The sequence below is a fragment of the Salmo salar genome, chromosome ssa17 (genome assembly GCF_905237065.1).
Source record: "Salmo salar chromosome ssa17, Ssal_v3.1, whole genome shotgun sequence".
Lineage (NCBI taxonomy): Eukaryota > Metazoa > Chordata > Actinopteri > Salmoniformes > Salmonidae > Salmo > Salmo salar.
In genome coordinates, this window is record NC_059458.1 from 19,284,156 (window position 1) to 19,428,334 (window position 144,179).

The 144,179-nt window shown below is 44.5% G+C and overlaps 3 protein-coding genes across 7 annotated transcripts; all 3 read right to left on the reverse strand.

Moving 5' to 3' along the window:
* Nucleotides 1–5,825: 5,825 nt before the first annotated feature.
* LOC106575395 (TLE family member 5) lies at nt 5,826–15,539 on the reverse strand. Of its 4 annotated transcripts, none has more exons than XM_045698943.1 (8): nt 14,837–15,539; nt 13,157–13,254; nt 12,930–12,993; nt 11,237–11,281; nt 10,651–10,713; nt 10,482–10,523; nt 10,204–10,377; nt 5,826–8,607 (listed from the first exon to the last, which is right to left on the reverse strand). In XM_045698943.1, exons 1-8 carry the CDS (start codon nt 14,861–14,863, stop codon nt 8,521–8,523), a joined length of 600 nt encoding a protein of 199 aa, XP_045554899.1. In that variant the 5' UTR covers nt 14,864–15,539; the 3' UTR covers nt 5,826–8,520. The 4 variants fall into 4 exon arrangements, with proteins under 4 accessions (XP_045554899.1, XP_014007380.1, XP_014007378.1 ...); XM_014151905.2 differs by having other exon boundaries at nt 10,204–10,374; nt 14,837–15,538; XM_014151903.2 differs by having other exon boundaries at nt 10,449–10,523; nt 14,837–15,537.
* Nucleotides 15,540–16,102: 563 nt separating this feature from the next.
* LOC106575390 (guanine nucleotide-binding protein subunit alpha-11) lies at nt 16,103–55,917 on the reverse strand. 2 transcript variants are annotated; one of them, XM_014151895.2, is made up of 7 exons: nt 54,802–55,917; nt 32,051–32,235; nt 31,728–31,882; nt 25,305–25,433; nt 21,740–21,869; nt 21,279–21,432; nt 16,103–21,081 (listed from the first exon to the last, which is right to left on the reverse strand). In XM_014151895.2, the coding sequence occupies exons 1-7, from the start codon at nt 54,935–54,937 to the stop codon at nt 20,891–20,893; spliced, it is 1,080 nt and encodes a 359-aa protein (XP_014007370.1). In that variant the 5' UTR covers nt 54,938–55,917; the 3' UTR covers nt 16,103–20,890. The 2 variants fall into 2 exon arrangements, with proteins under 2 accessions (XP_014007370.1, XP_014007371.1); XM_014151896.2 differs by lacking the exon at nt 25,305–25,433 and adding an exon at nt 25,988–26,116.
* A 23,189-nt stretch (nt 55,918–79,106) lies between these two features.
* Nucleotides 79,107–88,049, reverse strand: ino1a (Inositol-3-phosphate synthase A). The gene is given in 11 exon segments (NM_001140330.1): nt 79,107–80,054; nt 80,220–80,437; nt 80,518–80,631; nt 80,829–80,993; nt 81,241–81,456; nt 81,564–81,713; nt 81,838–82,031; nt 82,395–82,527; nt 83,188–83,349; nt 83,444–83,566; nt 87,884–88,049. Coding segments are annotated over 10 exon segments (1,656 nt in total). The 5' UTR covers nt 83,558–83,566; nt 87,884–88,049; the 3' UTR covers nt 79,107–79,864.
* Nucleotides 88,050–144,179: the final 56,130 nt, after the last annotated feature.

The window sequence follows — 144,179 nt, forward strand, 5'->3', positions numbered from 1 at the left end:
AGAGCGACTTACAATACAATGTACTAAAAGTATGGAGGATGAAACAGTTTTAGCAGAGAGCAAGACTTACTGTGTAGTTCCCTAGATTTCAATTATGCTAACAGGAAACACTGAAACAACAGTTTTACATTTTTTTTATGATTCATTTATATTTCCTTTGTGCAGCAGCATCAACCAGGTCTTCCTGGGGTTTGTAGTTTTTTTGAGTGTCCTCTAGTTCTTTTTTAACCCACCCTCTAGTCTTGTTTGTATTTGTAAATTAGTTCGTTTTTTTGTGTTTGTAATGCTTTGATCCCTTTGTTACCTACACTGGAGCTAACCCTCTCACACTTCATCCATCAAGACAGCCGTCTCCAAGCCTCGTGCTGGGGAGCAACTGGGCTGCAGGCTTTTGTTCCCGCCCACCACCAACCTACCTGATTTAACTAGTCGTTAAGACCATGATTAGCTGAATCGGGTGGGTTAGTGTGCTCATCCTGTAGTTCTCCAGGAGGGGGGAAGACCAATGATCTGTGGAGTTCAGTGTTAGGCCTACTGATACCTAACATGTCTGTAGAAGACATGCATGTACAGTATATGGAATGTAAAACAGTGTTGCATAGATAACTACTTTCTAACTGTTTATTTCTGTCGTATCTCCAAGAATGTAATACCACTACTAGCCCACTGTGATGTTTTTTTTTATGTTATTGACGCAACTTGTATAAGTTACTCCAGTTTATTATATATAAAGCTGTGTATAACCTGCTTACCTGCATGGCACACAGTAGGTCCTGTGAGATCATGATGCCATGAGCTGCCTTTGAAATGTGATTGACAATCGTCAGTGTGTCAATGATTGAGTCACTCACTGAGATGTTCTCTGAAAAACACATTACACAAAGGGTTAATACAGTTGAAGTCGGAAGTTTACATACACTTTGGTTGGAGTCATTAAAACTACTTTTTCAACCACTACACAAATTTCTTGTTAACAAACTATAGTTTTGGCAAGTCGGTTAGGACATCTACTTTGTGCATGACACAAGTAATTTTTCCAACAACTGTTTACAGACAGATTATTTCACTTATAATTCACTATCACAATTCCAGTGGGTCAGACGTTTACATACACTAAGTTGACTGTGCCTTTAAACAGCTTGGAAAATTCCAGAAAATGATGTCATGGCTTTAGAAGCTTCTGATAGGCTAATTTACATCATTTGAGTCAATTGAAGGTGTACCTTTGGATGTATTTCAAGGCCTACCTATCTCAAGACATCAGTCAGGAAGTTAAAGCTTGGTCGCAAATGGGTCTTCCAAATGGACTATGACGCCAAGCATACTTCCAAAGTTGTGGCAAAATGGCTTAAGGACAACAAAGTCAAGGTATTGGAGTGGCCATCACAAAGCCCTGACCTCAATCCTATAGAAAATTTGTGGGCAGAACTGGAAAAGTGTGTGCGAGCAAGGAGGCCTACAAACCTGACTCAGTTACACCAGCTCTGTCAGGAGGAATGGGCCAAAATTCACCCAACTTATTCTGGGAAGCTTGTGGAAGGCTACCCAAAACATTTGACCCAAGCTAAACAATTTAAAGGCAATGCTACCAAATCCTAGTTGAGTGTATGTAAACTTCTGACCCACTGGGAATGTGATGAAAGAAATATAAGCTGAAATAAATCATTCTCTCTACTATTATTCAGACATTCTTAAAATAAAGTGGTGATCCTAACTGACCTAGGACAGGGAATTTTTACTAGGATTAAATGTCAGGAATTGTGAAAAACTGAGTTTAAATGTATTTGGCTAAGGTGTATGTAAACTTCCGACTTCAACTGTATATACACTATATGGACAAAAGTATGTGGACACCTGCTCACCGAACATCTCATTCCGAAATCATGGGCATTAATATGGAGTTGGTCCCCCCCTTTGCTGCTATAACAGCCTCCAATCTTCTGGGAAGGCTTTCTACTAGATGTTGGAACATTGCTACGGGGACTTGCTTCCATTCAGCCACCAGCATTAGTGAGGTTGGGCACTGATGTTAGGCGATTATACCCGGTATACAGTCGGTGTTCCAATTAATCCCAAAGATGTCCGATGGGGTTTAGGTCAGGGCTCTGTGCAGGCCAGTTAATTTCTTCCACACCGATCTCGACAAATCATTTCTGTATGGGTCTCGCCTTGTGCATGGGGGCATTGTCATGCTGAAACAGGAAAGGGCCTTCCCCAAACTGTTGCCACAATGTTGGAAGCACAATCGTCTAGAATGTCATTGATTTCCCTTCACTGGAACTAAAAAAAACTGCCCCAGAACATTATTCGTCCTCCACCAAACTTTATAGTTGGCACTATGCATTGGGGCAGGTAGCGTTCTCCTGGCATCTGCCAAACCCAGATTCGTCCGTCGGACTGTCAGATGGTGAAGCCTGATTTATCACTCCAGAGAACGCATTTCCACTGATCCAGAGTCCAATTGCGAGCTTTACACTACTCCAGCTGACACTTGGCATTGCACATGGTGATCTTAGGCTTGTGTGCGGCTGCTCGGCCATGGAAACTCATTTCATGAATCTCCAGACAAACAGTTCTTGTGTTGACGTTGTTTCCAAAGGTAGTTTGGAACGCGTTAGTGTGTGTTGCAACCGAGGACAAGCAGTCCCGTTCTGTGAGCTTGTGTGGCCTACCACTTTGTAGCTGAGCCATTGTTGCTCCTAGACATTTCCACTCACAATAACAGCACTTTCAGTTGACTGGGGCAGCTCTGGCAGGGCAGAAATTTGACAAACTGACTTGTTGAAACGGTGGCATCCTATGACGGTGTCACGTTGAAAGTCACTGAGCTTTTCAGTACAGGGCATTGTTTGTCTATGGAGATTGCATGGCTGGGTGTTCAATTTATACACCTGTCAGCACGGGTGTGGCTGAAATAGCAGAATCCACTAATTTGAAAGGATGTCCACCTACTTTTGGCCATGTAGTGTATTTTATTGTGTTTGTATCCACACTGTATTCCTTAATAAGCTTCTCTATAACTGAAACTATAGCGGCAATCAAATGTGTGTATATCTTCTTGATGGAAAAGGGAACTTGAGTTTATGGAAGCGTTTTTCCCTTTATAATCTGACAACTCATGCTGAGACGAAAGTGCATGCAGAACCACAGAGTTACTGCTGTCGAGGGATGGATAAGCTGATGGAATGAATGGATAGGATGTCTTCAACTTCATGGATTCATCCATGTCATTCACTAGGACTTTCCCAATGTTTGTTGGAGTGATGGCACACCAGACCCAGTGATGAAGACATTGCACATGTTGTCATATCTTTGTCCATTTATTTTATTTCTCTGTGTTGCTTTTTTTGTAGTTTATGCATAAAGATGAACTAATATGCCCATTGTGCATCTGACTGGTTTTTGAAAAAGTTTATTAAAGCGTGTGTGTTAGTTGATTCTGTAGCCTAATGAGGGAATAGTCGCTGGAAAAGATGCAGTTATAAATTCCCTAAACCACGGTTGATATAAAGCCCTGGGCATAATTCCATTTTTTTAGTTTGGGGGGGTCCTTGCAGATAAAGGCCCTCTTTGCAAATCCTTTCGCTGTATACTCTGTGCTTCCTCGTAAGAACAGCCGGTGTTGTTTCTGATGGTTTGTACGTTTGTGGCTACCAGTGCAGCACCTTCTAGTTGTCACGTTGGGGATAACAGTTGTTGACAACTGTAGCATTTTAACCTTAACCTAATTCTCCTAACCTGCCTAGTTAATTATCCTAACCTGCATGTTAAAAAAACATCAGTATTGCCACAGCGACATGTACTTGGATGTACTCAGGTGAAACACTATCCTGTTGACAACAGTGGAAGTCCCATGATGCTGCAAGCCTGTCCAGACTTGTCTGAGTTGTGGGATAACTCTTGTCAGTTGGAAAACAAACTCCATAGAGATATACTACAAGCAGAATCAATGAGTTAGCCAGCTAATTTGCCTAAATATCCAGAGGTTGATTTTTAAGGTTTGAAATGGGAATGTTGCCTTCAGAAAATATTCATACACCTTGACTTATTCCACTCTGTTACAGCCTGCATTCAATATGGATTCAATTGTTTCTCACCCATCTACACACAATACTTTGTGACGAAGTAAAAACATGCTTTTAGAAAGGTTTGCAAATGTATTCAAAAATGAAGTACAGAAATATATCAATTACATAAGTATTCACACACCTGAGTCAATACTTTGTAGAAGCAAGCAACTTTGGTGGCGATTACGTCTCACTTTGTCGTTATGGGGTATTGTGGGTAGATGGGTGAGAAACAAAATCTATTTTGAATTCAGGCTGTAACAATGTTGAATAAGTCAAGGGGTATGAATAGTTTCTGAAGGCACTATAATTGACTCAACAACCAAAAACAGTGCCTTGCAAAACTATTCTGACCCCTTCGATTTTTTTCACATTGTGCTACAAAGTGGGATTAAAATGTCATTTTTTGTCAACAATCTATATGAAAGACTGTCAAAGTGGATAAGAAATGATTAACTGAAATATAGTGCTTGCATAAGCATTCAGCCCGTTTAAGGCAAGCCTAAATTAGTTCAGGAGTAAAATTTGGCTTAAATCACTTGTTACATGGACTCACTGTGTTAAATAATAGGGGTTGTCATGATTTTTGAATGAATAACCCTTCCTCTGTCCCCCATAAGGTCCCTCAGTCAAGTATTGAATTTCAAGCAAAGATTCAACTACAAAGACCAGGGGGCTTTGAAAGCCTCATGAAGAAGGGCAGTGGTTGATAGATGGGTAACAATAACAAATCAGACATTGAATATCTCTCTAAGCATGGTCAAGTTCATAATTATGCTGTGGATGATGTATTAAACCACCCAGACACAAAAATACAGTTGTCCTTCTGAATTGAGATGCAGGACAGGAAGGAAACTGCTCAGGGATGTTTCCATGAGGCCATTGTTGATTTGAAAACCGCATTAATGGCTGTGATGGTAGTGAAAAGAACACAAATATACAGAATGAAAATGCATGCAACAAGGCACTAATGTAATACTACAAAGAAACACAGCAAATGCCTAAATGTAAAGAGCAGCACAACACATCATGGAGTAACTGCCTCTTTATTTCAAGCATGGTATGGGTATGCTTGTCATTGGCAAATACTGGGGAGTTTTTCAGGATAAAAAGAAACAGGATGGAGCTAAGCACAGAAAAATCTTAGAGGAAAACCTGCTTCACACCAGAGAATGGGAGAGGAATTCAGCAGGACAATAACCTACCACAAAAAGGCCAAAACCCTCACCAAAAAGACAATGTTCCTGAGTGGCCAAGTTAGTTGACTTGCAAGACTTGATAATTGCTGTCATAGCCATGAGCATGAAGAATTTTTTAAATAATAATAGGCAAATGTTGCACAATGCAGGTGTGGAAAGCTCTTAGAGACTTACCCAAGAAGACACAGCTGTAATCAATGCCAAAGGTGTATTGACTCAGGGAGCTGAATACTTATGCAACGACTATTTGTCACATTATGAATCATTAAAAAAATAATCTTCCACTTTGACAAGTATTGTGTAGATTGTTGACAAAATGACAAATCAATTTTAATCCCCCTTTAACAATTACATGCAAATAAATCCATGGGGTCAATACTTCTGTAAATTAATTTAAGCTTTCTTAATAAACCAGAAAATCAGCAATTATTTCTGGTTGTTTATCAAAGTTACCTGGCTAACTCATTGATACTGCTTTGTAGTATACCCACAGGCATTCTTGTATGCAAACAGGCAAGCAAATACAGACACACAAATACAAAAACCACTAGAAACAGTCTCTCCGTTGAGTCATTTATTTGTAAGGCACCATAGACATTTCCTTACTGCTGAGCGCTTCTTTCAGTCATGTTGTGTCGTCAATGTTTGGGTTTGGTTGGTTTACATTGTGTGACTTTTCCCCGCCACGTCTTTTCTTTTAAATGAAGCAATAAGTATTGGTTTTTCATAACACAGATGACATACATTATCGCCAAGTACACACTTATGAAGTTTCACATACAATGACAAAATGAAGAGTTTTAAAAATTACATTTACAAAGCTCAACAAGGAGGCGACATTTCCTCAGCATTGTCAAGGGGGCAGGAGAGGGGGGGGTCATTGGATAGTACCTCTTTCCATAGCACATCACATAATACACACGCTGCACTGAGACGTCATCTTCCATCACACGCATACACACTAAAAGCAGCTTTGAAACATACAAAAATGCTTTAAAAAGTATATGTATATTGATATAGTTCTATAAATGGGCCCTTCACAACAGAAACACAAACCATTAATGTCCAAGTTTTGCTCTAAATTCACTCAAACCTGCCATAGCAAAGTTTACAGTGTCTTGGTTTACTGTCCAAAAATGCTCTTCTTATTCTGAAAATGTAGACATCTACCTGTGAGGGGAGTCTACCTGGCAGCAGTAGTAGGTTTAGGGTCCTGTGATTTTAATTAGCCCATTGGGGGGGATAGTCTGTAAATACTGTAATGGGGGTTTGATTGAATACAACCCTGGGTCTGGTTTGGCTTTGCTGCCACCTACTGTCCTGGAGAAGAACTAAACCTTATCGCCTCGAATTAGAAAGGCAGTTATGCATCGGAGGGTAGGTTATAGGTTAGTGCGCTACGGCTGTGTTCAACGGTTTGGCACCATGCTCGCTCACCACACATTCTAGCTCCAAGTGCTATGCTAACCAACAGAACGACATATGCAAATGTGTTCCTCTCCCTTTCCACCAATAGGATCTGATCTGAATGAGCACATGATTGATGTGAAGTTTAGGTCCCGTTAGATTTAGGCCCCGTCCAGGATCAACCCTTACCCCTTCGTCACCTCCTCTGTCTAGGGGAAGTGCCTAGGTGTTGATTTGGGACTGGAACATAGACTCAGTTAAGAGTGGACAGACAGGGGCGGGAGGGAGAATACGAAAAGGTGGTTCGCGCACACACACACACACCCTAGCTCCTATGACTTTTACACTTGACTGTCTTATTCAAGTGGCCCTTTCAGAACACTGTCTGTAAGATCAGTGAGCAGAGTTAGCAGTAACTCTGCAGCCAATCAGCAGAGACCTACAGGAGGAAGTTGTCCCTAGACACTGATCAAAGGTCAGTAATGCTTTGATCGTTTAAATCTGAGCTTAAGGGCAGCTTTTACTAGAAGAGGAACAGAGGTCAGGGGTTAAAGGGTTAGAGCTGAGATGGGACCAAGTCACAATTTTGCAAGTCTCAAGTTAAGCTTTGAGTCAAGTCCCACAGCTCAGGTCAAGTCACAAGTCCCTAATTCTGGGTTTCGGGTCCTCAAGTCAAAGGCTAAGTGTTTTATGCCAATTTCATTGCAATGATTTTGGACCAACGTGTTTTACAAACTGACTAACAGGGGTTTCCTCTACAGACACAACAATTGCAATTGGATAATGCAACTCACAGGGCTAGGCTTGCTTTATGCAGGTTTGCATCGTGTAGGCCTCTGCAACTTTAATTGAAAAGTAACTCACACAGTCCATGTAAATCAGTAGTGTTTGATTCATTTCAGTTAATAATTTTGGATTGAAAAGGTCAAGGTAGCCTAGCCAGTTCAAGTTTGAATTTAACTTAAACCAAATTTGATCACATTCACATTTTCTCCTAACACAAATAAATGGTCTATAAAATAGGCTACATAACATTACCACCTGGTTGTTGTCATTAGATTAGACTGAGAAGTCATCTCGTTTTCTTCCCATACAGTTTAGGTGTAGGCTGCTGTAACATTTCTGTTAAGAGCTCTTGCTTTTGTTTGTTGGGAGTGATGTGTTATCACGTTTGCTAAATAAATACGGCAGGATAGTGGAGAGTGGCGCGCTTTGCTAGATGACGTGCTTAGTGCCCGGCCTGCGAGAGCTGTGATTTCCGTGAATATGATTGGTGAAGACAGAACAAAACTCAAAAAACTCGCAGCACTCCGATATGAAGGACAGAGAGGCCTACCTTGTGAGCGAGATGACAAACCGAGTCTCGACTCATATAGCTGGTCCAAGTTAAGTCACCAGTCATAAATGCTCAAGTCAATGTCGATTGGCAAGTGTTTGTTTCTTTTTGCCAAGTCAAGTATCAAGTCATGAAATGTCCAAGTCACGTGACTCGAGTCCACATCTCTGGGTTAGAGGTCAGGGTAGTATCTGTTGGCAATGGGTTGTCAGCGGCAATAGTGAACAGAGGAGGAAAGGAAAAGAGGAAGGAGTCAAACAGAGGAGACCTGTGCAACAGGCTTGGTGACAAACTGATTTGATGATAATAGAAGATGAAAAAGGATAAGAAAGCAATGGAGTGGAGACCCAGAGAGTAACTCTAAAGAGCTGAACCACAGGGTGACACCTACTGTAGGAACACTCAACTCACACACCCCCCTTAGCCCTCCCACAGTAGATCCACTCCTGGTTGTCCATCAGTCCAACTTGTCTCACCCCTCTCTCCACTCCTTCCCATCCACACTCCACCATCAGTCGGACTTGTCTCCGTCCTCTTCCCTCTGTTCTCTCTCTGCTGCGTCTCTGGCCTTGTCTTCTTTAGCCAGCTGGGCCTGAGCCTGGTGGGGAGGAGACCAGAGAACAAAACACAAGGAGTGGAAGAGAGTCGTGAACTGTCATTTGCATTTGTGTGTGTTACCTGCTAGGGGTGTGTGTGTTACCTGCATTGGGGGGGGTTGAATGTCAGGGCTCTACGCTGGCATTTTATACAAGGAAAACATGTGCACCTAAATAGAAAAATGTAGGTGCGCACACAAATAAATGCAGGCGCACATTGAAAAGTAGTCGAGGTAGTGTTTTAATTGTCTCTAGGGCTGGCACAATGATCTGTTAACAGTGTCTGTTTCACAATTTTTAAACATCTCAGCACTACATCAACGAATGTGAAAACAGTGAATTTCTATGTTTTGTAGTCAAAAATACAGGAAGATAAGTGTTTCCAATGACATCAACCAATTTAGACAATTTAGTATGGAATGCCTACTCCTAATTGGTTAAAATTATAAGTAGGCATTCCATACTAAATTGTCTAAGAATTGGTTAATGATGTCATTGGAAACACTAATCTTCCTCTGTCTTTTTGACTATAAAACATAGAAAAGTGTTGAATATGAAGTAAACTTTTTTCTGACATTTCCCTTTAAGTGAGGATTCCACCACAAAGCTAGAATGCTGGCTTGCAAGTATTGGTTCGGCCTTACAATACTTTTTGCTTTCATTCACCTTCAAACTCTAACCACAAGAAAGCTTTTTCCTCACTGTTGGATGTTCTTGTATGCTTCCCGCTGGCAGTGGCAGTGGCTAGCAGAGCAACGTCGGCGCGAACATCACTATTATTGCTAGCGAAAGCTTCGTCTTCTTGTGTTGCTGGTGACTCGACGACCATGGGCTCAGCCACATCAGTATCACTGGCAGACACACCGGGCTCCTGTTGTTGATCTTGTCGCTTAAAGCTGCAATATGTAACTTTTTGGGTTATAGATCTGACATTCTTATTGAAAGCAAGTCTAAGAAGATGTAGATACGTTCCATGTCCACTATTTCTATGCTTCCCGTTCTTAAGTTTATTTTTTGCGTCTTTTACGTTCAGTTTTGTACACCAGCTTCAAAACAGTGAAAATACAATATGTTTGGTTATGGAAAATATATTTCACAGCGGTTTAGATTGTACTATGATTCTGTACACTACCTGCTTGTTTTGTCACAAACTGAAATGAGGCGAATGGTTAACATTTTTGCAACCAAGCGGAGCAATTTCTTCATAGTACACCTTTAAAATAAAATGTGATCCTCTTCATCCTTCTGACAGAAGCGAATGCAGATCTTCTCACGGTAGCTATTCAAAGGCTTGCGTTTCCAGCCTACTGAGGTAGTTCCAGCCTCTGACTACGATTGGCTCGTTGAGCTGCGTGTTGCATTATGGTATTTGTAGTTCTTCGTGCGATTACCAACCATAAAAAAAGCAGAAATACTACAACCACGGCAGTATTGGTTTTGGGGGTATAAGTCCCCACTTGGATATTTCACTTTTGCCATTAGCGCACATTTATTTTTAGTCACATATGCAGGTGAAATGCTCACACAGTAGAACTCTGGAGGTGTGTGTTGCCCGTGTGAGGTGTGTGCGTCGCCCGGGTCAGTTGTGTGTGTGTTACCTGTGCATGTGCTGCCTGTGAGTGAGAGTGCGAGGCCAGGATGGAGGACAGGGACATCAGTCCGGCGCTGGAGGTTGGAGGGAGGCTGGGAGCAGACAGGCCCATGGGGAGAGGGGCCATCGTGGGGAGGCCCAAGCCTTGGAGCTGAGACAACTGGTGCACCTGGAGCTGCTGCTAAACGCAGACAGATACACATGGTTATATACACACATATTCATACACGAGTCACACACACACCAGCCTACCCGTATGATAGAGTTCATCTCAGGAGGAGTGACCTGCTTGGCTCTCTCTATGGCCCCTAGGACCTGCTGCTGGTGCTGCAACACACACATCCAAACACATTTAGCTATTGTACAGAATTAAATAGATTGAGATTGTACAGCACGTTGATATGGGATTATGTTATCCTAAGGAAAAGTATGTGTAGAGAGGAGAGTGTAATACCTCTTGAGATAGGTAGGGGAGCACCTGAGCACAGATCCCGTTTAGTCTCTTCACAATCTCAGCCTGGGGAGAAGAGACAGACCGACAATCAGAATCATAGAGATAGAGGTTTCTAGTGCCCAAAGCCCGTTTTAGCATGGGCAGCACCATTGAGGACACTCACCATTTTGAAGTAGTTAACTGAGTGGTACTTCCTATGTTAAGGAAGGATCCCATAATTCCATCCAGATCATCAGGAGGGATCAGCCAATGATTTATACTTGTGAGGAAATATTCCATAACTGCAGATGGCAGTAAATCGCCAACCTTGGCTTTATACCAGTTAAAAACAACACACTCGAGGTGGCCGTGTGCACCCTTTCAGTTTGTTAACCAACTCAGAAATAGTAGAAGAAGAAAATGTACTACTTCAAAATGGAGATGGCCTCAATGGTGCCAATGCTCTCACAGATGCCATAATGGGAAAGATACAATGTTGCGTCCTCTAAAGATCTCTATGGTCAGAATACAACACCACCTTTACCATACAACACCGTACCAGAGAGAGAAGAGGGGGAAAGAGAGAGAGCGAGAGAAAACAAGTTACCTGTTTGTGCATTTCAATGTTCAGTCCATAAGACATCTCGTAGTACTGCAAAAAGAAGATTTGGGGGTTTGTGACATAACACTAACATACTGCAGAATTCCAAATCAATCCCTAGCCCTCAAAACACTTGTATACAGTACCAGTCAAAAGTTTGGACACACCTACTCATTCAAGGGGTTCTTTATTTTTACAATTCTCTACATTGTAGAATAGTGAAGGGAAACTATGAAAGAACCCACATGGAATCATGTAGTAACCCCCACCCCAAAAAGTGTTAAATCAAAATATATTTTAGATTCTTCAAAATAGCCACCCTTTGCATTGACAGATTTGCACACTAGGCATTTTCTCAACCAGCTTCATGAGGAATGCTTTTACAACAGTCTTGAAGGAGTTCCCACATATGCTGAGCACATGTTGGATGCTTTTCCTTCACTCTGCAGTCCAACTCATCCCAAACCATCTTAATTGGGTTGAGGTCAGGTGATTCTTGGTCAAATAGTTCTTACACAGCCTATTGGTGTGTTGGGCCATTGTCCTGTTGAAAAAAAAATGATAGTCCCACTAAGCACAAGGGATGGCGTATCGCTGCAGAATGCTGTGTTAGCCATGTTGGTTAAGTGTGCCTTGAGTTGTAAATAAATCACACAGTGTCACCAGCAAAGCACTACCCATACCATCACACCTCCTCCTCCATGCTTCACGGTGGGAACCACACATGTGGAGATCATCCGTTCACCTACTCTGCGTCTCACAAAAACACAGCGGTTGGAACCAAAAATCTCCAGTTTGATCTCATCAGACCAAAGGACAGATTTCCACCGGTCTAATGTCCATTGCTCGTGTTTCTTGGCCCAAGCAAGTCTCTTCTTACTGGTGTCCTTTAGTAGTGGTTTCTTTGCAGCAATTCGCCCATGAAGGCCTGATTCCCGCAGTCTCCTCTGAACAGTTGATGTTGAGATGTGTCTGTCACTTGAACTCGGTGAAGCGTTTGTTTGGGCTGTAATTTCTGGGGCTGGTAACTCTAATGAACTTATCCTCATCAGCAGAGGTAACTCTGGGTCTTCCTTTCCTGTGGCGGTCCTCATGAGAGCCAGTTTCATCATAACGCTTGATGGCTTTTGCGACTGCTCGAAGAAACTTTCAAAGTCCTTGACATTTTTCGTATTGACTGGCCTTCATGTCTTAAAGTAATGATGGACTGTCGTTTCTCTTTGCTTATTTGAGCTATCCTTGCCATAATATGGACTTGTTCTTTTACAAAATAGGGCTATCTTCTGTATACCACCCCTACCTTGTCACAACACAACTGATTGGCTCAAACGCATTAAGGAAAGAAATTCCATAAAAATGTACATTTAACAAGGCACACCTGTTAATTGAAATGCATTCCAGGTGACTACCAAGAGTGTGCAAAGCTGTCATCAAGGCAAAGAGTGGCTACTTTGAAGAATCTCAAATATAAAATATATTTTGATTTGTTTAACCCGTTTTTGGTTACTACATGATTCCATATGTGTTATTTCATGGTTTTGATGTCTTCCCTATTATTCTACAATGTAGAAAATAGTATAAATAAAAGAAAAACCCTGGAATGAGTAGGTGTCCAAACTTTTGACTGGTACTGTATATCAGAGAACTGCAGTAATGGCGAACGTGTATCCTAGGTAGGCTAAAAGTAAAAGTCACTCACCATGATGTAATGACGCTGCATCTCTGACTTCTCACTAGCTAGCTTGTCACACTCCATCTTCAAGCTGATTGGATATATGACAACATTTGGTTGGGGACATGTCTGTGTATATGAGACAGTGCATGTGGAATCTGAGTGCATGCAGTATGCATGACGTGAGTGTTTGTGGGTGTGTGTAGGTGGCTATTTTGAGTGTGTGACTGAGCATGTGTGTGTTTCAGTGTTACCTATGGTATTGTGCTTGTAGGAACTGAAACTCGTCCTTGATGCGGTCGCAGGAGTCGGAGGTGGTGAACTTGAGAGGCTGGGAGGACTGGGAGGAAGCCTGGGGACAACATAATAACAAACATACAACAGTCAGAATCCCCAAGACAACAACAACAGACAATCAACAAGATAACAACAATCAGTGAGAAGCTGCCTTTCCATCCCCTACCCTTCTCACTGACGTGTGCATTTCTTCACTCCCCCTGTATGTGGGACTGTATGGGTGTGTAATAGAAAGGGGACGGGCACGGTTTGTGACAGATGGGGGTGATATTTAATGTTCAGTAACAGAGGGATTGACCTCTGAGATTAACCTTATAGCAGGGGTTTTTCTGGTCTTTTACTGGGGGGGGGGGTATTCTGTGAGTATGGTCAGGGTTAGATGAGAGTTTCCAGAGATGGCCAACTGACAAGAATGACCCCAGGCTGAGTCAGAGCCCATAATCCAGTGTTAATCTTCTCACCAAGGCCTTACTACTTCAGACTGGTGGAAGGAGGCCACCACCCAAATTACACCAGGGCTCTACAACTACCATCCTGGAGACTTACTGGCTGTGAATACTTTTGCTCCAGCCCCTACACAAACACACTTGGTTTAAATAATCAAGGTCCCGATGAGGTGATTAGTAGGGCTAGAGCAAAAGCCTGCACACACAAACAGCTCTGCAGGAGGAGCTGGTCATCCTTGGAATTGAGAGAGGACAGGTTTATGCAGGGGACAAACCCTGATAGTGTGAACTAGGATCCCGGCCTAGGGGGTAGTAGGACGCTAAAGAGAAAGAAGCACAGAAATAGGCTCAACCATATCAAATCATGTACATTGTTATTTCCCAACCAGTATCATCATTAGCGCATCAGTATTACATTTTAAAACCTAGTTATATAGCTACAACATCCTGTATAGCTCAGTTGGTAGAGCATGGTGCTTGCATCGCCAGGGTTGTGGGATCGATTCCCTGGGCCACACATACATAAAATGCGGGCATGATTAAGTCGCTTTGAATAAAAGAATGGCATATTTTATTGTACATTACACCCACTTCTGTTGTGATCCCACATGGCATAGTGGCTGGCAGTCCTTGGGATCCAAATTAGACACCTTTGATTGAGGATTCAATTGATAGTTAACTTTTAATTATGATTGTATGAATTGACTAATTTCCACATGGCCTTACACGTCAGGTTTGACTAAAAGACTGACAAGAACAAAGTTCTCGAATTTGTCTTCGCAATCTAGTTAGCTACGTTTTATTAGCACATGTCACTTTTCCTAACTAGCTGAGATATCCCTGTTCAAATATGTCACATCACGTTACTAATGAGTGGCAAACGTTTAGTGTAATATTATAGACTAGCTAAAAAGGTAAACACCCATTTACAAAGCTTAATGAAAACGGCTGTAGTTAGTAATCTTGGTTAGCTAACGTTAGCTAGCTAAGTGGGAGCTAGCCTGGAATGTAAACAAATGCCGGGGGCGCGTGACAGACAAGCGATTGAATCCATCACCGACAACACAAATGAAAACATACCACAGCGCTATGGCCATCGTATATATCCCCCTTTATTCTTACATGGATAACGCTGAATTGCTTCTGTAGCTAGCTAGAATTTAGCTAGTTATGCTAACGTTAGCTACTTACCGAGTGTCTTGATTGTGGAAACATCATGTCAATGGATTTATCAGTGTTCCTCAGCAACCAGGATAAAAATATATAGACCCCGTTTTTTGGACAACTACAGCGTCTTTCCTTTCTTACTTTTTTTGACAGCTACGTTAACTGGCTAGCTATTTATCTTAACGTTATCTAGGACACCAGTTATCCGGTCTCGCGTAGTGATTGTTTTTTCTCCAACGTTGTTGGCTAGCTAGCGTTGGTTTTGATTTGGTTCCTTGTCAAAAAATTAACTAATGGCATCAAAAAAGGCTTAACACCAAGACGCGCAACGTTAGATAATATGGCACCGAATCTTATAATAAATCTGGGCTAGGTAGATGTTGACTAAGTAACAGCAATATCCTTTCTTGTTAGCTAACTAACGTTAGCTAGCAAATCTTAGCAGAGAAGCGAGCCAACGTAAGCTTAGGAAGCAGATTTGTATATTGTCCAATTCCTCGTATATATTATAGCTGTCAAGTGGGGCAATCGTGTCGAAAATCTGTTCTTGAAAAGCGTCTTCAATTCCAGTGTGTTAGCTAGCTACCGTTAGCTGGCTATCTGGCTGGCTGGCTAATGTCCACATACAAGCCTTCACTAGCTGAAACCACCCCTTGCGCTACAAAATGTACGAGTCATCGATGAGCGGGCGTTGCATGTGATGAGAGAAAGAGGTGGCGCTCCGAAGGCCCATTTTAGATGTCAAATGTATAAAATTACAGTTTGCGGAAGTGTTGCTGCTGCCGTGTGCCCCCGGTGGAAGGTGTGCAGAACTGTCCCCTGATGATGCATGCAAGTGTGAGATGTGGTGGTTCCCTAACACTCATAACAATAGCCTTCTCATTTAATGTATAATAACCCCAATCCCATAACTTCGTAATCATGATGCTCATAATGTAGACGAAATATGTCCATCACTGATTATTTCTATTCTGTGACATTCCCATCTATTTCACGAGCAGAAGTCACAGAATGACAACTGACAATTCTGAGAAATGACAGCATTTCAATAACACCAAGAGAGGATGGAAAACCTCTATATAGACCCAAGAGCCATATTGTATAGACCTTCTTAGATGGAACAATGGCCAGGTCCAGAAACAACCTCTATTGTTCCTAACCATAGGCACTTGAAGGCCTACTTATCAAATCCTGAGAACTACACAAGTGCAAAGTGGCTAGAAGAGAAGGGCTTGGGTCATTTCTAGACATGGCATGCCAGACTAGTCATTAACCACACACACAATCAGCAAGTATACGAACAAATTTATTTCAATTTAAAACAGATACCTTGTCATTATGTTCTCTCTTAGAAGGCGATGTTCATGTTTGAATGAGGATCAGGCAACAGTGGTTGAAACAAATGCATGAAAACACACATAACAAAAAAAAAAGAAATATGGCGAGAGTAATGCAAATCAATAATCCATAATAACCAACCGATCAATCAATAACCGATTCCACCCTTTCATCAAGGTCTCTGCATCAGCCAATACATTTTTCTGAGCCCTCACCTCCTCCCAACACTAAATACATGCAATTATATAATTACACAATAAAAAATAAAAAAGTGTACTTATAGTTTTTGTTAGGGGTGGCGTAGTCGAACATGCCACGTGTTTAGGTCTCTGGTGTTCTTAAAAATGGGACCATCCAAGATGGCTGTCCCCTGATGATGATGTCAGCGTTGGCACTTGAGAGAGCCTGGCTCTAGAGAGAGTTGGGTTGGCACACAGTATAATACATCATTTACATTTGGTTTACATACAAAATAAAGAAAAACAAAAACAGCATTGTATATTTTATACACCAACTAAAACATTTAACCCTCAGGTTTCCTTAGATTAAAAAATAAATCAAGTGGTCCTAAATACAATAGTGTTCCGGTAATGTTTTTTTTATCTTACAAAAAATATTTAAAGGAAAGAAGTCAAGCTAAGTTCTCAATATGCACCATGTCCATGTTAATCTGACCAGGTAAAACTCTGGGTCCTAGTTACAGCGTAGGAACAATCTGGGCCCTAATGTGCAAGACACTTCAGGAGTGCCAACCAATTAACCCACAGGAAGTGGAAAACAAGAGATTAGTAGTGTTTCCTATAAATATGACTGATTAATCACCAAGTCAGATGATTGTAGTTAGGACTGTTTTCACCCTGCAGTGTGGAGGCAGTACAGGAGCCCAAGTGCTTGTCTGTTTGGTATGCGAGTTGTATTCAACACATTGTTTGTGGGCAGGTCAACACCGAATGAAATACTGAATGTCATACTTGGATAACATCCTCTAATACTGGCTGCAGTGTGCAGGCTTTAGTTCCAGTACAACACTAACACACTTGGTTCAACTAGCTGCGGTCTAAATCCAAGACCATGATTAGTTCTCAATCAGTTGACTGGGGTGTTAGTGCTGGTATGGAACAAAAGCCTGCACAGGTGTGCTAGAGCTGTGTGTTGCGCAGCTATGCTTTAACTTGAACACCTGGTTTAACACCCTGCCTCTACTGTAGGAGTGTCTAATGACAATGTGCAAAATCTCCTCAACAAGCACAAAGCACACCCCCGGATGGTAAAACTAGCAGTAGGACAGTAGAAGGAAAGTTCCCCTTAACACTGATCTAAGGTCAGTTTTGCGTCACCCCTTAAATGGATAAAAGGCCCAATGCAGACGTTTTTACCTCAAAGTCAAGTAATTTCTGGGTAACAATTAAGTACCTTAATGCGATTGTATTCACTCAAAATTGTCAAAAAAAGAAACTAAAATAGCTTCTTAGCAAGAGTAATTTCTCAAGGATGAATTTTGCTAGGACTGTCTGGAAGTGGTGGTCTGAGTGGCGAGGGGAAAACTGAAAACTAACTGTTATTGGCAGAGAGGTTAGAAACGTTCTATTTATTGGTTTATTAACTAATTCACCGCATGGTGATATCAAACAGACAAACCAAAACTCAAACCCACCAAAACATGCAGAAATTTCAGGTAGTCTTTTCAAACAGCTCTTACACTAAAATAGCATTATCACTATTTTCACAGTATTATTCCAACCTCAGTGTGGAAATCTATACAAAACACAGGAAAATCACATTTGACTGCACTGGGCCTTTAAGGTTAGCATTGAGGGAGGGTAAGCTGATCCACGATCACACCCGATGACAACACATCAAACAGTGAAGTAGGGAACTTGGGGCTTGACAGATTCCCTCATTCGGAGCTGGAAGCTTGTGTGATCCACTGTTGATCCAGAGAAAGATAAAGTAAAAAAATGAATGGTAGTGTTGGTCATGTATCCTACCACAGCTGCATTCACACACGGTCTTTGTTGAACAAAATGATCCCCACAAACACTCTTGAGTGAATGGCTTAGTTGACTGTGAACCTAAAACCAGGGGTGCACAACCCAGTGCTTCGAAGTCTGCATTCCTGCTGGTTTTCATTTCTCCCCGGCATTTACTTGATCAATGAATGTTACCAAACGGCTGGAGACTGCAAACACCTGATCTCACAGGTAGAAATCCGTTTTTGGTTAGAAGGCAACAGAAAAAAAACAGCAAGACTGCAGCCCTTGAGGACAGAACGCAACCGTGTCGCCTTGTCCTCTACTGCCCATCGTTTTCTAGGATTTTTGAATTCACTCATTGAATTTCCAGTCACCTCATGAATTGAAAACTGAATTGAGCCCTGTCCTGTACTAGTTATCTCCCCCATCTGCCTGACTGTCTGATGCATGGCGATAGCCCTTAATGAGAATAATGAAGAAAAAGTTGCCTGTAGAAAGAGTTTCAAAAGTAGATCTGCAACGTCACTGGTTCTATCAAAGCAAGCCTCGGAACTTGAACTAAAACAACTCAAACCAACGACAACGCAAACTGTGTTTAAATTACAACGACAGAGCAAGCATAGACCATACTGGTCTCCAATCACAGGTTATAAAAATTCACCTACGTTCATATGGTACATTTCCTATGTATGCAGTTACAGAGCTGTGCCTATTAGAAACCCAAGAGGAGAAATACAAGTTTTCATCAATGAAACGAAACAAAGTGACTTAATGTGAGAAGAAAACCATAGAATTTAACATGGATATAGATAGAATGGCAAAGTACATCTGGAATTGTCTTAAGAGAAAAAAAGAAAGCAGAGATTTAGTACATACTATAGTAGACGTTTGTTTTGTTACAGCAGTTTAGACTCAAGTCTAGCCCCGACCCCATTTCAACATGATAGAAACAAAAGCAGTCAAATTATCAACACCTTCAAACCTGGTTCCATAAATTATTAGATAAATTAAAAAAAAAAATATTTATTTAGTTACTCTTTTAATATCATGTCGTTTGTCAACATATTGTGAATAACTAATCTGCTCTAGTGTTAGTAGGGAGAAGCTGCAGAGGAGAGCCGAGGATCTAGAATGTTCTGAAGGTTCTAGAATAGAAGGTTCCTGATGGTTTAGAACCTCTGTTCTGAGACTGTTACTTTCCTCTCACTGCAGCCCTCTGTGTGTGTAGTCCTCTTATAATCAACTGATTATCAATAATCAAAGAAATCCAGAATCACAGTATAAATACTAGTAAATTCATAGGAAAACAAAAACAGTACACTATCGAAAAAATGTTTGGATTTTCTTCTCTATTTTTTTTGTTGCCAAAGATGGTGTACTGTACCACAGAGTGTTTTTGTACAGGAGCGTTTCTGTGTACATGTATTTACAAACAGAAATATACACAAACAATAACTTTTTGACTTCAGAGTATGCTTGCCTGTCCATCTGGGAGACAGGAGCTTACGTCTCCTGCTCCCACCAATCAACAACCACCTCTCATCAACAAACAAAAGTGTCTATACAGTAAAAAAAAGGTAAACAACATAAAGCTTCCTGTGTGTCTGGGATAATGGATGCCACCGTGTCATTTGTGTGGATGGACTGCCCAGAATCCCCAGAGCACATCTAATTAGGTCGCTGGGCGACTTAACACGTGATGCCATTCTTTCACAGACTGATGTACCGTACGGTGATGACATCATATCCATACATGACTCCCTCCCCCTCAGCGACTGTCCAATCAGAACATAGTAGCGAGTATCGGATGTTCGGTAATCTTAATGTAGCGTGTATCAAACAGAACGTGGTACTGCGGATGTCAAACGGAAGGTTTCGGTCTATCAGTCAGTAAACCAGTGAAGGAGGGAAGCGATGTGATCAAACCTAAACATGAACAACCACAACCGTCTGTAAAGGATAAAATTATAGTCCGTTTCTGGTTACCATCTTGCTTTTGTGATATTTTGCCTATTTTGCTAATTTTTTAAATACAAGATTTTGTTGTGTTAACCGCTTCTATAACTTTTCAAACGACTTCTTAGTCGTCGGATAGAAGTTGACATAGCAACAAGTTACTATTATTAAAAACTATTTGTAAAAAAGCTCAGCGATACACAGATTTAATCGATTTGCTTTTTCCTCTCCCTCTGGTGCTTTCAGTCTTAGTGTATTTTGTCTACATACGTAATTACTTTATAACATATTTAATTATATTTTTTTGCGTTTGCGATGCTCACTCGGAGAATACATTCATCGATGCGAGGTAGAAACAGAATCCTTGGTCTGCCCCCTCACTTCTGTGTGACATCACTTCCTGCTCGCGTCCTGGTGGCTTCCTTTATTACCTCATCGTCTCCACCCCCCTCCCAGTCTTTAGCCCCTCCCTTATAGAGTGAAAAACGTCACCCCCTCAGGTGTTTTTTGCCTTGCGGTTGGGTCACTCCTTCCACCAATCAGAGGATGTGATCTCAGGTCAGTTGACTGAGGGTTCAAGGGTTAAAGACCCACAGTTGATGGCAAAAGGGTAGAAAGAGGGAAGGAATGAGAGAGTGAATAGGAGGAGAGATATTGGAAGATGGGGGTCTTAAATCGCTGGAGTGAAAAGCAGGAGGGGGAAAGATCAACTAGATGTGTAGGTGTGTGTAAGCTTCATAAGTGTGTGTGTGTGTGTGTGTGTGTAGGCTAAGCTGTGCAACTGGGAAGAGTGTGTGCGTGCAAGAGTCTCTCAGACCAGGTTGTATTCTTTGAGGTTGAGCTGCAGGATGGTGTCTTTGACGGCAGCGAAGACGAAGCGGATGTTCTCGGTGTCCGTGGCGCAGGTGAAGTGGGAGTAGATGATCTTGTCGCTATCCGGGTTCAGGTCCACAAACATCTTCAGGATAAACTCCCGGCCTGCCTGGGCATCTCGCTGGGGACCTGGGGCACACACACACACACACACAGTCAATCCCGCATCACGGTAGTCAGAAACAATCAGACACACAGTATATCACTAAGGTAACTGTAAACACACACACACACACACACACACACACACACACACACACACACACACACACACACACACACACACACACACACACACACACACACACACACACACACACACACACCATCGAACTCAGGGAAGTAGTCGACCAGGTGGGAGTATGAGATCTTCTCCTCCAGCAGATCCTTCTTGTTGAGGAACAGGATGACTGAGGAGTTCTGGAACCAGGGGTAGGTGATGATGGTCCTGAACAACGCCTTACTCTCCTCCATACGGTTCTGACAGAGGGACAGAGGACAGATAGTAAGGGTGTTTGATATGTGTGTGCCGTGATGTGTGTGGTATTTTTGACATGATAACCACAGATCTAGGAACTCCAAAAATGAACCATTGGGGATAAAGGCATATCAGATCCTGGATCACTGGATAGTCAAATTCTACCTAGTCCACCTATGTTCCACTATGGGAAACCGGGAGGGCAAAAAGGCGAACCATCTCTCCCACCTTTCCCTAGTGTGTGTGTGTGTGTGTGTGTGTGTGTGTGTGTGTGTGTGTGTGTGTGTGTGTGTGTGTGTGTATACACACCTCGTTGTCAGACTCCACCAGGACTTGGTCGTACTCGCTGAGGGCTACCAGGAACATGATGGAAGTGACGTTCTCAAAACAGTGGATCCACTTCCTCCTCTCTGACCTTTGACCCCCTACATCCACCATCCTGGAGCATGGACGGAGGGAGGAGAGGTGCCAGGACACGGAGGACGAGAGAGAAGAGATGTTAAACGGTGTTGTGTTTGTAGAACAACTAATAAGACTGTCTAAAAACTCTAAAATGGCTTCCTGAATCCATCCATGCAGAAGGGTTGGTGCCAATCAGTCCTCATTGATTTTCTATGTCTGTGATTTAATTCCACTTAGTGTATGGATGGATTCAACAGCTACATGAAGACCTAGCCCAAAACCACACACACATACAGAGGGTGGTGGAAAACTTGAGATGGTTCAAAGTGAACTTGAGATGTAGAATCCTAATGACCGCCATTTTGGCACCTAACGTTCCAAGACAATCCCATTCCACTGAGACTAAACGAGAACGTTTGGTGGCAACATGGAGGACAGTTTGTTCACTGAACTCTGTCTCATCTATGGCCCTGTGAGGTCACAGTTAGGAGAGCCTACGGTGGAAAACACACACAGATCATAAACTGACATACAGTACCAGTCAAAAGTTTGGACACACCTCCTCATTCCAGGGTTTTTCTTTATTTTTACTATTTTCTACATTGTGGAATAATAGAAGACATCAATACTTTGAAATAACACATGGAATCATGTAGTAACCAAAAAAGTTAAACAAATAAAAATATATTTTATATTTGAGATTCTTCAAAGTAGCCACCCTTTGCCTTGATGACAGCTTTGCACACTCTTGGCATTCTCTCCACCAGCTTCATGAGGTAGTCACCTGGAATGCATTTCATATAACAGGTGTGCCTTGTTAAAAGTTAATTTGTGGAATTTCTTTCCTTCTTAATGCGTTTGAGCCAATTAGTTGTGTTGTGACAGGTTAGGGACGGTATACAGAACATAGCCCTATTTGGTAAAAGACCAAGTCCATATTATGGCAAGAACAGCTCAAATAAGAAAACATAAATGACAGTACATCATTACTTTAAGACATGAAGGTCAGTCAATGCTGAAAATGTCAAGAACTTTGAAAGTTTCTTTAAGTGCAGTCGCAAAACCCATCAAGCGCTATGATGAAACTGGCTCTCATGAGGACCGCCACAGGAAAGCAAGATGGTGTGGGGTTGCTTTGCTGGTGACACTGTTTGTGATTTATTTAGAATTCAAGCCACATTTAACCAGCATGGCTACCACACTATTCTGCAGCGATACACCACCCCATCTTGTTTGTGCTTAGTGGGACTATCATTTGTTTTTCAACAGGAAATGACCCAAAACACACCTTCAGGCTGTCTAAGTCTATTTGACCAAGGAGAGGGATGAGTGCTGCATCAGATGACCTGGCCTCCACAATCACCCGGGGGATGAGTTGGACCACAGAGTGAAGGAAAAGCAGCCAACAAGTGCTCAGCATATGTGGGAACTCCAAGACGTTTGGAAAAGCATTCCTCATGGAGCTGGTTGAGAGAATGCCAAGAGTTTGCAAAGCTGTCATCAAGGCAAAAGGGTGGCTACTTTTAAGAATCTCAAATATATAATATATTTTGATATGGTTACTACATGATTGTGTCCAAACTTTTGACTGGTACTGTATGTAACATACAGTGTTGAAACAAATGTAGGTAACACTTTACTTCTTGTAGATCTGACTTTAAACTGCTTATTGTCATTACATAATTTTGTTTATGTAGGCCTATGTTATAACGTTATCTATGCATAAAGTGTTACCCAGTGATTGGATCATCAGTAAAGAGTGAGCGGTGCCCATCACCATTCACAAGCTGCCCCTAACCTCAGATCTAGGATCAGATAACCTTACCCCAATTCCAAACATTAACTATAAGTGGGATGAAGGTATATCAGATCCTGGATCAGTGGATAGAGGAAAATTCTACCTAGTCCACCCCATAGCAAGATGGGAGGGCAAAAAAAGCAAACCAGCTCTCCCACCGTTCCCTAGTGTGTGTGTGTGTGTGTCTGTGTTCCTGAAGCATTAGCCAAGCGCAATAGTGCAACCCTGGTGGAGGTGAGACAAAAAGAGGAGAATGAGAGAGGAGTTCGAGAGAGGACTAGGAACAGAGAAAGAGGAACAGATGAAGACTGAGGAAGGGATGAGAATAAAAAAAGGAAGAAGATGGAGGGATACAGAAGGCACCTCTGATGGCGGGATTCCTTTGCTGGGTGAACGACAGGAGTGTGTCCTCCGAGTAGTTCTGACTGGAGTGTGTGTGTGTGAGAGTGTGTGCATGTCAAGGTTTCTTCCTTCCGTTTTTCTTTGCCACTGTCTTCCTAGGTTGTCTTTTAGGTTTTGTTAAGCGTTCTTCTGTGTTAAACGATTCAAGTAGAAGTAAAGTTAAGTAATGTAAAATGTTAGTCTGTCTGATAAAGTTACATTATGTACCAGGAATTGATTCAGACCAGGTGAGACTTGTTCTAAGTCAGTGATCTTAATCAATGATTTAACATCCAGGGAAAAGGCAACCAGCAGTACTATGGTCTTCGAGGCCTAGATTTGCATAGTCCTGTCTTTGAATTAAACAGATTGTTTTTTTGGTTTTTTTCCAGAAGTGAATGCATGTGATTTAATTTGTGATGAAACGCCCTCCTGCTGTAGCATGGGGTACTGCAGTCCACAGAGACCAAGAGCCAATCAGAGCCCTGCAGGACCCCAGGCCCGAAATAACATCCTTCACTGGGAGAGAGAGAGAGGACGACCTCCTTTCCTCTGCCAGGATGAACAGAGGGGAGGAGAGGAGAAAGAGGGTGACCCATTTTAAAAAGACGGGCGCCAGAATATAGGACTTTGGACTCACGAGGATGTGTGTGAGTGTGTGAGTGGAGGAGGTTGGGTGTGTGTGGGAGAGATCAATGGTGGAGATCAAGCCTACAATAAAACACAGCTCTGTCCACTGCTGACTGAAGAGTTCAATGATAGTTATGGAACAACCAGAACGTATGACATGCGAGATGTAAACGCACACATCGGTACGCCCTGTCCAAATACTGATAAATGTATCCTTCCTTAATTTAAAGTAACCACTAATTAATGACATGACTGGATTGGTGAAAGCTTAATGTGGGACCCTGACTTTCACCTATGCTCTCATGCCAGACTGTGATTACTTTGAGAAAAGGAGAATGCATTTTAAGAAGTAATGGAACCGGGCCAAGGGATGATTCACTGCTTAACATGACTGCACAAGGGCACTGATGCTGATGCTAGCATCCCCTTCCTGAATTATGCATTTGCTAGGCTAATGTTAGCACCTTAGCCTCCTCTACTTGAAAAGGATGCTTTTTCTAAGCTGACGTTAGTTGCGCCACCTGACTAATGCTTTTGCTAGGCTCATGTTAGCACATTAGCATTGTCTACCTGAAAATGATGTATTTTCTAGGCTAATGTTAGCAACTCCACCTGACTATGACGTGTCTGCTAGGCTAAAGTTAGCACGCTAGCATTGTCTACCTGAAAATGATGCTTGACAAGTCGAAGGGGTACTCTATGATGCCGGTGGTGGGGATTCGCACCCTCAGAACATCTTGCTGTGTGGGCAGATAGTTGTTGTCTGAGATACGGTCCAGATCAGTTAGATAGCTACACACCGAGGGAGAAAGAGAGAGAGACAGAAAGAGACAGACCACAGTCATATAAAGCACAGTAGACAGTAAGCATTACCGCCACACCCCCCTACCAATCCAGAGAAGGTGGATCAGTCCAGTGTGGAAGGCTTGGGCGACCGTACCAAGTCTAGGAGAACAGTAGTGTTGGTCCGTATTAGGCTTCCACCACCACCCCGAGCCCCATACACAGACCCACTCACCCCCCAAAGCAACTCTGAGAACAGCCGTTTCAGGTCTTTACCTTCACAATAAAAGGCTTTAGTTTAGTTGTAGCCATTTTTGCATCAACCCAACAAGCCATTTTGATGCCATTTCGCATCATTTCTAGTTTGTGGTTCTGCAACAATTGCATAACAGTTGGGTTGTCCTGAATGGGCCCAGTCTCAGAGAGGTGCTATGTGGGGACCTGGGTGTGTGTGTGTGTGTGTGTGTGTCAGTGTGTTGCAGGACAGTGACAAAGTGAGGACGTCGGTGGGAGCAGCAGAGGCAGAGAAGGAGCAGTCCCTCGCTGCAGTACCGTGACGGTACCTGAAGATGCAGTTCTCCAGGTCAAACGGGTACTCTATGATTCCCGTGGTGGGGACCCGGACACGAAGCACATCCTGCTGAGTAGGAACATATCCCTCCGCGGTGACGCGGTCTATATCACTAAGGTAACTGCAGACACACACAGACACACAGTCTATCACTAAAGTAACTGCATGGCTGCACATACACACTAACATGCTGACCAGACTGCTCGATTGTGCGCTGTCACGCGCATGTTGATTTTGTCCACCCACACCAGACGCGATCACGACACGCAGGTTGAAATATCAAAACGAACTCTGAACCCACTATATTCATTTGGGGACAAGTTGAAAAGCGTTATATAAACATTGGGTTGTTATTTGACCTGAAATGCACAAGGTCCTCTACGCCAACAATGAATCCACAGATAAAAGGGTAAACAGTTAGTTTCTAGTAATCTCTCCTCTTTCAAGTTTCTTCTTCTCCTTTGACTTTACATGGTGGTTGACAACCAACTTTAAAGGTGCATTACCAGCACCAACTGGACTGTGGACCTGAGTTCATCTTTCAATCGCACACGTGGGTATATGCTCCTAAAAACCAATGAGGAGCTGGGAGAGGCGGGACTTGCAGCACGTCAAGCGTCACAAATAAAACCAAGTCCTATTTTAGTGCCTGGCTACGCGGACGCTCGTTGACGCCCACAAGCAGTGTGGGTGCAATCATTAAATAACATGTACAGTCGTAGCCAAAAGGTTTGAGAATGACACAAATATTAATTTCCACAAAGTTTGCGGCTTCAGAGTCTTTAGATATTTTTGCCAGATGTTACTGTGGAATACTGAAGTATAATCACAAGCATTTCATAAGTGTTAAAAGGCTAATGTAGACAATTACATGAAGTTGATGCAAAGAGTCAATATTTGCAGTGTTGACCCTTCTTTTTCAAGACTTCTGCAATCCGCCCTGGCATGGTGTCAATTAACTTCTGGGCCACATCCTGACTGATGGTAGCCCATTCTTGCATAATCAATGCTTGGAGTTTGTCAGAATGTGTGGGTTTTTGTTTGTCCACCCGCCTCTTGAGGATGGACCACAAGTTCTCAATGGGATTAAGGTCTGGGGAGTTTCCTGGCCATGGACCCAAAATATTGATGTTTTGTTCCCTGAGCCACTTAGTTATCACTTTTGCCTTATGGCAAGGTGCTCCATCATGCTGGAAAAGGCATTGTTCGTCACCAAACTGTTCTTGGACGGTTGGGAGAAGTTGCTCTCAGAGGATGTGTTGGTACCATTCTATATTCATGGCTATGTTCTTAGGAAAAATTGTGAGTGAACCCACTCACTTGGCTGAGAAGCAACCCCACACATGAATGGTCTCAGGATGCTTTACTGTTGGCATGACACAGGACTGATGGTAGCGCTTTTCTTCTCCGGACAAGCTTTTTTCCAGATGACCCAAACAATCGCAAAGGGGATTCATCAGAGAAAATGACTTTACCCCAGTCCTCAGCAGTCCAATCCCTGTATCTTTTGCAGAATATCAGTCTGTCCCTGATGTTTTTCCTGGAGAGAAGTGGCTTCTTTGCTGCCCTTCTTGACACCAGGCCATCCTCCAAAAGTCTTCACCTCACTGTGCATGCAGATGCACTCACACTTGTCTGCTGCCATTCCTGAGCAAGCTCTGTACTGGTGGTGCCCCGATCTCACAGCTGAATCAACTTTAGGAGACGGTCCTGGCGCTTGCTGGACTTTCTTGGGCGCCCTGAAGCCTTCTTCACAACAATTGAACCGCTCTCCTTGAAGTTCTTGATGATCCGATAAATGGTTGATTTAGGTGCAATCTTACTGGCAGCAATATCCTTGCCTGTGAAGCCCTTTTTGTGCAAAGAAATGATGACGGCACGTGTTTCCTTGCAGGTAACCATGGTTGACAGAGGAAGAACAATGATTCCAAGCACCACCCTCTTTTTGAAGCTTCCAGTCTGTTATTTGAACTCAATCAGCATGACAGAGTGATCTCCAGCCTTGTCCTCATCAACACTCACACCTGTGTTAACCTCTTGACGGTCGCCTAGGATAGGGGGCGCCACAGCGCATTTAAAAAAAAAATTGTGCCCATTTTAAACGGCCTACTACTCAAACTCAGAAGCTAGGATATGCATATAATTAATACTTGTGGATAGAAAACACCCTAAAGTTTCTAAAACTGTTTGAATGGTGTCTGTGAGTCTAACAGAACTCATGGCAGTCAAAACCCCGAGACAGATCGAAACAGGAAGTGGAATTCTGAATTGCGGACTCAAATTCATCACGTTGCCTATTAATCACACCGTGAGCTATGGTTCATTGAGCACTTCCTATTGCTTCCACTAGATGTCCCCAGTCTTTACAAAGTGATTTGAGTCTCCTACTGTAAAAACTGACAGAATGACACGCTGTGGAACGTGGTCACACGGAGAGGGCCATCACCATTATGACGCCGGCGCCCCTGGCTACCCTCCCCTTTCGAAACGTTTATAAAGACAATGCAATCGTCCCCCTTGAATCTTATTGGAGCTCTGGTTGAAAAAGGCCCTAAAGATTTATGTTATACAACGTTTGAACGAACCTAAATAAGAAAAAAATGCATTTTGTTGAAAGAATAGTCCCGCGGCCACGGAGCTTTTGGTGCAGCCTTCAGAACGCGCTAACAACAACAAGCTAATGGAACATAAAGGATGAAGTTTTTCGAACTAAAATACATTTGTTGTGGACCTGGGATTCCTGGAAGTGCCCAAGGATGAAGATAATCAAAGGTAAGGGATTATTGACAATAGTATACAAGACTAGATTTGATATGCGATTGTTCCAAGATGGCGCTGACCTGTATTGCAAGCCTATTGTTCTGAGTATCGCATCCCCTTTTATCGCAAAGTGTGATTACCCAGTAAAGTTATTTTTAAATCTGGCATTACAGGTGCTTTCAAGAGATATTCATCTATAAATCTTAGAATGACAATATTACATTTTAAAAATGTTTTCGAATAGTAATTTAGTAAATTGTAGCGCTGTTTCATCGGATGCATTTGAGGGAAAATAGTTAGTCAACGTTACGCACCGATGTATTGTGTAACATGATGTCCTAGGTGTGTCATCTGATGAAGATTGTCAAAGGTTAGTGCTGCATTTAGCTGTTTTTTGGTTATTTGTGATGCATGTGGTTGGTCGGAAAATGGCTATGTGGATACTTTTACGATATACTCCTCTAACATAATCTAATGTTTTGCTTTTGCTGTAAAGCCTTTTTGAAATCGGACAACGTGGTTCGATTCAGGAGAGGTGTATCTATAAAACGATATAATTTGGATTTTTAAAAAAAAAAAGTATTAAATTGTGTTATGCTAATGGGGATAGGATTTTTCGCTGGATGTCCGTCCCGAGGCCGCACAGGGGTTAACGAGAGAATCACTGACATGATGTCAGCTGGTCCTTTTGTGGCAGGGCTGAAATGCAGCGGAAATGTTTTTGCGGGGGGGATTCAGTTAATTTGCATGGCAAAGAGGGACTTTGCAATTAATTGCAAATCATCTGATCACTCTTCATAACATTCTGGAGTGTATGCAAATTCCCATCATACAAACTGAGGCAGCAGACTTTGTGAAAATTAATATATGTGTCATTCTCAAAACTTTTGGCCACGACTGTATGTGTACATTTATTTTGCAACGCGAGCACTGTGGTCGACACACACACACACACACACACACACACACACACACACACACACACACACACACACACACACACACACACACACACACACACACACACACACACACACACACACACACACACACACACACACACACACACACACAGGGCAGAAGAGACTGATTAGCTGTAATACAACAGGGTTTTTGACAGGGGGCAGCGTTGGGAGCGATTCTTCAGCCCTGGTCCTGGTGATACCCTGGGGTGTGCAGGCGTTCGTTCCAGCCCAGTCCAACTCAAACACACCCAATTCAGCTTATCAAGGTCCTCACGTCCAATTAGCTGGGTGTCAGCAGAGATGGTGTCCTCTTATAACGTTAACAGGCAATCAACCAGGAATCAAAGATCAACATTACGCTCACACACACAATTCACTATATTCTAAGGTTTGACTTGACTTAAATGTCAGCAATAGATTGTGTAAATGGTAAACATGTGTGTAGTCATTTTATTGATGAATAAGTACTGGAGAATTATTTCCAGAACCTTTAGAAGGTAAAGCAATGGTACATGTTCAGTATTAGCTGAGTGTGAGGGGTAGAGAGAGGAGTGTATGAACTGAACTGTGTGTACAGTGCATTCAGAAAGTATTCAGACACATAGATTTTTTCCACATTGTTACGTTACAGCCTTATTCTCAAATGGATTACATTAAAAAAAATCCTCAATCAATCTACACACAACACACCATAATGACAAAGCGAAAACAGGCTTTTAAAAAACAGAAATACCTTATTTACATAAATATTCAGACCCTTTGCTATGAGACTCAAAATTGAGCTCAGGAAAGTATCGAGGCACATATTTGAGGAAGAGTACCAAAAAATGTCTGCAGCATTGAAGGTCCAAGAACACAGTGGCCTCCATCATTCTTAATTACAAGAAGTTTTGAACCCTCAAGATTCGTCCTTGAGCTGGCTGTCCGGCCAAACTGAATAATCGGGGGAGAAGGGCCTTGGTCAGGGAGGTGACCAAAAACGCAATGGTCACTCTAACAGATCTCCAGAGTTCCTCTGTGGAGATGGGAGAACCTTCCAGAAGGACAACCATCTCTGCAGCACTCCAGCAATCAGGCCTGTATGGTAAAGTGGCCAGACGGAAGCCACGCCTAAGTAAAAAGGCACATGACAGCCCGCATGGAGTTTGCCAAAAGGCACCTAAAGGACTCTCAGGCCATGAGAAACAAGATTCTCTGGTCTAATGAAACCAAGATTGAACTCTTTGGCCTATATGCCAAGCTTCACATCTGGAGGAAACCAGGTACTGCTAATCACCTGGCCAATGCCATACCTACGGTGAAGCATGGTGGTGGCAGCTTCATGCTGTGGGGATGTTTTTATGCGGCAGGGACTAGGAGACTAGTAAGGATCAAGGGAAAGATGAACGGAGCAAAGTACAGAGAGATCCTTGAAGAAAACCTGCTCCAGAGGGCTCAGGACCTCAGACTGGGGGCGAAGGTTCACCTTCCAACAGGACAACAACCCTAAGCACAGAGCCACTTAGGATTGGCTTCGAGACAAATCTCAATGTCCTTGAGTGGCCCAGCCAGAGCCCGGACTTGAACCTGATCGAACATCTCTGGAGAGACCTGAAAATATCTGTGCAGCAATGCTCCCATCCAACCTGAGAGCTTGAGAGGATCTGCAGAAAATAATGGGGAGAAACTCCCCAAATACAGGTATACATTTGCATTTTAAAATAAGGCTGTAACGTAACTAAAAGTGAAAAAAGTGAAGGGGTCCGAATACTTTCCAAATGCACTGTGTGTGTGTGTGTGTGTGTGTGTGTGTGTGTGTGTGTGTGTGTGTGAGTGAGAGACAGTCAGTCTCTCACTCTATTTCTATCCATCAGCTCTCCGGAGTGGGGGCAACCGGTCGAGAGGCACCGCAGTGAACCACACACACACACACTAAAACCCACACGCAAATACCTCAACCCCAACACACACATCCACCCCTCCCCCACGCGAACAACCTCTCACAGACAGAAACACACCAGGACATACTATTTAGTGGAGTCTGATAGCTGGTATTCCCTGCGTCTGTCGTAGGCCTCCTGTATCCCAGGGTCGGCCCACAGGGTCTTGATGGCGCTGATGTAGGGCTGGTCGAAGCCACAGATCTTCTCTATGTCCACCTCCTTCACTAACATGGCATTCGACTGGAGAGGGAGGGGGGAGACAGACAGAGACAGAGAGAGAGAGAGGAGGGAAGAGTGAGTGCATTGGAACTATATTGTGTGAGTGACTGTGGATGCGTTCTGACCAAGCTAATTCTGGTTGTGTGTGTGGAAGGCAGTGGTTTTTATGGTTGCGTTAGTAATTCCTACCCGGTTCTGTTCGTATTTGAAGGGGATCTTGAGGTTCTCTGTGGCTTTGATCATAGACTGCATGGAGGTGAAGATGTTCTGGTACACCAGCCTGATGAAACCCCTCTTGTCCTCCTCTGTGTAGCCCGCCCCGTGGATGATCCTCATCTGCTTGATGAATGTACTCTTCCCACTCTCTCCTGTACCTGGACACACACACAGAACACCCACTGTTAGAACCACTCTCTCCTGTACCTGGACACACACACAGAACACCCACTGTTAGCACCACTCTCTCCTGTACCTGGACACACACACAGAACACCCACTGTTAGAACCACTCTCTCCTGTACCTGGACACACACACAGAACACCCACTGTTAGCACCACTCTCTCCTGTACCTGGACACACACACAGAACACCCACTGTTAGAACCACTCTCTCCTGTACCTGGACACACACACAGAACACCCACTGTTAGAACCACTCTCTCCTGTACCTGGACACACACACAGAACACCCACTGTTAGCACCACTCTCTCCTGTACCTGGACACACACCTACAGTGAGCTCGAGAAGTATTTGTTTTGACTCTGTAGTCCAGCACTTTGGATTTGAAATGATACAATGACTACTAGGTTAAAGTGCAGACTGTCAACTTTGAGGGTATTTTCATCCATATTGTGTTAACGGTTTACAATTATTTTTGTACATAAAGTTTCCCCTCCCCCGCCCCATTTTAGGGGATCAAAAGTATTGGGACAAATTCACCTGTGTATTAAAGTAGTCAACATTTTTTCATTTGGTCCCATAACCCTAGCATGCAATGATTACATGAAGCTTGTGACTCTACAAATGTGTTTGAAGCATTTGCTGTTTGTTTTGGTTGTGTTTCAGATGATTTACCATACATTTTTATTGTGCACAAAATAATGTATTGTGTCATTTTGGAGTAACTTTTTTAGAAAATAATATGTTTCTTACACTTCTACATTAATGTGGATCTACCATGATTGCAGATAGTCCTGCATGAATCGTGAATAATGATGAGTGAGAAAGTTAGAGGCATAAATATCATACCACCAAAAAATGCTAACCTCCCCTGTTATTGTAATGGTGAGAGGTTAGCATGTCTTGGGGGTATGATATAAAATGCTAACCTCCCCTGTTATTGTAATGGCGAGAGGTTAGAATGTCTTGGTGGTATGATATAAAATGCTAACCTCCCCTGTTATTGTAATGGCGAGATGTTAGAATGTCTTGGGGGTATGATATAAAATGCTAACCTCCCCTGTTATTGTAATGGCGAGATGTTAGAATGTCTTGGGGGTATGATATAAAATGCTAACCTCCCCTGTTATTGTAATGGCGAGAGGTTAGAATGTCTTGGTGGTATGATATAAAATGCTAACCTCCCCTGTTATTGTAATGGCGAGAGGTTAGCATGTCTTGGTGGTATGATATAAAATGCTAACCTCCCCTGTTATTGTAATGGTGAGAGGTTAGCATGTCTTGGGGGTATGATATAAAATGCTAACCTCCCCTGTTATTGTAATGGCGAGATGTTAGAATGTCTTGGGGGTATGATATAAAATGCTAACCTCCCCTGTTATTGTAATGGCGAGATGTTAGAATGTCTTGGGGGTATGATATAAAATGCTAACCTCCCCTGTTATTGTAATGGTGAGAGGTTAGCATGTTTTGGTGGTATGATATAAAATGCTAACCTCCCCTGTTATTGTAATGGTGAGAGGTTAGCATGTCTTGGTGGTATGATATAAAATGCTAACCTCCCCTGTTATTGTAATGGCGAGAGGTTAGCATGTCTTGGTGGTATGATATAAAATGCTAACCTCTCCTGTTATTGTAATGGTGAGAGGTTAGCATGTCTTGGGGGTATGATATAAAATGCTAACCTCCCCTGTTAATGTAATGGCGAGAGGTTAGCATGTCTTGGTGGTATGATATAAAATGCTAACCTCCGCTGTTATTGTAATGGTGAGAGGTTAGCATGTCTTGGGGGTATGATATTTATGCCTCTAACTTTCTCACTCATCATTATTCACAATTCATTCAGGACTATCTGCAATCATGGTAGTATCCACATTAATGTATAAGTGTTTAGAAACATTACACTTATTTACAATAAAAGTGACTTAAAAATGACACATTTTTTACCATTCATTTCTATTGGGTACAAAATAATCCGAAACACAACCAAAACAAACAGCAAATGCATCCGACACCCTATGCTGTGCAACAGGTGCGCTAATTTAGAGGGAAAGGTGTGTAAATGCTATTCATAAAATTGCATCAAACCTTCAATACATCACTGGAGAGCATACTATACAGAGCCAGACAGAGAGCGAGCCAGCCGGCCAGAGAGACAGAGAGCGAGCCAGCCGGCCAGAGAGACAGAGAGCGAGCCAGCCGGCCAGAGAGACAGAGCGAGCGAGCCAGCCGGCCAGAGAGACAGAGCGAGCGAGCCAGAGAGACAGAGCGAGCGAGCCAGAGAGACAGCGAGCGAGAGACAGACAGAGAGCGAGAGACAGACAGAGAGCGAGAGTGTGAGACAGAGAGCGAGAGGGCGAGACAGAGAGCGAGACAGAGAGCGAGAGGGCGAGACAGAGAGCGAGAGGGCGAGACAGAGAGCGAGCGGGCGAGACCGAGCGAGCGAGAGGGCGAGACCGAGCGAGCGAGAGGGCGAGACCGAGCGAGCGAGAGGGCGAGACAGAGCGAGCGAGAGGGCAAGACAGAGCGAGCGAGAGGGCAAGACAGAGCGAGCGAGAGGGCAAGACAGAAGCGAGCGAGAGGGCAAGACAGAGCGAGCGAGAGGGCAAGACAGAGAGCGAGCGAGAGGGCAAGACAGAGCGAGCGAGAGGGCGAGACAGAGCGAGCGAGAGGGCGAGACAGAGCGAGCGAGAGGGCGAGACAGAGCGAGCGAGAGGGCGAGACAGAGCGAGCGGGCGAGACAGAGAGCGAGCAAGAGGGCGAGACAGAGAGCGAGCAAGAGGGCGAGACAGAGCGAGTGAAAGCGAGGGAGGGAGAGAAGCGAGGGAGGGAGTTGTGTTGTGAGTGCCAGAGTGAAGAGGAATCCAGTGAGATCCGTTTCAACAGTGTTGTTCTTTAACACAAACAGCTACGACAACAGCAGACAGCTTCCACCAGAAGGAACCAGATGATTGTCAGATCTCCACAGCCATGTCCTCCTCCTCAGACCGACACCCCCACCAGAACCACCCAGAGCTCCATTCAACCCAGCCTGCACTGCAGTATCCATCCTCACAGTGGCTCGTTTCATCCTCATGGTCAACTACAAACCATAGGACGGTTTGGGGTTACTATGAAATCCTACTACAGTACGACCAACTAGCTAGACTCCCCTCACAGTTTCCACAAAGTAGTACTTGCTCACTCCCACCTCATGAATTTAAAATCATTGGCTTGGTGGAGGCATGGGCTACAGGGAGTTTCCACTGCCTTCACATTCCTTCTTTCACCAGTCCTTTCCAATCCATGACGAGGAATGAATGAGTGCACTTCCGTGAGAAGAGTAATAATCGTAAACAGAGGAATGGGTTCAAATGAGGCTCCATCCAACCAATGACATACACTGAACAAAAAAAGAAAATGCAACGTATAAAGTGTGGGTCCCATGTTTCATGAGCTGAAATAATAGATCCCAGAAATGTTCCATATGCACAAAAACTCTCGATCAAATTTTGTACACAAATTTGTTTCCATCCCTGTTTGGAAGCATTTTTCCTTTGCCAAAATAATCCATCCACCTGACAGGTGTGGCAATTCAAGGAGCTGATTAAACAGCATGATCATTACACAGGTGCACCTTGTGCTGGTGACAATAAAAAGGCCAATATTTAACGTGCAGTTTTGTCACAACACAATGCCACAGGTGTCTCAGGTTGATGGAGCGTGCAATTGGCATGCTGACTGCAGGAATGTCCACCAGAGCTGTTGTCAGAGAACTGAATGTTGATTTCTCTACCAACATCGTTTTAGAGAATGCATTTTAAATCGATGGCAATTTGAACGCACAAAAATACAGTGACGAGATCCTGAGGACCACTGTGAGTCCCATTTTCTTTTTAAAGGTATCTGTGACCAACAGATGCACATCTGTATTCCAAGTCGTGAAATCCATAGATTAGGGCCTCATTTATTTTAATTGACTGATTTCCTCAAACAGTAACTCAGTAAAAAAAAAAAAAGGAAAAAAATAAATAAATAATAATAAAATAAATACAAAAAAAAAAATTTAATACATTTTTTTTGTTTTTTTTTTTAAATCGATGAAATTGTTGCATGTTGCGTTTCTATTTTTGTTCCGTATATAATCCAGGGGAGGCAGGGGATTGGTTTAAACAAAACTGTCACATGACCTGACTGCCAGAAGTAGGCCCTTGTCGTTCCAGCAGAAACTCAGGACCCTGCCATACCCTCATCTCCTTTAGCTAATACAAGCCTCTCCAGGGCCCAGCCAGACACCATGCATTACAAAACAGTACTGGGAACAGGTCTAATTCATTACGCTAAACTGTTAATGCTCTCAGATATGTCAAAGGTTCTTTGTCCCAATACTACAGCCATCTGTGTGTCTGTGTGTGTGTGAGAGAGTGAGAGAGTGAGAGAGAGAGGGGGTTATGGAAGACAATAACAGCCATATCATTGAGTGAGATTAAACAACTTGAGCCGCTTGTCTTTTAAAGGAGTGGTGTTCCCCTCCAGGTCTACAGGTCCACAATACCGCTGCTTCTCTGTTCTCCCTGGTAATTAACTGATGTATGTCACCAACTGTCCTCACCTGGGTCGTGTCTAGTATGCACGAGATGGAAAGAAACGGCGAGGTACTATCTGAACTTGTCCAAATCAGAAATTCATTTTCTGATGCAGTGGTTTTATGAAAATTCACGACACACACATTTGGCAAAGTAACCATTTTAGCTAGATTTACTTCAGTTAGCTGGCTAAACCCTCACTAGCCAAGGGGGCTGCTGGTAACCCATATTTCTCAGCCTCTCTGCACCATATGGACAGAAATACACATAGACCCTGAGGCAGGCTAACACCAGGCTAGTGCCTTGTCAATCCCTAAACACAGATCTGCTATATCTGCAAACTGAAAGAGATGGAGAAAGAAACACCAACACCTACATTGAAGGTTTTTGAAGAGCAGCCATATTTCGGTTGCCATGGCAACCCCTCTTCTCTCCACCTGCAGTTGTTCCTCTTTCTTTCCTAGCGGATAGTAAATATAACTGTGCCTCAGGCTCTCGCTCGCTCCATCTCTCTCTGCTGCTATGTAGAAGGGCCCTGCTCCTCTCTTCAGTCTGATACAATACTGAGGAGGATGAAGTTGTTCCTAGACAACTGTTGTGCTGCTGCCATGTTGTGTTGTCATCTGTTGCTGCCATGCTATGGTGTTGTCTTTTGTCTCTCTTCATGTAGTGTTGTGGTGTCTTGTCGTGATGTGTGTTTTGTATTATGTTTTTAATCCAGCCCCCGCCCCCATAGGAGGCCTTTTGGTAGGCCATTATTATGAATAAGAATTTGATCTTAACTGACTTGCCTAGTTAAATAATGGTTAAATAAAAAATATATACATTACCAGTCAACAGTTTGGACACGCCTACTCATTTAAGGGTTCTCTTGATTTTTTTACTATTTTCAACATTGTAGAATAATAGTGAAGACATCAAAACTATGAAACAACACATACGGAATCACGAAGTAACCAAAAAAAAGTGTTAAACCAAAATATAATTTAGGTTCTTCAAAGTAGCCACCCTTTGCCTTGACAGCTTTGCACACTCTTGGTATTCTCTCAACCAGCTTCATGAGGAATGCTTTACCAACAGTCTTGAAGGAGTTCCCACATAAACTGAGCACTTGTTGGCTGCTTTTCCTTCACTTTGCAGTCCAACTCATCCCAAACTATCTCAATTGGGTTGATGTCGGGTGATTGTGGAGGCCAGGTCATCTGATGCAGCACTCCGTCACTCTCCTTTTTGGTCAAATAGCCCTTACACAGCCTGGAGGTGTGTTTTGGGTCATTGTCCTGTTTAAAAACAAATGATCGTCCTACTAAGCACAAACTAAATGGGATGGCGGATCGCTGCAGAATGCTCTGGTAGCCATGCTGGTTAAGTGTGGTTGAACTCTAAATAAGTCACTGATAGTGTCAACAGCAGAGCACCCCCACACCATCGCACCACCTCCTCCATGCTTCACGGTGGGAACCACACATGCGGAGATCATCCGTTCACCTACTCTGCGTCTCACAAAGACAGTTTGGACTCATCAGACTAAAGGACAGATTTCCACCGGTCTAATGTCCATTGCTCGTGTTTCTTGGCCCAAGAAAGTCTCTTCTTATTATTGGTGTCCTTTAGTAGTGGTTTCTTTGCAGCAATTCAACCATGAAGGCCTGATTCATGCAGTCTCCTCTGAACAGTTGATATTGAGATGTGTCTGTTACTTGAACTCTGTGAAGCATTTATTTGGGCTGCAATCTGAGGTGCAGTTAACTCTAATGAACGTATCCTCTGCTGCAGAGGTAACTCTGGGTCTTCCTTTCCTGTGGCGGTCCTCATGAGAGACAGTTTCATCATAGCGCTTGATGGTTTTTGTGACTGCACTTGAAGAAACTTAAAGTTCTTGAAATGTTCCCGATTGACTGATCGGGAACATGTCTTAAAGTAATGATGGACTGTTGTTTCTCTTTGCTTATTTAAGCAGTTCTTGCCATAACATGGACTTGGTCTTTTACCAAATAGAGCTATCTTCTGTATACCACCCCTACCTTGTCACAACACAACTGATTGGCTCAAACACATTAAGAAGGAAAGAAATTCCACAAACCTTTAACAAGGCACACCTGTTAATTGCATTCCAGGTGACTACCTCATGAAGCAGGTTGAGAGAATGCGAAGCGTGTGCAAAGCTGTCAAGGCAAAGGGTGGCTACTTTGAACAATCTCAAATATAAAATATATTTTGATTTGTTTAACACTTTTTTGGTTACTACATGATTCCATGTGTTATTTCAGAGTTTTGATGTCTTCACTATTATTCTACAATGTAGAAAATAGTAAAAATAAAGAAAATCCTGGAATGAGTAGTGTGTCCAAAACTTTGACTGGTATTGTATAATATATAAGACGCTGCTGATGTAAGGTCAGTTTTGTATTTCCCCTTCACAGTATTGGGATGCAGCCCAAAGAGAGAAGAGTCTGCAATAGTATTGGGACATTGTCCAAGGAGAGAAGAGGATGTGTTACAGTACTGGAACACGGCCCGTGTCCTCAGTGAAAGATCAGTCTGAGGTCTGATTTATTTCTCGTGACCCTGTCATAAGATCTCTCCCTCCATCTCGCGTCTGTTCTGTCGCTTCCTCTCCTCTAGAGCACACTACCAGCCTCTGTCTCCTTCCACTCCCCCAGCTCACTCCCGCCTCCCCTCCTCTTCACCCAGCCTCGCACTTACTCCAGCTCTCCTCTCATGCCCCTAATCTTTGTCTTCCTCCCACTCCCGGAGGCTGGAAACCATCTCCCCCCATTATCATCCACCTCCCCCCCTCTTCCCTTCGCCTCTCCGTCCCTCACTCTCTCATTCTCCTCCCTGTCAAGCATTTGGGATATTCAGAACTAGAATCTGTCCATTCTTTTTTGGTGGCGACCTAGAAAAACGGAGGTCACCTTTTAATAGACCACACTACTGGGTTTGATAACGCTTTCCTTCCCAGTCGGCAAAGAGAGAGAGAGCGAACCAGAGCAACCCTTACATATACACACACACACCTTTTACTAGCTGACACTACTTGGGTCTTTCCAGGCAGCAGCGCTTAGAAAAACGCCCACAAGGCTACAGCGCAGGGTGAAACACACAGCCCACACACACATGTCTGGTAAAGAGAGGGGTGTATGTGGTATCAGATATGATGGTGGCAAGAGAGCAGAGTAATAGGGGAACCTTGCGCAAATACCTCAGCAAACAGAAACACACACAGCACTGATTTTTTTGCAGACACTAAACACTACATTGGAAAAAAAATTGGTAAATGCACACAAACATTGAATGTGTTTAACATACAATTATTCAGGGAAACAGAAAGATAGAATGCGGTCAGCAAAAAAATCTAGACGTTGTGTTGAACTTGAGTAGTGTGCGCACACACACACACACACACACACACACACACACACACACACACACACCAAAAGTTTGGACACACCTACTCATTCAAGGGTTTTTCTTTATTTTAACCATTTTCTACATTGTAGAATAATTGTGAAGAAATCAAAACTATGATAACACATATGGAATTATGTAATAACCAAAAAAATTGTTAAAATCAAAGTATATATTATATTTGAGATTCTTCAAAGTAGCCACCATTTGCCATGATGACAGCTTTGCACACTCTTGGCATTCTCTCAACCAATTTCACAAGGTAGTCACCTGGAATACATTTCAACAGGTGCCTTGTTAAATGTTAATTTGTGGAATTTCTTTCCTTATTAATGCGTTTGAGACAATTAGTTGTGTTGTGACAAGGTAGGGTTTCTTCAAGTGCAGTCGCCAAAAAACCCATCAAGCGCTATGATGAAACTGGCTCTCATGAGGACCGCCACGGGAAAGGAAGACCCAGAGTTACCTCTGCTGATGAGGATAAGTTCATTAGAGTTAACTGCACCTTAGATTGCAGACCAAATAAATGCTTCACGGAGTTCAAGTAACAGACACATCTCAATATCAACTGTTCAGAGGAGACTGCGTGAATCAGGCCTTCATGGTTGAATTGCTGCAAAGAAACCACTACTAAAGGACACCGATAAGAAGTGGAACCTTGCTTGGGCCTAGAAACACGAGCAATGGACATTAGACCGGTGGAAATCTGCCCTTTGGTCTGATCAGTCCAAATTGGAGATTTTTGGTTCCAACCGCTGTGTCTTTGTGAGACGCAGAGTAGGTGAACGGATGATCTCCGCAAGTGTGGTTCCCACAATGAAGCATGGAGGAGGAGGTGTGATGGTGTGGGGGTGCTTTGCTGGTGACACTGTGATTTATTTAGAATTCAAGGCACACTTAACCATCATGGCTACCACAGCATTCTGCAGCGATACACCATCCCTTCTGGTTTGCGCTTAGTGGGACGATCATTTGTTTTTCAACAGGACAATGACCCAACACACCTCTAGGCTGTGTAAGAACTATTTGACCAAGAAGGAGAGTGATGGAGTGCTGCATCAGATGACCTGGCCTCCACAACCACCCGACCTCAACCCAATTGAGATGGTTTGGGAGGAGTTGGACCACAGAGTGAGGGAAAAGCAGCCAACAAATGCTCACCATATGAGGGAACTCCTTCACGCCTGTTGGAAAAGCATTACAGGTGAAGCTGGTTGAGAGAATGCCAAGTGTGTGCAAAGCTGTCATCAAGGCAAAGGGTGGGTACTTTCAAGAATCTAAAATATATTTTGATTTGTTTAAAACTTGGTTACTACATGATTCCATATGTGTTATTTCATAGTTTTGATGTCTTCATTATTATTCTACAATGTAGAAAATAGTAAAAACAAAGAAAAACCCTTGAATGAGTAGGTGTGTCCAAACCTTTGACTGGTACTGTACATAGTAAAGATTTCCGATTTAGAAACAAATAAAAAAACACTGAACCCCAACAAACCAGACCAAAGTTAGGACATGCAGACACAACCTGTAATAACTCAGAATAGATTTCCTCTGCTGACAGTTCAGTGCAATTTAACTTCTTTTCTAATAAGTTCAATATTTTTTTATTCTGTTTCTATGTCTGGATTCCGTTTTTATAGGGCCCTACCTAGTGATTTATCTCTGTGTGTGTGTGTGTGTGTGTGTGTGTGTGTGTGTGTGTATATACACTGCTCAAAAAAATAAAGGGAACACTTAAACAACACAATGTAACTCCAAGTCAATCACACTTCTGTGAAATCAAACTGTCCACTTAGGAAGCAACACTGATTGACAATAAATTTCACATGCTGTTGTGCAAATGGAATAGACAACAGGTGGAAAATATAGGCAATTAGCAAGACACCCCCAATAAAGGAGTGGTTCTGCAGGTGGGGACCACAGACCACTTCTCAGTTCCTATGCTTCCTGGCTGATGTTTTGGTCACTTTTGAATGCTGGCGGTGCTTTCACTCTAGTGGGAGCATGAGACGGAGTCTACAACCCACACAAGTGGCTCAGGTAGTGCAGCTCATCCAGGATGGCACATCAATGCGAGCTGTGGCAAGAAGGTTTGCTGTGTCTGTCAGCGTACTGTCCAGAGCATGGAGGCGCTACCAGGAGACAGGCCAGTACATCAGGAGACGTGGAGGAGGCCATAGGAGGGCAACAACCCAGCAGCAGGACCGCTACCTCCGCCTTTGTGCAAGGAGGAGCAGGAGGAGCACTGCCAGAGCCCTGCAAAATGACCTCCAGCAGGCCACAAATGTGCATGTGTCTGCTCAAACGGTCAGAAACAGACTCCATGAGGGTGGTATGAGGACCCAACGTCCACAGGTGGGGGTTGTGCTTACTGCCCAACACCGTGCAGGATGTTTGGCATTTGTCAGAGAACACCAAGATTGGCAAATTCGCCACTGGCGCCCTGTGCTCTTCACAGATGGAAGCAGGTTCATACTGAGCACATGTGACAGACGTGACAGAGTCTGGAGACGCCGTGGAGAACGTTCGGCTGCCTGCAACATCCTCCAGCATGACCGGTTTGGCGGTGGGTCAGTCATGGTGTGGGGTGGCATTTCTTTGTTGTGCCGCACAGCCCTCCATGTGCTCACCAGAGGTAGCCTGACTGCCATTAGGTACCGAGATGAGATCCTCAGACCCCTTGTGAGACCATATGCTGGTGCGGTTGGCCCTGGGTTCCTCCTAATGCAAGACAATGCTAGACCTCATGTGGCTGGAGTGTGTCAGCAGTTCCTGCAAGAGGAAGGCATTGATGCTATGGACTGGCCCGCCCGTTCCCCAGACCTGAATCCAATTGAGCACATTTGGGACATCATGTCTCGCTCCATCCACCAACGCCACAGACTGTCCAGGAGTTGGCGGATGCTTTAGTCCAGGTCTGGGAGGAGATCCCTCAGGAGACCATCCGCCACCTCATCAGGAGCATGCCCAGGCGTTGTAGGGAGGTCATACAGGCACGTGGAGGCCACACACACACTACTGAGCCTCATTTTGACTTGTTTTAAGGACATTACATCAAAGTTGGATCCGCCTGTAGTGTGGTTTTCCACTTTAATTTTGAGTGTGACTCCAAATCCAGACCTCCATGGGTTGATAAACTGGATTTCCATTGATTATTTTTGTTGTCAGCACATTCAACTATGTAAAGAAAAAAGTATTTAATAAGATTATTAATTCAGATCTAGGATGTGTTATTTTATTTGAGCAGTGTATATATAAGTGTGTTTGCAAATCCAGAGGTAGACATTTGCATTGTGGTACAGCAGACTGCTGATAACAGGTTAGGTGAGGTTAACCAGTGGTGAACTGTGGTTGATTATCTGTGTAGTTCATTTCTGGACTTCCTCACTGTGGGATGGGAACGTGATCATAGACCGTGTCGATGCTGCCCAAGCTTCGTCTACAATGCCTCACACATAACAAAAAACACAACTACTACGAATTTTTTGATTTGTTTTCCCCCATGATGTTTTTGTTGTACCCTGAACCTGTTGTGGGTGTGTGTGTACTACTTTAGAAAGGAGAAGAAATAAACAACTATTCAGCTAATCATAGTTAACACAGACACATTTGGAGCGAAGAGACAGGAGCATGCCTGCTGGGCAACCCAAAGTATTCGTATCTCTCTGGCAGCATTTAGGAGACACACACACACACACACACACACACACACACACAAGTAGCAGCCAAGGCAGCCCTAAGGCATACAACACACACCAGCTGTCTACCAACTGAGGTTATAGAGATCCTGTAGTCAGCACCCCAGGCCAGTCAATGTTACCTACGCTGTGACGCTCCACTTCCCTTAGTTGGCCTACCTAAAAACACACACACACACACACACACCCTTATCCCCAAGCTTAGGGTAAGAAGGGGGAACAAACGTATGTACCAGTGTATCAGTTCCATTCTGACATCAACAGGGGGAAGGGAGGGATATAAAGAGAGAAAAAAGGAGTGATGAGAGGGGGGTTACAGAGAAATAGGGATACAGAGAGGGGGAAATCGACGTCGGGGTCTGACCACTGGGGTATAAGAACTGGAGACTGCGTCCAAGTTGTCCACCCTGTTGTTTTCAAGGTAATCTACTCACGTTACGCCAATTCATGGACCGTCTATATCCGAGTTGCACCCGGTTTATACAGACCAGCATCACATGTTCACTACGGTTTATACAGACCAGCATCACATGTTCACTACGGTTTATACAGACCAGCATCACATGTTCACTACGGTTTATACAGACCAGCATCACATGTTCACTACGGTTTATACAGACCAGCATCACATGTTCACTACGGTTTATACAGACCAGCATCACATGTTCACTACGGTTTATACAGACCAGCATCACATGTTCACTACGGTTTATACAGACCAGCATCACATGTTCACTACGGTTTATACAGACCAGCATCACATGTTCACTACGGTTTATACAGACCAGCATCACATGTTCACTACGGTTTATACAGACCAGCATCACATGTTCACTACGGTTTATACAGACCAGCATCACATGTTCACTACGGTTTATACAGACCAGCATCACATGTTCACTACGGTTTATACAGACCAGCATCACCTGTTCACTACGGTTTATACAGACCAGCATCACATGTTCACTACGGTTTATACAGACCAGCATCACATGTTCACTACGGTTTATACAGACCAGCATCACATGTTCACTACCACTCACTACGGTTTATACAGACCAGCATCACATGTTCACTACGGTTTATACAGACCAGCATCACATGTTCACTACGGTTTATACAGACCAGCATGACATGTTCACTACCATTCACTACGGTTTATACAGACCAGCATCACATGTTCACTACGGTTTATACAGACCAGCATCACATGTTCACTACCACTCACTACGGTTTATACAGACCAGCATCACATGTTCACTACGGTTTATACAGACCAGCATCACATGTTCACTACCACTCACTACGGTTTATACAGACCAGCATCACATGTTCACTACCACTCACTACGGTTTATACAGACCAGCATCACATGTTCACTACCACTCAGTGCGCACAGGGAGCAGCGGGGGCAGCCACAACAACACCTTATCCAAAAATATGGCAGACATTGGATGAATAGAAAAATTGTAATATCTTTGGTTGTGAGTGACAAATTAAGTTATGTTTATTTATTTTTTAATTTTCGGCCTCTGCTACAATTATTTGACTAAATTATTTGACATTTGGCACAAATGTCATGACTAAAGGGTCTTATTAGCAGGCCTGGAATTTCTTAGGGGCAAGGCCACCTGCCAGGGCACCAAGGCCACCTGCCAGGGCACCAAGGCCACCTGCCAGGGAACCAAGGCCACCTGCCAGGGCACCAAGGCCACCTGCCAGGGCACCAAGGCCACCTGCCAGGGCACCAAGGCCACCTGCCAGGGCACCAAGGCCACCTGCCAGGGCACCAAGGCCACCTGCCAGGGCACCAAGGCCACCTGCCAGGGCACCAAGGCCATCTGCTAGGTCCAAAATAGTCCATTTAAATCGATTTGAAAACTGAAACACATGTTTTTCGTAACAGAATTTATGTAAATGTTTGGAAATAATTTGCCTACATGTCGAAGTGCAGGTGATAGCCTATGCGTATTGGCAAGAGCATATCATGTCCAGACCGATACTGACATGAGGGAGGCGCCTGAAAATGTAGCCAAACTTTAAATTAGACTTTTAATTACATATATATATAGGCTAAACACCAGTCATGTTTGATAAATATAAAGTAGGATCATTATTACTACTATCTAAAGGCTTGATTCTGTCCACATACTTGAGGGACTGTTCGTTCCGATAGGAAAGAAAGGCCAGTGCCTGTTATGCACTTGAACATCACCCACCTTGCAATCTGAATGGAGGCAGTCAACATTTTGAAACTACTTAACCATAAATGTAAATTGGTTAAAACCTGGAAGTTTATCATTTTATGAGGCATGTCTTACCATGTTCTGACCATAGGAATGTTAAGGGGATCATTTTATAAACACTTCCTCATATGCCATTGAAACCAGTGTCTCATGTTCTCAACTTTCTTTTGTTGTCCAGCAGCCAAAGACACAATCCTAGTCATTAACAACCCATGCATCTTTAGGTCTTCCCTCTTTCTAACGCCTCGATCACACCGACAGTATCATTGCATTTTGGTACACCAGAAGTCCATTCATTTCCAATGGAACGCTGCGTTTGTCATGCAGCGTTGCGTTGCAGTGCGTTCTCCTTGGTTCATAGGTTGGATTTATCGAACGTAGGCATCAAACTGTATGCGTTGATGGCCTGACAGAAATGGTAGCAGAAGGTGAATGTTGAACTTTTGTTGCACACATCAAGATGATGCGTACCATTTTGCACAATGACGATGTAGGTGTAATGGAGGTATACATTTCTGAAGGGTATTTTCATCTCTGTCATATGAAACCACTCGCGTGTGTGGCGCACTTTTGCTGCTAATTGCATTTTGGAACATTCATGCTTATAGCCTACTGCCGTGCGCGCATTGCCGTGCCTTATAAATGTGAAGAAATAGCCTAATACTTTATCAACATTTTCAGCTTAACTTTCTGATCTGTTGCATCAGCCTAATTGCTTTAAAAAAAAAAAATTTATGTATTAATTTGGGTTCCGTCGCATCTCACAACTGTCCCAGAGTGTTTGGGATATTTATTTCCTGCACAATAGAATGTCTCAACTTTTGGACTATGGGACATAGTAGATTGACACAAGCTAGTGCTTTTGCTGTTCATTAGGCATACTCATCTTGTTGATGCGCCTCGGAATAATTTAAACTAAAATTGGTTTGTTTTTTCATTCCGTTTCTATGTCTGGATTCCGTTTTTATAGGGCCCTACCGAGTGATTTACGTATGTGTGTGTGTATATATATATATATATATATAAGTGTGTTTGCAAATCCAGAGGTAGACATTTGCATTGTGGTAAAGCAGACTGCTGATAACAGGTTATATGCACATCGGAATTCGGATAAGAATGGCCCGCGGTTGCAATCCCTGATGAGTCCGTCTTCACTTGTAGCCTACTTCGGAGCTGCGATGCCAGTGAGAAGGACCCAGTCACGTGACAGGCATTGGTTAATAAGAATTTAATTATCTGAGAAAGACATGTGAGCGAGAGGTGCTTCGGAGCATGGTGATTGGCAGCTGGGAGAAGAGAAGAATAATTATTGTATTCAGCGCAAGGGCACAATGACCACTTGGGCTGCAAGGCATGGATTATTTTAGGGGGCATTACGGCCATGGCCGTCGATGCCGCCGGTAAATTCGAGAGCTGCTTATTAGGAATTTTCTAATCTGACTTCTCTATGTGGCAATTATCTTTCTGGGCTGGGTGTCAGTTAAACTGTAGTACCAAAGCAAAAGTGTAGGAGCAGTCGAAACCGTGCTTCTAGAATGGAACCTTGGCCTCTTGGGACTGACAAGGGGGTGGTAAATGTGACAATTTTCCTCTCTACCCTCACAAGGCGCAAAACTGCAACAACAACAAAAAAACACTTGCATTTGCAACAATTTGACTTGGCACTACGCCAATTTTTTTATTGGTCGCTAGGGTGCAAGTGAAAAAAACTGTAGCTGGTCACGTTAGTCTTTGGTTCACAATTAGCTTTTCAAAACAGCAATGGGTAACTAAATCAGGTATTCAAAAATGTTGGTCCGAAGTCTTGGTTGAATCTTTGCGATGCGCAATTCAGTCATCATGCACTGTTTGAATTAACTTTGTTGTAATTTTGACCCCCTTTTTCTCCCCAATTTTTGTGATTACGATTTTGTCTCATTGCTGAAACTCCCCAACGGGGTCGAGAGAGAGGCGAAGGTCGAGTCATGCTTCTTCCGAAACATGACCCACCAAACTGCGCTTCTTAACACCTGTTCGCTTAACCCTGAAGCCAGCAGCAATGTGTCGGAGGAAACACCGTTCAACTGACAACCGAAGTCAGCCTGCAGGCGCCTGGCCGGCCACAAGGAGTCGCTAGAGCACGATGAGCCAAGCAAAGCACCACGCCCAAACCCTCCCCTAACCCGGATGATGCTGGGCAATTGTGCACCGTCCTATGGGACTCCCAGTCACGGCCGGTTGTGACAGCCTGGGATCGAACTCCAGGCTGCAGTGCCTTCGCAACACTGCGCTGCAGTGCCTTCGCAACACTGCGCTGCAGTGCCTTCGTAACACTGCGCTGCAGTGCCTTCGCAATACTGCGCTGCAGTGCCTTAGACCGCTGTGCCACTTGGGAGGCTGAATGAACATTTCTAAAGGCATTCCCCAAAAAACCTTCCCAATTAAATGACTGCAAAGTAGGCCTACCTGGCAGAATGATATCATGATGATTTGTACCAATCGCAGGACATTTGTTTAGCAAACTGCCATGACATGTAGCCAGCCTACAGTGACATTGTAGCCTACAGTAAAAACACAACTAGCCAAACAATGGTCTCTTGCTAGTTTACACAAATTAAAGGGCAACTACATGCTCCAATGTTGTTTTTGTTCTCCTGATGTGGTTTAAGCATTGTTGTGGACTTAAATACAGAAATGGAATGTTCTTTTCTATAAAAAGGTGATTAAGAGAAAACCTGAAAAAACTAAATAGGATAACTCAGAAGCCTGGAAAAATAAAACCGCGGGAAGTGAATTTACCAAAAGATAAACTGATTTTATAGAACCCTACAAAGTGACTTCAAAAATCTTTAACACCTTTTTGAGATAAAATAAAATCTTTGTTTTCCTACAAACAATCAATATAAATGACATTGTCAAGTTAAAATGTCATTTCTTTGTGTATGGAGGGTAGGTCATTATAGACTATAGGCTACTTGCTCAGATAACATTTAAATGACGCGTGTATCATCCGCTGTCCCTGGTCAGTATTCTTTTCATTCGGGCCAGTAGCTTCCAGTTGGCACTGGCCTGGTGTGCCAGTGGCAAATGTACCTGAATGTCAAGCTCTGCAAGGGCATGCGAATATAAAAGTCATTATTAGGTTCTGTATGGAATGCAGGCACATTACGAGACACAGGTCAGGTCATTATCGCTGAGCAGTGGTGAAAAACCGGGACGACCAAATCACGTGCTGGTGCCATCAACTGAAAAAGTTGAGAGCACCAGTGCCACCAAAATAAAAGTTAGTCTAGAACTCTGCCTCATAACCCCCCTTTAAATCTCCAGAGAGAAAGGCTTGACCCCGTTTGGGCTGTGGTGTGCGTGGTGTTCCATGAGGATTGGCGGCTGTGGGACACACACTCGAATTAAAATGCTCTTCATTAACAAGGTGAGCACCTGGGAAAGTATTTATAGGCTGACTTCTGAGTGTGTGTGTTTGTCGGACTGTGAACCAGCCAGCCAGTCAGTCAGTCACACTGGGTCAGAATCATAGAAAAAGTTTGGTGAACCTGAACACCGTTTTGATGGCCTAGGAGGTAGAAAAAATGGAATATAGAATTATGCAAGTTTTTTTGTAATAGTATTTATGTAATGAAAGTCAGATCATTATTACTAAACCTGACCCTTGGCATGGAGGGATTTAAAAACACACACACACACACACACACACACACACACACACACACACACACACGGCTGTCAAATCTAGCTCAAGAAGCATGACAACATTCCCTTATATGACCAAAATAATGAGCGAACACCTGAGTCTTCTCTCCTCCAGGCTATTTCTGCTCTGACCGTCACCAGGGTTAAGAACTAAACCCCTCAGCCTGGCTAGTGAGTGACCACCCAAATCAAACTTCATCTGAGCTAGTTTCTTCCCCATTGGGAGAGTCTGAGCCCTGCTAGCCCGACATGGAAACCCCTCCCATTTGGAGCGAAGCAGCAGGGCAAGAAAGTGACTGAGTAGGCAGCAGTTCATTTAGCCAACACCCAGGTCACAGATACACAGCTCCAAGTCATGCTGCAGCAGCCCCCCAGCCCAGCCAATACAGCCCCAATTCAGGCAACAGCTGCCCCCAGCCCAGCCAAGACAGCCAGTCCCAAGACAAGCTGCAGCAGCCCCCAGAAGAGCTGCAGCAGCCCCCATCCCAGCCAGCCAGTCCCAAGTCAAGCAACAGCAGTCCCCAGTCAAGCTGCAGCAGCCCCCATCCCAGCCAGCCAGTCCCAAGTCAAGCTGCAGCAGCCCCCAGCCAGCCCCCAGTCAAGCTGCAGCAGCCCCCAGCCAGCCCCCAGTCAAGCTGCAGCAGCCCCATCCCAGCCAGCCAGTCCCAAGTCAAGCAACAGCAGCCCCCAGCCAGCCCCCAGTCAAGCTGCAGCAGCCCCCATCCCAGCCAGTCAACACAGACCCAAGTCAAGCTACAGCAGCCCCCAATCCAGTCAGCCTCAAGTCAAGCTACAGCCGCCCCCAATCCAGTCAGCCTCAAGTCAAGCTACAGCCGCCCCCAATCCAGTCAGCTCCAAGTCAAGCTACAGCCGCCCCCAATCCAGTCAGCCCCAAGTCAAGCTACAGCAGCCCCCAATCCAGTCAGCCCCAAGTCAAGCTACAGCAGCCCCCAATCCAGTCAGCCTCAAGTCAAGCTACAGCAGCCCCCAATCCTGTCAGCCCCAAGTAAAGCTACAGCAGCCCCCATCCCAGCCAGCCAGCACAGCCCCAAGCCCGGCAATAGCAGCCCAAGCCAGCCAGTCCCTAGTCAAGCTACAGCAGCCACCAGCCGAGCCAGCCTAGAGCCCTCTCTGTGTTTTGACCAAGTAGAGGAAAACGCCACCAGAGCTGTGGAGCATGGCTGGTCCCATGGCCTGATATGGCCCTCAGCAGCACATGTTACAGGGGAGATGGGGGGAGGGGGGGCGGTAGAGAGTGAGTGAGGTCTCCATGGCCTGTCCCATCTTCAGGCATCAAAACTCAACTTTGGTCATACAAGCACTTCAACCAACCGAGCCATAGGAAACCATAGTATTTGCATGTACAATCAACTCCTGATAAATGCAACATCCTGGGACTGTGGTAATTGTAACATCATGTATTGAACAGGAGAGTGTAGAACCATGGAGCATTTAAAAACAAGGTCATTGACCTGGAAAACCACGCATAGCCCTGGTGAGGCGTGTGACTAATAGGAGTCAGTGACACATCAGTCTAAGCTTTAGCCATGTTTAACAAAGCCTATTATAGACCTGGACTAATCCTTCTTTACACCTCCTTATCCCTGCTCAGACACACAAATACACAGCCTTAACTCACTTAGAATAGTCTGTGTACAGCATGACTGGTCACACAGAGGCACAGGCACACACTGCCTCTCAAAGAAGACCCACTGACTGACTAAAATCTGATACAGGAAGTAGACTTCTCCACTGATCAGGGGTAGCTGATCCTGCAGAACTAGTACTGGCTTTAGTTCCAGCCCTGGTCCTAGACTCACACAGCACAAGAGTAGGAATAGTCAGTAGGTATAAACAGAGATATATTGATGATGAAGTGAGCAGTCCCAACCCACACATCCATCATCTCTGTGCTCCACTCTGAAGCAGTAGAATTGAGAAATGGAAGTGGGGAACAGTAATCTAACTGAGCCTACTGGATACAGATAGTGTGTGTGTGTGTGTGTTTGTGTGCGCACACACACACAAAAATATAAAATGCAACATGCAAGAATTTCAAAGATTTTACTGAGTTACTGTTCAAAGGAAATCAATCAATGGAAATAAATGAATGATGCCCTAATCTACGGAATTCACATGACTGTGAATACAGATATGCATCTGTTGGTCACAGATACCTTAAAAATAAAAAATAAAGTAGGGGAGGGGTCAGAAAACCAATCAGTATCTGGTTTCAGCACCATTTGCCTCATGCAGAGTGACATCTCCTTCACATAGAGTTGATCAGGCTGTTGGTTGTGGCCTCTACAATGGCTGTGTGAAGTTGTTGGATATTGGTGGGAACTGGAACACGCTGTTGTACACGGCGATCCAGAGCATCCCAAACATGCTCAACGGGTGACATGTCTGGTGAGTATGCAGGCCATGGAAGAACTGGGACAGTTTCAGTTTCCATGAATTGTGCATAGATCCTTGAAACATTGGGCCGTGCATTATCATGCTGAAACATGAGGTGATAGCGGTGGATGAATGGCATGACAATGGGCCTCAGGATCTCATCATGGTATCTCTGTGCAATCAAATTGCCATCTCTTAAATGCAATTGTGTTCGTTGTCCATAGCTTATGCCTGCCTATACCATAACCCCACTGCTACCATGGAGCACTCTGATCACAACGTCTGACATCTGCCCGGTACAGTTGAAAACGGGAATCATCCATGAAGAGCACACTTCTCCAGCGTATCAGTGGCCATTTAAAGGTGAGCATTTGCCCACTGAAGTCAGTTACGATGCCGAACAGCAGTTAGGTCACGACCCTGGTGAGGACGACGAGAACCCAGATGAGCTTCCCTGAGATGGTTTCTGACAGCTTGTGCAGAAATTCTTTGGTTGTGCAAACCCAGTTTCATCAGCTGTCCAGGTGGCTGAAGAAGCCGGATGTGGAGGTCCTCGGCTGGCAGTTGTAAGGCCGGTTGGATGTAAGGCCAAATTCTCCAAAACGACATTGCTTATGGTATAGAAATGAACATTAAATTCTCTGGCAATAGCTCTGGTGGACATTCCTTTAGTCAGCATGCCAACTGCACACTCCCTCAAAACTTGAGACATCTGTGGCCTTTTATTGCCCCCAGCACAAGGTGCACCTGTGTAATGATCATGCTGTTTAATTAGCTTCTTGATATACCACACCTGTCAGGTGGATGGATTATCTTGGCAAAAGGAGAAATAGTCACTAACAGAGATGTAAACAAATTTGTGCACAGAATGAGAGAAATAAGCTTTTCGTGCGTATGAAACATTTCGGGAATATTTTATTTCAGCTCATGAAACCAACACTATACATGTGTTAATATTTTTTGTTTCGTGTGAAATATATAATTTTTTTCTCCATGACCTAGGCCTAATATGCTCCCCACAGGTTCAAGTCAAGAATACAATACAGTAGGATAGAATGTGATAAAATAGAGAAAAAAAATACTAAATAGCCTACAATAGAATAGTGTCTCTCTCTGTGTGGTTTGGTTTGGCCTACTTCTCAGAACTGAGCCAGGGTCCACAGGGAAACGACTGGAGAGAGGGGCAATCACACGTGTCAGACAACCTGGGATATGTTTTCTAAGTGTGAAACGGGAACAAACGTTTCTGAAACAGAGCTGCCCGAAATGAACTTGTCCAATAGAAAGACAAATCCATTTTTTTATGTCTAAAAGACTGGCAGACACTGGCAATCTAAGGCCAGTTATTTTTCTCCTGTGGCTAAGGTTAGGATTTAGGAACGCCAAACTGATCCTAGAGACCTGTGTCTAAGGACAACTTCTACTGCCAGGAGATTTAAAAGAGTTTCTCCTGATTTTGCCTCCATGCTCTCCATCGTGGGGGTCTGTAAAAGCACAGACACACATATACAGACACACACAAGTATCTACATGCTTCTGACGGATGTTGAGAAGCTGCACCCAATGTTTCATACATACATTTAATTCAGAGAGCACACCAGAACTCTTTCCCATATAGAGCCTAGGTCAAGCTATAGGAATTGTATCTGCCAGGTTGTGCAATGTGTGATCCCCTAGTCATCCTTTCAGCTCACCTGTATTCTTTATTTAGTAGTGCAACTGTTACAATCTATCACCTTCCAATGGATCATTCATTGGGGCTGGGGTTAACATAAAAATAGACGGGAGAGATCTGTTTTCTGCAATACAGTACCATTAACATGACCATATATGCTTCAATTATTTTCACCATCAGATTCCTTCTGAAATGGACCTCTCCAGTGCTTGTAGTAATAGTATTAGTGGTAGTAAAACTTGGATTCAGAACTAGTCAGCAGATATAACAACATGGTGACACTAACGTTACTCATCTAATAATAAATACATAGTTAGCATAACCACTTGATTTGATTATGAACCATTCCCCCGTTCTAGGAATGAAATTGAAGCCTAACACTCAGCTAGCTAACTAAACGTATATAGGCTAATTGACTAGTTAAACCAGGGGTGAGTTGATGGTAAGCAAGATACACAGTTAGCTAGCAAGCATGCAATGACAGCAAATAACCAGATGCCAACGTTAGGTAGCTAGTTGGTTAGCAAGCACTAGTAGCACCAACAGCTAAAGTGACAAGATGTTGGCCAAGTGGCTTGGTGCTTTAGCTAGCAACAGAAGGTAGTTAGCTACCTACCCATCTGACTAGCTAACAAACTCGTTTGCTAACCAAACACAAATCTAGCTAGCTAACGTGAACTAACTAATACATATTGACTGGTTAGCTAACATTAGATACCTAGCTAGCTCACTTGGGGGAAAAATGGAGGCCTGAAACTAGCTAACCTATCTAGTTAGCTAAATTGATATTTCACAAAACGGCAACTAGCTACCTATGGTTCAAAGAAACCCCAAAATATGGATGACAGTTTGCGTTACCGAGAAGGAGCAATTTCAGTTCTCTCCTCGAGTCCCGCTTGTCTCGCCGGAGTTGTTTGTCTATCTCCGCATTGATTCGTTTCGATTCCTTCGCCTCTTCGCTCAGGCAGCAAGCCATCATCGACTCCAAAGTCATCCCTCCTGGTTTTGGCAGCCCGCTGGTTAGAATGGACTAGCTGGTTGGGTTAACTTTAGCTAGGTATCTAATATCACGATCCTCGCTTCTAATGTCTGGCGAGGAGGTGGACTGGGGGGTCTTGGATGGGAATGGGGGAGGGGAGCTAGGGGCCTCGCTGTCAAGTTGTCCCCAACCGAGAACTGCCCGACTTCACCCGTGTACAGATCTCAGCAAATCACGGGAGGATCGGCGAAGAGGGGGCAGTGTCGGTGCGAGGGGGTGTGTTGAGGGCCTCTCTCCGTTGATGCGCGCCTCAAGCCTTGTTTAAATTTCTCACGTTAGCTAGCTAGTTGGACAACTAGCTAGCTACCTGGCTAGCTAACTATCCCTATTACCTGCCTCGATTGCGATACCCTGTGTTCACTGACTTGGGTTCGTGCGTCCCCTGGTCCTCGGCCTGACACAACGAGCGGGGCTAACTGCACTGTCGCGACATCCAACAAGCTAGTTAGCTAACGTAGCCAACTGTCCGCCTTCTCAGCGCCCCCCGCCCCCTAGCTAGAGCCAAGCCACAATTGTCAGTAAAATGCACACAAAGGCAACGCATCCATATGGCCAGTCTTGAAATGGCACAGTCACCACTTCCCAGCAAATGCTCGTCCTCTTTTTCTATCCAACTAAACGCTAGCTAGGTTCCAGCGTTATGTCTCGCTAGCTGAACGGCTTCGTGATGTGTCAGAGCTGTGATGCTGGCAAACTGAGAAATGACCATTCCCCAGTCAGATTTGGCTGACTAGCTAGCAGTGCAGCATTCGATTGAATCTCGCATCATTTTTGGCGCAGTTATCGCATGAAAACACAGCCGCTAGTTAAATAAACAGAAAACAAAATGCGTATTGATGGCCTCGCTAGCAACTAGCAGTTCCATTTATTAGCAGATCGTTGCGTTTCTGTTGAAAACCGTGGGCATGGCACACTCTAGTATGATGCCAGGAGGGTACTAGGCAACCAAAGTGAGTGACAGTGGGTTTGCACGTTACATGAGCAGGAAAGGGGGCGGGACGTCTTTTAATTCTGGAGGTGGTTTCTGAGAACCACTCATTTTAGGTCGATGCATACAACAAACGGCATACATAAAATGCAGCTAGAAGGCAACGACAAATAATTCAGATTTTTGCCATATTGCTTTATGAGTTCATAATGGATCTATTTAGGGAGATTACCGGTATTGGTTTTTCAATGGCACAGGGATCAGCGGATTAATATCGCAGCTCCCACCCACTCATGATCTGCGGGTTTGCACTGCAAATGCACGCTATTAGATGATGGAGTTTATGGACGTTAGGGTACTAGGGGGTAACTAGCCCCCCCCCAGAACAATGTCTAATTGCTGATTCAAAAAAGCAACATTCACACGACATTGCATGTCACCATTAATATCCGCACTATGAGGAGATTTGATGTAAAGTTCCACTTTTTAATTCACCTGCATGTTAATTTTCTCTGTTGTTCCTTTTCCATACAATCCATTATGTACAATTACTCTACATATTCATTGAATAATACAAGATTTTAAATCACAACCGTTTTTAAAATGACATTCAGGAGCAAAAGGTTTTCAATAGTTGTTTTTAATTCACAAATAATAAATAATTTGAATATAATATTGGAATGGAATATGAGTAATAACATTGGAATATAACATTTAATAACAATAACTATAACTTAACTAATTCATTCAGTGAAACACTGATGTGGCAACTCTCTTATGCTCTGCTATTGCACAATTCTAATTTGTACATAGGTCACAAATAAAGCTATCCCCAGTAAAAGTGGAACACAACTCATAAGCCCACCTGTGACTAAACAGGGGAGAGAGATGCCAATTGAAATGCTCTCTCTTAAAAACATAGCTAGCTATCTGGCTATATCAAATCAAATCATATTTCTCACATGCCCCGAATACAACAGGTGTAGACCTTACCGTCCAATGCTTACTTACAAGCCTTTAATCTTCTTAGGGCTAGGCCCCTTTTTCTAAATTTCCGCCTGACGTGTGACGTGCCCAAAGTAAACTGCCTATTCCTCAGGCCCCGAAAACAGGATATGCATATAATTGGTACCATTGGAAAGAAAATACCTTGAAGTTTGTAGAAATGTTAAAATAATGTAAGATAATATAATACAATAGATATGGTAGGAGAAAATCCAAAGAAAAACCAACCAGATTTTTTTTTTTTTGAGAGCCCATGCTCTCACAATGGAAAGTATAGGGGCATACTGCATTCTAGCTCCCATGATGCAATTCCTATGGCTTCCACAGGGTGTCAGCAGTCTATGTTCAAGGTTTCAGGCTTGTAACTTCAAAAACAAATAAGAAAGATCAGTTTTAGTACAGGGACACAGTCTTGGAAATTCGTGTATTGAACATACTTCTTTCCGTAAGAAATATTATAGTTTGATGACATTTTAGGGTAACTGAGGAGTAAATAGAAACATATTATGACTTCAGATTCCTTTCTCTGAATGTTGAACGAGTGGATTACTCAAATCGATGGCGCCAACTCAACTGACTTTTTGGGATATAAAGAAGGATTTTATCTAACAAAACGACACTACATGTATAGCTGGGACCCTTTGGATGACAAATCAGAGGAAGATTTTCAAAAAGTAAGTGAATATTTAATCGCTATTTGTGAATTTATGAAACCTGTGCCGGTGGAAAATTATTTTGATGTGGGGCATCATCCTCAGACAATCGCATGGCATGCTTTTGCTGTAATGGCTACTGTAAATCGGACAGCGCAGTTAGATGAACAATAATTTAAGCTTTCAACTGATAAAAGACACTTGTATGTACCTAAATGTTTAATATCCATAATTTTTATGATTATTTATTTGAATTGTGCGTCCTCCAGTTTCACTGGAAGATGTCCCACTAGCAGGATGCCGAGCCCTAACTAACAATGCAGTTCAAGAAATAGAGTTAAGAAAATATTTACTAAATAAACTACAGTAAACAAATGTAAAAAAAAAAAGTAACACAATAAAATAACAATAATGAGGCTAAATACAGGGGGGTACCAGTACCGAGTCAATGTACGGGGTACAGGTTATTCGAGATAATTTGTACATGTAGGCCCCAGTGATGTACTGGGCTTTATGCACTACCCTCTGTAGCGCCTTACAGTCAGATGTCGAGCAGTTGCTATACCAGGCAATGATGCAACCGGTCAGGATTCTCTTGATGGTGCAGCTGTAGAACCTTTTGAGGATCTAGGGACACATGCCAAATCCATTCAGTTTTCTGACGGGGAAAAGGCCTTCTTCATGACATTCTTGGTGTGTTTGAACCCTGATTAGTTTGTTGGTGATGTTGACACCAAGAAACTTGAAACTCTCGACCTGCTACACTACCCGTCGATGTGAATGGGGGCGTTTGGCCCTCCTTTTCCCATAGTCCACGATAATCTCAACTCTCTTGCTCACATTGAGGGAGAGGTTGTTGTCTTGGCACCACACTGCCAGGTCCCTGACCTCCTCCCTATAGGCTGTCTCATCGTTGTCGGTGATCAGGCCTACCACCGTTGTGTTGTCAGCAAACTTAATGATGGTGTTGGAGTCGTGCTTGGCCAGTCGTGGGTGAATGGGGAGTACAGGAGGGGACTAAGCACACACCCCTGAGGGGCCCCCGTGTTGAGGATCAGAGTGGCAGATGTGTTGTTGACTACCCTTACCCCCATCAGGAAGTCCATGATCCAATTGCAGAGGTAGGTGTTTAGTCCCAGGGTCCTTAGCTTAGTGATGAGCTTTGAGGGCACTATGGTGTTGAACGCTGAGCTGTAGTCAATGAACATCATTCTTACATAGGTGTTCCTTCTGTCCAGGTGGGAAAGGGCAGTGTAGAGTGCGATTGAGATTGCGTCATCTGTGGATCTATTAGGGCGGTGTGTGAATTGGAATGGGTCTAGGGTTTACGGGATGATGGTGTTGATGTGAGCCATGACCAGCCTTTCAAAGCACTTCATGGCTACCGACGTGAGTGCTACGGGCAGTAGTCATTTAGGCAGGTTACCTTTGTTTTCAAGGGCACAGGGACTATGGTGGTCTGCTTGAAACATGTAGGTATTAAAGACTTGGTCAGGGAGAGGTTGAAAATATCAGTGAAGACACTTGCCAGTTGGTCCGTGCATGCTCTGAGTACACATCCTGGTAATCTGTCTGTCCCCGCTGCCTTGTGAATGTTGACCTGTTTAAAGGTCTTGCTCACATCATCTACGGAGAGCGTGATCAGACAGTCGTCCGGAACAGCTGGTTCCCTCATGCATGTTTCAGTGTTGCTTTCCTCAAACAAGCATAAAAGGCATTTAGCCCGTATGGTAGGCTCGTGTCACTGGGCAGCTCACGGCTGGGTTTCCTTTTTTAGTTCATAATAGTTTGCAAGCCCTGCCACGTCCGACGAGCATCATAGCTGGTGTAGTAGGATTCAGTTATAGTCCTGTATTGACACTTTGCCTGTTGGATGGTTCGTCTGAGGGCATAGCGGAATTTCTTATAAGCGTCCGGATTAGTGTCCCGCTCCTTGAAAGCGGCAGCTCTAGCCTCTCTGTGCGGCTGTTGCCTGTAATCCATGGCTTCTGGTTGGGATATGTATGTACAGTCACTGTAGGGACGACGTCATCGATGCACTTATTGAAGAGCCCGGTGACTGAGGTGGTATACTCCTAATTTCCATTGGGTGAATCCCGGAAACATATTCCAGTCTGTGCTATCAAAACAGTCCTGTAGCGTAGCATCCGCGTCATCTGACCACTTCTGTATTGAGCGAGTCACTGGTACATCCTTCTTTAGTTTTTGCTTGTAAGCAGGAATCAGGAGGATATAATTATGGTCAGATTTGCCAAATGGAGGGCAAGGGAAAACGTTGTATGGGTCTCTGTGGGTGGAGTAAAGGTGGTCTAGAGATTTTTCCTCTAGTTGCACATGACATGCTGGTAGAAATTAGTTAAAACAGATTTAAGTTTTCCTGCATTAAAAATGTGTCCCCGGCCACCGCTTCTGGATGAGCATTTTCTTGTTTATTTATGGTCTTATACAGCTCATTGAATGCAGTCTTAGTGCCAGCATCGGTTTGTGGTAGTAAATAGACGGCTATGAAAAAATATTTTATGAAAACTCTATCTTGGTAGACAGTGTGGTCTACAGCTTATCATGAGGTACTCTACCTCAGACGAGCAATACCCCGAGACTTCCTTAATATTAGACATCATGCACCAGATGTTATTGCCAAATAGACACACACCACCACCCCTCGTCTTACCAGACGTAGCAGTTCTGTCCTGCCGATGCACAGAAAACCCAGCCAACTGTATATTATCTGCGTCGTCGTTCAAACACGACTTTCATTTTTAATATCCAGTTGGTAGGATGGTTTTGAATGGAGCTCATCCAGTTTATTCTCCAGTGATTGCATTGCTGATTGGATTTCTGACCCCTCCCTCTCGCCAGGGGAAACAGCTGGCTCTTCATTACCAACTCCTTCTCCAGCTTAATAAACTCCAGTGTTCCTTCGTCAGGGAGGAGAGCTTCTTTTTATGTCCTGTGTTGGTTGTTGGTCAGTGAAAGTTTTTGATATTATTTTGTAGCCTCTCCTTCAGAGTTATGTGTATGCCAGTAGGACTTAGTGTCTTTTTGGTTAGTGAAATTGTTCACTTAAATTATTGGTAAATTATTCTGTTTCATATGTTCCCAGGGGGGGAAGGGGAATGCACCTGTTTAGGCAAGAGGCCTGCGGGCATGCCTAACCCGTAGTATTAATCTGTCTATGCACACTAGGTAAGACCTAGGCGGACCACCCCCTGTATTTTGGTTAGTGCGCCAGGTGGTGCTAAAGGTTAGGTAAGAAGTGGGAAGGCAGGTAAGGTAGAAGAGGGGACTCTTTAATTTTTACTTTCTTTGCTTTAGTTCCGTCCAATCACTTTTCCCCACATTACCGTGTTAAGGAACAATAAATTCCCTGTAAATGGTATTTTTCTCTGCCTCATTTGTCCTTCCCCGCACCTATGATCACATACTTTTTCACTCCACGGGGAGTTGAGATGTAGCAGGGTGTTGCGTTCCCCCCTCCAAGAGGAGTACGTAACGTAATGGGGGCTCATCCGGAATTATTAAATCCACAGGACCCCGTTGTTCTGAGCTCTCTGATTGGTGATTGAGACGTGGTGGTAAGGTTGTGAGTTTGGATGACTGTTTAGTTTACGTGTGTTCAGTAGGCTGCTGTGTACGAGATGGCTGCCTCAGCCATCTCCAATTTTATTGAAGCGCCCTCTGTTGATCGGTTGTTGGGGTTGCGTAAAGTAGACCTTTGTGCCATAGCTGACCATTATGGACTCTTCATCCCTGAAAAAGCCCTAAAGGCTGAGCTTTTGGCGCTAGTCAGGGAGGGTTTAGTGGAAAAACAAATTTTCTCGTTGGAAGATGAGCAGAGGGAGGCTTCAGGAGAGGAGACGGGTAGACCTTCCGATTACAAGTCGGAGGAAGGGGGTTGCTCGTACCCCCTTTACATTGCCCCAATTTTACCCTTTCTTCTGCTTCGGGTCGTTCAGACGGGACCACTAGGCTAAAGGTGAGGCTGGCCCGTTTGGAAATGGAGCTAAAAGATAAAGAGCACGTTAGACAGCTCGAGTTTGATTTAGAAATTAGGAAAATGGAAATAGAAGCCGACAAGGAGGTGAGGATCCGACAACTGGAGCTAGATGCTGGCTCCAGTGCGACTCCACAACCTGCCAGTCATCAAGCCCACTTCGAAGTCGGGAGTCGGAAGTTGATTCCTATCTCTCTGCTTTTGAACGTGTGGCCGCTGCACTGCATTGGCTACTCGAGGTTTGGCCGCTCCTGTTGCAATGTAAATTGTCTGGGAAAGCCCAGAAAGTAGCAGCCGCTCTCTCCCTGGAAGACAGTTTACAGTACGATATAGGTAAGACAACCATGTTGTGGTGCCTGAAGTTTATAGGCAGCACTTCAGGAATCACAGAAAACCCTCTCACTGTACTTTTGCATTTGCTAGGGACAAAGAGTCTCTATTTAATCGCTGGTGTTCAGCCAGCAAAGCTAACACCTTTGTTGATATTCTGGAGTTGATGCTGTTGGAGGATTTTAAAAGCAACCTGCCTGATAGAATTGTAGTTCATTTAACCCTTTCATGCGTGAGTTCCAAATATCTAACGGTCGCCCCAGCGTGTTTTATTTTCTTCTTCTTTTATGCATGTGATGGTAGAATGTTCACTCCATTCCATAATGTTATTGTTACGCAACAGTACATTTAATCTGTGCTGCCCTCAAATCAAGGCACGCAGCCTGTTTTTATTTAGAAGTTTATTTTCTAAGGTTGAGAGCTTCAAGTTACTTGGCGTCCACATCACCAACAAACTAACATGGTCCTAGCACACCAAGACAGTCGTGAAGAGGGCACGACAAAACCTATTCCCCCTCAGGAGACTGAAAAGATTTGTCATGGGTCCTCAGATCCTCAAAAGGTTTTACAGCTGCACCATCGAGAGCATCCTGACGGGTTGCGTCACTGCCTGGTATGGAAACTGCTCGGCCTCCGACCGCAAGGCACAGTACATCACCAGGGACAAGCTTCCTGCCATCCAGGGCGGTGTTAGAGGAAGGCCCTAAAAATTGCCGAAGACTCCAGCCATCCTAGTCATAGACTGTTCTCTCTGCTACTGCACGGCAAGCGGTACCGGAGCGCCAAGTCTAGGTCCAAGAGGCTTCTAAACAGCTTCTACCCTGAAACCGTAAGACTCCTGAACAGCTAATCAAATGGCTACCCAGACTATTTGCATCCCCCCCCCCTTCTACACTGCTGCTACTTTCTGTTATTATCTATGCATAGTCACTTTAACTTCTCTGGCCTAGGTGGGACGTGACCGTCCCACACTATTCAACAGCCAGTGAAATAGCATGGCGTGAAATACAAAACAGCAAAAATATAATAATTTCAATTTCTCAAACATACGACTATTTTACACCATTTTAAAGATACACTTCTCCTTAATGTAACCACATTGTCCGATTTCAAAAAGGCTTTACAGCGAAAGCAAAACATTAGATTATGTTAGGAGAGTACATAGACAAAAATAACCACACAGCCATTTTCCAAGCAAGAATATATGTCACAAAAACCCAAAACACAGCTAAATGAAGCACTAACCTTTGATGATCTTCATCAGATGACACTCCTAGGACATCATGTTACACAATACATGTATGTTTTGTTCGATAAAGTTCATATTTATATCCAAAAACAGCATTTTACATTGGCGCGTGATGTTCAGAAAATGTATTCCCACCAAAACTACTGGTGAATGTGCACATCAATTTACATAAATACTCATCATAAACGTTGACAAAATATATAACAATTCTTTAAAGAATTAGATAGACTACCCCTGGATGCAATCGCTGTGTCAGATTTTAAAATAGCTTTACGGGAGAAAGCACATTTTTCAATATTCAGAGTACATAGCTCGCCATCACAGCAAGCTATACAGACACCCGGCAAGTTCGGGGTCACCTAAACTCAGAATTAGTATTATAAATATTCTCTTACCTTTGCTGATCTTCGTCAGAATGCACTCCCAGGACTGCTACTTCCACAAGAAATGTTGTTTTTGTTTGAAATAATTCATATTTATGTCCAAATACCTCCGTTTTGTTCATGCGTTCAGAGCACTATCCAAAGGCATAACGTGCGAGCGCGGTACCAGAGACGAAAAGTCAAAATGTTCCATTACCGTTCTTAGAAGCATGTGAAACGTTGTTTAAAATCAATCTTTATGGTATTTTTAACGTAAAAATGCGATAATATTCCAACCGGACAATAGCATATTCATTCAAGAAGAAAAAGCAGGAACGGCGCACCCGCGGGATTGCGCATATCCAATCCCTTTGTCCCCAGGCAGTCCACTGATTGACTGAGCTACTATTCTCTGCCCAGTGACAGGAGAATGCTGAAAGAACTTTCTGAAGGCTGTTGACAGCCAATGGAAGCCTTAGGAAGTGCACCGTGACCCCACAGACACTGTAGTGTCGATAGAGATTCAAAAGAAGAACTACAATTCTCAGACTTTCCACTTCCTGGTTGGATTTTTCTCAGGTCTTTGCCTGCCATATGAGTTATGTTATACTCACAGACATCATTCAAACAGTTTTAGAAACTTCAGAGTGTTTTCTATCAAAATCTACTAATAATATGGATATTCTAGTTTCTGGGCCAGAGTAGTAACCAGTTTAATTTGGGTATGTTTTTCATCCGGCCGTGAAAATACTGCCCCCTATACTTTAAGAATGAATAACTCTACCTACATGTACATATTACCTCAACAATGGTGCCCCCGCACATTGACTCATTACCCCTGTACATAGCCCCGCTATTGTTATTTACTACTGCTCTTTATTTATTTGTTACTTTATTTCTTATTTTTTTAGGTATTTTTCTTAACCTCATTGTTGGTTAAGGGCTTGTAGGTAAGCATTTCACTGTAAGGTCTACACCTGTTGTATTCGGCGCATGTGACAATAAAAAAAAAAAAAAAGAGACGGGTTACCCAATTGCCGACGAATTCTCACAAGGCACCCCGATCGCCGTTCCCTGTACCTCTCTTTTCCTCACGCAAATGATTTGGGCCTGGTCTCGGAGAAACAGCATATCCTTTGCGTCAGACTCATGAAAGAAAAAAATCTTTGTCTAGTTCGAGGTGAGTAATCGCTGTTCTGATATCCAGAAGCTCTTTTCGGTCATAAGAGACAGTAGCAGCAACATGTACAAAATAAGTGACAAACAATGCGAAATTGGTAGTGAGGTTGCTCGCTAGCACTCCTAGCAGCTAATGCTAACTAACTAGCTGGCTAGCATTTACTGATAGCGCTAGTTTATGCTAACTAGCAACTTCACTAACTAGGCTAGTCATTGTCTAAATGAAAGTTAGAAACCCATTCATAACCATAAAGGGGTAACTCGCCCCCAAGGTGTCAGTTACCCACACTCATCCAACATATTACTACTTTACAAAAAATTATCTACATTTTTCTCTCTAAACAAGTGGATTATTTATCTTAAGCCGTTCCTACTTTTATATTTAAAAAAGTATAGTTCTAACTTCATTAGAATATATCTACAACTTTTTCAAAATAAAAAAATTATAGATAAACTTACCACAAGCATTTTGTTGAAATATCTCCCAAAGTTTTGATGACACAGAGGGAATCACAGAGGGACTTGCCAAGTTAAATAAAATAAATAAAAACAATGTGTTGAGCAAGAGCAGTGGCAGCCAGGAATATGTTGGGAAAATAATTTGGTGAAATCTTGTGGTCTTAATGTGAATTACAGGGGGTGGGGGCAGTTAGCTCCAGGGGGCAAGATACCCCCTAGTACCCAATTTTTAATAAAGGTTTGAACACTGATAACAATTTCTTTGGAGACCATTACAGCATATAAAAAACAACAGAATAAATAAATAGAATCACAATGAAGATAAAGCAAATGTAGTGGGCAAAACCTTTGAAGAAGTGTAATGACATCATGTGGCCATTTACATAATTACAGTCTCAAATGGGGCAGGCCCTCGAGAGATTTCGGGGTCCCTGAAAAAGCTGAGATAAATACAAATTGAAAATAACAGCAGGAGCCTTAAAATATGAACCACACATTTGAATCAAGGTCAAGGGAAAGACACAGTGTTTATAAATCTATCAATGATGGGTATGGGACCTGGGTATGATGGGATACACATCACTGGAAAGAAGCGGGAGTTTGAGGTTCCCTTTCCAAGCGTAGATCACATTCCCTTTCCATTCTGAGGCGACTGTTGAGGGGTTTCCACTAGATAGCACAGCCACAAAGTATATATCTGGCTATAAGTCTGTAGTTTGGTTATACCGTAAAAATTCCTGAAAACTAAAATAAGCTTTTTGTTCTTAATTTAAGTTTAGGCATATGTTTAGCAGTGGGGTTAAAGTTAGGTTTAAAATCCCATTTTATTCAGAAGAGACATTTTTGAAATAGGCGGGGGGGTGGTAACTAGTGATGACCCTGTTGAGAGGGAGGCTACAGCTAAAGAGAAGACAAAGTCAAACAACACAGAGTCAATAGCCTCAGTCAGTAGTCTGCTCACTTCACTACAAGCCTGCTGCAGACATAGACAAGGTAAGACATTCAGGGTACTGGTATTATATTTTCGAAATAGTTTATACGTCTTTATATATTTGTTTATATTGTAGCGACCCTCTAGGTCTAGGACTGTCACGCAGGGCCTCATGGGCAAAGGAGTTGCACCTAGTTCAGCTTTGATAGGCCACTAGGTTTGGGGGTTGAGGGGGTTAGAGCAATGGGAGATAAGAGGACTTAACTCAACTCAACCCAATACCAATAGTGCCCAATCACAGAAATCTCTCATCGAGTTGATTTCTTTCCACCATTGGTGGCCAAACCTAAAGGTTCTGAAGAGCAGCTGACTATTAGAGAAGGTTTGGAGCAAAAGCCTGCACACCCAGTAACTCTAAAGAAGGAGTGTTTGCCAAAGTTATGACTTAGACATAAATATGCCTGGTTAGTTCAACCGTTTCAGCTTACACTTCACTTTTGACCCTGGAAAGAGGAATCCTTATCTGCTCAATCTAATCAGAGACCTGATGAACGTAGCCTTTGGTTGGCCTTTCCCTCACTACGGCCTCACGCTGCTGCACTTGTTCGCTCACAATATCGCCTTCGACGACGATGGCAACATCAGTAGTCCCCCCCTTTGAACCAAACAGGGGAGACTACAGCTTTCATCACTATTACAACTATGAACGTATGTTACCTTATCCAGGCGGGGATGAATACGACACACTGGGAAATCTCAACCACAGGGGCAACCACAACAACGCACTTCCTGCTTACGTCACTAAAAGCGTCCACAACTCCCTGGATTCTAGGGACAACAACACCTAAGAGGTCACGCACAACCTCCTCAGAGAGATCCAAAGATTCCGGGAGCTCCCTGGAATGACGCCAGGTGAAATCTGAAGTAGCTATAAAAGAGATGCGAGTCAGCTGGGGTGCCTCGGCAGGGATAACACTGCTGCTGATTTTTGTATTCAGTGGAGAGGATTTCATTCGTCCGTACGGTGGACTGCAGGGTGCTGGGGTAATGAGCAACAACATTGTCAGGATGAATCTGGAAATAAAGAGCACATAGAGAGGGAGAGCCCAGATCAGATGGACGGACATCCCCAGAAGGCTCCTGGACTAGGGGTGCTTCATAAGAACAAGAGAGGCTGGACTACACCGTGGTCAGGGTCGGGGACCCTGGGAGCTACGACACCTCAGTGCTCCTGAATCCCAGCCTGCAGGCCGGGCTGCACCAGGAGAACTCTCATTGGTTTTGGTGGTCCTGATATGGAGGGGTCCTGAGTTTCACAACGCCAGTGGGGAGGATCCCCTTTATTTATTGCTCTGTGAAGCCAGTCTGCAGCTGGGTTAAAGATGGAAAGGCCTGTGCTCGACTTTACGTCAGGAAGTACATTGATCAACGGAAGGACGCTTTCTACTATTCCTGGATTGGCTTCTACTCCAAAGGCAAACTTGTCTTTATGGAGTATGAGACCTACCAATAGGCAGTGAAATTCTCCAAGGAGGATTGGGGGGACATACCAAACTATGATGTCTATGTGCATCAGTCTAGTATAACCATGTCTCCTTGGGTCGAGGCCAGATTCATGCTGGAGAAATATAATAGACAAATATGCTGTACTCAACCCTGGGAGAGAGATATATTACAGACTATAGACCCTATTTAAAGCTTTGTGGTGGCAGGAAGCCTAGCAGTTAAGAGTTGGACCAGTAACCGAAAGGTTTCTGGTTCGAATCCCTGAGCCGACTAGGTGAAAAATATATCGATCTGCCCTTGAGCAAGGCACTTAACCCTAATTGCTACTGTATGTTGCTCTGGATAAGAGTGTCTGCTAAATTACTAAAATGTAAAATGTTGTAAAAAGATCTAGTCTAGGGGTATAACGGGTGTTCGGCACAGAAGGGAAATCATGTTCATTACAACATACATTTAACTGCAGTAGACCACAATCAATTAAAATCACCAGCACATATGGAAAGTATTCAGACCCCTTGACTTTTTCCACATTTTGTTACGTTACAGCATTATGAAGGAATTTTTTTCTTCTCATCAATCTACACACAATACGGGTTGAAATCCGGGCTCTGGCTGTGCCACTCAAGGACATTCAGAGGCTGTGTTCCTAGGGTTGCTGTTCTGTTGGAAGGTGAACCTTCACCCCAGTCTGAGGTCCTGAGCGCTCTGGAGCAGGTTTTCATCAAGGATCTCTCTGTACTTTGCGCCGTTCATCTTTCCCTCAATCCTGACTAGTCTCCCAGTCCCTGCCACTGAAAAACATCCCCACAGCATGATGCTGCCACCACCATGCTTCACCGTAGGGATGGTGCGAGGTTTCCTCCAGATGTGATGCTTGGCATTCAAGCCAAAGAGTTGCATCTTGGTTTCAGCAGATCAGAGAATCTTGTTTCTCATGGTCTGAGTCCAGTAGGTGCTTTTTGGCAAATCTCCAAGCGGGCTGTTATGTGCCTTTCACGGAAGTGTTGCTTCCGTCTGGCCACTCTACCATAAAGGCCTGATTTGTGGAATGCTGCAGAGATGGTTGTCCTTCTGGAAGGTTCTCCCATTTCCACAGAAGAACTCTGGAGCTTTGTCAGAGTGACCATCGGGTTCTTGGTCACCTCCCTGACCAAGGCCCTTCTCCCCCGATTGCTCAGTTTGGCCGGGCAGCCAGCTCTAGGAAGAGTCTTGGTGGTTCCAAACTTCTTCAATTTAAGAATGATGGAGGCCACTGTTCTAGGGGACTTTCAATTCTGCAGACAATTTTTGGTACCCTTCCATAGATCTGTGCCGCGACACAACAATTCCTTCGACCTCATGGCTTGGTTTTTGTTCTGACATGCACTGTCAACTGTGTGCCTTTCCAAATCATGTCCAATCAATTGAATTTACCACAGGTGGACTGCAATCAAGTTGTAGAAACATCTCAACGATGGTCAATGGATACAGGATGCACCTGAGCTCAATTTCAAGTCTCATAGCAAAGGGTCTGAATACTTATGTAAAGAAGGTATTTCTGTTTTTTATTTGTAATAAATTTGCAAATATTGATAAAAAACCTGTTTTCACTTTGTCACTATGGGGTATTGTGTGTAGATTGATGAGGGTAAAAAAAATATATATATATTTTTTAAATAAGGCTGCAATGTAACAAAATGTGGCAAAAGTAAAGAGGTCTGAATACTTTCCAAATGCACTGTAGGCCTGCTCACTTTCAGTTTATATTCAGTGACAGTCATTCTATTTGAAAGTAATTTTTCAGAAAGACAAGAATGTCCACATTCTCTGCTAAGAGGGCAGATCCGTTAGCCAGAAGTGTTTCCACTAGGATTTCTTCCAGTAGAGGGAGAGTAAGAGATTGGAGACCATAGATCTTATTTACAGCTAGAAAAAGTGTAGTGTAGGTACTAGGTAGCTAGAAAAAGTTGTTTTTTGGGGGGGGGTTCAAATCAGGGCATAGAACAATGTCAGTGTAACCATAGAAACAAATGTAGTGACAGAACAGAAAATCTAACTTGTATTGTGCATCAATAAAAAGCATGACTATATACACCATATGCGCAAAATGCACATAAACACTGTGCTACACAACTATTTAGACACAAAAACAACCTACGAGAGAACAAAAACAAAGAAACAGGAACAGAGAGGAGTTACACTCAAGAGAGAGAGTGCTGATCTAGGATCAGGTCCCCCCTGTCCATATAATCTTGTTCACTATGATCTAAAAGTCCAAGCTGATCTTAGATCAGCGCTACCTACTATTCTGAGACGCTTTATGAATACAGGCTGATAGAGATTGTAGGAACAGTAACTGGAATGCTGGCCAGGGCTATGTATACTGCCGTGAGAATCTTGTGGGAAAAAAAATGATAAGAAATGTTCCCTCTTTCCCCATCACAACACCGTCCATTCCATTAGTCCTGTTGTTGTAGTTGTGGCTGCTGGAAGTAGTCACAGAACAATTGTCTGACCTCCTCACCCTGGAGGTGGTCTGAAGTTCCAGGGGGAGAGGGGGCATGGGCCGCAGTGTGACCAGGCTGGGGGTTCTCTCCCTTGGTCACCTCGCCATGCCATTCCCCCCGGAACAAATCTTCATGCACCTCACACACGTTGTGCAGGATGCAGCAGGCCATGATCATGGTGGGCACCAGGCTGCAGTCGTTCCTCTTGCTCAGGCATTGCCAGCGCGCCCGCAGGCGAAGAAGCGCCACCGCCACAATGCGCCACGCCCACACAAATCGCTACAGCAGGAGACAAAGTAACCAGGTTAAATGTTGATAAACTTCATTTTTTATTTTTATGGATTTACTGCAGCAAAACTCTGGGTCTACTACAGTCTGTGTACATTTAGCTCACAACTGTGTAAAACGTGTGAAATGTTCATTGAAATTGGGATTATTCTTCTTTTTTTTTTTTTTACACGTTACTACTTTTGATTCTAATCCATGAGTGATTCTGTTTTGCGTTGTTGAAAATAATACCTGCCTGGTTGAAGGCTCTCCGGGACTCCGCGAGCCCTCCTTCCTCCTCCTCTTCCTCCACATCATCCTCCTCCTTCTTGGAATAGGCCTTCATCAGCCAGGGCTGGAGGGGGTACCCTGGCTCCCCCAACAACACATATCTGGACAAGACAATGTGCTCTCAGTCAATTTAACTGGTAGGACACAGGTCACCAGAGGGATAATAATTGTAGCACAGGACTACTACTTTGGTCATACTTATACAAGTAACAATGATAGCACTATCTAAAAGGGTAAATAATAATAATAGCATTAATGATACCTCAGGGGCTTTCCCATGAAGCTCGGGGGTGGATCAGGTGACAGCCCACCCTCAGATGCCGACGCCCAAAGTGCTGAGTTCTGCTAGATGGCCGTCGGCTCAGTGCTGCTGGGGAAACCAGCACAGACGTCCCAGAACTGACCCAGCCCATTCACAGCCACCTAACAGACAGACAGGAGTGTTACTACCTCACAGACAGGCAGATGACTGTTACTAACTCACAGACAGACAGGCAGTCAGACACAACCACATACTGTAAAACTTCAATTAAACGCTGAGTCTCAAATAGCCACCTGTCCCTTTCAATAGGGTTGCCACGGCGCCCACGCAGTGAGGGAAGCCCCAGTGAGACAGGAAGTGACGCGCAGTCTTCCACTTCCTGTACGCTGTGCGAGCATAGGTAGACGGGCCGGAGTAGTGTGACGATGGCATGACACACGTCCCTCACACACTTACACACCGTGGAGCTGGCCACGCCAAACAGCCCACTGATAGTGCGGTACTCAATGTTGGACGCCAGCCGCCACAGGGCAACCGCCACACGCTTCTCCAGCGGAAGCGCCTGGCGGAAGTAGGTGTCCTGGCGAGCCAGGCGGGGTTTCAGCTTGCCACACAGGAAGAAGGTCTCCTGGCTCATGCGGAACTTCTCCAGCCAATCAGAGGGCTGGAACTCATTCATCACTTCCCGCTCCCACCAATCAGTGTACTCCGTGCTGGTCCAGGGTCGGGTACGGATGTCACAGTTGCAGCGCAAGTCTCGAGCTGTCGGGGGGGTCTTTGTTTTCAACAGTGATACAAATCAGTATTAGAAACTGGGTGGTTTGAGCCCATAGTTTTGATGTCTTCACTATTATTCTACAATGTAGAAAATAGTTAAAAAAGAGAGAAAACCCCTTGAATGTGTAGGTGTGTCCAAACTTTTGACTGGTACTGCATATGTATAGTTTATTTTATTGTTGCCTGTTTTGAATGTTATTTTGGCATTAATCCGTTTGCAAACAATGTAAAAAATTATAATAATTGTGTTAATAAAGCCACATACAAACATGGTCTCTTTTTTTGCTGTCTTGAGTAAGGCAGCAACAAAATGCAAGTGTTTCAGCCTAGCTCAGTGCTTTCTGTGGTGGTGGGACAGCCAGTGGAAAATACGGAGCGTAGGGGTTGGTAATGTTCCCTAGTTGCACTGTGATTGGCTCAGTGTTCTGTCACTCATGGGGGCACTATGTTACCGCAAAATCTACGGGGAGAGCTTGAAAATTCAAGCCCGTTGGGTGCTGCCATAGATTTACATTACAAGTTCCCATCCAAGCAGGATCAAGGTCATTGGCCACAGATAAAATTACGACAAATCATGTTATATCTACCGTAGCTTTGATTGGACTGATCATGTCTATATCATACTTTCAAAATCTTAGCTAGCAGTCATCATCAGTTGTCATCAAGTCGACAATCTACTGGCAAATCCTTTTCAAACCTTGTCATATGAAGAGAAATTAAAGACAAAACGTATCAGTGCTCATCAGCCATTGGACATAAATATTACACAACAAGTTGGAAATCACAAATTGAACAATGAGTGGTTTAGAAGGAATCAGTGGCTAATTGCAAGCTTTTCAAACCAATCACTAGCCTGCTATTCAGTGGAGAAGGAGTGTGATCTGGGTTCAAGGGTCTCTTTTCCAAGCTTAAAAGGATAAACATTCACTTGCAACACACCATGGGCCAGAAAAGGTTGAATACATTGGCCATGCTGTCAATCCAGTATGACTTCTGCTGCGTTCAAAACAACTGGAAACTCGGAACTGGGAAATCTCAGACTTCAATGAGATCAAGACAACTGGGAACTCTGAAAAAATACTAGTGTGCATCGCCCCATGTGACTCCCAATCACGGCCGGTTGTGATACAGCCTGGAATCGAACCAGGGTCTGTAGTGACGCCTCTAGCACTGAGATGCAGTGCCTTGGACCGCTGTGCCACTCGGGAGCCCTCTATAGCAAACAGATTAGTGTTTTAACCAACCACACCAAAGAATAAAGATATGATCAAACATGTCCAGTGTTACCCATCATTGTAATCATGTACAATAAAGGAAAATGAGGCATTCAAATTACATCCATTCAAAAAAACAAGAGATGTACTTGTACTTTGCTGAATTGTGTCAAAAACAGATACTGTATTTTAAACAAATAGTAGTTTTGCTGGGCTTTCTGTACATATAGATGACAGTGTTGCAGGGACTGCAGTCTTAAGAAATCAGTAAATATTCTGAGTAAGACACAGTGGTGTGGGCTAACTGAAGCCAGCAGTGTCCTGGCGGGTAGGTCACTACAATTGGAAGGTAGAATGTTCTTAGAAATTTGGTTCTGATGTTTTTTACTCTATCAAGTTGTCACCTTCTTGCTCCATCTACAGTATAGTGTTGTGTTGTCACAAGTAAAAAGAGATTATTTAATTTTCAAATATATACAAACAAGTGGCCCGCTGAGTTCAGACCTTGGCACCTTAACTCATGTATTCATAACGTATTCATGTTGTGATGTGTGAACACATAAAACAAATTATAACACAATGACAGTTTTCTATTGGTTGTGAAAGTATCACGTCTTCTCAAGTTTACTTGAAGCAACGTTTCTCCCCTGTGTGAACAGGCTGGTATTTTAAATGGCTCTGGTAGGCAAAGCATTTATTGCATATTGGACACAATATGATTTCTTCCCCGTGTGTATGGTCCTATTCATTCTAAGGCCCTGTGATCGAGTGAAGCATTTTCCACAGTCTATGCAGCGATAAGGTTTCCCCAATCTGTGAGACATCCTGTGGGTGGTTAAGTTTAGTTTCTGGTTGAAGCATTTGCAACAGTCTTTGCAGCAATATAATTTCTCTTGTATGTATCTCTGTATGTTTCGCCAAGTCTTCCTTTCTTTCTAAACATTTGCCACAGACTTTACAGTAATTTGGTTTCCTTGAGTGCACACTTGAATGTCTGATCAAGCATGCCTTCGTTCTGTAGCATTTGCAACATTCTTTGCAAGGATGCAGTTTCTCACCCATGTGACCGGTTTCATCATATTTGAAAATGCTTACCATGAAATTTCAGAGTTTCCTAATTCCTACCAGCATGTGAATGTGGCATAAGTCGTTCAGTGACAAACACATCAAGAGCTGTAATTTGGTCGTCACTAGAGTCTATGGCCTGGAAGTCATAAACCCTGCCCATTTCTACAATTTATCTTCTTAAAATTTTATTTAAAACCTAACTCTAACCTTTTTTTGTACCTTTATTTTATCAGGGAGTCATACTGAGACTCCTACAGATGAGCCCTGAATTACATAAAATGCAAGCAGAAAGCAAAACACGATCATAACACGTTCATCAGTAATAAGGTGCTCAATCAGATTTCTCAATTGCCCTAGAGCAGGTATTCCCAAACTGGGGTATGTGCAATGCCCTCGGGGGTACGCCAAATAATAATGTGATTCATATTTTCAAAAAACCGAGGTAAAGACCGTTTCAAGTTGGCATACCCCCGACGGCATTGCACATACCCCAGTTTGGGGAAGGTGAACGGAAAGGCACTGGAGCAACAAACCGCCCTTGCTGTCTCTGTCTGGCCGGTTCCCCTCTCTCCACTGGGATTCTCTGCCTCTAACCCTATTACAGGGGCTGAGTCACTGGCTTACTGGTGCTCTTCCATGCCATCCCTAGGAGGGGTGCGTCACTTGAGTGGGTTGAGTCACTGATGTGATCTTCCTGTCCGGGTTGCCCCCCCCCACCTTGTGCCGTGGAGGGGAACTTAGTGGGCTATACTCAGCCTTGTCTCAGGATGGTAGGTTGGTGGTTGGAGATATCCCTCTAGTGGTGTGGGGGCTGTGCTTTGGCAAAGTGGGTGGGGTTATATCCTGCCTGTTTGGCTCTGTCCGGGGGTATCGTCGGACGGGGCCACAGTGTCTCCAGATCCCTCCTGTCTCAGCCTCCAGTATTTATGCTGCAATAGTTTATGTGTCGGGGGGCTAGGGTCAGTCTGTTATATCTGGAGTATTTCTCCTGTCTTATCCGGTGTCCTGTGTGAATTTAAGTATGCTCCCTCTAATTCCTTCTCTCTCTCTCTCTCTCTCTCTCTCTCTTTCTTCTCTCTGACAACCTGAACCCTAGGACCATGCCTCAGGACTACCTGGCCTGATGACTCCTTGCTGTCCCCAGTCCACCTGGTTATGCTGCTGCTCCAGTTTCAACTGTTCTGCCTGCGGCTATGGAACCCTGACCTGTTCACCAGACGTGCTACCTGTCCCAGACCCGCAGGAGCGGAAGAGATACTCTGAATGATCGGCTATGAAAAGCCAACTGACATTTACTCCTGAGGTGCTGACCTGTTGCACCCTCTACAACCACTGTGATTATTATTATTGGACCCTGCTGGTCATCTATGAACATTTGAACATCTTGGCCATGTTCTGTTATAATCTCCACCCGGCACAGCCAGAAGAGGACTGGCCACCCCTCATAGCCTGGTTCCTCTCTAGGTTTCCTCCTAGGTTCTGGCCTTTCTAAGGAGTTTTTCCTAGCCACTGTGCTTCTACACCTGCATTGCTTGCTGTTTGGGGTTTTAGGCTGTGTTTCTGTATAGCACTTTGTGACATCAGCTGATGTACGAAGGGCTTTATAAATACATTTGATTGATTAATCTTGCTGCCAAGCGAATGCCTGTCAGCTTGAAAGACGTTTTGGACACTACAGTGAAAATGGTTAACTTTGTTAAAGCAAGCAAGGCCCCTGAACTCTCTTGTATTTTCTGCATTATGCAATGATATGGGCAGCGACCATGTAACACTTTTACAACATATAGAAGTGCGCTGGTTATCAAGGGATAAAGTATTGACACGTTTTTTTTAATTGAGAGACGAGCTTAAAGTTTTCTTTACTGAGCATAATTTTCACTTGTCTGACCGCTTGCATGATGACGAGTTTCTCACACGACTGGCCTATCTGATGTTTTTTCTCACCTAAATGATCTGAATCTAGGATTACAGGGACTCTCCGCAACTATATTCAATGTGCGGGACTAAATTGAGGCTACGATTAAGAAGTTGGAGCTCTTCTCTGTCTGCATTAAGGACAATACACAGGTCTTTCCATCACTGTATGATTTTTTGAAGCACCTGAGTGAGTTGGGTGCGCAATTACGCAGGTACTTTCCCGAAACGGACGGCACAAACAACTGGATTCGTTATCCCTTTCATGCCCTGCCTCCAGTCCACTTACCGATATCTGAACAGGAGAGCCTCATCGAAATTGCAACAAGCGGTTCTGTGGAAATGGAATTTAATCAGAAGCCACTGCCAGATTTCTGGATTGGGCTGCGCTCAGAGTATCCTGCCTTGTCAAATCGCGCTGTCAAGACACTGATGCCCTTTGCAACCACGTACCTATGTGAGAGTGGATTCTTGGCCCTCACTAGCATGAAAACTAAATATAGGCAGACTGTGTGTGGAAAATAATTTAAGACTGAGATTCTCTCCAATACAACCCAACATTGCAGAGTTATGTACATCCTTTCAAGCACACCCTTCTCATTAACCTGTGATGAGTTATTCACCATTTTTGATGAACAAATAATGTTTTCTATGTAAGATTGTTAAATAAAGAGCAAAATTATTGATTATTATTATTACATTATTTGTGCCATAGTCCTATAAGAGTTCTTTGTCACTTCCCACGAGCCGGGTTGTGACAAAACCTCACACTCATTCTTATGTTTAATAAATGTATCGTATAGTGTGTGTGTGTGTGGCAGGCTTACAATGATGGCAAAAAAACAACATTTGAGAGTGCGTTGACCCTGGTGCTAGAGGGGGTACGAAGCTGGAGGTTGAATGTTTGAAGGGGTACGGGACTATAAAAAGTTTGGGATCCACAGGTGTAAATGACGCAAAACAAAAGGAGTTTGAGGAACTTATTCAGGAAAGATCAGGTTTCATTTATCTAAAAAACAGGAAATTGGATGGAGAATGGCAAAAAAAATGAGCCAACTTCTCCATAAACCTTTAATATAGATCTGCGACCAAAAATAGCCTACAATTGTTTTACAAACCTGGAGAAATCTTTATCTCACTAACAGAGATTTTGAATGATGATGTAAAATATTTTAAACAAATGTTATTTTGTCAAGTTTCTCCAACCTCCCTTGAGGATACATTTTGTGATATCCTTCTCCCCAAAAAATCCTGTTAAACTATCTACAACACAGGCCTAATTACACATGATGAACTATGGTTGGTAATTGATTCATTTTAGATGGGGATATAAACTTTATGAACTACTGAAATAACAAATAACGGTTACTTCTCTGAAAACTTTGAATTGTCAAGAGGCGTAAAACAAGGCTGCCCTCTGTCACCATACCCTTTTTATTATGGCCATTGAATTGTTAACATTAAAGGGCTTAAAATTAAGGGACTAGAGACAAAAGTATCAATGTATGCTGATGACTCAAATGCTCAAGTCCTCAATCTTCAACCTTGAATGGCCTCATTGAGGACCTGGAAAATGTCTACATTTTCTCTGGACTAAAACCCAACTATATTACAGATTGGGTCTCTAAAAGATGCAATTTAAAGTGTCATGTGGTCTCCCGATTTACATGGGCGGATGGTGAAGTTGATGTGCTTGATGTAACATATCCTGGAAAAGCGATCTTGCAACTATTAACTTCGATCGAAAGCAAAATATAATCTTGAAACAGTGGAAAGGGAAACACCTATCTATTTAAGGGAAGATTACCCTGATTAATTATCTTGTGATATTGCAGTTTACATATTTATTCCATGGCTCCATCGTCTCCAGGAGAATCCTTTTTCAAATCATGGGGGCAAAAAATATTTCATATTATTTGGAATGGCAAACCAGATAAAGTTAAACAAGCATATTTATATAACCAACATGAGTTTGTAGGGTTAAAACTATGAAATATTACGGCATTAAACCTCTCTCTTAAAGTCTCCATTGTACCGAAATTGTTTCTAGCAAGCTACTAAGTGAGGCCCATTCTATGTTTTCGAGTGGGCTCTTTGCCTTTTTGCATATTAAACATTTTCATTAGATTGGCAATGGATCCCTGTTTTAAAGTATCCTCCTTTTTAAAGTCTTTTACTTTCATCCTCCAGAAAAGGGAGAACTAATATGACAGCAAATAATATGGCTAAACTCCAATGTACTGATCGAGAAAAAAAAATTTGGGGGAAGAAATGTACAATGGGATAATATTTATGAAAGTCATTGTAAACAGGAACAGTAAAATTGTCATACAAGCAACTAACAGTGTATGGAGGTGTATGCTCAATAAAAAAATGACAACGCATTGCGGCTCTGCCACAAAATTGGAAGAGACAATTACTTAAACAAGAAATTAAAGAATTAGTCTTCCCCCATAAAGAAAATCATAAATAGCTTAAAAATGATTGAATTAATGAAGTCAAAAGGTTTGACAGCAATACTGTATAAAAATTCTAGTCAGTTGGGAACAAGTTTCTGGTGTCCCAATACCTTGGCATCGGGTCTATAAACTGACATATAAAACAACAAGTGACATCAATCCGTTTGTTTAAATTTAAGCCATTACATAAAAGTACTTGCTACAAAAATAATGCTCAATATATGGGACATTGAACAGTCAGCCTTGTGCAGACTGCCATGAGGATGATACGTCCTGACCAGTAAAAAAGGTTATTTGTTTTTGTAGTTTGGTCAGGACGTGGTGTGTTTGTTTTGTGTTGTCGGGGTTTTGGGTTGTGTTCTATGTTCTATTTTTTCTATGTCTAGTTTATTGTTTTGACCTTCAATTGGAGGCAGCTGTTCCTCATTGCCTCTAATTGAAGGTCCTATTTAGTAGGGGTGTTTTTTTCTATGGGATTTGTGGGTAGTTGTTCTTTGTATAGCCTAGTAGCTTTACAGGACTGTTTTGTCGTTGTTTTTGTATACGTGTTTGTGTTTTCCGTCTTCAATAAAAAAAAGATGAGTACACATATTCCCGCTGCGTTTTGGTCCAATTCATACAACGCCCATGACAGAGGAAGCAGAATCACTAGAATATATTTTCTGGTTCTGTCTATTGGTGGCTCACTTTTGGAGTCAGGTCCAGGTATGGTTGTTATGTTCTAAAATCAGGGACATGCAAACTGCATTGTTAAGAGATCTGAAAAAAAACATAATCAGCTAATGGGAAATATGATTATACTCTTTATTTTTGGGGCAATATCGGTAGAAATGTTACAAGGACACTCAAAAGACAGCATAGTATAATGGAGGGCTGTATTGCAAAATGACATACTGTGAAAGATGGGTTAATCTGTGGACATCGGAGGGTTGGATTTAAGATCGGAATGAATGGTGGATTGGCCGCTGTGGGTGAAAATCCATCACTTGAAGAAAGGGGAAATTAGGAATACATGTATAATTGTTTTAAATACAGACATCGTAGATGTGCGTGAAAATAGCTGTAAGTAGCAGTAGAAGTATTGTTAGTCTGTTTGTTAGTTTACTCCAATCAGGGTAGGGATGGTAGGGTAACATTGCATGTTACATATCATTGGAACAAATACATGAACAGAGTTTGTATGTATATGAGCAATAAGAGTCTAAAACCACAGAATATTAAACTGGTCATCCAAAAGTTACAATGGTTAGAGCCAACTAGAGGGTATTTTTCCTACTGTATGCATCTTACACAAATAGGCCAACTAAAACATGATCATCATACAGTATGCTGTATAGAGTTTGGCTAACTTTCTATGGATCTAAATTAACTGCACTGTATACAAGTATCTAAATATGTAATAGTGTGTAACCCCAGGAAGAGTAGCTGCTGCATGTGTAACAGCTAATGGGGATCCTAATAAACTAAACTATGGATGTAATTGTTTCTCTATGGCTGTGGACACTTCTAGAATGTTCCCTGTGATGACAGAGACCTAATCTGCAGCCATTATCCAATCGTTGCCTCTTTCACCACGTGTGCGCAGACACCATTCTGTTGGGAGGCGTGGTAACCGTTGCTTAGGACCATCTTGGTAGCCACATTGTCGTAGATACGGTTGTCGTGGCGAGGCAGGAAGCCCCTCTGCAGCTTGTGCTCCAGGTGCATGTGGTTCTGAGGGGGGAGACCAAGGCACGCTCTGAAAGGGAAAAGGGATACCTAGTCAGTTGCAAAACTGAAGGAATATAACCACAGAGACCAGCACAACATTATTGGACAAGAGACGGGAAGTTCAGTAATAAACATTAGGATTGGTGACCACTAAGACAAATCCCTAACAAGACAGGGTGGTATGTGTTCTGACCTCATGATGTTCTCAATGCAGGCTCTCTGTCTGAAGTAGGCATTGACCAGCGGGGCCCCAGGGGGGACGAGGGGAGCTTTACACATGAAGGAGAGGATAGCCAGGACACTGTGGAAGGACTGGAAGGTCTCTGATCCTTGGGGCCGAATACATACACGCTGACACAACTCTGTGAGGAGGACCAGGTCCAGGATGATAGGGCTGGCTAGCAGAGAGTCCTGGAGAGAGACACCTTTTGTTAGAAAAATCAGGTCGACGTGTAGGTGTGAGTGAGTGAGTGAGTGTGAGAGAGACTCACCTCACAGGTGTTATGCATTGCGATAGTGTTGGTTCCTCCCATCATGATCTCAGAGGTGTATTCATCCATCGCCCTCTTACTGTCCCCCACATAGGGCACATACTTAATCACCACCTACACACACGCAGCAAGAGAACTGAGTCAAGTATTTCTCAAGAAATACTACAGATACTTTCCACCACTTAGTAAAAGAAATGCAATGCTATTGATATCTATCAGGTATGAAAAACACATACACATTTTCAAACTCTTAACTCAGATCAGGTTTCTCTGTGTTACACATACATAAACACGCACACCTGCAGACTTACACAGTGGTCAGGTTTCTCCCCTTTGCGGTACAGTATAGGGTTGGAGTTGACCATGTCATCCACCACATTGCTCTTGGAGATCTCCTTGGAGCGGAACTGCTGCGGTGCCGAGAGGTTCATACCATCGTTGTTGCCAAGGTGATTGTAGCTGACAATGGAGGTGGGCTGTCATGGCAACACGTTATTTTACAGTCTGGTATTAACCTAGTGTTACACACATGAAATTGCCCTTATACCTGGGTACTATCGTTGTAATAACAGTGTTTTAACATGTTGTATAGTAATTTTAGAATAACTTAGTAATTGTATAATTATGTACTTTGTCATTATACAAGTGGAACTGGGACAGTTCACTTAACAGAAGTCCTATTGAAGTGAATGAAACATCAAATGGACTGGGTCGACCTCTCACCTTGATCCCAGCACTGATGAGGAAGTCGACCAGGACTGACTTGATCTTGGTCTGACCAGACTTGAAGTCATCTCCTGCTATGAACACGTTTCTCTCCACAGCCAGCTCTATCGCCCCAGGGACAAACGTGTTCTGGGGAGAACCGTTAATGTAGGCACAGCCCTCCAGGATACTGGCTACGGCAAACAAAGTAGAGGGAGACACCTCCCCACCTGACTGATAGAGACAGAGACAGAGACAGAGAGAGAGAGTGTAAGAGAGAGAGAAGGCGAGAGCAAGACAGACATAATAGTATAGATAGAATAGAGCCGTCAGATCTCTACCTGTATGGCAGCCAGGAGATTCTTGGCCGTGTCGTTGACCCCGGCTGTGAGGTCACAGAAACGTTCGGTGTTGGCTGTCCACAAAACGATGACCTTGTCCACGCCGCTTGAATGCCGGAAGTCCTGAATGTCTGCTCTGATCTGCTCCACCTGCAGGGAGAGAGAGAAGAATCACCACTCAGACACACATAGGGTCTAGGGTGTATGGGGTAAGAGGTAAGGGGTTAGGGGACAGGGTGTACGAGGCACACACACTACTTGGGATTGGGCGTACCTGTTCAGCCATGGTCCCTTTCAGAACGTTGTCTGCTCGGCCCGCCTGGTTGGCAGCTATGAATTCTGGGATATAGATGGAGGCCCGGGGTCGAAGGTGGCTCATGTGTGGGCGGAGCTTCTCCTGGAGGGACCAATCAAGGACCTCGGCTCTTTCCATCGCACTGCCCAGGTCCATGGATGAGATGTCCCAGCCTGACACACACACTCTTTATTTAATTAGCTAGCTAAAGTTTTACAAACCTAATGTCTGTTAAAAGAAAACCCGTCAGACGGGTCCAAAAGAACATAGAGGACCAGAGGTGTGTACTGTACCTCTGCCTCCAGAGCAGTGCTTAATAATGGTGCTAGATAAACTGACAGAGTTAAACAGGAGGTTAAATAACCAGCCTGGCAGACAGACAGTCCACATGTAGACTTTTACCTTCTCCTTCTCCACAGTGGCCCCTGAAGAACTGACCTTGCGTCAGCATTCCTTCTCTGATTACACACACACACACACACACACACACACACACACACACACACACACACACACACACACACACACTCCTTTACCATCAAAGACGATATCATTAGGGTGCACCATGGGTAGGAGGTCACGGAACGGAATGTTAACTTCCTTTCCATCTGGCCCCGCACCTAAACACACAGTTGAGGACTGGAAGAGGGAACCGTAGTAGTTGGCTTTCTGGGGAGGGGGGAGAGGGTAATAAAACAGACATAGAACAAAAATAAATAACAAGTCTTGAATAATAACAACACATTAAATCAGTGGTATTTTTTACTGTAAAAACATTTTTACAGTAAATTTAGATTTGTACATCAACAAATAACCTTCGATTCACTACATTTTTTATCTCTTATCAAAATTAAGAAAAACAATAAATAAATGTACTCAATTATTTTTCAAAGGATCTTTCTCAAAAACGTTTTATATTATCCTATACAATAATGTTTACTTTTAAATTTGTTTTGGCGAGCCCACTGCAATTACACCCGGGACCCCACTAGGGGTCGCGACCCCAACTTTGAATATCTCTGCATTAAATGCAGAATGATTTGAGGGTTTTTTTCAAACAGGAAAAAAAAGGACACATTTGGGGAAGTAATGATGCCCATATAAAGGTAAAGGACTGCCTGTGTTGTAAACATTAGTGTGTCAGACAATGCCCTTAACACTCCACTAAACCCATCATATCAGTGTGTGTGTGTGAACCCGTCGCTGTATCAGGGGTATAATGAGGCTCTGCTAGCTAGCTCTGCATCAGAGGAGAGACATGTCTTTGGAAAATAGGCCATAAAACTGTCACCAAGTAGGATCAACAAGACACACACACACACACGTCACCTGTTCTCCAGTTTTGGTTCTCCAGGTGAGTCCCAGTCTGTTGGCCAGGACAGCAGCGGTGACGGTGGTCCCATTGTTTCCTCCCCAGCCAACTAGCATCACCCCCAGCCTGGGGACACGTCGCTCAGTACGGAACTCAAGCTCACTAACGGACGGGGTCACCTGGAGGGGTGGAGTGGATAGATTTACACAGTTAGAAATGAGATAGGTGATGCTGGTGTGTGTGTGTGTGTGTGTGAGAGAGAGAGAGACTTACTGTGAGTGTGTCTCCGTCCCTGCGTACAGCAGTAGTATGGTAGAAGTACTGAGCCTCGATGTGTGTATCTGTGTACTTCACATTGGGATTGTTGATACGAATGTTTTCGGTCATGACTGCAGGCTTGAGAGAGTGACAGAGAGAGAAGCAGAGAGAAAAATAAAGAGATTGAAAGAGTGCAACAGGACAGTTAGGGAACATTTAGGGAAGATATTAACAGAGTTAGCCTAGGGGTTCTTTCGATAGTGACACGCCACAAGGCACGACTGTAAAGTTAGCAACAGTAGCGTTTAGCATCAATAGTCGAATCAGCGAGTCGCCTTCAAAATAAAAGTCCTGCATTGAAACTGATAAATAGTGGAATCATGCCACAATTGGACTGGATAATGGTGAACATGGTTGGAATGTCATTAAAATTTCAACAAAAGACAATAATTAATTAATCTTAGAATATACAGTAAAATCAGTTGAAATCACACGGTGGATGTAGGCCCAATAGACTTCAGATTTACATTGGGGATTCAAATCAAATTTTATTTGTCACATGCGCCAAATAGAACAGGTGTAGGTAGACCTTACAGTGAGAAGCTTACTTACAAGCCCTTAACCAACAATGCAGTTAAGAAAATACCCCCCAAAAAATTAAGAGATAAGCATGACAAATATTTAGACAACACAGTAAATAACAATAGCGGGGCTATATACAGGGGGTACCGCAACATAGTCAATGTATCTATATACAGGGGGGGGGGGGCAATGCAAATAGTCTGGGTAGCCATTTGATTAGCTGTTCAGAAGTCTTATGGCTTAGGGGTAGAAGATGTTTAGAAGCCTCTTGGACCTAGACTTGGCACTCCGGTACCGCTTGCCATGTGGTAGCAGTGAGAACAGTCTATGACTAGGGTGGCTGGAGTCTTTGGCAATTTTTAGGGCCTTCCTCTGACACTGCCTAGTATAGAGGTCCTGGATGGCAGGAAGCTTGGCCCCGGTGATGTACTGGGCCGTACACACTACCCTCTGTAGTGCCTTGAGGTCGGAGGCCGAGCAGTTGCCATACCAGGCAGTGATGCAACCCGTCAGGATGCTCTCGAATGGGCAGCTGTAAAACCTTTTGAGGATCTAAGGCACTATGGTGTTGAACGCTGAGCTGTAGTCAATGAATAGCATTCACACATAGGTGTTCCTTTTGTCCAGGTGGGAAATGGCAGTGTGGAGTGCAATAGAGATTGCATCATCTGTGGAACTGTTGGTGCGGTATGCAAATTGGAGTGGGTCTATGGTTTCTGGGATAATGGTGTTGATGTGAGAGTTTATGGCCCTACTTACTGTATATTAGAAACGGCTGTCTAAATTCTTAAAAATACCACTCTGACAAATGTAAGACAATGGATGAAGATATATAACTTTGCAGCCTACTGGCACAAACAAATAATGAGTGGAGATCGGGCATTGTTTGGAATTCAGGTATTTAGGTTGGTCCGAACACTGTGAAAATTGTCACATTTTCCACCTGGCTCTAGATTACACCCATCTATAGCCTACATAGGTCTCATCAAGAGGATCTGATCTCTTGGCCTAACGGTTAAAGCGGTTGTTTGACAGTCGCTGTACCCAGGGTGAAGTTGGTGTCAGATGGGGGATGGCACCCTCGCAGAGGCATGTACACGTGACCAACTGGGTACATACAGTGGGGGAAAAAAGTATTTGATCCCCTGCTGATTTTGTACGTTTGCCCACTGACAAAGAAAGGATCAGTCTATAATTTTAATGGTAGGTTTATTTGAACAGTGAGAGACAGAATAACAACAAAAATATCCAGAAAAACACATGTCAGAAATGCTATAAACTGATTTGCATTTTAATGAGGGAAATAAGTATTTGACCCCCTCTCAATCAGAAAGATTTCTGGCTCCCAGGTGTCTTTTATAAAGGTAACGAGCTGAGATTAGGAGCACACTCTTAAAGGGAGTGCTCCTAACCGCAGCTTGTTACCTGTAAAAAAGACACCTGTCCACAGAAGCAATCAATCAGATTCCAAACTCTCCACCATGGCCAAGACCAAAGAGCTCTCCAAGGATGTCAGGGACAAGATTGTAGACCTACACAAGGCTGGAATGGGCTACAAGACCATCGCCAAGCAGCTTGGTGAGAAGATGACAACATTTGGTGCGATTATTCGCAAATGGATGAAACACAAAAGAACTGTCAATCTCCCTCGGCCTGGGGCTCCATGCAAGGTCTCACCTCGTGGAGTTGCAATGATCATGAGAACGGTGAGGAATCAGCCCAGAACTACACGGGAGGATCTTGTCAATGATCTCAAGGCAGCTGGGACCATAGTCACCAAGAAAACAATTGGTAACACACTACGCCGTGAAGGACTGAAATCCTGCAGCGCCCGCAAGGTCCCCCTGCTCAAGAAAGCACATATACATGCCCGTCTGAAGATTGCCAATGAACATCTGAATGATTCAGAGGACAACTGGTGAAAGTGTTGTGGTCAGATGAGACCAAAATGGAGCTCTTTGACAGCAACTCAACTTGCTGTGTTTGGAGGAGGAGGAATGCGGCCTATGACCCCAAGAACACCATCTCCACCGTCAAACATGGAGGTGGAAACATTCTGCTTTGGGGGTGTTTTTCTGCTAAGGGGACAGGACAACTTCACCGCATCAAAGGGACGATGGACGGGGCCATGTACCGTCAAATCTTGGGTGAGAACCTCCTTCCCTCAGCCAGGGCATTGAAAATGGGTCGTGGATGGGTATTCCAGCATGACAATGACCCAAAACACACGGCCAAGGCAACAAAGGAGTGGCTCAAGAAGAAGCACATTAAGGTCCTGGAGTGGCCTAGCCAGTCTCCAGACCTTAATCCCATAGAAATCTGTGGAGGGAGCTGAAGGTTCGAGTTGCCAAACGTCAGCCTCGAAACCTTAATGACTTGGAGAAGATCTGCAAAGAGGAGTGGGACAAAATCTCTCCTGAGATGTGTGCAAACCTGGTGGCCAACTACAAGAAACGTCTGACCTCTGATTTCCAACAAGGGTTTTGCCACCAAGTACTAAGTCATGTTTTGCAGAGGGGTCAAATACTTATTTCCCTCATTAAAATGCAAATCATTTTATAACATTTTTGACATGCGTTTTTCTGGATTTTTGTTGTTATTCTGTCTCTCACTGTTCAAATAAACCTACTATTAAAATTATAGACTGATCATTTCTTTGTAAGTGGGCAAACGTACAAAATCAGCAGGGGATCAAATACTTTCCCCCCCCACTGTCCATCCGTTCAATGTCTATTTTTGATTAACATTTGGTTGAGGTGTCAACTAACGTAAAATTAACAGAACATTTCACCGTGACATTGGATTTAGTTTTTAAAAATTACCAAAAAAATTGGGTGAAAGAAACCATGAAATGTCCCTTACATTGATGACTTTTTGCAAATGCAATGCAATCCAATTTTCCACATTGATTCATCATCATAACATGCATTTATTTTTGTTGAAATTAAGTGGAAACAACGTTGATTCAACCAGTTTTTGCCCAGTGGGGAGGGACTTGGTCTAGAGCATTGGTTCCCCACCAGGGAAAGTAGGACCCCTGGGGGTACTTGGCTTTTCCACAGAGGGTACTTGAGAAGGCTCGAGACCATAGACATACTGGTAAAAATGCACATGAGGGGGTACTTCAGGGGTACCCGGGCAGAGCAAAATTCAGTTGGTGGTTTGGAAACCGAAAAAGGTTGGGAACCACTGGTATAGAGAGGCGTGGGGACAGCTCTCCGGAAGGAAATAAGACAGCAACCTTAACCAATACCTATCCACCTTGTTAAGAGGTTCTGATCTCTTGGCCTAGCGGTTTAAAAAGGTATTGATTGGCTTGATAGTCGCTGGGGCAGGGTTTGGGCTACCCCCCAAAATCGCCTACGATGCAAAAAACAAACGCGGGCTTGTGCAACCCCCAAAACCGCCTGAGATGCAAAAGTATTGTATTGCTTTGAGTCGATTTCAGCCATTACTAGGAGTGTGTTTGACAGGTCATTACTAAACGTTAACTGGGAAAAACTAATGGCACAAGCGAGATTGGGTTCGAGTCGCCAGCGTAAAATGAAAGCAACCGATCCAGTGACAATATGCTACAGGAAACACAAAGGAAATTGGTGGCTTAAAATGAGAAATCCTCAGCTGGTCAGACTTGGCAAGCGAGTTGATGCTTATACACCGTACAAAATTACCGTTAGATTGTGAATGCATGACATGGAGTGTCAGGCTAATCCGTGACACCTACAAAACACATTTCTGAAGAGTAGTCTATGTATGCACACATATTAGCACCGTAACTCCTATTGCGGAACTTTGACATTGTGAATTCACTTTAGTAGTAAAAAAAAAAAAGCCTAGTACGCACTTCAAGCCTACGCACTTTAGTCTACTTACAGTGGAATACGTTGGCGTCTGGAACTTTCTCTTCCTAAACAACAGTAGGTTACGGACGGTTCTTCGTTGATTTGATAGCTTGCTTGTTTAGATGTTTCTGTTATATTTAATCTAATAACCTAGTAAATCGCTTGTTCTCATGCGCAGTCCGACCTCTTCAATTCGTCAAGTGAGCCGAAGTGATATGAAGATGTGATGTTCCAATATTGCCGTTGCGAGTGCAGGAGAATATCCCTTAGAGCGCCGTTCATTTATAGATAGCTTAGTGGCAGAGCCGGACTGGCTACTTGTAGGCAGAGGAGTGTCTTACCAAAATCCCCGACATTTACATATATGTACACGCCAGTAAAATTAGACTAGTCTTGCTATTAGGAAAATATAGACATAAAACATTATTATGTCATACAATTCAAGAAGTCCTAACGTTTCAGCAGTTGACTTGTGTTTTATGGGAAATAATACTTAATAAAGGATATCTTATAATTATCCAATATATATTACTGCTATTACACTCTGATCAATAGGCTTTATTGGTCAGTGATTATGCTTTTTGTATTTCACAATCAAATCATGGTGTCACCTGGTCGTGCTGCTGCTCCAGATTCAACTGTTCTACCTGTGAACCCTGACCTGTGAACCCTGACCTGTTCACCGGATGTGCTACCTGTCCCAGACCTGCTGTTTTCAGCTCTCTGGAGACAGCAGGAGCGATAGAGATACTCTGAATGATCGGCTATGAAAAGCCAACTGACATTTACTCCTGAGGTGCTGACCAGTTGCACCCTCTTCAACCACTGTGATTAGTATTATTTGACCCTGCTGCTCATCTATGAACGTTTGAACATCTTGGCCATGTTCTGTTATAATCTCCGCCTGGCACAGTCAGAAGAGGACTGGCCATCCCTCATAGCCTGGTTCCTCTCGAGGTTTCCTCCTAGGTTCTGGCCTTTCTAGGGAGTTTTTCCTAGCCACTGTGCTTCTACACCTGCATTGCTTTTAGGCTGGGTTTCTGTACAGCACTTTGTAACATTAGCTGACGTAAGAAGGGCTTTATAAATATATTTGATTGATAATAATGTTAAGCTGATGTGAATGAAATAGTTTGTTACCATCACTCTCGAAGGTGATGCTGGCAACTGGTGACTTGCAGCCGCCCGGAGGCCCAGCCTGATGACTAAATCACGATGTATGACATTGTTTGAATAGCTGACCATTTGTGGGCAGTGGCAACCCGTCATTCAGGGCAGGCAGAGCCCCACCTGTTTATTTTGTGTTGCCTGTTTGGCATGTTATTTTGGCATTATTCCATGTCACATTTCAGTTTGCATGGCTTTGGAATGTGCTGGGTGGACGGGAGGAAGTCATAGGATTGCCATAGGTGATACAGGTGGAGATCTTTGGATTAGGCATCAAGGGGGTTGAGGTCAGGTCAGATCACCTTAAGGGAGAAGGAATGGTTTATTACCCCATCACTTCGTCTTCCTGTCGAACCATAAAAGATGTAAGGGTTGGAGAGAAGGAGGAGTGCCTAAATTGGAGTATATATACTTGTGTTGGTGGAAACATGTTTTGTCTGATGCAACTATATTGATCCTCTCGGAAGAATAAACCTGGTTAAGCTTCCATAATGTCCGTTGAGTTTTTTACTGTGAGAATTAGAACCTAACAGAACCATGAATTCTGCTCTGTATCAGAAAATTCTACAGGAGAATGTCAGGCCATCTGTCTGTGAGCGGAAGCTGAAGCGCAGCTGGGTCATGCAGCAAGACAATGATCCAAAACACACAATCAAGTCTACATGTAAATGGTTAAAAAGCAACTAATTGTACGTTTTGGAACGGCCTAGTTAAAGTCCAGACCTAATCCCAATTGAGATGTTGTGGCAGGATTTGAAATGAGCAGTTCATGCTTGAAAACCCACAAATGGCGCTGAGTTAAATCAGTTCTGCATGCAAGAGTGGGCCAAAATTCCTCCACAGAGATGTCAGAGACTGATCAACAACTATAGGAAGCAGTTGGTTTCATTCATTGCAGCTAAAGGTGGCACAACCAGTTATTGAGTGTAAGGGGGATTGGGTGTTACATAACTTTGTTCATTAAATAAATAAAATAAGTATAATTTGTAAAAATATTTGTTAACTCAGGTTCCCTTTATCTAACATTAGGTTTTGGTTGAAGATCTGATAACGTTCAGTACAAAAAATATGCAAAAACAGAGAAAATCAGAAAGGGGGCAAATACTTTTCCACGGCGCTGTATATCCTGATGCTTAGTCACCTTACCCCTATACATATCTACCTCTATCACTCCTGTGTCCCGGCACATTGTAAATATGGTACTGGAACTGACTGACCCTGTAGATAGTATGTTTACCCCTATACATATCTACCTCTATCACTCCTGTGTCCCGGCACATTGTAAATATGGTACTGGAACTGACTGACCCTGTAGATAGTATGTTTACACCTATACATATCTACCTCTATCACTCCTGTGTCCCGGCACATTGTAAATATGGTACTGGAACTGACTGACCCTGTAGATAGTATGTTTACCCCTATACATATCTACCTCTATCACTCCTGTGTCCCGGCACATTGTAAATATGGTACTGGAACTGACTGACCCTGTAGATAGTATGTTTACCCCTATACATATCTACCTCTATCACTCCTGTGTCCCGGCACATTGTAAATATGGTACTGGAACTGACTGACCCTGTAGATAGTATGTTTACCCCTATACATATCTACCTCTATCACTCCTGTGTCCCGGCACATTGTAAACATGGTACTGGAACTGACTGACCCTGTAGATAGTATGTTTACCCCTATACATATCTACCTCTATCACTCCTGTGTCCCGGCACATTGTAAATATGGTACTGGAACTGACTGACCCTGTAGATAGTATACTTACTTACTTTCTAGTGTTCTTCTTATTTCTATTTCTTGTGTGTTTTTTTTTGTACTACCTTGTGTTATTTTTAGTATTACATTGCTATTGATTACTGCATTGTTGGGTTTAGAGCTGGCAAGAAAGACATTTCACTGTACTGTTCCGGAACTCCAATTTGAGCAGCAGCAGCTGAAAAATGAGCTCCTACAAATATTGAAATTTACATGGTTTTTAGAGTGAAGTACATCGGAAAAAAGCAAAAGAAAACTGCAAGACTGAATAGGAGAAAAAACAAGCAACAAACAAAGAAGATAGGCTTTTGAAAAATAACTATTTTTCATAAAATTGTAGTTATCTTTGCTAGCTGAATTGTTTACCAGTTGCTAAGCAGTTGCTAGGGACTCTTTTGGAAGAAGCTAGCTAGCTAACGAAGAACAACAAAGAATATCTAGTTAACAGAAGAAAAGAAAGAGAAAATCAGGACAGAAGAAAAAGGATATCAAAGTGAAACAGTTCTCTAAAGACACAAGAGACAATAATACAAGAAACAACACTTCTGTAGCTTGTCAACTATGTGTCTGTCTATCCCTGTTCTCTCCCCTCAGCACAGGCCATACAAACGCTGCCTTTGATACTGTGAACCATCAGATCCTCCTCTCCACCCTCTCCGAGTTGGGCATCTCAGGCGCGGCCCACACTTGGATTGCGTCCTACCTGACAGGTCGCTCCTACCAGGTGGCGTGGCGAGAATCTGTCTCCGCACCATGCGCTCTCACCACTGGTGTCCCCCAGGGCTCTGTTCTAGGCCCTCTCCTATTCTCGCTATACACCAAGTCACTTGGCTCTGTCATATCCTCATATGGTCTCTCCTATCATTGCTATGCAGACGACACACAATTAATCTTCTCCTTTCCCCCTTCTGATAACCAGGCGGCGAATCGCATCTCTGCATGTCTGTCAGACATATCAGTGTGGATGACGGATCACCACCTCAAGCTGAACCTCGGCAAGACGGAGCTGCTCTTCCTCCCGGGGAAGGACTGCCCGTTCCATGATCTCGCCATCACGGTTGACAACTCCCTTGTGTCCTCCTCCCAGAGTGCTAAGAACCTTGGCGTGATCCTGGACAACACCCTGTCGTTCTCCACTAACATCAAGGCGGTGACCCGATCCTGTAGGTTCATGCTCTACAACATTCGCAGAGTACGACCCTGCCTCACACAGGAAGCGGCGCAGGTCCTAATCCAGGCACTTGTCATCTCCCGTCTAGATTACTGCAACTCGCTGTTGGCTGGGCTCCCTGCCTGTGCCATTAAACCCCTACAACTCATCCAGAACGCCGCAGCCCGTCTGGTATTCAACCTTCCCAAGTTCTCTCACGTCACCCCGCTCCTCCGCTCTCTCCACTGGCTTCCAGTTGAAGCTCGCATCCGCTACAAGACCATGGTGATTGCCTACGGAGCTGTGAAGGGAACGGCACCTCCATACCTTCAGGCTCTGATCAGGCCCTACACCCAAACAAGGGCACTGCGTTCATCCACCTCTGGCCTGCTGGCCCCCCTACCTCTGAGGAAGCACAGTTCCCGCTCAGCCCAGTCAAAACTGTTCGCTGCTCTGGCACCCCAATGGTGGAACAAGCTCCCTCACGACGCCAGGACAGCGGAGTCAATCACCACCTTCCGGAGACACCTGAAACCCCACCTCTTTAAGGAATACCTAGGATAGGATAAAGTAATCCTTCTAAACCCCCCCCCTAAAAGATTTAGATGCACTATTGTAAAGTTGTTGTTCCACTGGATATCATAAGGTGAATGCACCAATTTGTAAGTCGCTCTGGATAAGAGCGTCTGCTAAATGACTTACATTACATTACATTTACATTTAAGTCATTTAGCAGACGCTCTTATGTATGTTATGTTATGTATGTAATTATGACTTAAATGTAAATGTAAATGTACTTGTGCACGTGACATTAAAACTTGAAATTGAAACATTGTAGACCAGTCTCCTGGTGTAGTGTTCCATTACACTATAGTGTGTTTTTTTAAACTTAGCCTATAGACTTTTAGATATGTTTGTATCTTTTGACATTAAAGACATGTGTGTACCATTTGATAATTGTATTCTTATTGCATAACTGTAATAAATAGGATTACTTTTAAATGGATACAAAACCGTAGTCCTCATATTTCAGAGAAGCTAATATTCTTTGAATTATTATTTGGTGAAAGGTCTAATGGTAAGTGTTATTCACACTACACATCCCACATGCTTGGCCTCTAATTGTGCAGCTCTGAGCTAAGGTCAACTCGATCATTTAATGCTAGGACATAAGATATTAGCTATTTTGTCTCTTAGCCTCTTAATAATATTCAGTGGTGACGCAAGGCTCGCTACCTTGCATTGATACGTTGGAAATGCTTATGGGCCTACAGCATTCACATAATAATGAAGTCAGAATAATGAATGTACTCTGAACAAAAATATAAACCCAACATATAAAGTGTTGGTCCCATGTTTTATGAGCTGAAATAAAAGATCCCAGAAGCTTTTCATACACACAACATTTTGTGCACAAATTTGTTTACATCACTGTTAGTGAGCATTTCTCCAGAGCTGTTGCCAGAGAATTGAATGTTAATTTCTCTACCATAAGCCGCCTCCAACGTTGTTTTAGAGAATTTGGCAGTGCGTCAGCCCAGTACTTCCACAGGATCGCCACATCCTGTGCTTCTTCACCTGCAGGATCGTCTGAGACCAGCCACCCGGACAGCTGATGAAACTGTGGGTTTGCACAACCAAATAATTTCTACACAAACTGTCAGAAACCATCTCACGGAAGTTCATCTTCGTGCTCGTCGTTCTCACCAGGGTCTTGGCCTGACTTTAGTTCGGCGTTGTATCCGACTTCAGTGGGCAAATGCTCACCTTCGGTGGCCACTGGCACAGTGGAGAAGACTGCTCTTCACAGATGAATCACGGTTTTAGATACGCAGACATTGTGTATATTGTCATGTGGGTGAGCGGTTTACTGATGTCAACGTTGTCAACAGAGTGCCCCATGGTGGCGGTGGGGTTATGGTATGGCAAGGCAAGGCATAAGCTATGGACAACGAACACAATTGCATTTTATCGATGGCATTTTGAATGCACAGATATACCATGACAAGATACAGAGGCCCATTGTTGTGCAATTCATATGCCACCATCGCCTCATGTTTCAGCATGATAATACACGGCCCCATGTCACAAGGATCTGTACACAATTCCTGGAAGCTGAAAATGTCCCAGTTCTTCCATGGCCTGCATATTAACCAGACATGTCACCCATTGAGCCTGTTTGGGATGCTCAGGATCGATGTGTATGACAGCATGTTCCAGTTCCTGCCAATATTCAGCAACTTCGTACAGCCGTTGAAGTGGAGCGGGACAACATTCCACAGGACACAATCAACAGCCTGATCACAGGACACAATCAACAGCCTGATCACAGGACACAATCAACAGCCTGATCACAGGACACAATCAACAGCCTGATCACAGGACACAATCAACAGCCTGATCACAGGACACAATCAACAGCCTGATCACAGGACACAATCAACAGCCTGATCACAGGACACAATTAACAGCCTGATCACAGGACACAATCAACAGCCTGATCACAGGACACAATCAACAGCCTGATCAACTCTATGCGAAGGAGATGTCACGCTGCATTATGTAAATGATGGTCACACCATATGCTAACTGGTTTTCTGATCCACGCCCCTACCTTTTTCTTAAGGTATCTGTGACCAACAGATGCATATCGGTATTCGCAGAAATATGAAATCCATAGATTAGCGCCTAAATAATTTATTTCAATTGACTGATTTCTTTCTTTGAACTGTAACTGTTTTTAAATTGTTGCATGTTGTGTTTCTATATTTGTTAATTTGTAGTTTCTTATTATATTGAACATAATTCCAACCAACCAATCTACACACACAAAACACACACACACACGCACGCACGCACGCACACACACACACACACACACACACACACACACACACACACACACACACACACACACACACACACACACACACACACACACACACACACACACACACACACACACACACACACACACACACATCCACCACAGCCCATCCTGTGTGCAAACTAGACAAACCAGTCACCTCCCTACTCCCTCTCAACCACACCCTGACAACATGTGGTCTGACCACACATTCTCTCCTTCACTCACCTTCGCTAACCACGCTCATATGAAAATGAAGAACCTCCCTAAAAATGTCTAGGCTGTAGCTCAGTGGGCTAACATAGAGCCTCTTCACACTTACTACAAATTCAGTAAAACAAGTCTCAAATATTAGGAACATGTCTGTGCATTTCAGCTGTTTCAAAAACTATTACCATTTATACTGTAGGAGGGTTGGCTCAATGAGACAATTCTGTTCACATTGTCCTGCTTCAAGGGGGGCAACTGTCGAGTGTCCCGCGTTACTTCCAGAGGTAGCGGTCTAGATGTAGCAAGTTTACGTTTTAGTAATACAGTGCCTTGCGAAAGTATTCGGCCCCCTTGAACTTTCCGACCTTTTGCCACATTTCAGGCTTCAAACATAAAGATATAAAACTGTATTTTTTTGTGAAGAATCAACAACAAGTGGGACACAATTATGAAGTGGAACGAAATTTATTGGATATTTCTAACTTTTTTAACAAATAAAAAACTGAAAAATTGGCCGTGCAAAATTATTCAGCCCCTTTACTTTCAGTGCAGCAAACTCTCTCCAGAAGTTCAGTGAGGATCTCTGAATGATCCAATGTTGACCTAAATGACTAATGATGATAAATAGAATCCACCTGTGTGTAATCAAGTCTCCGTATAAATGCACCTACTCTGTGATAGTCTCAGAGGTCCGTTTAAAGCGCAGAGAGCATCATGAAGAACAAGGAACACACCAGGCAGGTCCGAGATACTGTTGTGGAGAAGTTTAAAGCCGGATTTGGATACAAAAAGATTTCCCAAGCTTTAAACATCCCAAGGAGCACTGTGCAAGCGATAATATTGAAATGGAAGGAGTATCAGACCACTGCAAATCTACGAAGACCCGGCCGTCCCTCTAAACTTTCAGCTCATACAAGGAGAAGACTGATCAGAGATGCAGCCAAGAGGCCCATGATCACTCTGGATGAACTGCAGAGATCTACAGCTGAGGTGGGAGACTTTGTCCATAGGACAACAATCAGTCATATACTGCACAAATCTGGCCTTTATGGAAGAGTGGCAAGAAGAAAGCCATTTCTTAAAGATATCCATAAAAAGTGTCGTTTAAAGTTTGCCACTAGCCACCTGGGAGACACACCAAACATGTGGAAGAAGGTGCTCTGGTCAGATGAAACCAAAATCGAACTTTTTGGCAACAATGCAAAACGTTATGTTTGGTGTAAAAGCAACACAGCTCATCACCCTGAACACACCATCCCTACTGTCAAACATGGTGGTGGCAGCATCATGGTTTGAATTGATGGGAAGATGGATGGAGCCAAATACAGGACCATTCTGGAAGAAAACCTGATGGAGTCTGCAAAAGACCTGAGACTGGGACGGAGATTTGTCTTCCAACAAGACAATGATCCAAAACATAAAGCAAAATCTACAATGGAATGGTTCACAAATAAACATATCCAGGTGTTAGAATGGCCAAGTCAAAAGTCCAGACCTGAATCCAATCGAGAATCTGTGGAAAGAACTGAAAACTGCTGTTCACAAACGCTCTCCATCCAACCTCACTGAGCTCGAGCTGTTTTGCAAGGAGGAATGGGCAAAAATGTCAGTCTCTCGATGTGCAAAACTGATAGACATACCCCAAGCGACTTACAGCTGTAATCGCAGCAAAAGGTGGCGCTACAAAGTATTAACTTAAGGGGGCTGAATAATTTTGCACGCCCAATTTTTCAGTTTTTTATTTGTTAAAAAAGTTTGAAATATCCAATAAATTTCGTTCCACTTCATGATTGTGTCCCACTTGTTGTTGATACTTCACAAAAAAATTACAGTTTTATATATTTATGTTTGAAGCCTGAAATGTGGCAAAAGGTCGAAAAGTTCAAGGAGGCCGAATACTTTCGCAAGGCACTGTATATGTAGCCGACGGTATTTTGATGAAAATTGGAGTAAGTGTGAAGAGGCTCTATGTTAGCCCACTGAGCTACAGCCTAATCTCGACCGCTATCTCTGGAAGTAGCAGGTAGCCTAGCGGTTAGAGCGTTGGGACAGTAACCGAAAGGTTGCTTGTTTGACTCCCCGAGCTGGCAAGGTGGAAAAAACGGCTGTTCTGGCCTTGAGCAAGGCATTTAACACCCACAACAACTGTGCCGTGGATGTTGATTAAGGCAGCCCCCTGCACCAGAGGGGTTGGGTTAAATGCGGAAGACACATTTCGGTTGAATGCATTCAGTTGTACAACTGATCAGTAATCCTCTTTCCCTTCCCTAGTGGTAGTGTATGACATAGGAATAAATCATCTGCAAAACATTTTTTTTTATGGGCTAAAATGGAACCAGATTATTTTTCTAATCAGGTCATCTGGTTTAATGGCCTCGCAGTTCTTGTCCTGACAACAACTGTGATTGGACAAAAACAAACAGGGCTGAACTAACTGTATGCAGGGTTGCATGGTGTAGACCAGTGTAGATCATCAACTAGATTGCGTGGTGTAGAGATCATCAACTAGATTGTGTGGTGTAGAGATCATCAACTAGATTGTGTGGTGTAGAGATCATCAACTAGATTGCGTGGTGTAGAGATCATCAACTAGATTGTGTGGTGTAGAGATCATCAACTAGATTGTGTGGTGTAGAGATCATCAACTAGATTGCGTGGTGTAGAGATCATCAACTAGATTGCGTGGTGTAGAGATCATCAACTAGATTGCGTGGTGTAGAGATCATCAACTAGATTGCGTGGTGTAGAGATCATCAACTAGATTGCGTGGTGTAGAGATCATCAACTAGGTTCACCCGCGGGCAAATTGTTTCTTGAGCGGATGGTCGGGGGGCATGAAAATAATGACAAATAATTTGAATTTACAGCAAGAAGCCCAAACTGATATAATATTGGAATAAAAACGTAATACTTTCAAACCTTGCTTACATTTGTTTATGATCACGTGCCTTTCTATTATTCATGGTAAATACGTGGGAACAGATTTTCCAAATTAAAATCACATGAAGCTGATTTTCTGGTGTTTTTATATATCCAACAATGAACATTTAAAAAAAATATCTTAATTTTTTTGCTCAGAATTTGGGGAGCCAAATAAAACATTGGTGTAGAACTTTGCATCTGTAATAAAAGGATACTCATAAGGTTATCTGATCCTAGATCTGTGCCCGAGGGCAGACAGGAAATATAGCACAGTGTAGTCAAAGTCGACATATAACCGTTGGTAATTAGTTAAAGTGCAGAAGTTGGGAGAAAATACAAAAATAGCCAAACATTTATTAGTAGGCTAGCAGAGTAGGCTATTGAAACCACTGACCAATGGTCTTTTTCAAGTGGCTCAGCATAGGGAGAGAGAGCAGTGGGGAAAAAGACAGTATCTTCTGTCTAGAACAAAGACGACTGGATGAGAGAGAAAAGAGAAAGTAAATCAGCAGAAACAGACTGGCTTCCAGAACAGTTCAATTACAATAATTTAAAACACATACCCATGCAACACCAGAGGAGCAACCAAGCAACAAACACAAACACACACAGTGACATAACACACACACACACACACACACACACACATTGAGCAGCCTCTCTACAGCCTCTCATTGAACACAAGTCTTTACGTTGTGCGATCTGATTGGTTTGTTGATTGCTTTGCCTGCACAGTGCAATATTTGTACCATACATTGTCCAGTGGTTTCATTTTAAGCAGTTTGACCACAATAAAAGGCCAGCAACACTCTGTATTATTCAGATCCCTATGAAATGACACCATACAGTAGATACACTACATGACCGAAAGTATGTGGACACCTGCTGGTCAAACATCTCATTCCAAAATCATGGGTATTAATATGGAGTTGGTCCCCCCCTTTCCTGCCATAACAGCCTCCACTCTTCTGGCAGGGCTTTCCACTAGATGTTGGGACTTTGCTGCGGGAACTTGCTTCCATTAAGCTACAAGAGCGTTTGTGAGGTCGGGCACTGATGTTGGGCGATTAGGCCTGGCTCGCAGTCAGCATTCTAATTCATCCAGAAGGTGTTCGATGGGGTTGAAGTCAGGACTCTGTGCAGGCCAGTCAAGTTTTTCAACATCGATCTCGACAAACCATTTCTGTATGGACCTCGCTTTGTGCACGGTGGCATTGTCATGTTAAACCCGGAAAGGGCTTCCCCCAAACTGTTGCCACAAAGTTGGAAGCACAGAATCGTCTAGAATGTCATTGTATGCTGTAGCGTTAAGATTTTCCTTCACTGGAACAAAGTGCCTAGTCCAAACCATGAAAAACAGCCCTAGACCCTTATTCCTCCTCCACCAAACTTTACAGTTGGCACTATGCATTCAGCAGTCAGCGTTATCCCGGCATCTGCCAAATCCAGATTCGTCCGTTGGACTGCCAGATGGTGAAACGTGATTCGTCACTCCAGAGAACGAGTTTCCACTGCTCCAGAGTCCAATGGTGGTGAGCTTTACACCACTCCAGCCAACGCTTGGCATTACGCATTGTGATTTTAGGCTTGTGTGCGGCTGCTCGACCATGAAAACCCATTTCATGAAGCTCCCGACGAACAGTTCTTGTGCTGCAGCTGAGGACCAACGATTTGTACGTGCTACACGCTTCAGCACTCGGCGGTTCTGTTCTGTGACCTTGTGTGGCCTACCACTTCGCTGCTGAGCCATTGTTGCTCCTAGATGTTTCCACTTCACAATAACAGCACTTACAGTTGACTAGGGCAATTCTAGCAGGGTAGAAATTTGACGAACTGACTTGTTGGAAAGGTGGCTTCCTATGACAGTACCACGTTGAAGCCACTGAGTTTTTCAGTGAGGCCATTCTACTGACAGTGTTTGTCTATGGAGATTGCATGTCTGTGTGCTCGATTTTATACACCTGTTAGCAACGGGTGTGGTTGAAATAGTGGAATCCACTAATTTGAAGGGAGTTCCACATACTTTTTAATATATAGTGTAGACTCTACAGACCCTATTGAGTACCACCCCACTTTTACATTGGCATAATGAATCACTTTGCCTGTAAGTTGTTTGACCACATAAAAGACCATTAACACTCCCTATGACCTAGCTTTTTGTTAAGACTCAGCTGTTTTGCATTCTTGTAGTGAGTAGACTGGACACTGGTTTAATTGACACGCAATTGATCGTTTGCCCATACTGTGTTATACAGTTGAAGTCGGAAGTTTACATACACCTTAGCCAAATACATTTAAACTCAGTTTGTCACAATTCCTGAAATTTAATCCTAGTAAAAATTCCCTGTCTTAGGTCAGTTAGGATCACCACTTTATTTTAAGACTGTGAAATGTCAGAATGATAGTAGATAGAATGATTTAGTTCAGCTTTTATTTCTTTCATCACATTCCCAGTGGGTCAGAAGTTTACATTCACTCAATTAATATTTGGTAGCATTGCCTTTAAGTTGTTTAACTTGGGTCAAACGTTTCAGGTAGCCTTCCACAAGCTTCCCACAATAAGTTGGGTGAATTTTGGCCCATTCCTCCTGACAGAGCTGGTGTAACTGAATCAGGTTTGTAGGCCTCCTTGCTCGCACACGCTTGTTCAGTTCTGCCCACAAATGTTTTATAGGATTGTGGTCAAGTCTTTGTGATGGCCACTCCAATACCTTGACTTTGTTGTCCTTCAGACATTTTGCCACAACTTTGGAAGTATGCTTGGGGTCATTGTCCATTTGGAAGACCCATTTGCGACCAAGCGTTAACTTCCTGACTGATGTCTTGATATGTTACTTCAATATTGCACATAATTGTCCTCCCTCATGATGCCATCTATTTTGTAAAGTGCACCAGTCCCCCTTGCAGCAAAGCACCCCCACAACATGATGCTGCCACCCCCGTGCTTCACGGTTGGGATGATGTTCTTCGGCTTGCAAGCCTCCCCCTTTTTACTCCAAACATAACGATGGTCATTATGGCCAAACAGTTCTATTTTTGTTTCATTAGACAAGAGGACATTTCTCCAAAAAGTACGAACTTTGTCCACATGTGCAGTTGCAAACTGTAGTCTGGCTTTTTTATGCCGATTTTGGAGCAGTGTCTTCATCCTTGCTGAGCGGCCTTTCAGGTTTTGTCGATATAGGACTCGTTTGACTGTGGATATAGATACTTTTGTACCTGTTTTCTCCAGCATCTTCACAAGGTTCTTTGCTGTTGTTCTGGGATTGATTTGCACTTTTCGCACCAAAGTACGTAATCTCTAGGAGACAGAACACGTCTAATTCCTGAGCGGTATGACGGCTGCGTGGTCCCATGGTGTTTATACTTGCGTTCTATTGTTTGTACAGATGAACGTGGTAACTTTAGGCATTTGGAAATTGCTCCCAAGGATGAACCAGACTTGTGGAGGTCTACAATTTTTCTTCTGAGGTCTTGGCTGATTTCTTTTGATTTTGATGTCAAGCAAAGAGTCACTGAGCTGGAAGGTAGGCCTTGAAATACATCCAGCCTCCATTTGACAAAATGATGTCAATTAGCCTATCAGAAGCGTCTAAAGCCATGACATCATTTTCTGGAATTTTCCAAGCTGTTTAAAGGCACAGTCAACTTAGTCTATATAAACTTCTGACCCACTGGAATTGTGATACAGTGAATTATAAGTGAAATAATCTGTCTGTAAACAATTGTTGGAAAAATGACTTGTGTCATGCACAAAGTAGATGTCCTAACCGACTTGCCAAAACCATAGTTTGATAACAAGACATTTGTGGAGTGGTTGAAAAATGAGTTTGAATGAGTCCAACATAAGTGTATGTAAACTTCTGACTTAACTGTAGATTGGAGGGGTTGAGTGTAGTGGAAGGATAGAAGTAAAAGGAAACAAAAGATAACTGTTGTAAAATAGATGGTGTTCGTAAAATGTATCCACAGGTTTCCTGGGGAGGTTACTGGGGAAACGATTATGGGTGGCACTTCCGGCAGAAGTAGCAAAGTACTGAGTAGATTTTAGAAGCCGCGAAGAACTGAGTAGATTTTAGAAGCCAACTGGGATAAGCAACAATAAGATATTCACTCGCTAGATGTTGAAATGTTACGGAGCTCGGGGACAACGTGCTGTTCGTGGTTGTACGTACAACCAGACACAACTTAATGATTGGCTTAAATTGGAATGCTTCGACCATCAACCTAAAACTAAATCAGAATGTTCCTGTCAGAGATAGTACAGTTTCCATCACCAAATGACGATGAAGCTAAAATAAATTGGCTCAAAAACTTTGAACATTTTGGGGGGCTTTTTTAAGTTTATGTTTGTTCGTTTCACTTTGTTGATAATACACCGACGCATGATAATTAATTAATCTCTTTAATTTCTACCAGACACTTTTTTTTTCATATCTGCCACTTATGAAATCTATATTAAACGCTTTATAATTGTAAACACTGAGTCAGTGGTAGGCTAACTGACATTAGAAATATGAGACATATTGTGGAACCTTAATCCATGATTATTCTTCATTTATAAAAAATATTAATAGTTTGTTTAACACTTTTTTGGTTACTACATGATTCCATGTGTTATTTCATAGTTTTGATGTCTTCACTCTTTTAAAAATTCAAGAAAAACTCTGGAATGAGTAGGTGTCCAAACTTTTGACTGGTACTGTATATACACAAGATTCTCTGGTCTGAAACCAAGATTGAACTCTTTGGCCTGAATGCCAAGAGTCACGTCTGGAAGAAACCTGGAACCATCCATACGGCGAAGCATGGTGGTGGCAGCATCGTGCTGTGGGTATGTTTTTCAGTGGCAGGGAGACATGTCAGGATTGAGGCAAAGATGAACGGAGCAAAGTACAAAGAGATCCTTGATGAAAACCTGCTCCAGAGTGCTTAGGACCTCAGACTGGGGCAAGGTCCAACGACCCTAAGCACACAGCCAAGACAGCGCAGGAGTGGCTTCGGGACAAGTCTCTGAATGTCCTTGAGTGGCCCAGCCAGAGCCCGGACTTGAACCTGATCTAACATCTCTGGAGAGACCTGAAAATAGCTGTGCAGCGACACTCCCCATCCAACCAGACAGAGCTTGAGAGGATCTGCAGTGAAGAATGGGAGAAACTTCCCAAATACAGGTGTGCCAAGCTTGTAGCATCATACCCAAGAAGACTTAATGCTGTATTCGCTACCAAAGGTGCTTCAACAAAGTACTGAGTAATCTTTTATTTTTTACTTTAAAAAAAATATTTTTGAAAAATATAGATCCATATACATACACGCATGCATACATATATATACATACACATACTTAAATAGACATACATACTTTTATAAGAATATACCTTTATTATTATTCCCCGCAAACCCTACCACCCTTCCCCCAATTGGAGTAAACTAATAAACACTTAGGCTTTTACTTTGTTTATACAACTTATACACATTTTACAGACACAATCTATTTTACAATAGTTATATTTTGTTTGTTTTTAGTCCTTCCTCTATTTCTGATGTCCATCCAGTGTAATGGTTTGCTTTAGAGAAGTAGAGGAGTCAGGCGCAGGACACAGGGATAAATGTAAACAAACGTGTTTACTCAAAATATCAATACATTTTCTCATAGAAAAATACATAGTTCGGAGAAACACCTCCAACTACACAAAACAGGAAACAATCACCGACAAGACAAACAGGAAATGCAGAGGTTAAATAATGAACATAATTAGGGAAATCAAAAACAGGTGTACACAATAAAGACGAAACCAAACGAACAGTGAAACATCGATCGGTGGCAACTAGTAAGCCGGTGACGTCGACCACCGAACGCCGCCCGAACAAGGAGAGGGGCCGACTTCGGCGGGAGTCGTGACAGTACCCCCCTCCTGACGCGCGGCTCCAGCAGCACGCCGACACCGGCCTCGGGGACGACCCGGAGGACAGGGAGCAGGGCGATCCGGACGGAAGCGGTGCAAATCCTGGATTAACGACGGGTCCAGGATGTCTTCCGCCGGTACCCAGCTTCGCTCCTCCGGGCCGTACCCCTCCCACTCCACGAGGTACTGAAGGCCCCTCGCCCGACGTCTGGAGCCCATAATGGCTCGTACTGTATACGCCGGGGCCCCCTCGATCTCCAGAGGGGGCAGAGGAACCTCCCGTACCTCAGACTGCTGGAGCGGACCAGTCACCACCAGCCTGAGGAGAGACACATGGAACGAGGGGTTAATATGATAATCAGGGGGGAGTTGTAACCTATAACAAACCTCGTTCAATCTCCTCAGGACTTTAAATGGCCCACAAACCGCGGACCCAGCTTCCGGCAGGGCAGGTGAAGGGGCAGGTTTCGGGTCGAGAGCCAGACCCGATCCCCGGTGCATAAACCAGGGCCTCACTGTGGTGGCTGTCGGCACTCGCCTTTTGCCGCCTGATGGCTCGTTGAAGACGTACATGGGCAGCGTTCCATGTCTCCTCCGAGTGCCGAAACCATTCATCCACCGCAGGAGCCTCGATCTGGCTCTGATGCCATGGTGCCAGGCCTGGCTGATACCCTAGCACACACTGAAAAGGGGTAAGGTTAGTGAAAGAGTGGCGTAGGGAATTTTGGGCCATCTCTGCCCAGGGGATAAACGATGCCCACTCTCCCGGCCGGTCCTGGCAATAGGACCGCAGAAACCTACCCACCTCTTGGTTGACTCTTTCCACCTGCCCGTTACTTTCGGGGTGGAACCCTGAGGTAAGGCTGACCGAGACCCCCAGGCGTTCCATAAACGCCCTCCAGACTCTAGACGTAAATTGGGGACCCCGATCAGACACTATATCCTCAGGCACCCCGTAGTGCCGGAATACATGGGTGAAAAGGGCCTCCGCAGTCTGTAGAGCCGTAGGGAGACCGGGCAAAGGAAGGAGACGGCAGGACTTAGAAAACCGATCCACAACGACCAGGATCGTGGTGTTACCCCGTGACGGGGGGAGATCCGTCACGAAATCCACCAATAGGTGTGACCACGGTCGTTGCGGAACGGGAAGGGGTTGTAATTTCCCTCTGGGCAGATGTCTAGGTGCCTTGCACTGTGCGCATACTGAACAGGAGGAGACATAAACCCTCACGTCCTTGGCTAACGTGGGCCACCAGTACTTCCCCGCAAGGCAGCGCACCGTCCGACCGATGCCAGGATGACCAGAGGAGGGTGACGTGTGGGCCCAACAGATCAAACGATCGTGAACATCAAACGGCACGTACATGCGCCCAACGGGACACTGGGAGGGAGTGGGTTCTGCACGTGACGCCCGTTCGATGTCCGCGTCCACCTCCCATACCACCGGTGCCACCAGGCATGAAGCTGGAATTATGGGAGTGGGCTCTGTGGACCGCTCCTCTGTATCATACAGCCGGGACAGTGCATCTGCCTTGACGTTCTGGGAACCTGGTTTGTAGGAAAGAGTGAAAACAAAGCGTGTGAAAAACATGGCCCACCTAGCCTGGCGAGGGTTCAGTCTCCTCGCTGCCCGAATATACTCCAGATTTCGGGGGTCAGTCCAAATGAGGAAAGGGTGTCTAGCCCCCTCAAGCCAATGTCTCCACGCTTTCAGAGCCCCGACAACAGCTAATAACTCCCTATCCCCCACATCATAGTTTCGCTCCGCCGGACTGAGCTTCTTCGAAAAGAAAGCACAAGGGCGGAGTTTTGGTGGTTTACCCGAGCGCTGAGATAGCACAGCCCCTATTCCAGCCTCGGATGCGTCCACCTCAACTATGAACGCTAAGGAGGGATCAGGATGCGCCAGCACTGGAGCCGTGGTAAACAGAGCCTTCAGGTTACCAAAAGCGCTGTCCGCCTCAGCCGACCACCACAATCGCACTGGTCCCCCCTTCAGTAAGGAGGTAATGGGAGCCGCCACCTGGCCAAAACCCCGGGTAAACCTCCGGTAGTAGTTGGCAAACCCTAAAAACCGCTGCACCTCCTTTACCGTGGTTGGAGTCGGCCAATTACGCACGGCTGAAATGTGGTCAGTCTCCATCTCCACCCCTGACGCGGACAAACGGTACCCAAGGAAGGAGACGGACTGTTGAAAGAACAGACATTTCTCCGCCTTGACGTAAAGGTCATGCTCCAACAGTCAACCAAGCACCATACGTACAAGGGACACATGCTCAGCGCGGGTGGTGGAGTATATTAGAATATCATCTATATACACCACTACACCCCGCCCTTGCAGGTCCCTGAAGATCTCATCCACAAATGATTGGAAGACGGATGGAGCATTCATTAACCCATAATGCATGACGAGGTACTCATAGTACCCAGAAGTAGTGCTAAATGCCGTCTCCCACTCATCTCCTCCCCTGATACTCACCAGGTTGTATGCGCTCCTGAGGTCCAATTTTGTGAAGAAGCACGCCCCGAGCAATGACTCTGTCATACTGGCGATCAGAGGCAGCGGGTAACTGTATTTAACAGTAATCTGGTTCAAACCTCGATAGTCAATTCACGGGCGTAAACCTCCATCCTTCTTCTTCACAAAAAAGAAACTCGAGGAGACGGGTGAAATGGAGGGCCGAATGTATCCCTGTCCCAGAGATTCAGCGACATATGTTTCCATAGCCGCCGTCTCCTCCTGTGACAGAGGATACACGTGACTCCTGGGAAGTGCAGCGCCCTCCAGGAGATTTACCGCACAATCCCCCCGGTCGATGGGGTGGTAATTGAGTCGCCTTCCTTTTACAGAAGGCGATTGCCAAATCGGCATATTCGGGAGGAATGTGCATGGTGGAAACCTGGTTTGGACTTTCCACCGTAGTGGCACCTAAGGAAACACCTAAACACCTCCCTGAACACTGACAGGACCATCCCTTGAGAACCCTCTGTTGCCACGAAATAATAGGATCATGAGAAGCCAACCAGGGAAGACCCAACACAACGGGAAACGCAGGAGCATTAATCAGAAAGAGACTAATACTCTCTTCATGACTCCCCTGCGTTACCATAGCAATGGGAGCTGTGACCTCGCTAATCAGCCCCGACCCCAAAGGACGACTATCTAGGGCATGTACAGGGAAGGGAACATCAACGGGAACAATAGGAATCCCTAGTCTATTGGCCAAGGACCGATCAATAAAGTTCCCAGCTGCGCCTGAATCTACTAGCGCCTTATGCTGGGAATGCGGGGAAAACCCCAGAAATCCTATAGATAACCACATGTGAGCAACAGGGGGGGGCTGGGTGAGTCGTGTGCCTACTCACCTGAGATGTACCTCCAGTGTTCCGCCTACCACCTCGACTACCTGGAAAACCTCCCCAGCACCGACCAGCAGTGTGCCCTCTGCGGTCACCTCTGGTGCATGGAATGGTTCCCCCTCCGGTCTCCCTAGTACCAGCCCCGCCCAACTCCATCGGTGTTGGGTCTAAGGGACTGGAGGATGGAACCAACGGACCCCGATCCGGACGTCCGCGGGAGGCCAGCATGTTATCCAGCTGGATCGATAAGTCCAACAACTGGTCCAGGTGGAGGGTGGTGCCCCTGCAGGCTAGCTCCCCACGAACGTCCTCTCGCAAACCACACCTGTAGTGATTGATCAGGGCCCACTCATTCCATCCCGCACCAGCCGCCAGAGTTCTAAAATCCAGTGCAAACTCCTGAGCACTCCTCATCTCCTGTCTTAAATGTAATAAGCGCTCTCCCGCCGCTCTTCCTTCTGGTGGATGATCAAATAATGCCCGAAAGCGGCGGGAGAAGTCCTCGTAGTCATCCCGAGTCGGGCCTTCCACCTCCCAGATGGCGTTGGCCCACTCCAGGGCTTTACCAGTCAGACAGGAGATGAGGGCGCTCACTCTCTCGCGTCCCGAGGGCGGCGGCTGGACAGCCGCCAGGTAGAGCTCCAGCTGGAGTAGAAACCCCTGACACCCGGCAGCTGTATCGTCATACGCTCCTGGGAGCGAGAGCCGAATCCCACCGGATATAGACGACGGATGGGTATGATCCAGAGGTGCGTCTGGCGGTGGTGTGGCTGGGTCGACGGGACATCCTTTTCTCTCCACTCTCTCCATGGTCTGCAGCACGCAATCCATGGCAGTCATGAGACTCTGGATCATACTCGCCTGCTGCTGAATGCGCTCCTCTATACGAATAGGAGGGCTGGCTGCTCCTGCTGACTCCATTGTGCGGTCGGTGATTCTGTAATGGTTTTCTTTAGAGAAGTAGAGGAGTCAGGCGCAGGACACAGGGATATATGTAAACTAACGTGTTTACTCAAAATATCAATAAATCTTCTCATAGAAAAATACATAGTTCGGAGAAACACCTCCAACTACACAAAACAGGAAACAATCACCGACAAGACAAACAGGAAATGCAGAGGTTAAATAAGGAACATAATTAGGGAAATCAAAAACAGGTGTACACAATAAAGACAAAACCAAACGAACAGTGAAACATCGATCGGTGGCAACTAGTAAGCCGGTGACGTCGACCACCGAACGCCGCCCGAACAAGGCGGCGTTCGGGCGGCGTTCGGGCGGCCTCCCATACCACCGGTGCCACCAGGCATGAAGCTGGAATTATGGGAGTGGGCTCTGTGGACCGCTCCTCTGTATCATACAGCCGGGACAGTGCATCTGCCTTGACGTTCTGGGAACCTGGTTTGTAGGAAAGAGTGAAAACAAAGCGTGTGAAAAACATGGCCCACCTAGCCTGGCGAGGGTTTAGTCTCCTCGCTGCCCGAATATACTCCAGATTTCGGGGGTCAGTCCAAATGAGGAAAGGGTGTCTAGCCCCCTCAAGCCAATGTCTCCACGCTTTCAGAGCCCCGACAACAGCTAACAACTCCCTATCCCCCACATCATAGTTTCGCTCCGCCGGACTGAGCTTCTTCGAAAAGAAAGCACAAGGGCGGAGTTTTGGTGGTTTACCCGAGCGCTGAGATAGCACAGCCCCTATTCCAGCCTCGGATGCGTCCACCTCAACTATGAACGCTAAGGAGGGATCAGGATGCGCCAGCACTGGAGCCGTGGTAAACAGAGCCTTCAGGTTACCAAAAGCTCTGTCCGCCTCAGCCGACCACCGCAATCGCACTGGTCCCCCCTTCAGTAAGGAGGTAATGGGAGCCGCCACCTGGCCAAAACCCCGGACAAACCTCCGGTAGTAGTTGGCAAACCCTAAAAACCGCTGCACGTCCTTTACTGTGGTTGGAGTCGGCCAATTACGCACGGCTGAAATGCGGTCAGTCTCCATCTCCACCCAGGGACGGAAATCCCGGGGGGGACGGGGGACGGGGGACGGGGGGAAACACGACCCCCCCCATCCTGGGAAAAATATGATTTTTTCCCCCCCAATATATCACTGAAACATACCTATGTAATTTAAATAATATTAATAATACGCAATGAAAGCAATTGTGCTGATTATAGACACTTAATAGCGCGTTTTTATTTTCAAAAGATTGCGACCCCCCCGCCCTTTGCCTCACAATGGTTTGATCCACTGCCAGTTCCTTAGCTTGCTACGTAACTGCCGTGAGGTTCATCCAGTAAATCGCGCACACACACACTAGCTGAATATGCAGAGCTAGCGCGCAAATATTAACTATTAAGCTAGCTAGTACCTATTCCATTTATGTGGCGTCGTCAAAGATGGAATCAGCATGCAGATGATGTAAGTTAGTGCTTCAAAGTCCCTGTGATAAGGTTAGCGATAAACTGAAGTCCAAACTGAACAGAACTACACTCTCATCTACCATTGTCTTAAATATATTTAATGGTCTCGTTGCAAAAGCTAGATTGTCGCAAGGGGACTTTTATTTATTTATTTATTTTATTTCACCTTTATTTAACCCGGGTAGCAAAGATTATAGCAAACACCACTGAAACTGAATTGGTGCTCGCTAGCTTTGCAAATTCAGCTATTGTTGGAAGCCAGCCAATATGAAACAAACTATTAAAATTACAAAAGGTTGCAGCATATGTTGTGTAAATGGTGAACTCATACAGCTGTCAACTCTTGTCATTTTAATCCGTTTCACATTTGCTAGCTACCTTTTAGATCGAAGCCCACATAGAATGATTGAAGATGATAGAAGCCCATCTCCTACTGTAAATAACCTACACACTGTGTGTGTAGCCAGCCAGGTAGAAAAATGGCAGAAAAATAAAAGACGGACATCAGAGTATTTTTCAATACACCAAAACGCATAGTAAGAACCCTAGTAGCCTAATATCTCAAAGACTAGTTGATAAAATGTTCATAAGAAAGAAATGAAATTCTAATGGAAATGTTTCACAATGATGTCATTAGGCAGAGCAGGCAACAGATGGCACACAGACAGCAGAGTTGGGGACAGATATGCAGGGACAGACTGGCAGAGACAGGGAGTCTCAGGTAAGTTTGTTGAGTCTTTGGCAACATTATGAAAGGTTCTCAATTTTTTGACTTGTAAAATAGGAACATAATTGGAAAATGCCATGGATACCAACTTAAACTGGTGACTGAACTAAGATTTGTTAAAGGCAATGGTATTGCTGTTGTGATTAGTTGTGTAGTTTTGGGTACCGGTAGTTAGGAGTATTACCATATTACAATGTAGGCTATGTGTTACAGCACTACTTTTGGTGTCCCCCTCAGGAATTGCTCTTGAGAAAATTTCATGTAATTGTCCCCTCCAAAGTGGATATCAGATTTTCGCCCCTGTCTCCACCCCTGACGCGGACAAACGGTACCCAAGGAAGGAGACGGACTGTTGAAAGAACAGACATTTCTCCGCCTTGACGTAAAGGTCATGCTCCAACAGTCAACCAAGCACCATACGTACAAGGGACACATGCTCAGCGTGGGTGGTGGAGTATATTAGAATATCATCTATATACACCACTACACCCCGCCCGTGCAGGTCCCTGAAGATCTCATCCACAAATGATTGGAAGACGGATGGAGCATTCATTAACCCATATGGCATGACGAGGTACTCATAGTGCCCAGAAGTAGTGCTAAATGCCGCCTTCCACTCATCCCCTCCCCTAATACGCACCAGGTTGTACGCGCTCCTGAGGTCCAATTTTGTGAAGAAGCACGCCCCGAGCAATGACTCTGTCATACTGGCGATCAGAGGCAGCGGGTAACTGTATTTAACAGTAATCTGGTTCAAACCTCGATAGTCAATGCACGGGCGTAAACCTCTATCCTTCTCCTTCACAAAAAAGAAACTCGAGGAGACGGGTGAAATGGAGGGCCGAATGTATCCCTGTCCCAGAGATTCAGCGACATATGTTTCCATAGCCGCCGTCTCCTCCTGTGACAGAGGATACACGTGACTCCTGGGAAGTGCAGCGCCCTCCAGCAGATTTATCGCACAATCCCCCGGTCGATGGGGTGGTATATGAGTCGCCTTCCTTTTACAGAAGGCGATTGCCAAATCGGCATATTCGGGAGGAATGTGCATGGTGGAAACCTGTAATGGTTTTCTTTAGAGAAGTAGAGGAGTCAGGCGCAGGACACAGGGATAAATGTAAACAAACGTGTTTACTCAAAATATCAATAAATCTTCTCATAGAAAAATACATAGTTCGGAGAAACACCTCCATCTACACAAAACAGGAAACAATCACCGACAAGACAAACAGGAAATGCAGAGGTTAAATAATGAACATAATTAGGGAAATCAAAAACAGGTGTACACAATAAAGACAAAACCAAACAAGCAGTGAAACATCGAACGGTGGCAACTAGTAAGCCGGTGACGTCGACCGCCGAACGCCGCCCGAACAAGGAGAGGGGCCGACTTCGGCGGGAGTCGTGACATCCAGTTTGATTTCTATTTGTAACTGTGCTATTTCACAAATGTTCTGAACCTATATACATTTTACAGACCCTGTATGTTTGACATTGTTTGTCTTGTTATTAGTCCCACCCTTCAGCTCCATTCAACCCCTCCCATCTATCTCTCAACATCATCCATTTTGGATTTCTATTTGTCATATATTTTTCAACTGTGCTGTGATGCTTCACAAAAGTATTGAACCTTTCTAGTCTCATAGCTTCTACAGATTGTAAATTACAAAATTAAAAAGGCCCTCGCACATCTGAGCAATCTTGTTGCAGGTGCATGGCAACAGTTGAAACAGGATGAAAAAAAAAAAAGATTGTAAATGAATAATAAACATTTTTGCTAAAATAATTATTATATTATTGATTGATTTACTATGGATTTTCAAATCACCCAGTATTGCTATCTGCAGCGTTAGTTCTAGGCAAATGTTGCCATTCTTCAGCCATTCCTGGACCTGTGACCAAAAATGAGCTACATATGGACAATACCAAAATAAATGATCTAATGACTCTGCCTCCTCACAGCAGAATCTTCAGAGCTGGGAAGATTGTATCCCCAATATATATAACATTCTATTGGTTGCAAGAATTTTGTATAGTAATTTAAATTGAAAAATGTGAAGTTTTGAATCCGGTGTTGTTTTGCGTATCAATTCATAAACCATGTGCCATGGAATGGGCACATCGCAAATCTCTTCCCAACTATTTTGCAATTTATATGGCTCAGCTGTCAGTTTTTTGGTCCTTAAATGAAATTGGTATATGTTTTTATTTATCACACTTTTCTTTAACCATTTATGTTCTTTAATACCGGGCCGACATACAAGTTCCTTACTTTTTCCCCCTTCTACTTGCCTCTTCCATTTTTGTGGTAATGCTGCAATTAATTGATTGTAATTTTGGGTAGAGCAGATATTTCCATATGTCTGTTATGTGTGACATAACTCAACCAGTCCTATTTATGATATCATTCACTAAAATTATACCTTTTTTAAACATTTCTTTAAAAAATAAATTTTTGAATACATTTTTTTATCAAAATACTTTCAGTTTTTTACTTTTAATACATTTGCAAACATTTCTAAAAACCTGGTTTTGCTTTGTCATTATGGGGTATTGGGTTTAGATTGAGAACTGTTTCATTTAATCAATTTTAGAACAAGGCTGTAACGTAAGAAGATGTGGAAAAAGTCAAAGGTTCTGAATTCTTTCTGAATGCATTGTATCTGGAGACTCTCAAAAACCCACCAAATTATTTTAAAAGTCTCCACTACCCCACATCTGCCACTCCAGGAGGAACTCTTCAACCCATCAAATATTGGCCTCCCATCAAGAATGCCGAATTGGAAAGACCCTCCCAACACGAATATCACTTGGACTGTAACTGTAATCAGTTACAAACTGTAACTGTAATCAGGTATGTTATCAGCGGAACCTATTGTAATCAGATTACAGATACGTTTGAAAATCTAAATGATTCGTTCATGGATTACTTTTAAATTCAAGAAAGGATGTTGGCGAACAAATACATTATGACACCTTTCAGTGTCTCATCAGGATCCTGGCAACACTGTTCTAGATGTAGTGGTGAAGACAGTAGGTCTGATTGACATCTTTACCAGGACACGGATCTGCCAATGTCAATTTCTTTCCATAAACCTAATCTATGCTAAATGACACGTTGTTTGCTTAGCTAGCTAGGTAGCTCATGTCAAATGAATAGGTTACTATCATGTATCTGAAAATACATGATCAACTGATGTTTACTGATCATGAAAAGCATGCAGTTACTTGCTGTATAACTCTGATGATAGAGCTAAATGTGGAATAATCAGACATGTCTGGGTAGTTCTGACTATGCTATTCAAGAGGTAATGTTATTAAAAACAAATAGTTATACAATGTATTTAACAATCTCTTGAAAACGGTAAGCAGCCTACTTGTTCATGGTTTTTAGTGAAAATCATATACATTTCTTCCACCAACATCAATCAATTTCTGAATATACCTGTGTGTAAGTCCAGGAAAAGGAGCAAATTGTATCCACAAAAAAGTAGTGATGTGTAATTCAAAGTTCAAATTGTTTAGTCAAATCCACCAGACGCAGCCAAACCATGGAAATGGTGTGGATATTAAAGCCTACTACAGGATATGATAGTAGCCTCTTTCTTTTCTTTCTTTCTTTCTTTCTTTCTTTCTTTCTTTCTTTCTTTCTTTCTTTCTTTCCTTCTTTCGCTTCTTTCTTTCTTTCTTTCTTTCTTTCTTTCTTTCTTTCTTTCTTTCTTTCTTTCTTTCTTTCTTTCTTTCTTTCTTTCTTTCTCTAATTGGAGAAATACACTTCATTTACATAGTGGTGGGGGACCCTAGAGCCTGGACATGACATCTCATATGGGTGTTTCCCACTTTACATCACATCGCTAACTGGTGCTTGTTGCCAAGAGGAAAAACCTGTCTCACAGCACATCCTTGCTGTTAGAACCGGTTTGTGGAGTTTGGGACTATAAGGTTCTATCTGCGTTCAGGTGAAAATGTTGTTATTGACATAGCCTTGTTCTGTTCAGTGTTCTCTACCTATATTAATACCACAATTTATGTTAAGTTCAAAAGATACAAATTACAGACACCATTCTAACCAATGAGTTTTCAGAACTTTATCTCAGAATCCTCTTTTTGCAGATACAACCTTATATTCCCAAGCTCTCGTAATTGTTTGTCTTGTCGTAGCCTAGGCTAATGCTGTCTGTCTGCCTGTCCATTTGTCTGTCTGTCAGGTGAACTTTAGAGTGTAATGCCAGTTTCAATGCTGATAAACAGCACACGCCTACACACACAAACACACACACACACAAACAATCTCTACAGTTTGTTTTAATCGCTTTGGTACTATTTTCACAAGTATGTGGTACATTTTCACAAGATTTAGTGCAAAACTCCAAACGGGTCACACTTGTAACGCAGCCAGTCTTTCATTCAAAACCTGTCATTGTACATTTAGATTGTAAACATCTCTACCACACACCCATTGATTCAAAATATACGTTTATTGTGAAATGTAATGAGAACATTGGTTTAATCAAATAACATTTTATTGTAGACCTTACAGTGAAATGCTTACCGTAATTTCCGGACTATAACCCGCAACTTCTTTTCCACGCTTTGAACCTCGCGGCTTAAACAATGACGCGGCTAATATATAGATTTTTCCCGCTTTCCAATTTTTTTTCTCCAAAAAAACTCATTCTGTGACGTGCTCAGTTTTTTGGCGGCATGAAGCTTTCATTAGACCAATGAAATTGCCAAATGGGTTAAGGTCAAACAACTTTTTTGTTTACTGTTTAGATTAAATCGAGCGCTCTCAAACTTCCCATCATTCTGATTATGGTAGTCATTTTGTCACCCTCATCATGGTAAAGACACGGAGAAATTGTCACGATTCCCACCGACGGTGGCGCCCCCTCCTGCTCGGGTGGCAATCGGCGGTCGTCGTCACCGGCCTATTAGCTACCACTGATTCCCTTTTTTGTTTAACCCCCTTTTGTGATTGTGTGCACCTGTTCTTAGTGGGGGTGATTAGCGGGGCTATAAGTATTAGCTGGTCCGCCTTCTCATTGCGCGGGATTGTCATTCCTGTTTGTGTGCTTGTGTTTATGCTTCGTTAGTTTTTCGCCGCATGTGTTTTCCCCTGTGTTTGGGGCACTTTGTTTTGTGTGCGCGTTATTCGCTGTTTGGGGTGGCTTGTGTGTTTGCCGCTTGACCCATTAAAAAGCCACTACTCTGTGCTCGCTGCTTCCTGCGTTTTGATTCCTCACTCACGACGCCCGAGCCTTACAGAATCCCGCACCATAATACTATGGAGTCAGCAGGAGCAGCGGCCAACCCCCTTCCCTCGATGGAGGAACGCGTGCTCCACCACACTACTGTCCTCCACCGAATCGGATCCACGATGGATCAGATGATGGAGAGAATGGACCGATGGGAGAGGAGTGGTCTCCTCTCTCCACCTCTGGCTCCTCCGACGCAGCCACCTCTGCCTCTCACTGCGTCTGGCTCTGGCGCGCTTCGTCTGGCGCTCCCGAGGGAGTATGATGGAGCGACGGCTGGGTGCCAGGGATTTCTGCTCCAGCTCGAGCTGTACCTGGCCACCGTCAGACCTGCTCCCTCGGGAGAGGAGAGCGTGAGTGCCCTCGTTTCCTGCCTGACGGGCCGAGCTCTGAAGTGGGCCAATGCTGTCTGGAATGGTCCAGACTCGGCGAGGGACTACTACCCAGAGCTCACCCGCCGCTTTCGGGCCGTGTTCGACCACCCTCCGGAAGGAAGAGCGGCGGGTGAGCGACTGTTCCACCTCAGGCAGGAGACGAGGAGCGCGCAGGACTTCGCACTAGAGTTCAGGACCTTGGCTGCTGGGGCGGGGTGGAACGACAGGGCCCTTATAGACCATTACCGGTGTAGTCTCCGGGCGGACGTCCGCAGGGAGCTAGCCTGTCGGGACACCGCTCTGTCCCTTGATGAGCTCATCGATATGTCCATCCATCTGGACAATCTGCTGGCTGCCCGCGGGCGTTCGGAAAGGGTCCTGTCCGTTCCACCTCCGTGCACACCCGCCCCTACTCCTATGGAGGTGGTGGGGGGGGGCTGTGCCAAGGGGCACCGGAGGAGGTGGCTCCTCCTGCACCAGCTGTGGTTGGAGAAGACACATGGCCGACCGATGCTGGAGGAGCCAGTCTGGGGAGTCGAGAGGGCAGGCAGAACACTTCTCGGTCACCCCAGGTGAATCAGCACCAGATTCACCCAGAACCCCCTGTTGGTCCCGTGTTCTTACTAATTTTGTTTTCTGATTTTTTCCCCTCCTCCCAGCATAGGGCGCTAGTCGATTCAGGCGCAGCTGGGAACTTTATGGATCGCGGACTTGCCATTAAGCTGGGCATTCCGCGAGTGTCGATAGATTCCCCCTTCCCCGTGCACTCCCTAGATAGCCGACCATTAGGGTCAGGGCTAGTCAGGGAATCTACGGTTCCACTGGACATGGTAACGCAGGGGAATCATAAGGAACGGATTCGTTTTTTCCTTATTGATTCGCCTGCGTTTCTGGTGGTGCTGGGGGTCCCCTGGCTGGCTGATCACAATTCCCGGATTTCGTGGAAACAGGGGGTTCTCCAGGGGTGGTCAGAGGAGTGTTCAGGGAAGTGTCTAGGAGTTTCCATAGGTGCCACGTCGGTGGAGAGTCCAGACCTGGTGTCCACCGTGAGCATTCCCTCTGAATATGCCGATTTGGCGATCGCTTTCTGTAAAAAGAGGGCGACCAAATTACCACCTCATCGACAGGGGGATTGTGCGATAGATCTCCAGGTTAACGCTGCGCTTCCCAAGAGTCACATGTACCCCTTGTCACAGGAGGAGACGGTGGCTATGGAGACATATGTCACGGAATCTCTAGGACAGGGGTACATTCGGCCCTCCATCTCACCCGCCTCCTCGAGTTTCTTTTTCGTGAAGAAAAAGGAGGGAGGTCTGCGTCCGTGCATTGATTACAGAGGTCTAAATGCTATCATGGTGGGGTTTAGTTACCCGCTACCTCTCATCGCTACGGCGGTGGAATCATTTCACGGAGCAAAATTCTTCACAAAACTGGATCTCAGGAGCGCGAATAACCTGGTGCGTATTAAGGATGGAGACGAGTGGAAAACCGCATTTAGTACCACATCGGGCCATTATGAGTACCTCGTCATGCCGTATGGGTTGAAGAATGCTCCAGCCGTCTTTCAATCCTTTGTAGACGAGATTCTCAGGGACCTGCACGAGCAGGGTGTGATTGTCTATATCGATGATATTTTGATATATTCCGCCACCCGCTCCGCGCATGTGTCCCTGGTACGCAAGGTACTTGGGAGACTGCTGGACCATGACCTATACGTTAAGGCTGAGAAATGTGTGTTTTCCAAACGAGCTGTTTCCTTCCTGTGTTATCGCATTTCCACCTCGGGGGTGGTGATGGAGTGCGACCGCATTAAGACCGTGCGTAATTGGCCGACTCCAACCACGGTGAAGGAAGTGCAGCGGTTCTTAGGCTTTGCCAATTACTACCGGAGGTTTATCCGGGGTTTTGGCCAGGTAGCGGCTCCCATTACCTCACTGCTGAAGGGGGGGCCGGTGCGTTTGCGGTGGTCGACGGAGGCGGACGGAGCCTTCAAGAAGTTGAAGGTGCTGTTCACCGAAGCACCCATGTTGGCGCACCCGGACCCGTCTCTAGCATTCATAGTGGAGGTGGACGCATCCGAGGCTGGGGTGGGTGCCGTGCTATCACAGCGCTTGGGTACGCCATTGAAACTCCGCCCCTGCGCTTTCTTTTCGAAGAAGCTCAGTTCGGCGGAGCGTAACTATGATGTGGAGGACAGGGAGTTGCTAGCCTTGAGGGTGTGGCGACACTGGCTTGAGGGGGCTAAGCACCCCTTTCTCATCTGGACCGACCACCGAAATCTGGAGTACATCCGGGCAGCTAGGAGACTGAATCCGCGTCAGACAAGGTGGGCCATGTTCTTTTCCCGGTTTAGGTTTACGATCTCCTATAGACCAGGCTCCCTGAACACGAGGGCCGACGCGCTGTCCCGTCTTTATGACACGGAGGACCGGCCCATCGATCCAACTCCCATCATTCCAGCGTCTAAGCTGGTGGCACCGGTGGTATGGGAGGTGGACGCGGACATCGAGCGGGCATTAGTATTGGAACCTGCGCCTTCACAGTGTCCCGTGGGTCGCATGTACGTGCCGCTCGGTGTTCGTGATCAATTGTTTCGGTGGGCGCACACGCCACCCACTTCGGGTCAACCTGGTGTGGCGAGGACAGTGCGGAGTCTCAGGGGGAAGTACTGGTGGCCCACCATGGCTAAGGACGTGAGGTTCTATGTCTCTTCCTGTTCGGTGTGCGCCCAGAGTAAGGCTCCTAGGCATCTCCTGAGAGGGAAGTTACAGCCCCTCCCCGTTCCGCAACGTCACCTGTCTGTAGACTTCTTGACAGATCTTCTCCCGTCTCAGGGGAACACTACGATTCTGGTGGTTGTGGATCGGTTTTCAAAGTCCTGCCGTCTCCTCCCGTTGCCCAGTCTCCCTACGGCCCTGCAGACTGCGGAGGCCCCATTTACCCACGTCTTCCGGCACTACGGCGTGCCGGTGGACATTGTCTCTGATCAAGGTTCCCAGTTCACATCCAGGGTCTGGAAAGCGTTTATGGAGCGGCTGGGGGTCTCGGTCAGTTTGACCTCCGGTTATCACCCCGAGAGTAATGGTCAGGCGGAGAGGGTGAACCAGGAGGTGGGCAGGTTTCTGAGGTCGTATTGCCAGGACCGGCCAGGGGAGTGGGCGAGGTACATTCCTTGGGCGGAGTTAGCCCAGAACTCACTTCGTCACTCCTCTACTAACATGTCACCCTTTCAGTGTGTTTTGGGTTACCAGCCTGTCCTGGCACCATGGCACCAGAGCCAGACCGAGGCTCCTGCGGTGGAGGACAGGGTACAGCACTCCAAGGAGACCTGGAGAGCCGTCCAGGAATCCCTGAAGGAGGCCAGTGAACGGCAGAAGAGGAGTGCTGACCGCCACCGCAGTGAGGCACCCGTGTTCGTACCGGGGGACAGGGTCTGGCTCTCGACCCGGAACCTGCCCCCCCGCGTGCCCTGCCAGAAGCTGGGGCCGCAGTGTGTGGGGCCCTTTAAAGTCCTGAGGAGGATAAACGAGGTGTGTTGTCGGTTACAACTCCCTTCCTATTACCGCATTAACCCCTCGTTTCATGTGTCTGTCCTCAGGCCGGTGGTAGCTGGTCCCCTGCAGGAAGGTGAGGTGCCGGAGGTCCCTCCGCCCCCTCTGGACATCGGGGGGTCCCCGGCGTACATCATACGGGCCATTCTGGATTCGAGACACTGGGTGAGGGGCCTGCAGTACCTCGTAGACTGGGAGGGGTACGGTCCGGAGGAGAGGTGCTGGGTGCTGGCGGAGGACGTCTTGGACCCATCCATGTTGAGGGATTTCCATCGCCTCTGTCCGGATCGCCCTGCGCCTCGCCCTCCGGGTCGTCCTCGAGGCCGGTGTCGGCGCACTGCAGGAGCCGCGCGTCATTTTGTCACCCTCATCATGGTAAAGACACGGAGAAATTGTCACGATTCCCACCGACGGTGGCGCCCCCTCCTGCTCGGGTGGCGCTCGGCGGTCGTCGTCACCGGCCTATTAGCTGCCACTGATTCCCTTTTTTGTTTTCCCCCCTTTTGTGATTGTGTGCACCTGTTCTTAGTGGGGGTGATTAACGGGGCTATAAGTATTAGCTGGTCCGCCTTCTCATTGTGCGGGATTGTCATTCCTGTTTGTGTGCTTGTGTTTATGCTTCGTTAGTTTTGCGCCGCATGTGTTTTCCCCTGTGTTTGGGGCACTTTGTTTTGTGTGCGCGTTATTCGCTGTTTGGGGTGGCTTGTGTGTGTTTGCTGCTTGACCCATTAAAAATCCACTACCCTGTGCTCGCTGCTTCCTGCGTTTTGATTCCTCACTCGCGACGCCCGAGCCTTACAGAAATGCATATGATGCAGCTTCCAAGTTGAAGGCGATTGATCTGGCTGTTGGAAAAGGAAATAGAGCTGCTACACGGGAGCTTGGTTTTAATGAGTCGATGATAAGACGTTGGAAATAGCAGCGTGAGGAATTGACTCAGTGCAAAAAGACAACTAAAGCTTACTGCTAATTTTTAATTTTTTGTTACAAGCCGCGTTTCGTTAAAGCCTATTTATTTTTGTTCCAAGCTGTGTTTCGTTAAAGCCTATTTATTTTTGTTACAAGCGGTGTTTCGTTAAAGCCTGTGTAAAGTTAATTTGTTTCAATGTACCGGTAGGCACCTGCGGCTTATAGACATGTGCGGCTTATTTATGTTCAAAATAATACTTTTTTTAAAATTCAGTGGGTGCGGCTTATATTTAGGTGCACTCAATAGTCCGGAAATTACGGTACTTACGAACTCCTAATCAACAGTGCAGTTAAAAAAAATACAGATAAGAATAAGAGATAAAAGTAACAAGTAATTAAAGAGCAGCAGTAAAAAATAACAATATATACAGGGGGGTGCCGGTACAGAGTCAATGTGCGGGGGCACCGGTTAGTTGAGGAAGTATGCACATGTAGGTAGAGTTAATTAAAGTGACTATGCATAGATGACAACAAAGAGTTGAGAGGGGAGGGGGGGATGTGCATAGTCTGGGTAGCCATTTGACTAGATGTTCAGGAGTCTTATGGCTTGGGGGTAGAAGCTGTTTAGAAGCCTCTTGGACCTAGACTTGGCGCTCTGGTATGGCTTGCCATGTGGTAGCAGGGAAAACAGTCTATGACTAGGGTGGCTGGAGTCTTTGACAATTTTTAGGGCCTTCCTCTGACACCGCCTGGTATAGAGGTCCTGGATGGCAGGAAGCTTGGCCGTTCGCACTACCCTCTGTAGTGCCTTGCGGTCGGAGGCCGAGTAGTTGCCATACCAGGCAGTGATGCAACCAGTCAGGATGGTGCCGCTGTAGAACCTTTTGAGGATTTGAGGACCCATGCCAAATCATTTCAGTCTCCTGAGGGGGAATAGGTTTTGTCGTGCCCGCTTCACGACTGTCTTGGTCTGTTTGGACCATGTTAGTTTGTTGATGTGGACACCAAGGAACTTGAAGCTCTCAACCTGCTCCACTGCAGCCCCGTCAATGAGAATGGGGGCGTGCTCGGTCCTCTTCTCCTGTAGTCCACAATCATCTCCTTTGTCTTGATTAGTCATCACCAAAACACAACATGATATCTTTTCAATTTAGTCGTTTTAACTATCAGTTAATCCAATAACAAACAATGCAGTATATGTGTTTCAAATCGCCCTTAGAAGTTCTGAAAGTAAGATGCTACAGTATAGTAAATTACAGTAGATTACACATTTTTCACATTAGGCAATACACTTACATTACCCAACAACATTGACAGAAAGTCTATCATTTTCATAATATCTATCTAATGTGTAATCAAAAGTGAAATTGACACGCAGGGATACCTGGTGCCTCTTCAAAAGGCAGGCGATTGTTGGTAGGCTGATGGATGCTACATTGGCAAAGGTGTCATTGTTCTCCTCAATGGCCTGCTTTATTTTTGACAGCCATTTGTCATTCCTGGCTCTCACCATTTCCACCACGGACCTCTCCTGCTCGTCGGTCAGCACACAGCCACGGCCACCACCTGTCACGCTCGTGGTAATAGATGGACCAAGGCGCAGCGGGTACGTGAATGCTCATTTTTATTAATCCAAAACAAACACGAAAAAACGATAAACGGACAACAAAACAGTCTTGTAGGCAACACACAGCAATACAAGAAACAATCTGCCACAAACCCCAAAACAAACATACTCCTAATTATAGGACCTTCAATCAGAGGCAACGATAGACAGCTGCCTCCAACTGAAGGCCCCAAAACCAATTAGCAAAACATCAAAATACAAACGACTAGACAGAACATAGAAATAAACTAACATAGAACAATAACCAAAAACCCCGGAATACATAAATCTAACACCCCTCTACATACACAACCACCCCGAACCATATAAAACAAATACCACCGCCACGTCCTGACCAAACTCAAATAACAAATAACCCCTTTACTGGTCAGGACATGACACCACCATGGGGTTTTTATGTCAATTTTGAAGGTAGAACAGAGTGTACTGTCAATAGAACAAAATGGCGGTGGAAGAAATGGCAGTAGTTTTACGGGCGTCCAACCAATTTTGCTATTATGTGTTTTTTTTGTGTTATTTGTAACTTATTTTGAACTTAATGTTTCTGCAACCGTATCTTACGGCAAAAAAGAGCTTCTGGATATCAGGACAGCGATCACTCACCTCGGATTAGACAAAGATTTTTTCTACAACAAGCAAGACGCACAAACATTCTCCAAACACCCCACAGGGCCGACATCCCCGTTATTTGCAAGAGGAAGCGACGCAGGTACAGAGGACAAAAAGACGGATGCCTGGTCAGGACCCGGAAAAGGCGAGTGGGAAAGCTGCTGTTACCGTCAATACTACTCGCCAACGTGCAATCATTGGACAATAAACTAGATGAGGTACGATCACGAATATCCTACCAATGGGACATCAAAAACTGTAATATCCTATGTTTTACGGAATCGTGGCTGAATGACGACATGGATATTCAGCTAGCGGGATACAGGCTGCACCGGCAAGATAGAACGGCACACTCCGGTAAGACGAGGGGGGGGGCCGGTCTGTGCATATTTGTAAACAACAGCTGGTGCACGGAATCTAAGGAAGTCTCTAGATTTTGCTCGCCTAAAGTAGAGTATATTGTGATAAATTGTAGGCCACACTACTTCCTAGAGAGTTTTCAAGCTATACTTTTTGTGGCTGTTTATTTACCACCACAGACAGATGCTGGCACTAAGATCGCACTCAGTCAGCTGTATAAGTGTTCGGATTTTCGTTATTTAGCCCTCCGAAAAGGCTCACCAGGAAGCACACAATGTCATGACTCGTGTTTTGTCCTTAATTTTATTTTAAATCAAATGACCACAGATCATAAACCTGAAATACAACAAACAAGTAATGACAATATATTATTCAGATATATTATTTAGTATATTATTCAAGTAATATAATAATAATAATAATAATACATCAAATAAGCCTGCAACACCATCAAAGATGTGGCGAATCTGGCTTAAAACAGCACCGACTACATCACCCAGAATGCCCAGCACCAGAGGAGCATGCGCACAGTGACTCTGCCGTCACAGGTTGCTATGGACGCTGTCACAGGACACAGAACCCATGCCACCACATGCCTCGTCCAAAGGATTTACACACAAACGCAACATAATGCGGCACTCCACCATGGATCACCGAACCAAACCACCGCTATCACCACCGCCACCAGAAACCAGCAGAGTGCTCCGAACAATCAGCACAATGCAAATGGCTGATAATAATGGCCTAATGCTATATAGCATCTGGGTCGCTGAGCTACCGCACCCAGCGAGCTACAAGTTACTCCCGGCTAACTAACACCAACACAGTGAGGTAAACATTCAGTGCACAAACATATAAGTGACTTAAACATCAATGCTAGACTGATTAGTTCGCAGTTACATACCAACGGGCTGTGTGCTCCTGATGATTGTCTACGGGGAAGTGATTACCAGGTGCTGTAATTTAAGTCTCTAGTGAAGCTACGCATGCGCACATAACATAACATATCCGAGCATCTAAGAAACTTAAGGAAATCACTCGTTCCCCATTTAATTGAACACATCAGACCCATTTGCTTCTCTTTTATTTATTTATATATATTTTTTTTTCTTTTCCTGAGTGAGCTAGAAATCTCAACACCTCCCACTTGGCCGACTGATCGAAGATCCAAGGAGGGCACAGTCTCTTGAGTCTCTCAGTGAAAATTTCAAACTAAAGTCCAGTCTTTGTAGGCATTTACAAACATGTATTAACTAAGGAGGTAGGCTCCACCACCTTTCCTCCTACTGAGTGTAGGTTTGCCCTCGAAGCACTCAGTTGCCTCCCAGGGTTACCCGCTAGCTAAGCAAAGAACACCGAGTCACAGTCTTTGGGTACCCATGGCGAGGACTTATCTTACCTCCTCTTGGTCTTCAGCAGGAATCAAGATCACCAAACTCCGCACATCCCTGCGAATGACGATTTTCGTGTGCATGGTAGAGTCCTTTCTCTGGGCCCTGGGAACCATGGGAGCAGGAAGACCCATGCAGGTTGTTATGTCCGCATCGCGGACAACCCCCTTCTCGTCTGGATATGTTGTAGCAACCCGGCCGAGCCGGAACTGCCCCCTCAGAGCGTTCTGGTCCGCAATCCAGACTACGTCTCCAACCTTGATACTTCTCTCTGCTCGGTGCCACTTGTGTCGTATGAACAAGTTTGGTCCTGCCAGTTCGCTCCATTTCTTCCAGAACCTGTCGACTCCAGCCTGGACAGCACTCAGCCTGCGCCAAGAGCGGGTTTCCATGTCGATTCCGTGTATGTCACCTCCCTGTCCGGTGCGCCCCAGGATAAGGGAGTTGGGGGTCAAGTACTCCACTGAGTCCTCTTGTTCCTGTGCCCTGGCGTCGATGGGTCGCTCATTAGTCAAGTTGGCTGCAGAGTAGAGAAGGGTCTGGAACTCCCCCCAGGTGTAGCAGCCAGTTGTTCCGCCAAGACTGTTAAGAGCTCTTTTAAGGAGCTTAACAGCTGCCTCTGCTGCTCCATTCCTGTGTGGCGAGTCTGCAGGATGAAAGTCCCATTGCCACTCTGTGCTATTTCTGGCAGCCTTGTCTTCAACAGATGCCTTCTGCAAACAGGCCAGGTGCTTGTGTAGCTCTCTCAGAGCAGGCCTGGCTCCCAAGAAGTTTGTGCCTCTGTCTGACCATAGCTTTTTGGGATGCCCCCTTAGAGCAGTGAACCGGGAGTAGGCCTGAAGAAAGCTCTCAGAAGACTGGTCATCGATGAGATCAGCATGGACGGCTCTGGAAGTCATGCAGCAATACACGACTCCCCAGACCTTTTTCTTGGTTCTTTTCTTAACAGCGTCCCTCACTTCAAAGGGTCCAAAGAGGTCTAGTGTAGTATACTCGAATGGGTTCGCTCTACTGGTACGTTCCTGAGGAAGAGCGCTCATCACTTGCCGGCAGAGCCGGGCTCTTTGCTTCTTGCAAGTGATGCACCTGTTGACCACCTTCTTCACTGTCCTCCGACCTTGCACAACCCAGGCCTTTCTTTTAGTGTGCAGCAGTGTGGCAGCCACCCCTTCATGATTCGCTTCGTGAGCTTCCCTCGCAAGCAAGGCCCCCAGCCACGACCGGAACGGGATTAAAGGTACAGCGGTTCCGTCTTCATTCCAAGACTGGACTCTACCACCACAAAGTAAGAGTCCATTGTTGTCATCTTTCATCACAAGGCGGTTTAAGGTCGTATCCTGAAAGTTCACGCCGTCTTGGGCTGCAAGGGCTAGGTCTTGGAAAGCTGCTGTTCTCTCTCCCACAGACAGCCTGGGCCCCCTCACCTCCCCGTTTTCTGAGCTCGAGGCTTGGTAGCTTGTCCTCAGCCAGGATTCTGCCGCTCTTCGAACCCAGGCGATTGTTCCACACAATTTAGACAAGCTACTGAATCGTTCGGGCCCGACAAGGCGCACTAGAGCTACACCCCAGGGCTTCCTCCTTGGCCTCTCTACTGCTGGAATTGGACCTTGGTCTTTCATCTGCGGTCGCGGTGCGGAGTCTTGCAAGTCTGCCCCAACATCAGTATTGCTGGGGCCTGACAATTTTTCTGCCTGAGACCTGGTGACTACAGCTGAGAACGCTCTTCTCTGCAACCTTTTAACGTCATCAGCCACGCTGGTCACTATCTCACTGGCCGTCTTCACAGGCCACTCAGCCTCAGGCCAACTCAGGAACTCTGGGCCTTGTTGCCACTCTGACCCTTCATCGAGTTCCTCAGGAGTTGCTCCCCTTGTGATGATGTCTGCTATGTTCAGGTTGCCCTCAATCCACCTCCAGTCTTCCACTGGTCCAGCCTTCTGGATCTCTCCGATGCGGTTAGCGAAGAAAGTTTGGTAGCCATAGCTATCCTTGTGAATTGCTCCCAGGATTGTTTGGCTATCCACGAAGTGGACCCAGCGTGCGACCTTGATGCGGCAGTGCTTTACAAGGTATTTTCTCAGGCGGATCGAAAAGACAGCACCACATACCTCTGCCTTAATCACGTTTCCTTTCTGGTTGAGAGGGGTAAGCTTTGCTTTTGACTCAACCAGCCTCACTACGACCCCATTCTACGTCTCCCAACGGAGATAGAGCACCACGCCGTAGGAAGCCTCACTCCCATCTGAAAACGTGACTCCCATTGGATGGCCTATGGCTCCAGTTGGTGTGAGGCTTCTTTCGAACCTGATCTGGGCAAGTCTCACATATTCTTCGAGGAGTCTTATGGAAGCCTCTCGTAGTTTTGGTGAGAGTGGGTCATCCCAAGTGTCCTTAACTGGACTGCTTATACTCGCTTCTTGGTAAGCTTCTCTCACAAGCATAACCCCTTTCTGCTTTGCGGGTGTGGCAAGACCAATGGGGTCGTAGAATCCAGCGATCTGGCTTAGCAGCATCCGACGGGTCAATGGGTTTGGAGTTTTACCTCTGACTTCCTCTTCGCTCAAATCAACTCCTGTTCTCATCTTTCCTCTCTTCTTTGAGAAATGTACAGAGGTCATCACACGAAGTTTGTCGGTCTCTGGTTCATAGCCGACTCCAAGTGCTTTGCTCTCTGCGTTCCGCATCTGGTTGGGTGATATCAGCATTTTGGGCACACTCACAGTTGTCTTACTGATACTGGCATCAGTTGCGGTTGCGGACCTCCCACTTTGGCCTGATAAGACCCATGGCTTAAGGGAGAAGCCTCCAGCCTTTAAGATCTTTTCCACTCCTTTGGTGATTTTCTCCAGTATCTGCAAGTCATTGTGGGACGTCAAGATGTCATCCACATAACTATCTTCTACCACAACTCTGCGCTCCTCAACCATGGCTGCAAACTGGGGCAGGTTGGCTGTTTCTCTCATTGCCACCTGGGCGATACAACCAGCAGGTTTATCGCCAATGTTGACCCTGACGACAGCAAAGACTTCGATCACCTCCTCAGGATTGTCTCTCCAGAGGAATCTATGGAGGTGTACTTCTTTGTCTTCTAGCCAGACAGAGTTGTACATTTTTTTCACATCGCCCAGTGCGGCGTACAACCCAGTCCTGAATCTCAGAAGCACGCCCCTTATCTGATTTAGGACATCAGGACCCTTGTACAGTAGGTCATTTAAACTTATTCCCATGAATTCTTGGCTACTGTTCCAGACAATTCTTACAGGGGTAGTGGTTGAGTGAGGATTAGGAGCAACTAAATGACTGATATACCACTTAGGTCCCTTCTAGCTATCGATTTCCTCCTGGGTGACTTTAACGGCAGCCCCTCTTAAGACCATATTGTGGATTTGCTCTCTGTACGCAGCCTTCCATTCCGGCTCCCTCTCCAGTCGTTTCTCAGTGTTTAAAAAAGTCGCTTCCACTGCACGTCGATTGTCAGGCAGTGTTGTGGGGTCTCCTTTCCACGGGTAAGCTGCGTCCCAGTGAGGGGAGTCGCTGTGCTTGTCAGCTTGCACGTAGGTCAGACATTCCTTTATTTTCTCCAAGTCTCTTTCCTCTCCTAGGGTCATTTCCTTGCCTCCAGGGGGGCACCTACCACATCTGCAGCCACCACACTGAGGATCACAGGCGGCGCCAATACTGTCCCACTTAAACCATTCAAAAACTTCTTTGTTGGTAGTTGCAGTGTTTCGGAGGATTGCGTCGTCTTCTTCCACCGAAACTCCACTGGGTCCTCCCGTCTTCACGAGAATCTCTTTGTACGCCCTTGAAGCTGTTCTCATTGACCTAGCGAAATGTGTTTCAGACCTGTGCACTGCTAGGTCTATCACTTCAAAGAGGTCAGGATGCGTTCCACCAACAGTCTTCCCAAGGGGACCATCCCAGAGGACGAGGTCTCCAACTACTCTGACTGGCTGTGGGACAAGGCGACCCTCTCTGTGGCTAATCAACAGGTCGATCTTTTCGGGCCGGACCAAGTCCTTGAGTTGAACATTTGGAAAGAACTTCTGCAGTTGCTGTGGCGTGACAGCTTGGTTCACTTTCGCAACATCTTCCAAGCCGTAACAGAGGAGTTTGTGCTCTGCTATCGTACCTCTGGGAGTTTTTTCTCTCAGCCTCAGGGTATACTTCATGGTAGTAATGGTTTTCTCCATCCCTCCAACACCTTGGACAATCAACTTAATGTTCTCACCATTTAGCTTGAGACGCTCTGCTGCTTTATTAGAGATATAATTAGTATCTGAAGCGAGATCAAACAACGTACCGACTAGCTGGCCAGAGTTTGTCGTCACATCCAGTAGCATCATTATGACAGGGCACTCTTTTGGCTCACAACCAATGCTAGCACACACTTTTGTCGTGATCTTATTTGAAAAGGCTTCTTTGAACTCTGCTCGCACCTCTGGAGAAAGTTTGGCAAGGAGCTCCTCCTGTTTGTTGGTTAGTCCAAGCCCCCTTTTCCCCAATTTTGCGTCGCTCTGCTCTCCGCTCTTTTCCTCTTTCTTCTTGATCTGTGACTTTGAACAGAGTAAGTAATTGTGGTCTGAAGAGCCCTCTTTCTGACAGTCATCCTTTGAGCATAGATACTTTTGTGTGCAGCCGCCATCGTCACCATGAAGGCGCAAGCACTTAAAGCATGCTCCTGCTCTCCTAAGCTGAGCCTTCTTGCCTGTCAGATTGAGCTTCTTGAAGACCTTGCAGGCGAACAGCCTACCTCCATGCTCGTTGTCTCCACATGTGATGCATGAGCTTGGTTGAGCGCCCTTTAGGGTGTTTCCTGATGTGGCTCTGGTGAATGCCCTCCTTTCTTTTTTCTTCTCGCTCGACCTCTCAGTATTGTCCGCCGGGCTAGGCTGTAGCTGGTCTAGCTCCTCAAGAATGTCCTCCTGCTTCTTCAAGTATTGCAGTAGACAGTCAAAGTGGTTGCGTGGTGAAAACCCGCTTCCAGGGTCATTTTTGTGTGTTATCCACTTTTCTTTCAGGGAGTCAGGAAGCTTACTTTCAATCGACTGCACAACCACTCGGTTCTTCACAGCATCTTCCTCCCCTAAGACTTGTAGGTCACGAAGAGCTCTCTCCACAGCTTGAATCAGTTCGATTGTCTTCCTTGGATGGTTTCCTTTGATGGGGCAAAGTCCTTGCACTTCGTGTGCAATCAGCAGCACTATTTTTGGCTTATATCCGTACTTGTTGTCCAGGAGCCTGAACACGTCGTTGGCGGATCCACAGCTGGACAATACGAGGTCCCTCTTGACTTTTTCATCTAGGCTTCCCAAGAGATGGAATTTTCTCACGTTTTCCAATCCATGAGGGTTTCCCAGACGTTGCAAGTCCTACCATTCAGCTTTCCAGCGGTAGTAATCCCTCATATTACCAGCAAACATGGGCAAGCGTGCACGTTCTAGGCTGATCTGGGGCCTGTAGTTGTAAGTCCCAACTGGCTCCTCCTGCTCCACAATTTTCCCTTTTCCCAGTTTCCCTTCGTCGTCGGATTGAGAACCGCCTATCCATGCCCACTCATCCCACAGTTTTTCACGCCTTTTCTTCAACTTCCGGACCTGGTCCTTTGACTCTGTTGCCTTGGACCGAGGGATCAAATCTTTCCACTCATCCAATCCTCGTTCGAAGTTGTTGACCTCCCGTTCCAGGTTCCTATGAATCAATTCACATTCCCTCCTGGTCATATGTTGGTGATCGGTGTCCTCGGCCTGGTCCATGGCTGATCCAGCCTCTTCAGTGAGGGTGGTAATCTCCGCCTCAGCGAACCTTGTCCAGAATCTGATCAGGATGACTTGTTCAGTTTTATCAAACTTACAGTCACATTCTGCTGTTTTTCCGTCAATGTTTTCCGCCTTCTTTTTGGCTTCATCATCGTCCACTTCTCTCAGGGCCGTGGCATACTCAAACCCTGCATCTCTGACTCTGGAGTGATCCACTTTAAAGTTCCTCCACTCACTTCTCATTTCACTTTCCCCCAGTGCACTAGCTCTGGAGGTGAGGTAATTGGCTCTTCTAGTGAACGCAGTCTGGGCTGCTGACCGCTTCTGTTTTAACCTCTCCAGCTCCTCCTCTGATGCTGCCATCTTGCCAACTTTTCTAGCGTTTAACTCAAGCTCAAGTGTTTTCTGCCAACTGGGTTTAAGTAGTCCTTTAACTGTAGACTCTATCCTTATTCTTGGCTTTCACTCATTAATGATTTGCCTAGTAAGTCAGCAGATGAGCAGACAGCTTTATGGGTGGACTGTTTACTTATCAGAAGTTAGTCTCGTGACGAATGTTCTAGCACTTGCATTATCCATGTAAAGGAGAACCGGTGGTTTATGACTGTTCGGATTTTCGTTATTTAGCCCTCCGAAAAGGCTCACCAGGAAGCACACAATGTCATGACTCGTGTTTTGTCCTTAATTTTATTTTAAATCAAATGACCACAGATCATAAACCTGAAATACAACAAACAAGTAATGACAATATATTATTCAGATATATTATTTAGTATATTATTCAAGTAATATAATAATAATAATAATAATACATCAAATAAGCCTGCAACACCATCAAAGATGTGGCGAATCTGGCTTAAAACAGCACCGACTACATCACCCAGAATGTCCAGCGCCAGAGGAGCATGCGCACAGTGACTCTGCCGTCACAGGTTGCTATGGACGCTGCCACAGGACACAGAACCCATGCCACCACATGCCTCGTCCAAAGGATTTACACACAAACGCAACATAATGCGGCACTCCACCATGGATCACCGAACCAAACCACCGCTATCACCACCGCCACCAGAAACCAGCAGAGTGCTCTGAACAATCAGCACAATGCAAATGGCTGATAATAATAGCCTAATGCTATATAGCATCTGGGTCGCTGAGCTACCGCACCCAGCGAGCTACAAGTTACTCCCGGCTAACTAACACCAACACAGTGAGGTAAACATTCAGTGCACAAACATATAAGTGACTTAAACATCAATGCTAGACTGAGTAGTTCGCAGTTACATACCAACGGGCTGTGTGCTCCTGATGATTGTCTACGGGGAAGTGATTACCAGGTGCTGTAATTTAAGTCTCTAGTGAAGCTACGCATGCGCACATAACATAACATATCCGAGCATCTAAGAAACTTAAGGAAATCACTCGTTCCCCATTTAATTGAACACATCAGACCCATTTGCTTCTCTTTTATTTATTTATATATATATTTTTTTATTTTCCTGAGTGAGCTAGAAATCTCAACAATAAGGAAATAAGCAAACAGGAAACCACTCACCCAGAGGCGGCGCTCCTAGTGGCCGGAGACTTTAATGCAGGGAAACTTAAATTAGTTCTACCAAATTTCCATCAACATGTTAAATGTGTAACCAGAGGGAAAAAAAATATATAGATCACCTGTACTCCATACACAGAGACGCGTACAAAGCTCTCCCTCGCCCTCCATTTGGTAAATCCGACCACAACTCTATCCTCCTGATTCCTGCTTACAAGCTAAAATTAAAGCAGGAAGCACCAGTGACTCGGTCTATAAAAAAGTGATCATATGAAGCAGATGCTAAACTACAGGACTGTTTTGCTATCACAGACTGGAACATGTTCCGGGATTCTTCCGATAGCATTGAGGAGTACACCACATCAGTCACTGGCTTTATCAATAAGTGCATCGAGGATGTCGTCCCCACAGTAACTGTATGTACATACCCCAACCAGAAGCCATGGATTACAGGCAACATTCAAGGTGCGGGACTCTAACGCGGAAGCTTACAAGAAATCCTGCTATGCCCTGCGACGAACCATCAAACAGGCAAAGCATCAATACAGGGCTAAGATTGAATCATACTACACATGCTTGGACGCTCGTTTTATGTGGCAGGGCTTGCAAACTTTACAGACTACAAAGGGAAGCACAGGTGCGACCTGCCCAGTGACACAAGCCTACCAGATGAGCTAAATCACTTCTATGCTGGCTTCGAGGCAAGCAACACTGAGGCATGATGAGAACATCAGCTGTTCCAGACGACTGTGTGATCACGCTCTCCGTAGCCGACGTGAGTAAGACCTTTAAACAGGTCAACATACACAAGGCTGCGGGGCCAGACGGATTACCAGGACGTGTGCTCCGGGCATGTGCTGAACAACTGGCAGGTGTCTTCACTGACATTTTAACATGTCCCTGATTGAGTCTGTAATACCAACATGTTTGACAATGTTAGACAATGTTCCGGAACTCCAATTTGAGCAGCAGCAGCTGAAAAATGAGCTCCTACAAATATTGAAATTTACATGGTTTTTAGAGTGAAGTACATCGGAAAAAAGCAAAAGAAAACTGCAAGACTGAATAGGAGAAAAAACAAGCAACAAACAAAGAAGATAGGCTTTTGAAAAATAACTATTTTTCATAAAATTGTAGTTATCTTAGCAAGCTGAATTGTTTACCAGTTGCTAAGCAGTTGCTAGGGACTCTTTTGGAAGAAGCTAGCTAGCTAACGAAGAACAACAAAGAATATCTAGTTAACAGAAGAAAAGAAAGAGAAAATCAGGACAGAAGAAAAAGGATATCAAAGTGAAACAGTTCTCTAAAGACACAGGAGACAATAATACAAGAAACAACACTTCTGTAGCTTGTCAACTATGTGTCTGTCTATCCCTGTTCTCTCCTCTCTGCACAGGCCATACAAACGCTTCACACCGCGTGGCCGCTGCCACTCTAACCTGGTGGTCCCAGCGCGCACGACCCACGTGGAGTTCCAGGTCTCCGGCAGCCTCTGGAACTGCCGGTCTGCAGCCAACAAGGCTGAGTTCATCTCAGCCTATGCTACCCTCCAGTCCCTAGACTTCCTGGCGCTGACGGAAACATGGATTACCACAGATAACACTGCTACTCCACTGCTCTCTCTTCGTCTGCCCACGTGTTCTCGCATACCCCTAGAGCATCGAGCCAGCGGGGTGGTGGCACTGGAATCCTCATCTCTCCCAAGTGGACATTCTCTCTTTCTCCCCTGACCCATCTGTCTATCTCCTCATTTGAATTCCATGCTGTCACAGTTACCAGCCCTTTCAAGCTTAACATCCTTATCATTTATCGCCCTCCAGGTTCCCTTGGAGAGTTCATCAATGAGCTTGACGCCTTGATAAGTTCCTTTCCTGAGGATGGCTGACCTCTCACAGTTCTGGGTGACTTTAACCTCCCCACGTCTACCTTTGACTCATTCCTCTCTGCCTCCTTCTTTCCACTCCTCTCCTCTTTTGACCTCACCCTCTCACCTTCCCCCCCTACTCACAAGGCAGGCAATACGCTTGACCTCATCTTTACTAGATGCTGTTCTTCCACTAATCTCATTGCAACTCCCCTCCAAATCTCAGACCACTACCTTGTATCCTTTTCCCTCTTGCTCTCATCCAACACTTCTCACTCTGCCCCTACTCGGATGGTATTGCGCCGTCCCAACCTTCGCTCTCTCTCTCCCGCTACTCTCTCCTCTTCCATCCTATCATCTCTTCCCTCTGCTCAAACCTTCTCCAACCTATCTCCTGATTCTGCCTCCTCAACCCTCCTCTCCTCCCTTTCTGCATCCTTTGATTTTCTCTGTCCCCTATCCTCCAGGCCGGCTCGGTCCTCCCCTCCTGCTCCGTGGCTCGACGACTCACTACGAGCTCACAGAACAAGGCTCCGGGCAGCCGAGCGGAAATGGAGGAAAACTCGCCTCCCCTGCGGACCTGGCATCCTTTCACTCACTCCTCTCTACATTCTCCTCTTCTGTCTCTGCTGCTAAAGCCACTTTCTACCACTCTAAATTCCAAGCATCTGCCTCTAACCCTAGGAAGCTCTTTGCTACCTTCTCCTCCCTCCTGAATCCTCCTCCCCCTCCCCCCCTCCTCCCTCTCTGCGGATGACTTCGTCAACCATTTTGAAAAGAAGGTTGACGATATCCGATCCTCGTTTGCTAAGTCAAACGACACCGCTGGTCCTGCTCACACTGCCCTACCCTGTGCTTTGACCTCTTTCTCCCCTCTCTCTCCAGATGAAATCTCGCGTCTTGTGACGGCCGGCCGCCCAACAACCTGCCCACTTGACCCTATCCCCTCCTCTCTTCTCCAGACCATTTCCGGAGACCTTCTCCCCTTCCTCACCTCGCTCATCAACTCATCCTTGACCGCTGGCTACGTCCCTTCCGTCTTCAAGAGAGCGAGAGTTGCACCCCTTCTGAAAAAACCTACACTCGATCCCTCCGATGTCAACAACTACAGACCAGTATCCCTTCTTTCTTTTCTCTCCAAAACTCTTGAACGTGCCGTCCTTGGCCAGCTCTCCTGCTATCTCTCTCAGAATGACCTTCTTGATCCTAATCAGTCAGGTTTCAAGACTGGGCATTCAACTGAGACTGCTCTTCTCTGTGTCACGGAGGCTCTCCGCACTGCTAAAGCTAACTCTCTCTCCTCTGCTCTCATCCTTCTAGACCTATCTGCTGCCTTTGATACTGTGAACCATCAGATCCTCCTCTCCACCCTCTCCGAGTTGGGCATCTCCGGCGCGGCCCACGCTTGGATTGCGTCCTACCTGACAGGTCGCTCCTACCAGGTGGCGTGGCGAGAATCTGTCTCCGCACCATGCGCTCTCACCACTGGTGTCCCCCAGGGCTCTGTTCTAGGCCCTCTCCTATTCTCGCTATACACCAAGTCACTTGGCTCTGTCATATCCTCACATGGTCTCTCCTATCATTGCTATGCAGACGACACACAATTAATCTTCTCCTTTCCCCCTTCTGATAACCAGGCGGCGAATCGCATCTCTGCATGTCTGTCAGACATATCAGTGTGGATGACGGATCACCAGCTCAAGCTGAACCTCGGCAAGACGGAGCTGCTCTTCCTCCTGGGGAAGGACTGCCCGTTCCATGATCTCGCCATCACGGTTGACAACTCCCTTGTGTCCTCCTCCCAGAGTGCTAAGAACCTTGGCCTGATCCTGGACAACACCCTGTCGTTCTCCACTAACATCAAGGCGGTGACCCGATCCTGTAGGTTCATGCTCTACAACATTCGCAGAGTACGACCCTGCCTCACACAGGAAGCGGCGCAGGTCCTAATCCAGGCACTTGTCATCTCCCGTCTGGATTACTGCAACTCGCTGTTGGCTGGGCTCCCTGCCTGTGCCATTAAACCCCTACAACTCATCCAGAACGCCGCAGCCCGTCTGGTGTTCAACCTTCCCAAGTTCTCTCACGTCACCCCGCTCCTCCGCTCTCTCCACTGGCTTCCAGTTGAAGCTCGCATCCGCTACAAGACCATGGTGATTGCCTACGGAGCTGTGAATGGAACGGCACCTCCATACCTTCAGGCTCTGATCAGGCCCTACACCCAAACAAGGGCACTGCGTTCATCCACCACTGGCCTGCTGGCCCCCCTACCTCTGAGGAAGCACAGTTCCCGCTCAGCCCAGTCAAAACTGTTCGCTGCTCTGGCACCCCAATGGTGGAACAAGCTCCCTCACGACGCCAGGACAGCAGAGTCAATCACCACCTTCCGGAGACACCTGAAACCCCACCTCTTTAAGGAATACCTAGGATAGGATAAAGTAATCCTTCTAACCCCCCCCTTAAAAGATTTAGATGCACTATTGTAAAGTGGTTGTTCCACTGGATATCATAAGGTGAATGCACCATTTTGTAAGTCGCTCTGGATAAGAGCGTCTGCTAAATGACTTAAATGTAATGTAAATGTAATGTTTCAAGCAGACCACCATAGTCCCTGTGCCTAAGAACACAAAGGCAACCTGCTTAAATGACTACAGACCTGTAGCACTCACGTCCGTAACCATGAAGTGCTTTGAAAGGTTGGTAATGGCTCACATCAACACCATTATCCCAGAAACCCTAGACCCACTCCAATTTGCATACCGCCCAAACAGATCCACAGATGATGCAATCTCTATTGCACTCCACACTGCCCTTTCCTACCTGGACAAAAGGAACACTTATGTGAGAATGCTATTCACTGACTACAGCTCAGCGTTCAACACCATAGTACCCTCAAAGCTCATCACTAAGCTAAGGATCCTGGGACTAAACACCTCCCTCTGCAACTGGATCCTGGACTTCCTGACGGGTCGCCCCCAGGTGGTGAGGGTAGGTAGCAACACATCTGCCACGCTGATCCTCAACACTGGAGCTCCCCAGGGGTGCGTGCTCAGTCCCCTCCTGTACTCCCTGTTCACCCATGATTGCATGGCCAGGCACGACTCCAACACCATCATTAAGTTTGCAGACGACAACAGTGGTAGACCTGATCACAGACAACGACGAGACAGCCTATAGGGAGGAGGTCAGAGACCTGGCCGGGTGGTGCCAGAATAACAACCTATACCTCAACGTAACCAAGACTAAGGAGATGATTGTGGACTACAGGAAAAGGAGGACCGAGCACACCCCCATTCTCATCGATGGGGCTGCAGTGGAGTAGGTTGAGAGTTTCAAGTTCCTTGGTATCCACATCAACAACAAACTAGAATGGTCCAAGCACACCAAGACAGTTGTGAAGAGGGCACGACAAAGCCTATTCCCCCTCAGGAGACTAAAAAGATTTGGCATGGGTCCTGAGATCCTCAAAAGGTTCTACAGCTGTAACATCAAGAGCATCCTGACTGGTTGCATCACTGCCTGGTACGGCAATTGCTCGGCCTCTGACCGCAAGGCACTACAAAGGGTAGTGCGTATGGCCCACTACATCACTGGGGCTAAGCTGCCTGCTATCCAGGACCTCTACACCAGGCGGTGTCAGAGGAAGGCCCTAAAAATTGTCAAAGACCCCAGCCACCCCAGTCATAGACTGTTCTCTCTACTCCTGCATGGCAAGTGGTACCGGAGTGCCAAGTCTAGGACAAAAAGGCTTCTCAACAGTTTTTACCCCCAAGCCATAAGACTCCTGAACAGATAATCAAATGGTTACCCACACTATCCACACAATGGTTACCCAATGTGCCCCCCAACCCCTCTTTTTACACTGCTGCTACTGTCTGTTTATCATATATGCATAGTCACTTTAACTATACATTCATGTACATACTACCTCAATTGGGCTGACCAAGCAGTGCTCCCGCACATTGGCTAACCGGGCTATCTGCATTGTGTCCCACCCACCACCCGCCAACCCCTCTTTTACGTTACTGCTACTCTATGTCGATCATATATGCATAGTCACTTTAACCATATCTACATTTACATACTACCTCAATCAGCCTGACTAACCGGTGTCTGTATGTAGCCTCGCTACTTTTACAGCCTCGCTACTGTATATAGCCTGTCTTTTTACTGTTGTTTTATTTCTTTACCTACCTATTGTTCACCTAATACCTTTTTTGCACTATTGGTTAGAGCCTGTAAGTAAGCATTTCACTGTTAGGTCTACACCTGTTGTATTCGGCGCACGCGACAAATAAACTTTGATTTGATTTGTAAGACTACTGTTACATGTTTTGTGAACTTACATGCATTACAATATGTAATTTACTGTAAATGTAATGGTAAAGTATAGTGCATATCCTGCAGACGTACCGTTTCTTTTGGCAAAATGTTTTTATGATGTAATTGACAGTTGATCTTTTCAGATTGGAGTGAACTAGTCTGGCAGCCTCTGCCATGGTAAGGCCTCTGTTTACCACATGGTCAACAACAATGGCCCGGGACTTCATTAGACACAACAATCAATCAATCAATCAAATGTATTCATAAAGCCCTTCTTACATCAGCTGACGTCACAAAGTGCTGTACAGAAACTCAGCCTAAAACCACAAACAGCAAGCAATGCTGGTGTAGAAGCATGGTGGCTAGGAAAAACTCCCTAGAAAGGCGGGAACCTAGGAAGAAACCTAGAGAGGAACCAGGCTATGACGGGTGGCCAGTCCTCTTCTGGCTGTGCCGGGTGGAGATTATAACAGAACATGGCCAAGATGTTCAAACTTTCATAGATGACCAGCAGGGTCAAATAATAATAATCACAGTGGTTGTAGAGGGTGCAACAGATCAGCACCTCAGGAGTAAATTTGGCTTTTCATAGCCGATCATTCAGAGCATCAGTTCCCTACCGTCTGCCTCCCTCTCTCTGATGTCCACCTCTTTGACGAGGCCCATGCCTACCTCTTTGACCTCTTTGACAGGGCTCATACCCACTTCTTTGACCTCTTTTATAGGGCCCATGCCCACCTCTTTGACCTCTTTGATGGGGCCCATGCCCACCTCTTTGACCTCTTTGATGGGGCCCATGTCCACCTCTTTGACCTCTCTGACGTGCCCCTTGTCCACAAGATTTTTGATTTATACCTCTCCCTTGCTGTCTATCCTGCTCCATGTTGAAAGAATATGCAAATGTTCACACACACCCTTTTATATGGTGACCAATTGTGGTGACCACTATGTGAAATCAATAAGCAATATTGAGTAGTCATTATGTATGGTTATCTTGTATCATACATGTCATTTAGATGTTTATACTTTACAAACAAACATTTTTTTTCTGCAGTACTCAAAATCCATATTACTGTAGTATACAAACCAGTGTCACGACTTCTGCCGAAGTCAATTCCTCTCCTTGTTCGGGCGGCGTTCGGAGTTCGACGTCACCGATCTTCTAGCCATCGCCGATCCACCTTTCATTTTCCATTTGTTTTGTCTTGTTTTCCCAAACACCTGGTTTACATTTCCCTCATTACTTGTTGTGTATTTAACCCTCTGTTCCCCACATGTCTGTGTGTGAAATTGTTTATTGTTAAGGTTGGTACGCTTCCGGCTGGTTTGCGGCGGGTTTTGTTTGATACCCATGCTTTGTGGCAGCCGGTACTTTGTACTTGCGTTTTTAGAGTTTGTGCTACCTCACTTGTTCGTTGGACATTTGTTTTGTGACGCGGTTGCGTCATTTGTGATTAAACACTGATTAGGTTTGGTGAAAAAGTTACTCTGTGATTTTGTGTGTTGTACTTAGTTGAAAATGTTCTAAAAGTTTTTTTTTAAACTGCCTTTTTCATGATCTGTTTTGAGTTTTGTACTAAGAGTTGTGAAAATGTACCACATATTTGTTAAAATAGTACCAAAGCGATGAAAGAAAACTGTAAGCTCGCACTTTCCATTTCTCTCTCACTGGAGAGAAACATTTAAAGAGTGGTGTAATAATAAGGAAACTACAGAGAGAAAACACACACACGTTGCAATTGTTAGGAAAGTTACGGCTCCTCCTCTGCAGTGCAGGGGCGGTTCCTCCTGCAGGCAGAGGAGGGTCGTTAATGATTGGAGCTGGTGTGATTGGAGCCACCTGGGCTCAGGGTATTAAACTGCTCCACTAACCACTCTCTCTCTCTCGCTCCCTGCTCCTCCAGGTATGATCCTGTTTTGTTTGTTCCTTTGTAGGTTTATTTAGTTTCCACTCAGTCATGTTCCCACACACAGATTCATGCATCCATGCACCTTACATACGCCCTACATTATGACATTTCCACACCTCATTCCTTTTTTCTTTGTTTAAAGTTAATAGTTTTGTTTACAATAAAGAACCTTTTGAATTGGCCTATACCTGTTGTTGATGTCCCCTCATTTTTGCCACAGGCTATGAGCCGGCCTGTGACAAAAGGCATGAATATGAAATGTCTGTTTAGCGCTTCACTGTCATTAAAAGTGAATATTAGTGACATACAAGTGGCATGACGTGGCTTTTTCTGGGTGTAGATCATGGCTCCCCCCCTCTCTCACTCTCTCTCAAACACCCAAGTTCTGTTCTCAGGTCATAAAATGCTGGCGGAGACTCTCTCCCCCTGGTCATGCAGAGAGAGAGAGACCACAGAGTGAACAAAGGATTTCACTTAGCCAAACTCCTAAATCCCCAAAATGGGAGAATTAAACAATATGTCCACTTTTGAGAATGTGGGAAGGGTCCGTGGACACTTAAGGGACAGGTATGACGAGTGTTTCATTTGGTGACCTCATGAATGTGTACATTTCTCAATTATGGGGTTTGCATCTAATTCTTGTATAAAATGAATGAATAAAGATGAAACTATTTGTAAAATGATATGTGATGTTAACCTTTAATTTGAGAGAATTGTATTCCCTGTAAAGTTGAACTAGTCAGTGGCCACGCAGACAGACCGACGATTCCAACAGAGAAGACAACAACATACGGGCGTAAATATATTCACTGCAATTTTTCCCGAATGAGCGGCCGATCATGTGCAAAGGATTAGCATTTCAATAATATAATTATCCAGTGTGTAGTGAATCTATTTTGTCTTTCCCGCTCCTTTATCGGTCTTCACCCTCTTTCCCTTGTCCACCAAGCCGCCATATCAGCTTAGCCCACTAGGGAATCTTCCCTATCATTTTTAGTAACCAATACCTACTGTTTGTTTGTTTATGCATTTCTGTGATTATTTAGTTAGTTAGTAAATAAATTAAGCCAATTGGTGTATGGATGATTCATGGTTTAGGCTGGTTTCGTGCAGATAACCAAGAATTCTACAACTTTTGAAATGAGACTGATGTAAGGTAAAGAATAATTAATTAATAGAAGTCTAATTGATCATATATTAAAATATCTGAAGGAAAATTATAATTTTGTAATCTAAAGATTTTCCGTGGTGCCCCGACTTCCTAGTTAATAAAATGTACATGATTAGTTTAATCACATAATAATAATTACAGAGAATTGATTTGATAAAATAAGTCTTCACATTTAATGATAGCCAGAGACACGACACAAGCAGTGGTGGAATAAGTACTCAATTCTCATACTTGAGTGTAATGTGTACGCTGGGAGTCAGGAAGCAAGTACAAGGAGTGAATAATTTAATAAATAAACTAACGTGGAAAGCATGAAACACGAAAAGCATACAGACATGAAACACGAACAGAGTCAATAACGCCTAGGGAAAGAATCAAAGGGAGTGACAGGTATAGGGAAGGTAATCAGGAAGGTGATGGAGTCCAGGTGAGTCTGATGAGGCGTGGTGCGCGTAACGATGGTGACAAGTGTGCGTAATAAACAGACGGGCGACCTCGAGTGCCGGAGAGGGAGTATACGTGACAGTACCCTCTCCCTGACGTGCGGCTCCAGCCACAGGATGCCGACCAGAGGTTCCCAGAGACCAGGACTGGGCCGATCGCTTCTGCTGAGGCGTGGGAAACTGTCGAGCTGGCTGAGGCATGGGAGCCTGACGAACTGGCTGAGGCATTGGAGCCTGATGAACCTGCTGAGGTATGGGAACCTGACACCACTGCCGTTAAAAGTTACATAAAGGCATGAATATGAAATGTCTTTTCAGCACTTCACTGTCATTAAAAGTGATTGTTAGTTAGTAAAGTTACATAAAGGGATGAATATGAAATGTCTTTTCAGCACTTCACTGTCATTAAAAGTGATTGTTAGTTAGTAAAGTTACATAGAGGGATGAATATGAAATGTCTTTTCAGCACTTCACTGTCATTAAAAGTGATTGTTAGTTAGTAAAGTTACATAAAGGGATGAATATGAAATGTCTTTTCAGCACTTCACTGTCATTAAAAGTGCGTGCGTGCGTGCGATTGTGCGTGCGTGTGTTTCTGCATGTGTGTGTGTGAACATGAGAGAGAGAACGAGAGTGTGTGTGTGTGTGAGACAACCTCATCCTTTCAATCATTATCAGTCATAACTAAGAGTGCAGTGAGATCCCCCACTCCTCAATCAAACATTAGACCCTATTTATGACAGCAACACACACACACATACACACACACACATGAATGCTGTTGAAGAGATAAATATACAGTATATTGTAGAGTTTATGTGAAAAAATAAGTAAGTATAGTGTAGAGAATCATTTTACCATCTAAACCACTTTGAAATACTTTTTCAATAAACAAAAATATGGTATTTTCAGCTGTTTGAAACTGGTGTACAAAACCTAAAGTAAAAGATGCACAAACTAAACTTAAGACAGGGAAGCATAGAAATAGAAACATTTCTATGTGAATTCGGTTGGGCAACCCAAGATGTTACATATTGCAGCTTTAAGTAGAATGGGCTTTGTACATTTACATTTTACATTTAAGTCATTTAGCAGACACTTGTAGGTTATATCAGACTCCTTCACCCATGCTGGAGGGTTGCTTTTGCTTGTTTTGGGTTTCTGCTACTCACTCAGAGGAATCTCATCAAACTGTACTGTGCATTCCCCACAGACTTTAATAAATTAATAGATTTCAATAATATATAATATATAACAATATATGCCATTTAGCAGACGTTTTTAAGTGACTTACAGTCATGCGTGACACAATAAATGCAATAGTAATTTTCATATTAACATTAGCATTTTAATAGGCTATTTAGATAGGCCTACATTATTCTCTCGTCGACAGACTAGGTAACATCTAATAATAATTTACTAATAATTTATTAATCTTCTACAGTGATTTTCATGATAGAAATCTCAGTGCTTCACAAGAAAAGAACTAAAACAAACAAGCAATATATCATGAGAGGTCAGGTCAACCAATAGAGGACAAGTCTTTGAATGCTGCATCCTCTGCAGATGGATCTGACCAAATGACGCAAGATTTTAGTTCAGGGTTATCCAAAATAGGTCTACGTTGAAATGACATTTTAAACCCGATTGTGTGTGTGTGTGTGTGTGTGTGTGTGTGTGTGTGTGTGTGTGTGTGTGTGTGTGTGTGTGTGTGTGTGTGTGTGTGTGTGTGTGTGTGTGTGTGTGTGTGTGTGTGCGTGCGCGTGCGTGTGCGTGTGTGCGTGCGTGGAAATGTGGACTGAGGCCATTTGAAAATGATCACTAGGAGAGGGGACTGAAGAACTAGAAAGAGAAAGAAAGAGAATTCCAATGAGAGCGTGGAGAAAGTAGAACAGGAGAGAGAGAGAGAAAGAGCGAGACAAAAGAATAAAATTACAATGAAAACTCCTGCGTAGAAGAAACAGGAAAAACCACCACCAAAAACAAGAGACATTCATCAAGCACCCTGCTCTACTCCTGACACCTGTAAGTTTAGAAAAGAGGGTGGATACCAGACCATTCTGATGAGACCGGGGGCTTTGTAAGAAGAAACTAAAATCCCAGAAGCTGTTGCTGATGTAATAATAGGCAGGTTTCCATTGACCTGGGTTTATTAGCAACCTGGACTCAGATCATTTTGTATTATTCTCTATGTAAATCTGATACAATCGATTTAGCATGATATGTTACGTTTCGTATGGTATGTATTAATTTGTGAATTTCCATCATCCTTTTCATATGATATGTTGTGAATTTATAAAACATACAATATTTTACGAATTTGCAAAATGTACAATATGTTATGAATTTTGCTAAGCATTTGACATATAACGAATTCTAGGTTAGGGTAAAATTTAGGAGTTAGGCTAATGAGTTAAGGTTAGGGGAAGGCTTAGATAAAAGGGTTACGGTTAGGGTTTGGGGGAGGTTTAGCTAACATACTAAGTCGCTACAAATAAGCTAAAAAGTAGTTAGTAGTTGCAAATTAAAGGTTGCAAATTAGCTAAAATGCTAAAGTTGTCCATTATGAGATTTCAACTCACAACTTTTAGGTTACTAGACATTCCTGTTATACACCCACCCAATGTAACCATACCAAAAGTAACATATCATACTAATTTCAGTATTTCGGATGTACTTTTACTATGTTACGTCTAGTCTATGAGACCAGGCTGCGATTCGACAAAAGCA

Bases quoted from the DNA above. Each gene is read 5' to 3' on its own strand.
- LOC106575395 (XM_014151903.2), bottom strand. From the start codon at position 14,863: ATGATGTTTCCACAATCAAGACACTCG. The intron at 11,282-12,929 runs GTGAGTGACTTT...TTCTTTTTGCAG, and splicing joins TGCAGCGTCATTACATCATG to TACTACGAGATGTCTTATGG. The intron at 10,524-10,650 runs GTATTACACTCT...TGTGTGTTGCAG, and splicing joins TCCCCTACCTATCTCAAGAG to CACCAGCAGCAGGTCCTAGG.
- LOC106575390 (XM_014151895.2), bottom strand. From the start codon at position 54,937: ATGACTTTGGAGTCGATGATGGCTTGCTGCCTGAGCGAAGAGGCGAAG. The intron at 31,883-32,050 runs GTAGGAATTACT...CTCCCTCTCCAG, and splicing joins TCAAATACGAACAGAACCGG to TCGAATGCCATGTTAGTGAA. The intron at 21,433-21,739 runs GTGTGTATACAC...TCCCTCTGTCAG, and splicing joins TGGTGGAGTCTGACAACGAG to AACCGTATGGAGGAGAGTAA.